The sequence below is a fragment of the Eleginops maclovinus genome, chromosome 13 (genome assembly GCF_036324505.1).
Source record: "Eleginops maclovinus isolate JMC-PN-2008 ecotype Puerto Natales chromosome 13, JC_Emac_rtc_rv5, whole genome shotgun sequence".
NCBI classification, from domain to species: domain Eukaryota; kingdom Metazoa; phylum Chordata; class Actinopteri; order Perciformes; family Eleginopidae; genus Eleginops; species Eleginops maclovinus.
In genome coordinates, this window is record NC_086361.1 from 9,835,468 (window position 1) to 9,953,019 (window position 117,552).

At 40.2% G+C, this 117,552-nt stretch overlaps 3 protein-coding genes across 4 annotated transcripts; all 3 read left to right on the top strand.

The window, feature by feature from the left end:
- Window positions 1-5,920: 5,920 nt before the first annotated feature.
- On the top strand, window positions 5,921-8,384 carry abrab (actin binding Rho activating protein b). Its single transcript, XM_063898429.1, has 2 exons — window positions 5,921-6,874; window positions 7,294-8,384. The coding sequence occupies exons 1-2, from the start codon at window positions 6,102-6,104 to the stop codon at window positions 7,775-7,777; spliced, it is 1,257 nt and encodes a 418-aa protein (XP_063754499.1). The 5' UTR covers window positions 5,921-6,101; the 3' UTR covers window positions 7,778-8,384.
- Window positions 8,385-10,649: 2,265 nt separating this feature from the next.
- Window positions 10,650-12,642, top strand: LOC134874428 (zymogen granule membrane protein 16-like). 2 transcript variants are annotated; one of them, XM_063898431.1, is made up of 5 exons: window positions 10,650-10,710; window positions 10,816-10,854; window positions 10,937-10,989; window positions 11,080-11,200; window positions 11,817-12,642. In XM_063898431.1, the coding sequence occupies exons 3-5, from the start codon at window positions 10,938-10,940 to the stop codon at window positions 12,136-12,138; spliced, it is 495 nt and encodes a 164-aa protein (XP_063754501.1). In that variant the 5' UTR covers window positions 10,650-10,710; window positions 10,816-10,854; window position 10,937; the 3' UTR covers window positions 12,139-12,642. The 2 variants fall into 2 exon arrangements, with proteins under 2 accessions (XP_063754501.1, XP_063754500.1); XM_063898430.1 differs by having other exon boundaries at window positions 10,652-10,714.
- A 2,820-nt stretch (window positions 12,643-15,462) lies between these two features.
- samd12 (sterile alpha motif domain containing 12) lies at window positions 15,463-108,831 on the top strand. The gene is made up of 5 exons (XM_063899939.1): window positions 15,463-15,666; window positions 33,470-33,678; window positions 41,472-41,601; window positions 53,729-53,869; window positions 104,633-108,831. Exons 1-5 carry the CDS (start codon window positions 15,606-15,608, stop codon window positions 104,662-104,664), a joined length of 573 nt encoding a protein of 190 aa, XP_063756009.1. The 5' UTR covers window positions 15,463-15,605; the 3' UTR covers window positions 104,665-108,831.
- The last annotated feature ends 8,721 nt before the right edge of the window (window positions 108,832-117,552 follow it).

Below are 117,552 nucleotides of genomic sequence, written 5' to 3' on the forward strand. Positions count from 1 at the left end.
CAAACATGTTAAAAGGCTGAAATGGCACTGGGGAATGAACTCGTAAATTAATGCAAGTCACCCGGCAAAATTATATTGGATCTGACATCAATTTGTGCAACTCCAAGTCATCTACTTTTCAATGCACTGGACTGTAATACCAAGTCCACTGTGTGGTCTCGAAAGACCTGTTAAGATTTGCTGTTATAGAATCACAGTTCTTCTTCAAATGTGCAGAACATTAAGATTTCCATGTCACAGTAAAAAGGCTTTCTGTACAATGAAGGTTTGAGTACAAAATCCTGTGGTTTAGCAAAATAAATAGAGCATAAGAATGTAAACGTGAGTCGAGGTGAGGGACTCCCTCATCTAGCAAAACTAAAAAAAAAAGCCTGATATGATAGATGGTCTGTGGGAGTGAGAATGACACTCGGTGTACACAGAGGGTGTGAAACTGAGAAAAGCTGCAGGTCCCGGCAGGAGCCATTCAAACTGATAAAAGCATGAAGGCTTTTTAGTTGGAAGAAAAGAGCTTAAGAGTATTTTGCTCTTTGAAATTGTAAGTAAAAGCCAAATCCTCTAACATGGATCCCAGAGAGCCTTCGAAACATGTTAAGACACCCTGGGAGGGTCAAGCTAAGGAGTGATTGCTTATTTATTTGGTAAGTGAAATAAAGGTTTTCTTTTTCTTTTTCTAAGAAAAACATTTGGAAGAATAAATGCGGTGATCCTATTTTAGCTTTTGATTTCAGAGCTCCGTGTTGGTTACATTATAAAGGTTGATGTAACGAGTGAGAAGTGTGTGGCCAATTATTGCTCCAGAGGCTGCTGCGGTCAGAAGTAATGAAGTGTGATTGCTGACTGACGCGATGCTAGCCAAAAGCAACATGTTTTTATAAGATCTCTAGTAACCATACCATGTCTCGAATAAGCCAGATGTTTTATTTACATACTTGATATCTCTAACACACAGTAGATGTAGCATGCAAATCTAAAAGCTTTACAAACCAAACTAGGTCGTCATAATTTTCTAATAACATTTTACTACAGTCAATATAAGTCAAGTCATGTCAATTTTAACTTTATAGCACTAAATCATTTCGGATAAGGAAAAACCAAAAATCTTTAATGGGAAAGAAAATATGGGAAAACACTCAGGAAGAGCTACTGATAAAGGACGCCTCTCTCAGAAGGGAAAAGACATCAAATATATGTGATATAGATACACAAATATATAGAAAAAAACACCATAATCATATTTACCTACAGCGTAAAATAGCCATATTTTCCTATCCATTCACCATCATCTATACATAGACTATCATGGTATTACTATTACAGGGTATGTCTGTTTGATTGTAAGGGACACGTTTGCCACAGGTCTGATCCACTGTAGGCGATACGTGTAAGCTGCAGCTAAAGCTAATTTCCAACACCAGCCCCTTGATGGGCATTTATTGTTCAGATGTAAAAAATGTGCAGAGGCACAGTTACCTTCACAGATATTCCACTTAATTTCAGAAAAAGCTACTTAGCTGAAGCTCATGAAATTATAAAAGTTAGTTTTAGCATGACTACTTCACGTTTAATGAGTAATATAGCACTCTGCTAACTCGAGCAGTGTCACAACAGAGAGCGAGGCAGCCACAAACCAGTGCCACTAAACAGATTATCGCTCTTCAGTAATATTAGCATGCTAACACGCTTAACTAAACTAGCATGGTAAACATTATACCTTCTGAACATTAGCATTTGTTAGCATGTCATTGTGAACAATTTAACATGCTGGTGTTGGCATAAGCTCAAGGCTCGTACAGCTCAAAGCACCACTGCTTCAAAGAACCACTCCTCATGCTATTTAAAGCCATTAGTAGTGAACAGTGACACAAAAAACGTCTTTAACATAAAACAGTGCCATTTAAATCCTATTCATCTGTAAACACTCGTCACTCCAAAAAGCTCCTGTTTTTTAATTTAAAAAAAAATCATATTCCCTTCTCTTCTATTTCCATCCTCTTCATAATGTAAAACACTGTCATGACACCTGTCAAATAAATCCAAAGCAGGGACCTTTATCCTGCTTTGTCTGGCTCCAGCAGGGCTCTCTGTTATCCTGTCGGTCCCTCTGCAGGGGATAAGGTATTCCTCTCAGCCTCCTGGCCAGCCCTCTCTGACCCCTGTATTGAGTTTGTCCTTCCATCATTATTTATCAGGGCCAAGTTGCAGAGACAAACATTAACATACAGCCTCTTTTCGGAAGGAAGTATTAGTGGATTACATAGTAGTTTACTTTTCCTGGGCTAGGAAAGATTTGTGTGGCTGGCTTCTTTGTCAAGGTCAGTATGTTAGGGAGGAAAGAACCATCTGCACTTGGATCAAAACTGAAGCCTATTATCATTATTCAAGAGCTATATGTTTAACTGTTATATATGTAAGTTTTGACTGGAAAAAATTGCAGATAAAATCTTTTAAACTCTGCAGATGAGAGTTGCAAAACATCCTTTGAGTTGTGGTTTCATTTACCCATTTTTCAAATATAAGCTAAGCTACTGCTGCAATCAAGATGATAGTTATGAATATCTGACTCTTATACACTAGGAAGTTGATCTGATCATTGCAAAAACAGGATTCCAATTATGAGCAAAACCCCCCCGAGCATAACACACACCAGAGTTACTTTCAGAGGACGGAAAAAACGCTTAAGCGACCCTCACAGATGCATTCCTGCCAAATGAATGCGCAATAATAAGGACGGCCAAAAACAACAATCTCAGAACGAGCAGTGAAAGGTAAACAAAGTAGCAACTTTGCGGATGTGATAAGCACCAGGAGACACAGGTGCAGTCTTTCCACATTTGGACTTCCTGTTCCTTAAGTGGGGTCGACCACCTGGTATATTTGGCCCAAAACTTAAGATTGGACTTTAATTGAGGAAATGCACTGGATTCCCACCTGCATTATGCATACATTTTAAGAGGCTGAGATACAAGGAAAACTATCTGTAGACATTGTACATTTACTAGAAATCAGCAGATGGTTAATGGCTCTTTAATGAACATAATCTTCACTTAAGCACTCATGGATCCACTGTTTGGTATTTTGCACTCATTTTGAACCTCTGTTTTTTATCAAGGGTGTCAGACAATGCCTCTCAGAGCCCATAATTGACACTTAAAAGTACAATTACTAAGGCAGGGATATTAGTCCAACAGGGTGAGAAAGTTAGCCATGATACATTCTTTAGTAAGATGATAGACAGTGCACGTCATTGTGATTTAATTCAATATAGTGTGAGTCTGGTGCTGATTTATATGTTTTTTTCTACTAAGTTATAGAAACTAAACACTTTAAATAGTGTGTTGAAGACACCTTTTTGTCTCCTTGTGGAGTTTTACAGTGCCTCAACAATGAAATCACAGCAACCTCTGCTGGTAGACTCCCGCACTCACATTCACCAATGTAAAAATAACTATAAAATGAAACTGACTTCATGGCTTATTTTTAAACGGTAGGTTTAGTTAACATTGTAAACGACTGAAAATGTCAGGTCTTTTACATCTTGATTTAAAAACACTCTTTAGCTGCCACATTGCTACTGTATGTGTTATGGATAAATTAACCGTTGCTTGCCAAAGTACAAAGAATAAATGGTACGGCCTGTTAGAGTCCACTGGCATCCAAATTGTTCCAGGTCCCCGCAGACCTGCTGTCACATAAAAATACAAGCAGCCTCGGAGGTCATATCCAGCTATGCTTTGAAAGGTATATTTAGGAAAGCTCCAGGTGGTGCTCCACAAAAGAAAAAGGCTTTGAGGGCTGCCATGGATGAGACAGATGGTTTCAGTGTCTTTAATGTGACTTGTGCTACTAAACGTATTATAGCATCCAAAACTCTAACGCAGGAGATATTTTTATAATAAAATGTCTATATATATACAGGAGGAGAACCAAAGACAGGAAGTAAAATTAGACCAGACACACAGAGGGAAAACCTTTCAAAAATAAAACAGGAAACTACAAGCACAAAACAAGACAAATTGTTGTTTGAAGCTTTTTGGTTGTTTTAACTGCAAACTTTTCTAATGCGGGACAATGCTGTTTTGCAGAATGGGATGTCATTATCCTGTGAGATTCAAATATATTTATCTTAAATAATAATACAAACTTTAACGAAAACTTTAATTATTTAGTGTCAAAGATAATTAATAAAGGATGAATTATAGGCCAAAGGTGTTCTCTTACGCCTCTCAACACGGCGAAACCTTTGCTTACCTGAGGTTTTCAACAAGTGCACTAGGCCATCATTAGCAAAAAGCTGTATCCATCCTGGTGTTGTATTTCCTAACCTAAAACTGCAATGCAATGCAATGTTTGTCCTTGTGGAGGTGCACTAGCCCTGCTCTCAGAGAACTGTATGTCCGGCTGACTTGGTTTGAAGAGACGTCCTGTGCTGATGCTTCATGAGTCACTTCCAGCCTCCATGACAGACTGCCAACAGCTGCAACTTCTGTGTGCCAAGTTCTATCTATAAATAACCCCACTCTGCAAACACACATACAACTACATAATGTATGTTCACATAAAACACTGCTTTCAAAACAACACTAAACACCCCCTGTCAAGGTTCAATTTAGCAATGCATAATGTCTCTGATGTCCAAATGCATGTTGTTCCCTGCTCTCTTTTGTGAGTGGGTGAATTGTGAGTCTCACTGCAATGCAAGATTAAACCCCCTTATGCTTAAGCAGGAAATGCTCATCTTTCCATGTGACAATTTCTTTCCTGGTTCCTGGAAACAACATCCTTTTTTCTTTTTCTCACCTTTGAAACTCTCTGTTTAGGTTTTGGCTGCCTCAAATTCTGATGCTGTTCTCTGTTTCGGTAAATTCTTAAACAGATGAAAATATTGTGAAAGCTATATCTGACTGCATTGCTTGAGAAAAAACACCTGAGGTAATTACTAGAAAATTGACTTAAATACACTGCCCGGCCAAAAGAAAAGGTCACAAGCCTGAGTGGGGGAAGTTCTATGATCTGGGGTTGCTGCAGTTGGTCTGGTCTAGGTTCAGCAACGTGATGTGCACAAAGACTGAGGTCAGCTGACTACCTGAATATACTGAATGACCAGGTTATTCCATCAATCGAGTTTTTTTCCCTGATGGCACGGGCATGTTCCAAGATGACAATGCCAGGATCCATCGGGCTTAAATTGTGAAAGAGTGGTTCAGGGAGCATGAGACATCATTTTCCCACATGGATTGGACCCCACAGCGTCCAGACCTGAACCCGATAGAGAATCTTTGGGATGTGCTGGAGAACACTTTGTACAGTGGTCCGAATCTCCCGTCATCAATACAAGATCTTTGCGAAAAATTAATGCAAGACAGAAATAAATGTTGTGACATTGCCGAAGCTTGTGGAAACGATGCAATGCTGTTCTTAAAGCTAAAACTTCACGACAGGATATACAATAGATTGAAATAATAATTCTAATCACAGAAAATGCATCTATTACTAGGGTTTTCAAACATTAGTTAACATTTGTCACCATTAGCTCGTGGACATACCAGACCAAGTAAAGTCATAGCAGCCAAATCCCAGAAGAGTATTGAATTGTGGTGTGTTTTATTGCTTTGATTTCATTTTCATATGAAAAGTTGAGGGTACCTTCTTCAATTGTGGGAAAGACAGCATTAGGAGAGTATGTGGTTACGAGATCAGTTAAGTATCTCCCACTGTATTCAACATTTAAATGTGTGTGGGTTTTTTTAACATGTGCCGAGTAAAAGAAGAATTAGCACTTGCCAATTAAAGCTTAGCACTCCCCAGGCTACTGCCTTGTTTACCTTTAGTTACAAGCTCTGCAAACTGTGATGAAACATGAGTCAGTAGGGGTGACCAGTGTCAGGGAAAGATGATCAGGACAGTAGCCTGGGATGACTCGAATACTTTCCACCATCATGTTAGGGTTCGCTCTCCCCTTTTTAGAGCTGTAGGTGCAAGCATTCAGGTTGGAAGTAGAAGAGGAAGAGGAGTTACAGAAATCAAAGATCTGAGCAGAGAGGAGTTGGAGACGTTCAGGATAATCTGACAGCATTTGAGGAATATTTCTTCTGATAACTATGTCGGACAAACATACCGGCCAAAGAAATCCGTCCTCCAATAGGAACATCAGGAAGCTGCGCACCATTAGCGTTGTGTGCAGCCTGACAGGAAGCTGGCAGCAGTGGGTGACGGAGAACGAGAAAAAGCAGGCCAAAGAACCTAGCGGTTGGGCTCCAGATTCGCTTAAAGAAACCAAAGGGGAATCCACAAAGACATGGGTCCCAAAGAAACCTCCTCCTGTTCAGATCCAGCCAATAGAAGCTTCACAACAAAGTGAAATCACTTCTGGAGAAGCTCAAAAGACTGCTCACATGGATGCCAAATATTCCTCCAAGACTGAGAAGGTGAACACCACAGCCGAGGAGCCATCTCACATCAAGATAAAGACAGTTGTGAAAACAGTGACCAGCGGTGTTCAGGAGAAAAGTGCTGGCATTGAACTTTTGACAGAGAGGATCAAAAAGGAGTCTTTGCCAACAGATGAGGAGATTGACAGGCTTCTGAAGAAGAAAAGCTCACCTACTCGCCGCCGAAAATGCTCCAACATGGTGTCATCTCTGACCAAGAGCTGGAAGCAGGTCGAGAGTGGGCAGGAGCTTGGAAAAGAGGGTAGGGGCCCAGGTGAAGGACGTTACTGTGCTGGTGCTGGACACACTGTGGCAGAAATAGGGACACTGGACACAGTGGATGGTTATTCACACAGGATAAACCCTTTAAAAGAAGAAGAGCAAGAACACTCTGAAGGTGCCTCTGAGTCAGCAATAAGAATTAAAAGACCCTCAGTCCCTACGTGAGTACGATCAATGTGTTTCTCCAGTTATCAGATGTTTTTTTGTGAACTGACTAGGTTTAAAATGTTAAAAAAATGTTGCCCTACATTTACTCTCAATTATTTAAGGTCAAATGAAATGGTATTTACATCCTTGATGCTATCTCTTTCCTTAAGAAACAGAATATTGATATGAAAAGGCCAAAGGTCAATTTTAAGTGTAAGCAAACAATAGACGCATGGCTTGATTGGTAGGATAGGAACAAAGCCAGGAGTGTGGAAATTGACTTTATCACTTTACCATTTGTGCACCATAAGGTCACAGATTAGACTGAAAGCATTCTAGGAAGTAGCAGTTTTTTCTCAAAAACCAAGTTCCTATTGCATGACAATGAATAGAAACCTTATTTGTTTTGAATATAATCTGACATCCAACACAGGTACAAGAAGGAAGCGGAGGATGCGAACAAGATCAATGCCCTCTCCAAGAAATATAGCACTGTGGGAAACCTCAAGAGCCGCTGGCAGAGCTGGGCTTCAGAGCACACTGTTAACCAGAAACTGAACCCCTTCAGTGAATATTTCGATCTCGATTACTCTATGTCCCTGCGCCTCCTAAAAGGCGAAGAAGGTTATGGACGCCCCAAGGAGGGTACCAAAACTGCAGAGAGAGCCAAACGTGCCGAGCAGCACATCCAGGGTGAAATATCTGATATGTGTTATGTGATCAGGACGATGGCTGATCCAGATCCAGACGGAAAGACCCGTGTCACGTTTGGACAGCTGTTTGACAGATATGTTCGGATCTCTGATAAGGTGGTGGGGATTCTAATGAGAGCCAGGAAGCACGGGAAGGTGGCGTTTGAAGGGGAGATGCTGTGGCAAGGCCAGGATGATGGGGTTATCATTACTCTGCTGGTGTGAGGTTAAGATCTGGGTGGAAATCCTCTTATAGTTACTCGTATAATAACATCAGTCCTTATCAAGCAGGGCTGAGAGGAGGATTTAAAAGACAATTAGACCTCGTCTTTTTCAGTAGACACTAGCAAAACAGTATCAAAGGAGACCTCAAAGCTTGGCAGATGAGTCAGACTAATCAAAAATATTTTTTTAGAGACTTTTTTTGGGAGTTGCTGCTGTCATGGATATGTTTGAGATATATGCAATCTTTTAAGTTTGAGCTGTTGTCTGCTTAAATTTCCATTGATTATCATTTGTGTCTCTATTGCACTTTTATTGCTTATGTTGAAGAGATACTTGATATGCCTATGTTAATGTACGAAATATCCAGCAGCTTTGCATTAAAGTGCAGCACAGTAATTCAAACACGGATGGGGTTTCATTGCCTGAATACCTGCAGCTCAGCAGCCATTAAACTGTACCGGGCACAATGCAGTGAAACAGGGCAGACCACAGCACTTTTAAACATCCTGCCCTGTTAGACTACGCCTGCCCTGACTAATGTAAAGGGTGACTGTGAATGCCTTGGGAAAAAAGGAAAACTTTCTTTTTCACATCCTGTTATTAAGGTTTGTACAATATACAGTGGGGCAAAAAAGTATTTAGTCAGCCACCAATTGTGCAAGTTCTCCCATTTAAAAAGATGAGAGAGGCCTGTAATTTTCATCATAGGTATACCTCAACTATGAGAGACAGAATGTGAAAAAAAAATCCAGGAAATCACATTGTCTGATTTTTAATGAATTAATTGGTAAATTCCTCTGTAAAATAAGTATTTGGTCACCTACAAACAAGCAAGATTTCTGGCTCTCACAGACCTGTAACTTCTTCTTTAAGAGGCTTCTCTGTCCTCCACTCGTTACCTGTATTAATGGCACATTTTTGAACTCGTTATCAGTATAAAAGACACCTGTCCACAACCTCAAACAGTCATACTCCAAACTCCACTATGGCCAAGACCAAAGAGCTGTCAAAGGAGACCAGAGACAAAATTGTAGACCTGCACCAGGCTGGGAAAACTGAATCTGCAATAGGTAAGCAGCTTGGTGTGAAGAAATCAACTGTGGGAGCAATTATTAGAAAATGGAAGACATACAAGACCACTGCTAATCTCCCTCGATCTGGGGCTCCACGCAAGATCTCACCCCGTGGGGTCAAAATGATCACAAGAACGGTGAGCAAAAATCCCAGAACCACACAGGGGGACCTAGTGAATGACCTGCAGAGAGCTGGGACCAAAGTAACAGAGGCTACCATCAGTAACACACTACGCTGCCAGGGACTTCAATCCTGCAGTTCCAGACGTGTCCCTCTGCTTATGCCAGTACATGTCCAGGCCCGTCTGAAGTTTGCTAGAGGGCATTTGGATGATCCAGAAGAGGATTGGGAGAATGTCATATGGTCAGATGAAACCAAAATAGAACTTTTTGGTAAAAACTCAACTCGTCGTGTTTGGAGGAGAAAGAATGCAGAGTTGCATCCAAATAACACCATACCTACTGTGAAGCATGGGGGTGGAAACATCATGCTCTGGGGCTGTTTTTCTGCAAAGGGACCAGGACGACTGATCCGTGGAAAGGAAAGAATGAATGGGGCCATGTATCGTGAGATTTTGAGTGAAAACCTCCTTCCATCAGCAAGGGCACTGAAGATGAAGCGTGGCTGGGTCTTTCAGCATGACAATGATCCCAAACACGCCGCCAGGGCAACGAAGGAGTGGCTTCGTAAGAAGCATTTCAAGGTCCTGGAGTGGCCTTGCCAGTCTCCAGATCTCAACCGCATAGAAAATCTTTGGAGGGAGTTGAAAGTCCGTGTTGCCCAGCGACAGCCCCAAAACATCACTGCTTTAGAGGAGATCTGCATGGAGGAATGGGCCAAAATACCAGCAACAGTGTGTGAAAACCTTGTGAAGACTTACAGAAAACGTTTGACCTCTGTCATTGCCAACAAAGGGTATATAACAAAGTATTGAGATGAACTTTTGTTATTGACCAAATACTTATTTTCCTCAATAATTTGAAAATAAATTCATTAAAAATCCTACAATGTGATTTTCTGGATTTTTTTTTTTCTCATTCTGTCTCTCATAGTTGAGGTATACCTATGATAAAATTACAGGCCTCTCTCATCTTTTTAAATGGGAGAACTTGCACAATTGGTGGCTGACTAAATACTTTTTTGCCCCACTGTATGTAAGAATTACCTTTTAATAATACACATCAAACATTTTATAACTTAAATTCAGGATGACTGCTTATATGAATTTGGAATATTCAACAACATATTGCCAGAACATCATATTCTAAGTTTTTCCCAGATTTCACATTACTTCAAATACATTGCCAGTATAATACAGTGATTGAATGGTAAATCATAGCTTGAAAGGTTATGAGATTACTCACACGAACCTTCCTGACAGGTATGCGGATAGTCAAAATAAAATTCCTTTAGGTGGCGTTACCAGTCAAGCATGGTATTTCACGTAACTCCTTCACAGCATTTTTTACCTTATGGTTATTCCCCAAGGATATACACTATGTATTTTTGTTTATTGTGCTTGCAAGTCCATTGAAAGAGCCCCCTTTGACATGGGCGATGCTGATTTTCCTTTTCTGTTTATGGCCCTAAAACAAAACAAAAGCATACTTGGCACATTAACACATATGAAGATGCTGAGTGTAAAGAATCACCTAACCACGGTTCTGTTGACAGTTTCAGTTTTCAAATCCGTCAACAGAAAAAGAGTGACCCACCTCCCTCCCCTTTCTGATACATCATAACTCGGCAAGGACCAATGAAAGGTTTTTGTTTTTGTTTTGTAATGCAAATCATCTGCAATATAAATCCACCGCGAATGTAGATTTGATGCTGAGGCTTCGTTTGCGGTTATGCACACAGCAAGTATAATTTTGTGGCTTCCACTCATCACTAACCAAATGTATTATGTAAGTAAACAAATATACTGAACAGATGTATTTATATTTCTGTATTTTCCACTACAGGTATATTTAAAAAAACTAAACAAACAAAACATCAGACAGGTGAGACTCAATCTTTTCCATCAATAGTCATTTATAATTATTAATAACGAGCAGGGTGAATAACTATTGTCTTTCTTTTCAGAATGCTTTTTTTTGCCATCTTTGCTCTTCTTGCAGCCTCAGCTATAGCTGAACGTAAGTTTCCATGAATGAATTATATTTTATGAATGAAGTTTATAAGGTTAATTAATGTTCATAATATGTTTATCTGTCTCCTTGTTGCAGCTGAGACTCAGAGCTACTCCTTTTCCCCAGCTGCGGGGTCAGGGAGTGGCTCTTCGTTCACTCTAACTGGTGAGGGAAGAATAACAGCTGTACGAGTGTGGGAGTCATCCTACATACGAGGGTAAATGACATAAATAATTATTTTGGTAGGACTGAAAGAGCATTCTTTTTATTAATAATAATGTAAAACTGAGTAAAAGACACCATCAGAAATGTCAGTGTTGATCCACTGGTGGCAAGTATTTATTGCAATAATATGACTACGAAACATTTGAAGCTCCCAAAATTATTTGTTCCATTACATACATTTAGTACTGGATAAAACCTGGAAACTTGAGGTACTTGTATTTTTGTAATTTTACAATTGAGTATTTTCCTATGTATGTGTCATTTATTTTACTGCATTAATAACTAGCAACTTTTGCAGATTAAGGTCAATGTTACAAAAAACTAAACAACTAATAAGGTTAGGCAACACTGTAAAATGTAAAGTCATTCAAATAAATCACAGCTTTACCAAGTGCCACATTGAAGTAATGATTACATTGATGCAGTACAATAACTTCAATACAATCCATTTATATGTGTATGATTCTGAAATGGAAAATGCTACATAATGAGTATTTTAACCTGTGCTACTTTAAGTATTTTTTGATGCCGATGCTTTTCTACTTTAACTTAAGTATGACTTTGAATGCAAGACTTTTAACTGAGTATTGTAACACTTCATTCATCAGCTTCCAGTTCCGCTATGGCTTCATCTGGTCTCCCGTTGTGGGTTTCACCAGTGGCCAGCAACAGGAGATGGAGTTGTCTGACGATGAAGCCGTCATCCAGATTTCTGGGAAGTATTCTCACTACGTGCAGTCAGTGGTGTTCGTAACCAGCAAGGGCCGCCATCTTGAAGCAGGCCAGCCCTCAGGCACTTCCTTCAACATGTATCCAAGCCACAAGGATGCTGAGCTGGTCCTCCTTAGTGGCACTTACCATGGAGCAATCACTTCCATTGCAGCACACTGGGCTCGTGTAGTTTCATCTGCTGATTACACTGAGCACTGAGAAGTACAGCTTGCCTGAGGAGCTGCTACCATTTAACCAGCAACTTGGCTAAACCAATGTATAAAAAGTATGATTTATTTCACAATGTAAAAATACAATTTGTCTGTTCTTTGGTAAAATATTTTGACTTTGCAAAACTGGACCTTTGCTTGCTGAGGTGTTGGGCTTTATTTAGCCGGAAACACATTTTTTTCTTAAGTATTGTTCTAATGAATGCATGGGTTGAGAGAACTTGACTATTCCTACTTAAACACTTTCAAATGACTTTAAAACACACATCTGAGTGACAACAGGTAGTAGTTCACATTTATGCTAATTAAACATAGCTAAACTTGTTTCTAGCTTCTTGATCTCTATAAATGTATGAGCATATACGTGAAAATGCTTTTCCAAACTCTTGCACTATATAAAAGCTTGATGAAATGTAACTTGTTTTTTTTCCGGCAATACATTTGTACACATCATGTTCTTGTCCTTAATAAAAAAAGATCTCTGTAAATCCAAGCTGACATATTGTCTTTTTACATACTCATAATACTTATTTAAGATAAATGTGATTAAAGTGGTGCCAGGTTACTTCTGTCAGATCAGGAAACACACAACTTATCTCTAAAAGTTTTAAACTGGAATCGTCCATACCGCTTAATGGAACAGCGGGACATTTTACAAAATAAATATATCCAATTGTATTTTCCAGAGGGTTAAATGAGAAGATTGAAACTCTATTTCTGCCCATGAGTATAAAGACATTTTTAATGGAGGAGTTTTTTTCCAAGTCATGCTTTAGATATTTCTTGAAGTGACTCCATGCCTGACTTTTTGAAATGGCCAAGACAAATATACTTGCTATAGTTATACAATAGTTGCATGACTTCAAATAAAACATGTTGGCAATATATAATCAAGACTTCCAACACCGCCACCAACCAACCCTTCAAAATATAAAACCTCTAAAGAGAATTGATCATCATTATGATTCTTATCCATTTGACATAAATACACTGTGACGTACACACATACATATATATATATATTATACACATCTGCCATACATATCTGTTTATAGTACACATATCTATATATTATACATATCTGCCATATACATCTGTTATACGTAATATATGCATCTGCCCATACCTCCTCATTCAACAGTGTAAAGTGTTTAAATACTCTCAATGTATTCCACATATGTATATATTTCACATCCTCAAATCTTTATTGTTGATATTGTAAATATTCTTCTCTCTTTTTCACTATTTTATTTATCTTATCTGCACCATGTATGTGGAGTTGTTGGAGGAGCACGCGACATAAGATTTTCATTGCCAACATATACGCTGTATCTGCTGTGCATATGACCAATAAAACCTTGAAACCTTGACGTCACGCTAGATTTTTAAGAATTTCGCATTTGGATGGTCATTGAGCTCACTGTCCTCAATAAAAAAGGTATGGTATGTACATATGTATTTTTTTTTGGTTCCCTTTAAAAAAAGATTTGCACACACACACACACACACACACACACACACACACACACACACACACACACACACACACACACACACACACACACACACACACACATTTTCTATCTGATGACTATCAAGTCAGAAAACCCATCAGACAGGCTGAGCAGAGCTTGAAACAACAAAAGAAACCAGGAAGAACATAGATATGCATTACCGACAGACACACCGGTAATGCTGGCCTTCATCCATTACTAACATACTTTCATTTCAATGTAATGGGCTCATGACCTCAGTGCATTTATTTTGTTTTTGGTAAAGCTCACATATGCGCTGACCTTCAGTGTCAGGAACAGCACACATAGACAGATAACACATACAATAAATACAATTAACTGACAGGAAGGTGCATGTTTAATTAAGTGTGTTTCCTTTCTTATAGGTGTGTCATAGCTACTGAAGAAGATTTACAATCTTTACTGCAGATGTCAATTTCATGTATGGATATTTATTGTATGCAAAATAAATGTAGTCATTTTAAAAAAACAAACAAACAAACAATTGTATTACTTGCAGCAAGGGATTGCAAATACCATGTTTACCAACAAATGTTCAAATGCATTTCGGGAACTGCCAGATAATGGCAGGTTTTATGACGTTACACTATGCCCTGTAGATAAATACTTGAAGCAAGATAACAATTTGATAAGCAAACTTTAGAGTTGCCGGGAGGTGAATTTATGATTCCTTCAACAGAACCATGATAGCTGTTTCCTGTTTCCACCTGTTCCCAGTCTTTGTGCTAAGCTATGCTTATCAGCTGTTGACTCCAGCTTCATACTGCACAAACACAGTTGCATTATCTTCTATTACAGCTCTTATTTTCCAAGATGTTTAACTATTACACTAAGAGGTAGTTTGTTTTACTTTACCTGGGTGAATATGATTCAGATCTGGTGATATTCAGTTTTAGTTTGGACTAGTTACTCAAATGACCTGCTATAGGCTACTAGATTTATCAAAACGGCGTTCATCTTGATGATATTTGCTTGCCTTTTGCTCACATATAAACATTGTGTGTGCTTTATTATGAGGATTTTCCATTCGTGTGTCTGTGTGTGAGGGACACACCAGTGTGCTTCCAAACTGCTATGCTTTCAAAACTGATGAAGCTTGTTTTTCCTCAAATCCCAGAAAGCGCTGCGCCTCCATTTCCCAGGGTCCTTTGAGGCGCGGCGGCGGCGGCAGCAGCTGTGTGCTCCGGCTTGCCCGCAGCAAAGTGATGATAACCAGCCAAACAAGGTACAATGCGAGAGCGTTGACTTTTACATTCCTCTGTGGAGTAGCAGCGCTATGGCTGTCGAAGGTAAGACTGCTTCACCTTTTCCTGTCTACGACCCCACTTCCGTTTTGTGTTCGTTAGAAAGATAACAAACAGGTGTAGTTACCGTGAGGTGTTTTTGCGGTTTAACGCAGCTCAACACAGGCACAGTAGGTTCACCTGTGCACGTCTGCGATTAGGTGATGTTGCAGCCGCTTTACGAACAATTTCTTCTCCTTTTATTACACTGTACAATTGAATTGATACACCGCTGGTATTCACTGTGATGGTGCACCATAAAACCCAGTGTTAACCCGCAGCCTCTTTCTGTATATTGTTGCTGAGTGTGTGCCCAAAGGTCCTAAGTGTTGGAGACAAACACTAATGGTTAACAGGTCTGTGACCGAGGAGCGTGCACCCGTTTTGCATAATCATCTCTGGCCGCGCAGTGCACACTGTGTTCTCTAGAAGATACTGAAGCCCATGTTGCGTCTTTTATGATAATTTGTCTTTTAGATAAAAATCGTGCGCTCAGCTTGTTCCACACGACCACTCCGGTTGGGGCTACTCATCTGGCAGCAGGTGGTGTGACATGTGCACCTCTTCTGCCGGTGATTGTCAGTAAACAGCTCTGAGGTGCTCGCTCCAGACAGTAGAGGTTGGAAAAGTGACTCGGGATGCTCGGTCAATCTTCTCACCTTATCGGGGGCATCTTGTGGATCCAGAATCCAATGAGAGGTATGTGGAGGCGTCAAACGCATGGAGGAGGAATAGCTCTAAAAAGGTTTTCCTGTCCAGTGTGTTTGCCCATGCAGGCATGATTGGCATGACACTGGCACTCCTGCATACCTACCATAAAGCAGGTTAATCGTCTCTGACTGCCATGACAGGACGTTATACACGTTTCACATGTTGTTCTTTAACCTGAAACTGGTCTTCTTCTGAGATTTATAATAGTGAGCTTTCATGTTGAGTTTACCAGGAGATATTTCTGTGCTGGCATGAGATTAAAGCAGTAAGCAGAGCAATGTCGTTGTTCTGCTGCATCACTTGTCATATTTTGCCATTCTACTTACCAAAAAATAGACTTGTATTCCAGGGTCCCTCCCTCCTGGTATCACATTGCAATGGAAAAGAGGCGAATCAGCTTAGGTTAGCACCCTGTGATCAATATTTTACCTGAGCACCGCCTGAAAGCCTCACAAGCTCCCCTGGAGGTCTGATGTTTTTAGCTTGTTTGTAGTCCTAAACTACAGGTGCAGAAGAGATTGCCACCTGTTTCAAAGCTGGAAGTGGTTTATGATGAAATACAGCGAGCACAACAGCAGCTATAAAACTGCCATCCTTCAGCTGCATTTCCGTCAGTATAGTTTCATTCAATCTCTTGAGAATCGTCTTTCAAAGCAGTAAAGAAGAAGGCAGCTGCTCAGGCTGCCTGCAGATTCACATTTTGTTCCAGGGCTGAATAGACATTTCTTCGTCCCTGTGTTGTCTTTATGTCAAGGCTCAGATGAATAGAAACGGTGGGCTAGTATTTTAACCTTGTTTTGGACATAATAGTTATTAAGGAACACTTTATTGTTCAAAACCACATGTGATGATACAGCTGTTTTTGTTTTTATCTTACTATTTTAGATAAATCCACAGCTCACAGCCATTGCTGTAACATAGGCCTGCAACTAACGATTATTTTGACTGGTCATTCATTTGTATCTATTAATTACTTAGAAAATAGTGAAGAATGTCTACACCACGTTTTTAAAATGTCTGTTTTTTAATCAAAAGACCAAGCATTTTCTATTTATTATGATAGAGAATAGCAGGAAACTTCAAATTTGGGAGGCTGAAATCACCTTGTACTGACATATTTCCATTAAAAAAACTACCTTTAACATTATCAATCGTGAAAATAGTTCAGTAACAGTAAAATTATTGGAAGCTTTTTATCTTTTGTCATTTCTGCAGAAATGCAAACACATAGCGTGAAATATACAGCATCAATGCAATTTGGGACTTGAGTAGTTGATGGCTATAGGACAACTCAGTGCCTTCAATCGTAATTCACTGACTCGTGTCATGGAGAGACATGAATAATGAGTCATGCCGCTAAAACTATCTGCCAGGATTGAGGGAAAAGCTGCACTTCTAAACACACAAGGTCGCATCAGATTTCGCGAGAGCAGCCAAAACATTCTGCACAGCCCTGTACTGTGACTGAAATACAATACTTTGAAATACTGTCTCTTTGAAGATGGTGATCACAGTGCTCTAACTCTCAGAGAAATGTAGAATTAGGTCAGAAATCATTCAGTGAAGGAGAGTTACTCAGTGCATTAACTGAAGTATGCATCTTAAGTTAATTCAACTTTACTTGAGTGTTTCCATTGTCTGCAAATTTTTTACTTCCACACCATTAACTTTCTGATTTATTTTCTTAAAAGGAAAAATAATTCTTATAAAGAACACTACATTTGCATGTTTTTTGTTTGTAATCCTCACAAAAACATAGTCTAGTTGGGGCCCCTTGTAGTGTTTCTGATGTCCAAAGAAACTATTTCCCTCTTATTTTACATTTGTGTCATCTAAATGATCGTTCAAAGCACATTAAGGTGAAAATATCCAATATTTCACTCAAAAATAAAGATTCACTCCAAAGTCAAACAAACGATGGTGGCCTTAGTTCAGGAGCCACTTGGCTACACTACTTGCTGTAAGTACATACTATGTCCACTTCCAACAGCAATGTGTTGCTTACCATTAATTCATCAGTATTTTTTTTTATATCTAATATTTTAATTAAACACTTTTTATTAGCAAAACCATTATTTTTACTTTTTATACTTGGTGTCCAGTTATTCTACTGTCAACTTCGACTTAATTTTCCTCATGCTTCTGCATTTTTTAGATTAAATGATTAATTGATTTATTACAAGCATGTTGTGTGCAGCTCTATTGAATTGATGTGTAAGCATGTCAAATATCTATTTGATTTGGTTTCTTTCCTCTTCCCTCGAAGAGAACACTCTGTTTGATCTCCATTTTCTAAATATGCCAGTTAGGGGGAAAAAAACGATATTTTTTGCTCAGCTGTAATTAAATCTGGGTGTGTTTATTTGTCTGCTGTACAAGCAAAGCTTTCGCCATGGATTGGACAAAGCTCCCTGCAGCTCCATCGCTTTTAATTTAAGATGTTGCGTTTGAGAGAGACCGCAACAACTCTGCAGTGTCACTGTTTTCTGTTCCAGTGCTCTACCAACCCTTCTAAGACAAGAGAATATGGGTCAACCATTAAATAATTTACAACACATGAGAAGACAATAAGCTCTTTCAGAAACTAGCACTTTGGAGTGTGCCTCCCGCAATATCCGCACTTAGCCGTGTTTGGCAAATTCAGCACAATACCACGCATCTTCAAATCTCCACAACAAATAGTTCTACTTACACTCTAGATAGAGATGTTTAAACAGCCTCTATATAAAACATGTATTATAGCTTCTTTAGTTCACACTCATTACAACACTGTGTTATTGCTTCTTCGTGTGAGCATCTTTTTTTGTGATTGTATAATTTGCCTCTTCTTTTAAAGCCTGACCTGGAAACAAAAGGCTTGGAGAATGTGCTGTGCTGGTGTGTCAGACAGTGTGCGGCTCTCCCTGACACATTTCTTTCAACTGCAGGAGGTTCGAGACAAGAGTCTTGGGGATTGTTACACTGTGTTGGACAGTGAATCTGATGCCATCTTTGAGACGCTTGACATCATTATTTAGCAAAGGTGGATAGCTCGGTCTTACACATTCTTCCATCACGTGCATCTATGCTTCTGTTTTGAAACCAAACTCATCACAGATGCATACAGAACAAGCTTCAAATCGCTTTTAATTGTTCTAATCAGGCACAGCAGTTGCACTACATACTTGACAAATGCTCCCTGTGACGAGGCTTATTATCATCCTGCTCCAAGTACAAGCACAGTTGGAGACATTAAAAGTCTCAAGTACTGTTGCCCCATAACAACCAATATGAACGACTTCATTACTGGTGTTATGTTTAGCTCCAACCATATTGACTGATGCCCTGGTTAAACAAAAAGAATAACAGTTTTTGAGTAAGTGAAAATGTTGTAATAGCTGTTTTGAATGGCTTCACTTGACGGCAGAGTTATTGGCATATTCTCATAAATAGAGTCTCTTCTGGATGGCATTACAAGGCTTACCCATATGAAGAGTGACGGCATTAGCTGTCCACATTTTCTGCTCCCCACACAGCTGGCTAATGCTGCATCATAGCTCTCCTAATGCTCTCTCAATTAACGCGAATTGGCAAAGAACAATAGATCATTGTGCAGACCTCCTTGCTAATGACGTCATGAAATCCTTGTAATGGTACGGTTTTTGCTAAGTAACGAATTTGGCCCTTTTGTCACAAAGCTGTATTTTACAACAGCATTTGTCGGCATAGAAGGGTTACCAAAGGCTAGTCGAACCCGGGTAAAAAAAATGTCACTGCATGATCCGCAACCATCTGGGATTGCACTTGGTGGAGAATCAGTTAAACAAACAATGCAATTAGCATGAAAAGTGTAGCATAATGTTAGTTCCAGATTCAGTTTCCAATTTCCAGTTCTATTTTTTTCTTCAAGAACATCAGGACAGAGGAGCAAAATGTTGCTGCTGTGATGTTGAAAGTCCTTCAGAAGTAATTTTTACTTGCGCTTACTCTGCTCAATTTAACCCAATGCTACTTGCTACAGTTAGCCGTCTGGAGACAAGGTTTCAAGGTTTCAAGGTTTTATTGGTCATATGCACAGCATATACAACGTATGTTGGCAATGAAAATCTTATGTCCCATGCTCCTCCAACAACTGAACATACATGGCGCAAATAAGATAAATAAAATAGTGCAAAAAGAGAGAAGAATATTTACAATAACAACAATAAAGATTTAAGGATGTGAAATATATATATGTGGAATACATTGAAAGTATTTGAATACTTTACACTGTTGAATGAGGAGGTATGGACAGATGCATATATTATGTATAACAGATGTATCTGGCAGATATGTATAATATATATATGTGTACTATAAACAGATGTGAGTAGACATTCACAGAGCTCAGGAGTTCAGCAGTCTTATAGCCTGTGGTATAAAACTGTCTCTGAGTCTGGTGGTCTTGGTCCGGATGCTGCGGTACCGTCTGCCAGACGGCAGCAAACAGAACAGATTGTTGCTGGGGTGATGGGGGTCCTTTAATATCCTACCGGCCTTCTTCCTACACCGCTGGGTGTAGAGGTCCTGCATGGATGGCAGCTCCGTCCTGGTGATGTGCTGAGCAGTTTTCACCACCCTCTGTAGAGTCTTACGGTTGAGGGCGGTGCAACTGCCATACCAGGCGGTGATGCAGTCAGGATACTCTCGATGGTGCACCTATAGAAGTTGCAGAGTATCCTGGAGTCCATGTTGAACTTCCGCAGCCTGCGGAGGAAGAAGAGCCGCTGTCGAGCTGTCTTGGATATGACCCTGGTGTGATGTGTCCATGTCAGGTCCTCACTGATGTTTACCCCGAGGAACCTGAAGCTGCTGACTCTCGCCACAGGAGTCCCGTCGATGGTGATGGGTGTGTGTGCCTCTCTCTGCCTCTTCCTGTAGTCCACAATCAGCTCCTTTGTTTTGCTGACGTTGAGATGGAGGTTGTTGTCCTGGCACCAAGATGTCAGGGCTCTGACCTCTGGTGGAATCAGGATAAATGATCATGTAGTTATATGGTATATGTCGTAACCACTTGGGCACCAGCACACAGTCTTTCTTTCAGTCTGAATGAATGCTTCTGTCAGTATAATATTACATAAGGCTGTTTTTGAAAAGGCTACATGACCTTAGGGCATTAATAAAGAGTTTGATATACAATAGGCGCATGTGAACACGTGATAAAAGCATGTGTCTATGCATGTAGATACATGCATACTTAGTAAAGAGCCAATAACTGGACCCCAGATAGTGTTTACCCCCGTGGCACAAGTTGTTCATTTCAGTCCACCGTGCGTCAAAGCTCCTTGATATGTCCTGCCCTACTCTGCCTGTCTGTGCACCCATTTAGAAAACTCATCCTAAATCCACCCAGGGGATCTAGCCAAGAAATAGAATTACATAGAATAAACATGTTTATTCGACTCGGTGGAACGGGATTACATTTTAGTCAGGCTAATCAGGTGTTGCTACGCTGAGGGAGCATCTTCCCAACCTTACTCAGCAGGAAGGGGATTAAGATGACAGAAGATATAGCAAATGTCATGGGAAAGCCGTGTTGTGTAATCATCCCTTGGGTGGACCTACAGCCGTCTGTGATGCACAATACCAAAGTGCTGCTACTTGGAATTGAGAAAGAGCGATAAGTAGAAAATAAAAATGTAAAATATTGATAGAAGAAAGTGGTATAGAGTTGTCCTGTAGCAATGTCAGTATGCCTATACCTGGTGAAGCTCTGTCTGCAAGTCTTAAACTAACTCATCACAGTTCTATCGGATCTGTCTCAGGCCTGAATGCTTTAGTTGGCTCAGTTTGTATCGCAGTCTCTGTGACAGTCAGCTGGAGCGAATAGAAGAGAAGGTTAAGCAAATAGAGTCTGGGGCTGTAATCGATAACCGCGACAGGATCTTTGTTTTAAGCAACTCCAATTTATTTTCTCTCAGTTGAATCAGATTTAGGGGGAATGGATGCCAGTAAAATACCCAAAAAGCTGACACCAAGGCTACAAATGTTAGCCCTAGAGCAAAAGGAGAATTTGATATAATGTTGAGAATACAACTAAATTAAGCTTTAGTCCATTTTTAAAAAAAGGCAATAAAAAAGTGAATCTCAGAATCAGAAATACTTTATTCATCCCAAACTGAGATTTTTTTTCGTTGCAGCAGTGAAATACAAAAAGAAGCAAAACTATAACAAATAATTAGAACTAAAAAATGAAAATGAAATAAAAATGAGAAATATACAAATGTACAAATAAGGCAATGAAATTGAATATTAATCTGAATCTGCTGGGTTTCCTCTTTCTGTTTTAATGTTGTACCATTGGCCTGAAAAAGCAACATATTTGAAGGTATCTCGTTTTTGGCTCTTTTAAGACCAAATATGTTTCTTAAACAAAAAAGTAATTAGTAGATCAATCAATATAGAAAATTGGTGTGATCAGGTACAGCCCTGCAAAGTACTTTTAGGAATAGAGCCTTGATAGCTGTTTCCTGTTTAGTCTTTATGCTAAGGCTTAGCTTAGCTAAATGGCTTCTAGATTAAACGTTTTATTTAGCATACAGATGTGAGCGGTATTGATCTTGTCATGTAAGGTTTAAACGTCTCTGCTAAAAATACTTTTTCTACTACTTTTACTCCTACTACTAAAATAAAGAAAATCAGTAGAGCTGACACTAACTTTAAGCCATCCATAACTTACAAAGGGGGCCGGTCCAAGTACAGCTAAGTTTTAATTGGTAGTGATTATAGAAAAACTGTACCATAGCCAAGAAGACTGACTACAGTGGGAAAGATTGATTGAATTGAAATGCATCGGTGCAAATTGTAGTTATTTTAATATTCATGTCATATGTCATTAGGACGTCTCACTTACAGTGTTATAGTGGTACCATGACTCTTTGTGCTAAGGCCCAATTAACTCGAATCGGAAACATCTTTTGCTCTTGACACACTTGCACAAATTCAGTCAGATTCCCAGTGCTCAAAGAGAGGAAAGCTTTGGATTTTCCACATTTAGATCTCATGAATATGCAGATTATATGAGGCAAAACAATGAGAGTTGCTTTGTTTTGTTTTTATTTTACAAATGAAATCTTTTGCAGCATCCAATCTGAATTTTTATTTTTCAAAGCACAGTAACAGTAATCTGGCTGATAGCATGGGTCCTTGGTCCTAGTCACCAAATAGGGCAGAACAAAATATTGTGTACACAGTATTTTCATCGACCTTCATGACGTATGAGCATGAGGCAAATTATACCCGGGGGAAGAGATAAATATCGTTGGTTTTTCCAGCCATTCATCGATCACTTCTCAGCCTTTTGTGTGCCTCTCTTCTCCGTCACAAACAACGACCTTTGAGCCTTTTGTGAAATATTCTGCATCATTTGGCCCCCCGTTCATTGGAGTGCAGAAACTTGGCGGTGACTGATTGAACCTGCAGATCTGAGGCAGGTTGTGTGTCAGCACAAGGGCACAGTGGGAGAAAGTCATTGTCAGGTGAAGACAGTTGTTACGAGGCATGGTGTGGCAGGAGTTCCTTCTTATAACATCTTTTAGGATGTGTACAGTTTGTTGTTTCAGACAACGATGCTTCTACATATTATTCCTGTGAGGAAATGTACACTGCTGTATTAGAAGGTGTGCTGTTAGGAAGAAAGCATATTCAAGTATGATATTTTCTAGTCCTGTTCTTAAAGAATTAAGGATATTGACAAGTCAAGGTGGGTGTAGTAATCACTATCGTAGTCTTTTATAAAATTAATATCTTGAGTGGTTCATCTGCCGTTTTTCAGATATTCAAATGCCTGACTCGGGAGGTCAAAAAGTTACAACAGAAGCAGAGTTTACTGTGTTGATGGTCAAAACAAAATCATGGTTCAGCAGCAGAGAGGCAGCCAGAATGGAAAGGGCAAAGACGAGCAAAAGGTCACGAATAACAAGTGATGCAGACGGCTAGAATGTAAAAGCTGAGATGCAGACAGGCAGGTAAACAAAGGTTGAATCCAGATTTTCTTGCCTGCAGACTCATGGACTTAATAACATACACATTTTAAAAACATGCTTCTTTCTATTTAATTTTAATTTTTACTTTCGTAATGGTTTAAAAGTGCACGGTTACAATGTCAAATTAGAGAAGTTTTATTCACTTACAGTGGGGCAAAAAAGTATTTAGTCAGCCACCAATTGTGCAAGTTCTCCCATTTAAAAAGATGAGAGATGCCTGTAATTTTCATCATAGGTACACTTCAACTATGAGAGACAGAATGGGGGAAACAATCCAGGAAATCACACTGTAGGATTTTTAATGAATTAATTGTAAATTCCTCGGTAAAATAAGTATTTGGTCACCTACAAACAAGCAAGATTTCTGGCTCTCACAGACCTGTAACTTCTTCTTGAAGAGGCTCCTCTGTCCTCCACTCGTTACCTGTATTAATGGCACCTTTTTGAACTCGTTATCAGTATAAAAAACACCTGTCCACAACCTCAAACAGTCATACCCCAAACCCCACTATGGCCAAGACCAAAGAGCTGTCAAAGGAGACCAGAGACAAAATTGTAGACCTGCACCAGGCTGGGAAAACCGAATCTGCAATAGGTAAGCAGCTCGTGTGAAGAAATCAACTGTGGGAGCAATTATTAGAAAATGGAAGACATACAAGACCACTGCTAATCTCCCTCGATCTGGGGCTCCACGCAAGATCTCACCTCGAAATGATCACAAGAACGGTGAGCAAAAATCCCAGAACCACACGGGGGGACCTAGTGAATGATCTGCAGAGAGCTGGGACCAAAGTAACAGAGGCTACCATCAGTAACACACTACGCCGCCAGGGACTGAAATCCTGCAGTTCCAGACGTGTCCCCCTGCTTAAGCCAGTACATGTCCAGGCCCGTCTGAAGTTTGCTAGAGGGCATTTGGATGATCCAGAAGAGGATTGGGAGAATGTCATATGGTCAGATGAAACCAAAATAGAACTTTTTGGTAAAAACTCAACTCGTCGTGCTTGGAGGAGAAAGAATGCAGAGTTGCATCCAAAGAACACCATACCTACTGTGAAGCATGGGGGTGGAAACATCATGCTTTGGGGCTGTTTTTCTGCAAAGGGACCAGGACGACTGATCCGTGTAAAGGAAAGAATGAATGGGGCCATGTATCGTGAGATTTTGAGTGAAAACCTCCTTCCATCAGCAAGGGCACTGAAGATGAAGCGTGGCTGGGTCTTTCAGCATGACAATGATCCCAAACACACCGCCAGGGCAACGAAGGAGCGGCTTCGTAAGAAGCATTTCAAGGTCCTGGAGTGGCCTAGCCAGTCTCCAGATCTCAACCCCATAGAAAATCTTTGGAGGGAGTTGAAAGTCTGTGTTGCCCAGCGACAGCCCCAAAACATCACTGCTTTAGAGGAGATCTGCATGGAGGAATGGGCCAAAATACCAGCAACAGTGTGTGGAAACCTTGTGAAGACTTACAGAAAACGTTTGACCTCTGTCATTGCCAACAAAGGGTATATAACAAAGTATTGAGATGAACTTTTGTTATTGACCAAATACTTATTTTCCACAATAATTTGAAAATAAATTCATTAAAAATCAGACAATGTGATTTCCTGGATTTTTTTTTCTCATTCTGTCTCTCATAGTTGAGGTATACCTATGATAAAAATTACAGGCCTCTCTCATCTTTTTAAATGGGAGAACTTGCACAATTGGTGGCTGACTAAATACTTTTTTGCCCCACTGAATTATTCAATACAAGTGAATGGCTAGTATTCACATTCTTGAGAAGCCTAAATAAAACAAATATCTCTGTTGTGTGATATAAATTGCCACTGTAAATGCTGCATTATAAAACATGTGGAAAAATACTGCTAGGAAGATGCAGATGGACAAATCACTTGTCACTGTTGCGTTGAGTATTGCTTTAAGGATAGTCGTAACTTTTAGCTAGTTAGATAGAAAAACATAATCATCTATTTCTACTGTATTCACTGTATTGTAGAAAACATGTATTTGACAACAATTCTCGATCATTCCATTGTGACAACAATGTGTTAAATCGTGGCTGCACTTGTATCGGGTTCAAAACGCATAGATTATCCTTGACTGTTAACTTAATCTACAACATTTCCTGTTGTTGGGCAGAATTTAAGCAGTTTATGTCTCTTATCAAATATTTATAGATGTACCTCAGCACTAATATAAGACAATCTATTTTAGTTGTCCTTTTAGTGTCTGCCTTTGAAGCCGAGCGTGGTAAAAGCTTTATTCCTGCTTCACAGTGAACTTACAGTTATATTTAGCTCCTATGCGTTTGTGCTGTAAAGTGGGTCATTTCTCTCCGTCTTCTTCTTTCTTGCTCTATCTCCCACACTGTTTTTTCCCACCGTTTGTCATTCTCACTTTCTATACCTCCCCTACAACTTTTTTTAAATCCTCCCTCACTCTCTGCAGCTGAGAAATGTTCAAAGCTGAGCACATTTGGGCCTGCTTGACACGGGACCAACCAATCACGGCTGATCGAGCCTCTGGGTTGCAGAGGGCAGTCTGTGAAGTTTGAGCACAGTTAACTTCTGATAGGATGTCAGGGTGAATTAAGAGCCCCACGAGGAGTCTCTCTGGCTGGATAACTTGTTACATGACTTCATTTTGTAAGTTAGCAATGCAGTCAATCCTCTGCATCCCTACAGCAGACAAATGAGCTATCCTCATCAGCCTATCATTTGAATAACTGTATAACAATGCCAAAAGGGGTTGGTTTTAGGGTTTAGGTAAGCCTATTTTAAATTGCGGAGTCATATCCTAATTGTGCAGGTTTTTCTAGGTTTCTTTTCCCAGTCAGTTCAGCCTGGTGAGATTCTTCTGTAGGCTATGTATGCATTAATGAGTGCACTTAAGCCAGTAATCCTCAAAGGAACTTGACAGGATTTCATCCCGATGTCATGTCTTGTTAGTATGGGTTCACATATTACCAGGCTACTATTACGCAACTCCAGTATTCAACCCTTGTTGCACCACACTAAAAGCTAACCCTTTCCTGGCTCTGCCTCAGTAGTTATTGTACCGACATGATTGTTTAATTAACCCTTTGATTTACAGTCAAACTCGGCAAGAAACTCATTAAGTATAATGTGCAAAAAATCATAAACTTCTCTTTTGATTTACTGGAATACCAGAAGTTTTACAATCATTTTAGAGGAATACACTTAATGTTTTTTATTCCAGTATCCAAAACCTGAAAACGTACACTTTTGATTCTGCGTTCAGTGAGCTTTACCTGAGATCACCTGGGTCTCATGAATCAAACCGCCGTGCCCCCGTGAATTTTAAAAGCCATAAATGTTAGGTCTATAAATGAGTCGTGGTTCCTTCAGGGTAACACACTGATGCCCTACTTATCTCAGTGTTTGAAACGGAGACACCTAACCCTGTGAGTTAAGAAGAGGAATACCTAGTTCCCTTATATAACCACACACTGTCATTCCTCTAAAGGCAGCGGCAGCCATTATACCTGACACTTCAAACCAGTAAACTGCAGGTTACTGCCTAAACAAGAAGCAATTACATTTTACAGAGCCTTCCTCTCCGAGCACAATGTATTACCAACCAGTTTAATTCTGCAGCTCCGCTTCCACTCAAGGACTTTTTTGTCCAACAAAGACGATCGGCGAAGGTGCCATTGAGCAGCACAATTAAATCTTTATTGCTCCCATAAAGCCGTGCATAGAAGGAAGGCGGTATATAGAAGATTAAAGTGTGAACAAAAGGACTGCATTAATTAAGTAAAAAAGCTAAATGTACCCCGTAGAGCAAAGATGTATCTTTAATTGGAATTCCAGGAATTGTGAACCAAAGATTTTGTTCTACAAAATATTTGGTTTCATTAAAGCAAAACTGACCAGACTTCTCAAAAGCTTTGCCCATAATAAGCAATATGCTAACATACTGTAAGGAATGATGTCATTGAGGTTTAATTAAACAAGATTATAAATGCAAGCTTTTGGCACACAGTTTATAAAGCTCATGGATATTCACATATAAAAACATGTTGAGTTTTCATACCCAGCGTTAATCATACGAGTGGGGTCTTCTCCAAAGAGTGTGCTCATCAGTGAATTAATCACAAGAATAGGGCTTAGGAAAAAGAATCAGCATGACAGAAGAGATCCTCTATACATCTTTCTCCTGAATTCAATCTCAAACCCTTCCTAACATCCCATACTGCAGGCGACGTCCTCCTCTCTGTCTCTACCCTTCAAAGATATTCTAATTAGTACTTTAGTACGCGTGTAACAAGGATCTGACTATATCCTGTCCTCCACTGATGAAGATACTCTATCCTCAGGGTAACACATTCACTCTTTAGAGAGCAGGGGATGGACTCGTTTGACACCCCATGTAGATTTGGTAGGTTTGCTCACTTTTTCAAATGAGCTTGTGTGTGTGTCAGCAACCAGGCACTGTCGGTGTGAGAGGCATTTCTACAGGCAGGGGTGTGTTCAAGTGCATGTTAATCACTATGGATGCATGCACGAGTGTGTGCGAGCTGATTGGAGGGAGATGACAGATGGAGGAAACTGTCCAGCTCCGTGAAAAATATGTGCCATTCATTCCCTGAACTGCAACGTTATTTTATGTGTGGGGGTGATTTCTGATTCAGTTCCAAGCAACTGTTAACAGCTGAATGGTTGACTGAAATGTCACTTTGCTCACATTCTGCCAGAATTGGTGCCAGACCACCTCTTTAAATCCAAAAAGAGCGTCTGGTTGGCTCAGTTCGGTTAGAGGGAAAAAGCGACCATGTTCTGTCCTGTGTGCATGCCTATTAGTGGATTTGGAATTGTTTGACCTTTTTTGCAAACATCCTGGAAGCAGGTAAAAGGTCTCATGGCTGCAGCGCAGGGTTGGTATAAACTCCACCGTCATCTGGCCCTGCCTGCCTTCTCCACGCTTTGTTTCTGGGTCACATGGTTGATTCTATTCACAGACAATTCATTCTACTCCGCTTTGAGAGTCAGCCAAAGAGAAAGAGATCACTATGAGCCTGAGCGCCCACACAGAGCAAACTTCACTTTAGATTACGGACCCACTACTGGTTTCCCTTTGAACCAGCCTTGGCTGTGTAGCACAGGCTCTGGGGTTAGCACAAAGTTAGCTCATGAAAACAGCGTTTGGCTTTTTCCATTAGTTTGGTTCCAAATGTGCATTTTGTTTCAGCTGAGTGTCTGCCTTCTTATGGGGAAGTAGGGAGAAAAAGTAGCCCAAATAATTACAGATTATTACACCCTTTCCACTCTATTAAATAGATGTCCAGATAAATCATTTGGACATTGAGTCATCTGACTTGCTGAACCTTCAGTGCTTGCCTTTTGTAAGTAACAGAGCAAGTATAAATGTCAGGCTGCAACTAAGTTACAACACTGATGCAGTGATTAGGAAGTACACAGGTCCTTCAGAACTTATCCTCGTATGTAATTATTAACCTATAATGACTTGTATCTGAACCTGTGTTATAGTATTATATGTAATATTGACATTTATTCAGTTTTGTGTTCAATTCATAATTTAGATGCGTTTGGTGTACTGTGGTAGGTGTTCAAAAGTTACTGTTTTTTCAGTACTGCTTGGCTGGTTAATGTAATTAAGGAACTTTTTCATTATATCTGACAAATTATTAGTGCCAGCTGCTACCTAAGAAAGTAGTTGGTATCATAATTGTGCTGGGTGTTGGATGATAAAAAAATAAAAACAAGACTCTTTTTAGCTACTCCAATGCTACCAACCTGAGCTTCAATTACACATTTGAGATATTTCAAGGTACTGTAAGGAAGAGGGTAGATTGCGTTTTGAAATAAATAATTTAAAATAATATAAAACATACACCTCCTAAAACAAAAGTTGATCAGTTCAGTGGGATGTGTGTTTCCATTTTTGCATTTAAAAAAGTATTGACTTAATCTGTGTATATAAACTGTAAATAAAAATTCTAAAGCTTGAAAAGCGTCCAGTAACAAATATGGGATGTGGAGTTTTATTTTTAGGCCTCTATTTCCCTTTGAACATCTCAGCAAAAGCCAAATTAAGGTTTATTAAAACCTCCATATTCAATAGTCTTTGTGTAAGAGTGTGTAGCACACAAAGTTCTGAAAGCTGGTTGAGCAAATCTCACCTGGTCAGAAACCCAGTGTAATGTGGCAAGAGCCAAATGCTGAAGCAGTATACCCTGATCACATGCTATTCTCTCACAAACGTACACAATGTTCTTCTGACTGGTTTTGTAATGGCTCATTGTTCCAAACCATGTACTGTAATGAAGAGACAGTCATGTAAGATTAATCCAATTCTTTATTAATCCTGCTCTCAGTAATGGGTATTCATCTGGCTGGGAATGAATGCCGCTATTCTTTAACATCTCCATTCATTTTCTCCCCTCTTTTGCCCCCTGTTTTTACTGATCTCATTGAGAGAGAAAAAACCCTTCCTCATCTATCTCTCTCCCCTTACCATACTTGCATGTCAGGGAGGAGAGAGGGAAAAATGTAAAGGTGCTATTTATAGTAACCGTCTCCGTTTAAAATAAAAAGCATTTCTGTATCCCACCCACCCAGCTGTCCTCCCTCTGTGTGCCTCCACTTCCTTTACCCCTATCATCATCTTCTCACCCATTTATCCTCCTCTCCCTCTGCTGGTCCCATTGTTTAGTTGCTGTCAGCAGAGGATGTATAATTCATTTCTCCTCCGGAGTTGTTGCACACCAGTCATGAATTGAGTCAGGATGAGGGGAAGGAGTGAGCTGGGAGAGAGGAGGAATGAATAAAGAGGCAGGGAGAGGGAGCAGCGCTTCGTGCTGCGCATCTCAAGTTGGCTTTGTTTTAAACACAGCCCACTCATGTTTATTATCTCCGTTTTACTGAGGGCGTCTCAGGTTCCTTATCGGGGATCAGAACAGAGCAGGTCATCTGTGCTGTGTTTGTGAGGTTACTTTATATTAGTGGTATGTTAATCACAATTAAATCTGATAGTCAGTTTCTCTGCATAATTCTACTGTCATCGGTAAACAATCTGTCATGGTGTGCTCTTTCATCAATTATATCCTTTCCACCTCACTGAGAAAAACGCAAATGATAACACCCTGGCAGAATAAGTATTCAGACCTTATCCTGGAATAAAAGAAGTGAAATGCCATAAACACTTTGCTAAGTAATACGTTCACACCGTCAGTATAGTTTTATCATCAAAATGTACTTATGGTATCCAAGTTAAAGTACTCATTGCGTATAAAAAAGGTATGTAGGACAAAGTATCATCATTCAATTATATTGTGAGATACCAGGATACATACTCAAATTTGTCAGAAACTCAGATTTAAAAATTGTGCTTTTGTTTTTACATTGCCATGTTCACTTAATATATTGAATGTGTTTGGTTTTATTCTGTAGATTTTCACTTAGCACTAATGTTCATAATCAAATAAGAAAAAATATTCAGATTTTTTAAATTAAAGTGATTAACTCTATAATTAATGTTGTGTAGTAAACAGTGCAATAATTCTCATTTTGAAATGTGTTGAAGTATAACTACTTTAAAATTGTGCTTGTTCCAGCCAATATCCACTGTTGTTTTTCTGTTTGTTGGCATTCTGACAATGTGTTGCCTGAGAGGCATAAATCCCATCATCTCCTATGGAGTGATCCACCAGAAAGCTGTTTGGGTTCAGTGCTCCCTGACAGCGTGTATAACAAACAGTCCCGTGTCCTCAGAATAATCAGTGGAAGTGTAGAGAGGAGAAACATTTCCATAGTATCCTGACAGGAAGGTGTGATTTAAGGTCATGGGGGAGGACGTTTCCTGGAGAGTTTTTGCTTTCAATAAATGCGGCTTGCGGTGCATCAGGTCACTGAATCATATACTGCTTTGATTCTGAAATGGCATGTCATTGGAGGACGACAAGCCCACCTTCACTCCTGTCAAATAGATATCAGCACAGATGTTGTTACTGCTGTTGTTGTCTTGTCCCAGTCATTGTGAGTTTTTGTAATTGCTTGATGACAGCGGCCTGAAAGAAGTAATTGGTGGTCTTCCAGGATTTGTTTGGCTGTCATCTTCTTTTATCTAGCCAACAGCAATTTGTCTGGTTGAAACATTTGTTTATCTTTGGCAGTTATCCCATTTATTTGCTTCTATCACTCATATTTTCATGTTTTCGTTACTGCTAACTGTCACCTCTGCGCCCACATCAGAACCTGATGAGACTAAAATAGTGCCTGAGCCTGACACTTCCTTGAAAACAACTCTTTAAAAAATCCTTTCATGGAAGAAATGGCATAGTAGTGACGTACAAGTTTACCTTAGGAATTTCTGTGACTTGGGCCCTTCATCTCGTAAAAGCTCCAGTCTAATGCAGACCCTTCAACGAAGTACCATCATCCTCACCTCGAGAACTGATTCGAGGATGTATTTGTTTTCAATTCATATGCCCGAGATTTAAACTCGACTGCAAATTTGTCAGAAAAAGAGAAACATTTATTTGGAGCTGTAAAATTGTTGATCTCGCAGCAGAGGCCCAGCTTTTTATCTGCAATTGTGTTTTTTTATTCTAGCAAAACACAACCATGATCAATTTCACTGTCTATCTTTGTTTGCTGCATAATCAATCATGTGTTTCAATGACCCAAACAGTTGGGTTGTCAGTGGTTACGTTTCTAAGTTTAACATCTACACAATATGTTGAGCTGTGAACCCAAATTCGATAAGTTTGTAGTAAACCTAATGTTAAAAACTGTATGCAGACTAAATTCACTTGGTTTTTGAAGTGCAATGTTCATAGACTAACTGCACAACAGAAATGGAGTGACTCCTCACATCTGGAATTCTAGAGAGTAGTGAGACAGCTCAATAAATATCAATAAAAGCACACTTTTGGAAAACAGCTTAGCTTTCTCTTTGTTAAAGCAAGACAACATAACTTTGGAGTTATGGAGAGCAGCCACATGGAAAAGAAAGGGTGAGGATGAATGGCAAATGTGGCTTGACAGTAGAAGAAGTAGAGGAAAGTCAAAAAGCCAGCTCACTGCCATAGATGCTATCTTAGGTCAGCGAGAAATAGCTAACATGACCAACCAATAGCTTCTAGATACACCAGACAAGACTAAAGCAGTAAAACTCCTGAGTATTTAGTCAATGATTAGTGTTTTCCCTCATTAATTTAACGCTTCATCTTACAAGAATAATTTCAAACACTGTTTCCTTAAATTTCAATATTAGAATTTGGCAGAAGGCCAAATGAGTTTCTCTTGGAGGACTTATCTTTCTTGTTGTTAGTGTGATTTGATGGTAAAATACATTACCTCATGTGTTTTATCTGCAAAGACGGTATACTATTTGGATAAAAAGCGTCTAACAAGTGACATGTAAATGTGTATAAATATATAATCTCGCATTGAAACTCTACTTCATGTATCACTATCTGCCACCATCTAGTGGATTTTTAACAGTATAGCACTCCATGTGGGAGGACCTGCTTTGATTTCATGTCCTCTCAGATCGTAATATAATCAATAGAGTTTGGACATTATGTTATATAGCAGCTGGGAGTCACCTTAAATAATAAATCCTATTACAGTGTATTTTGGATACTATTAAGCAGGTCATATAGTGATGAAGTGGACGCCAAAAGTACTAAAACGTACTTATTTTAAGCATGTCCACAATAAAATACAACTTTAATCCATGATAGTAAATATAACTTTGGTCATTGCTCTTACATTTCTAACCCCCTCTTGCCCACACAGCTGTTCACTGCAACCTGAGCCAGAATGGCATTGACCACCAGATGTGCCCGGAGGACATGACGTCACAGCTGGAGGAAGAGGAGGAGTTGGTGGACGAAGGGGCTCTGCTGCTGGACAACGACAGCCCGACCTACCAGGAAGTCAGCCCCCTCATGTACCAGCGCCGCTCTCCGCCAAAGCGCTCCGTCTCCGAGTCTGAGCTGTCACGGGTAAGCGGCGGTCCATGCGCTAGCTTCTGTTGAAAGCAGTGGTGTATAAATGATTGATTTTATTATAGACTCTTTTTTTGATTCACTGTATGTTTGTAGAACACAAAAAATCTTGTGAACATTGTTTCTTGAGTCCATTTATCCCACTCTCGCCCTTACCAATATCTTGTATGATACCAAGACATGAAGTTATTTCTGATATTTACCAAACATGAAACTTTATTTGCAGGTTAGTGCAGTTCAAAGTGTTCCACAGATGAGTGACAAGCCCCAAAAAGAAAATAACAGCAGAGACAAAACAATTTGCCAATAAGAGACATCAGAATATAAAATGATGGATTATAAATTGAAAGCAATAATAAAGACTATAAAAAATAACCAAAAAATAAATGTAGATATATTATTAGTGATTAAGCAACCAAGCAGTATAAAGTAGTAAATCCCGCCAGACACAAAACAAATCATTATTTTTTGACTTCCTCTACTTTAACCTACAATTTTTTTTTTTACATAACAAAATACTTTTGGCACCTAAACGTTTTAGGCCCTAACACACCCACACTGGGATCCTAAAGAGGAGCCACAGACAGAATTGAAATATACTCCAGTTAGTATTGTCATGGTACGTTACAGTAGAATGCTGATGTTTACATTTAGTTCAAAATACTGCTTAGCCTTCACATCGTATAGAAAAACCCCTCGAAATAGCCGTTACCATATTAAAAAATGCACAAAATATTTCGATAAATTCACATTGATGCGTCTGCTTGCACTGTGATGGTTTAATTTCCTTTCCTTGGTACGAAATGGATTGTATGTGTGATCAGACAACAGTCAGAACATTCTGCTTACCACACAAATCAACCACCCTCTTAATAATATTCCCCCATGTTCCACACATCTACCCCTTCAGTACAAACAAATAATTTAACAGGGAATAAACAAGGAAAGGCTCTTCCTCCGTGTTTCGGATAATAGATCAAAGCATCCATCATCAGCAACGCAGAATAAATGTCTTACTTCCTTTCCAGAAATAGGCCTTGTAGTTAGGACAGTAGGAAGATATGTGAGTGATCGCATGCACGCACTCACGCGTACTCATGTTTGTCTTTTTCTCTTTGTGAAATCTCTGATAATCAGCTGTCAATCAAAGCAGTCAGACGTAGTCCTCTGTGTATTCCCCGCAGGGACTTTTGGAAATACCACACAAACAGCAAGGCCTCGGTTCAATGAGCGCACGCACACATGTTTTGATTTGTGCTTTGACGGTAAATTATTTCTGAGTTCCTGAGTTGACTAAAATAGCATAGTATCTGTACCATTAATTCACGCTGCGTAGTTTTTGCAGGTATCATCATGTCTTTTTATACCATGGCATGTTTCCTATTGTAGCTGAATTGCGTTAGAAAACCTGCGGGAGGTGCTGCGTTACTACACTGATATAATTAACCTGACTTGGCTCTTAGTCTCAGTTTGGTGTCTCTTGATTCCAGTTAAGAACAATTGTTTCTCTTTGGGGGAAATCCAATAGATCAAGTTCATAAAGACTATTGGTACAGAACAATGGCAATTTATTTTAACACAGCCAAGGGCCACATAGTATTTATAAATACTTAAGTTATATAGGAGGTTTGCAGCTGTACAACTTTATAGTCAACAACTAAAGTCCATGTGTAACTGTGACAGTGTTTACAGCTTTAGTTATGTCATGTATTTCCAAGCGTAAAGGAATATGTGGGCTCTGTGTGAACTAAAATACAAACACACACCACCTGATATTTATATGATTCCTTGAAACTTGTTTTTCACAGTTTGCTGACGGGAACTTATAATCGTGCAGTCTTGTTATTATGTGAAACACATATATTTTGTCATTAAGAATCCAAGACATCACTGCTCATAGTTGGGTTTTGTACGTTTTATGGTTTAATTAACAAATATGTATAAACCCAGACCTGAGAATGTACTAAGAAAATCATACTTTATTTCATTTCAGGTTAAATCCCATCAGCAGTGATCATTTCAAAAACAACATTTGATTAAAGCTGAATCTGTGCATGGCTGGGTTTGTAATGGAGCGAAGGCTCAGCCATAGTTGCAACACGAGGCATAAAACAGCCTTTTAGACGCGCTGGATGGCTGTAACATCCATAGCAAATCATCTCATCTCAGTCCTAATCAATATCAAACCCAAGGTGAATATATCTTGTCTGGTGTTAGCACACTCTGAAATGCTTTATGGACCCTGGCGAATCCCAAGGTCGGGGCCTGTGAAGGGGTCTTGTGCACTTTCTTTGATGTGCCTGAGTAAAGTTGAGGTTCCTTATGAGGGCTTATTAATTTACCCAGCATAGCGTGTGATTCTCATACAGCCAACCTCAGCTCGCCCGACACACACACACACACACACACACACACACACACACACACACACACACACACACACACACACACACACACACACACACACACACACACACACACACACACACACACAGATGTATCTCATTTTCATCCCCATTCCTGTGTGTAACAGATTAATTAATAGAGGGAATTTTCATCTCCTGCCAGCCCTGGCCGAGAGAAATGGAGCGAGGCAGGGAAGAAGGGAAAGTGAGAGAGAGGGAAAGGTAGAGCATGCCAGAGCTGATAATTAGCTGTGCGGTTAAGATAGGTCCGACGACACTGGCCTCCGTGTCTCACACCGCTATTCACTCAGTCAACGTGACACTAATTGCATCAGCCCTCCTGCTTGTCCTCAGCGCTTTTCTGTCCAGTCACACTTAAGAAAAAGAAAATGGTTGCAGTGTTGAGTTCAGACGCTAGAGGGTAGCATGTGAAAGCGGATCCTGCATGGGTAATGTTAGTTCAAGTTGCAGGCAGGTGAAGGATCAAAGTCTAATGCAACTTTTGCTGTTTATTGCTCATATTTTTTTTTTAAATGCATCAAATAAACAGAAAAGCCAGCAGAATAGATTTTATGTGCAATGAATTCATGTACTGACAAGGGAGAGGAAGATTTGTGCCAGAGGATAACCTCCATATTTCTGAGCAGGATATAAACATTAAATATACATGAAACACCATCATGTAATGTTTAATGTGTTTTTTTTAACATTGTTGCTCTATCCACAACTGGGTTACGACTATGTTTTGATGCAGGCGCTACAGCAATGTATTGGTCTGGGAACCCTATCCCTTTTGCTGCTTCTACTCAAGAAAACCTGTTATTAGCGGATTATGTAAGAACATCAAAATACTGCTTTTTGTCCAAATCTTTTATTTGGGAATATTAGGTGTATGACTGCTCCAAAGACTAGCTATACAAAAGCTTGAAATGTGTTGAATTACCACACAACCTTTAGACATGGGCTGTTCAATTTTGATTTAAATATTAGTTGTATAATCATATCATACAAAAAAAACCAACCAATTGAAAACACAAAATACATGTTATAAAGACAATGATGTAGAAATGCACCTCTCATTGCGAGTCAAAAGACGGAGAATAGAGACTTTAAAATGTGATTTAAAAACAGGCAATGTGGGGCCAGCCTAACATACAGAGGCATTATGCTCATTTCCGTATTTCCATTCCAATCGTATTTAAAGCAATGTTCACAACATCAAGTTCACTAATAATTGCCTCATAAAAGACACATTTCCCCTTGATCTGAAGATTATATTACATCACGTAAGTAGAAACGTGTCACCTTTTGTCTGATAGTCTTTGAAAGTCTGACATCTCTGGTTGTGTTTTTCAAAACATGATTAGACTATGAATTGGATTGCATTGTTTTGCACACAGCCTTGTTTTCATCCAACAAACAATTTTCCTCCTAATGAACGCTGCCAGACAGCTGTAATGGTTCTGAACAACAGTAACCGCTCCTGCGCCGTCACAGAGCGATTGAGTATTTGTTTTGCCCTTGTACGCTTTTGCTCAGTAAATGAACACTGCCCCTTCTTTTGTCTGGGGAAATAACCAGGGCTGAGGTTGAGCTTTTATTTTTGAGTTAAAAAAAATAATTGTGAAGGCTTTGTGACATTACAAGGTCTCTGTGGCCAGTTTAATACGACACACAGTTAATTGTTGACAGAACAATGCCATTATGGGGGACATTTCTGCTGTAGTTAACATTTTTAATTGAGTGTAAAGCCATTTGACCCTGCAGTCAGCCTTGCAATATTGGAGCTGAAATGAAGGGATGTGGGGGTGGGGGGTGAAGTTCTCCTTAGAAACAAATACCGCTGTATTCAACACAACTGCCAAATTCCCTCTCTCCGTCGCACAGTGTTTGTCGCTAGAGTGCCTTTCAGCGCCCATAATCCCCAGTTCCTTTTGTATTCCAACAGTGTCTCCACAAAGAAGGCCATGTGATTGCCTCTTGATTAATTTAGCCGAGTACATTCATATTGGATCTTTAAATGCTTATCAGTGTTAGCGCGATTACATGCTTCATTATGTAAGTAATGGTTTTCCACTGTGGTCCCTAATGTCTGGATGTTTATTCCAGATTCTTGGTTCATGTTTGGGCCGTGCGGTTTTCCCCCCCAAAGGCTTTATTCATCGCCTTTTAATTTCTGAGGTTGTCCTTGCTCTGTTGCTAAGGTAACGTGAAGAATACTGGGAGCTGTACTGGGCTTTCAGTTATCAATTAAAAGCCAAAGACAGCAACTCGCTGAACACACTGAAAGTTGGCACACATGGCAATCGGATGGTTGGTGTGTGTATTTCTTTCCCCAGATGGTGTGCATGGGCTGCACATGTGGATATATATTTATATGTGTGTGCCCGGTCCCAGACGTATCCCACTTAGAAATAAAGCAGGCTTCCCCTCTCACCCCTGTGCTGTCACTCAAATCTCTAATTGGCCCTCCCGTCTCTTGAACACTGCTCTTTGAGCATGATTCCTGTTTTCTCCTCTCCCTGCTTTTTTCTCTCCGCCCTTTGGCTCTGTTTGCTGCCTGGCAGGCAGGAAGGCACCGGCTCACCTATTGTACCCAGCCCCGGGAACACAGCTATGGGCTAAATCACTGCAGAATGTAAAACACAGATGGCCATTGACTCAAATGTGTTCATGGAAAATGAGAGAGTCTCCTGTGTCAAATTCTGTCGAGTCCATTCTGGTGGGGTTTTTTTTTTCGTTGTGCTCTCCCTCCTTATTCCCTTTGATGCATCTCTTAGTCAAGCCACCCTCAACACTCCCAGAATCCTATGCTTTCTCTACTGCTACTTCTGCTCTTCCAAACTCCCTCTTTCCTCAAATGCTTTTAACAGACACACACTCCTCTTGCATTTTCTCTCCATCCAGGCCTCCTCCTGTCCCCCCAGGCCTTTAGTTAGGCTTAATTAGCATTAAGTTGAGATGTGTTTAATGGTTAATGTGGCATCTACCTACACCACCCCCCCACCTCCCCGCAGATTTATCTATCCACATATAAAGAGTGGCGGTTTCACCTACCTACCTGCTTGCCTTGACTGTCTGTCACTTCACCTACCTGCAGGGGAAGTAGAGCGCATGCCAAAACCAGCATGTACATCTCCCCCAATTTCTCTTTTTCTCTGGGGTGCTAGATATAGAGTGAGTGGGAAGGATCTGTGGAAAGTCACAGAGGAAGAGAGGGTGAGGTAGTGTCATATAATAAGAAACAGGTGAGATTGGGGGAGATGAGAGATGCAGTATGTGAGCAGAGGAAGTGAGAAAGACAATGTGATAGATCTGACAGGGACTGGGCGAGATTGAATACAGTGGAAGAGATGAGGGATGGGAGGGAGAGCGTGAAGCAGAGGAAATGCTGCCAGTACCTGTTATTCTGCTCTCTTCTGGGTGGAGAAGAGAAGGCTTTCCATTGCTATGCCACACCACATGGCAGCCAGAGAGCAGGCTGGAGTAGAGGGGAGTGTCTGTGAAATTTTAATCACCTCTCTCCGTTTGTAATTTCAGGAGCCCCTCAATCAAAATCAAAAGCATAGCCAGCACTTTCATGAGTGGTCCATTTGGCAGGTTACTTCTCTGCCCGCTGTTGAAGTAAACTAGAATCTTACATGTAGAATAAAGTGCAAAACAGATATGTGCATTAGGGCTGGGCAGTATATGTATATTATGGGACATGGGTGTTTTTAAAGGCTGCTTTGCAGGAGAATGAAGTCATTTTTAATTATTAATCTTTACCCACATTTCCACCATACTGATGATTATTTATCAAAATCTTGTTTACTTGTGTACTGTACATGTTTTGTGAAACCACCAACGGTCAACACTACAATACTGTTGGATTTGTTTGGTGTAAAATAACGTGGATTTTATATAATTCATACCCGCTAGCCCTAATGTGCCATTGTGAAAATGATTTGACATTCATTTAATACAATACATTAAGTGACCTTTTGCAGATTTTAAAGCTTCATTTTGCACACAATAGTTACAACTACATTGCTTGGGTTTGTGCCTATAGGGGTGCTGTAGAGCAATAGTTGGATTAGTTTGGATTGATTGTATTTTGCAATCTATAGAAGCATTTATAAAGCCTGGATTGAAAAAAAACACTTTTGTGTCAATTTGAAATAGTATTGATTCACAGCCACAGAAATTCTGTGGTCTTTTATTGATTTCTTTTATATTTTTTCCCATGTTTCAGATACTGTATCTCTCATTATAGTTACTTGAATTTGAGCGCCTTCTACCTTTCTCTGTTTTATTCCACTTTAAACTGACCTCTTCCTTTATGTTTTACACTGTGGTTCATAACAATTTATCTGAGTCACCTCAGATTCTGGGAAATCGTGTTGGACATATCAAGAAAACAATTCCCCATTACAATCCCAAAAACCTGTCTGTGAACTCGCTGGCGACACTATGAAACAAAAAAACAATAAATGAAGAGAGAGTTCACTACTGGATGTGGCCTCCTCTGTTTTTACGCAGAGCTATTGTATTGTCTTATATTTTAGATGTTATTACTTTGTTGGCTTTTACAATTTGGTAGGTATGTGCTGTTAAAGGTAGCACGTTATCATTAAAAGCTGCTGTACATAATACAGCTTCCGAAAAACAGTCATACTTGGGAAAAAAATTCTGAATGTAAACAAAAACATTTATTGAAAATGAAAGCTCCCCCGTCTCTGCGGCACACACTACATACCAAGATCTAGCAAAACAGACATAAAAAGAAAATAGATTTTAACCTCAATTATAATTCCTGCATAATAAATAATGAAATAAATAAATGGAAAAATCTTCCCAGACATCAAAATCTCACTTGTCGTTATTTGAAGTAACACTGCCTAACTCTTATTGTCAACAGTTTTAAAGGACAAGGTGAATAAATGCTGTCATGTGACACAACACAACATACTAGATTAATAACAGAGTTTCTGCTCAGCTTGAGATTGACATATGCGTCTTCTTTTTACTTTAAAAGATGAATACTTTATTGATCGTACAGAAAATGTCACACAGCAGCCAGTAAATATAATATGACAAAATCAGTCAGGTGGAAGGTGTCACATGACTGCACCATGACCCATGAGTGAAACAACGAGGGTGAGCAGTATTTATTAGGCATTGCAGTGCTGACAACTCATCCATCTGACAAAAATGTGGAAGGGGTAGTTCACCAACAATAACCCCCAGGCTTTAATAAACATGTACATACATAAGGGATCTCTAAAAAATAACGAGAGACACAGCTCTCAGCTTTAAAAAAAAGTGCACTCATACGACTACTGCACAAAGCTGATTCAGAAACTAAAATGTAAGCACTATAACAGATTTTTGTGTGTGTCTCAGCCAGGATATGTGAAGCTGTCCAAGCCGGTGGCCCTGTGGACCCAGCAGGACGTGTGCAAATGGCTGAAGAAACACTGTCCCTATCAGCACCAGATCTACAGTGACTCCTTCAAACAGCACGACATCACAGGTACTATTTCACACATTCACTGACCTGTGAGGCGTCTGTCATGGAGGTCGTCCAAAAATAATTTCTTCTGCTGTGGCCATCAACGGTTCGTTCTGTAGCTGTTGCTAGGTGATTAGTATTTAATGCTTGCACTTCTACGGTTGGAGAATATCGGACAAACAAATCAACAACCATTTATGATGAGGGTTAAACCTCTATTCATCACATGCAGCTATTAGCTCTTTTTAGTGCATTTGAGTAAAGAAAACTGTATTTTTAGATTGCTGTGAAGACTCATCTCTGTCTTAGTTCTTAGTTCTTAATTTCTCATCCTGATGAAGCCAGATCTCATCCATAACATCCCAGGTGCGCTCAGCACCCACTGTCTGCCGCCTGCAGCCACGCCACCCGGCCTCCGGTCTGTCCGTCCCTGCCCGTTCACTGTCGGCGTCACCACAGACAACAGTTTGCCACGTCAATCATTTCCCTAACGAGGCTCCTCAAGGTCACCCCGGCACTAACGACACTCCGGTCCGTATAGTAACAGACGAATGTTAATTGCCTCGCACTCCAAGCACGACCGATTCCATTAATATGTTTATTTGTCGGTTTTCGAGGGCCTCCTCGACTCACTGACTGGCTGGCAGGATGAATTGCTCGGCGGTGACGATGAGCAGCGTAATGACTTCTGCTCCCATTTTACTCGGTGATGCATTTTGACTTTTATACGGTTGCATGGAGGGTTTTGAGATTTAGCGTCGCCTGTTAAATGGTCTGAAAATATGGATCTTGCTGCTTTTCAGTTCAACTTGCAGATATATCTCATCAGGTCCAGGAGATTACCCACAGTTCATTGCACACTTAGTGAACCGCTGCTATATTTCAATCTATCTTCAAGTGGCATTTAGGAAAACTTTTCTTTTTTATTCAAGGTACAGTAGAAGAATTGCTCTCATGACTAAGTACTTTTGACAAACACATTTTTGAATATTTAATTTAGGCACATACATGACATGGACTTAAAGAGTCTGCCACTGAGAAGAGTACTCAGAACACATCCTTGCAGTGTTTGTTGCATAAAAGAGAAATCGTGTCAAGTACTGTCATCCAGTTCTTCAGTTAGTAGAACATTTCTCAAGGGGTCCACATCTAATTATGGCATATTAATCTAACTTTAAGATTAAATGCCTCAGTGTTCCTGACAAGCCCAATGCATTCAGTTATAATCTGTAAATAAATTATATTTTCTCATATAACTCTTTCATTGATTAAAACATTAGAACTTCTGATGGTGTGTTAACTTAATGATCTGTGTTTCTAGTGATTTTGACAAGATAATACACACACACACACACACACGCTTTCCTACTGGCACAATTAAGAGATAATGACATGCACAAAACCTGCGAGTAATTCAGTTTGTCTTCACGTCGAGCATTAATTAACAGAACCCAATTAAAACAGGCCAAGCCACACCAATTGGGCTCACAAGGCAATTTGCATCCCAATCAATCTTTGCAATATTATGCAGATATTTTTTTTTTCCTGCTCCTACACTCTATTAGAATAAACAAGCAGGGAAACAAATGACGAGTGGAATACTGTTGTGGAAAACAATCATGCGTAGACAAACAAACATTGAGTATGAATACATTTATAAGGGCGTGTCCGTGTGTGTGTGTGTGTGTGTGTGTGTGTGTGTGTGTGTGTGTGTGTGTGTGTGTGTGTGTGTGTGTGTGTGTGTGTGTGTGTGTGTGTGTGTGTGTGTGTGTGTGTGTGTGTGTGTGTGTGTGTGTGTGTGTGTGTGTGTGTGTGTGTGTGTGTGTGTGTGTGTGTGTGTGTGTGTGTGTGTGTGTGTGTGTGTGTGTGTGTGTGTGTGTGTGTGTGTGTGTGTGTGTGTGTGTGTGTGTGTGTGTGTGTGTGTGTGTGTGTGTGTGTGTGTGTGTGTGTGTGTGTGTGTGTCCAGTCCATCCAACAGAATACTCAGTTCTCCTTACAGCTGCCAGCAGTACTCAAATCTCACTTGTCTTGGCAACATAGTCATCCCTTCATAAACTGCAAAATCAATAGACAGTCTCAATTCCAGATCATAATTCAAACAGACATTTGTGTCCTCCCCTCCTTTGACATAAAACAGTGGCGAGGGAAATGCATTTTACTGCGTATCAGTGCTGGTGCACCATTTTTAACGCAGAATGCCTTCAGTATGCAGCAGCTGCCTCCCTGCTAGGCTCCTGTAACCTCAGCCAAAGAAATCAATGTTTCCCATCCTCCCTGCAGCCTATAGCTGCCAGGAAACCCTTTCCCTCCCTCAATCTTCACCTCCCTCCCCCATCGGAGACGGCGGCGAATTTGACTTTAACACCCAGCTGTCATTAAAAATGCATTAAAGCATATTAAGGCATAATTAGATATTAGTCCCTAATCCCTTGTAATTACAAGGACAAAGCTCTTTTGGTGGGAGAGTTGCCTGGCATGAAAAATTAGTTAAACACACAATTTCCGATACCTTAGATGTAATCAGTGCAAAAGGTGTGATGACATAGGTAATGAAAGCAAGGCGATGGCAGAGGGGAAAAAAGGGTGAGTCACTGTTAAGTTATATTTTCTGTCAAAGGAGTCCATTACATCACACTGGAACGTCAGAGTGCCTCTAAAGGCATACTAAGAATGATATGCAGCTGTAAAGGCTGGCTGCAGGGGTGGGGGTTACATTTGTAAATGAGTAAAAATGTGTTCGGGCTTACATTAACAAACTGTACATTAATAATAAGAGCATTGTTTATCCATTAGTCAGTGTCAAAAAGTATTGCGCAATTAAAAAACTTCAAGTACTCTAATGTGACATAGTATCAATAAATAGCTGCTAAATGCAACTTGAAATAGCTTTGGATTGATTATGAGAAAACTGGTCCTTGGACACAGACATATGAAAGGCCCCCTAAACACCCAGGGTAAAAGAGAAAGAAAACAACATTTTGGAAAATTCTTTAGCCTTGATAAAAATAGAGAATTGAGTGCAGTATGAATTTGGAATACTTTTTCTACCAGGCATCGGTTCAACAGTTTTTCCTCACACAGGAACACCCAGGTCAGTTAATAACCAGCCTCCTGATACCCCTTGATGTATGGTGTCATAAGACCTTACTCTGAATAATTAATGGCCTGTAATATTAGTGGTTTAATGAAGGGCGGCCTGTGTTCAGCGGCTCACACTATACCACTTCAGTTTTTCTGAAGGTCTGTTTTCGACCCCCTTCTGGTTTATCCATCATCCCTCCACTTTGAAAAAAAACCCAGCCCGCCTGCCTGGCTCTGGCCGTGATCCCCCGTCCAGTAGAAGGTCTCATGCTGGCTACAAAATGTATATTTGATGAGCTGAAGAAAAGCATGAAAGGTGATAAACACTGTTTTTAAAAGAAGGACAAAGACACCCTGAAACAGGGCTTAACGGCACTTGAGGGATGAGACAATGGATCCTGAAGGCGCCACAGACTGCTGTAATAAAAGTGCTGCTGTCTAATAGAGAGAACTGGTATAAACGAGTGAAAGGGACTTAACATGGCTGCGGCATAATAATAACGAAATCAACTCAAGAGCCACAAAACGACTCCTCTGGTGCCCATTGTTTTGTGTAATTTCCAAAAGGGAAATTTGAACAGCTCGCAACTGATGAGCTGTTTGGGGGACAATTTGATCCGCCGACAGAAGGAATCGCGGTTAATGATGCCATTGGCAAGGTGATTATATGTAATGTGTAATATAAAATTAATTACTGCTCTGCCAATTTGAATGTTTTGTAAATGTCGTCCTTGCTTTTCCATATGGAGGGTTTGGAAATGAATCTTCCGAGACTGAATGACGTGCAGTGGAGCAGTTACATAAATAGTGTGGTTTGGCTCATTATACACACACTCTTAGTTTCACTACTGAAACTGTTGATGATGAACAAACACAGAGAATATTAAACTGTATTCCCCTATTTTACATTTTTCAATGTTCTAACTACAACTACTGTCCAGAGGAAAGCCTTGGCCTGCCACAAAGGGGAGAAAAAGACTCCGATCACACCCCTAGTGAGCCTTTAGTAATGATCATCGCAAGACAATTAGAGATTTGGTGAAAGACACAAGGACTCTTAGGCTAGGTGATTACAGTCCCAATCAGAGTAATCTTCTCACGGAGTACTGCTCTCCGTTTGCTCTCCAGCTTAGAAAAGCTAATACCAGGCAGTGTTGTAGGCATGTGTTGCATTCATTTAGGGTTTTAGACCGTCTGCATGTTTTAGAAAAAACTACTAATTGTGATTGCTTTAACCAATGTGCGATATGATATTAGATATTAGAGGGTATTATCATCTTTGAAACATTATTCACATTACCATTAAAGCATTTATTAAATTAATCATGGTGAGATTTTATTTTAGGGATCTGTTACAAACAAGTTTTAGATTACAGTTAGTCTGGGATTCTTTACAGCAACACATAACTTCCTTTAGAGTGACATTTCCACAGACTTTCCCCATACCAAATATTATATTGTGATTAGGATATTGCACTAGTCAAAAATGCCATTTGATAACATTTCAAATGATTTTGAGCTGTATGTGTTTATAGTTTATAAAAATATGAAATTATTCCATGATTCATCTAATGTTTACAGAAATGTAAATGTATTTTTTTTATGTCACTTAAATAATGTCGGTCTGGGCTTGTAAGCATCATATTTTCAATAAAATTACTAACTGTTTTGAGGACATTTTACACATCATAGGGACTCAACGCATGGAAATCTTTAGCATGAAGTTTGACCATTTGCTGTTTTTTAATCTTTCCTTTGCAAGCTTTCCGTACTCAACATGGTCAATTTTGTAATTATATCTTGTAAGAATGTCATATGGCATACATTGTCAATTTGTTCTCGCAAATGTAATTACTTTTTGCTTTGTTTACTAAAATCCCTTCCCGTAATTCAGAGTGTAAAGTAATTGTTAGGAAGTAGCTTCCTCAACTTTACTGTATAGCACCTTTCAAACCTCAAGGTCAGTGCTTTGAATGAAGCAAAGAAATGCAATATAAAAGCATAATTTAAAACAGAGTAAAATACAAATAGGACGGGTGCTACACTGCCGTCACTAAAGCTCAGTGGACTTATCGGTCTTAGTGTCACTACAATCTCAAAACTTGTGTATTTGGCCACTGCTATAGAATAGTTACTATTACACACACATTTCTAATGACATAAAATAATGAAGTAATGGCATTTTAGACAGACATGAATGAAAGCTGCAAGTTGACCGTTTGGCGGAGGAATACAACACCAATGTAATAAGGAATTATTATATGAACATAGCTCTCCTAATAAAACTGCTGGAAGCTGATGAAGATGACAAAGATGATATTGAATCTCTCCCAGACAAATTTCTCTTCAATAGTGAGTTCAAGGCCGTGTGTGTGATGTGTCGGCTGACATTGAACACGCTCACAAGTCTAACATGCACGGCAGGATTATCCTTTAATAACCCAAATAATCAGTAAGTCTAAAAAGGTTCACATTAAGTCTTTGCAATTTCCTTCACCTATGACAGGATGTTATGTCTCTGAAATCACAGCTAGCAATCCCTCCATAATAACCACGGAAACTCGTACCAGCTAGTTAGCTCCACAGTAAACCTAACAGTGATTTCAGTAATCCATACAGACTCCACAGTGCTGAATTCCCTGTGAGCTGTCTACAGGTTGTTAGCTGTGGCTAACCAACAGAGTTGAAGCATAATGATCGGCAAACTGAAATAGATCAGTACTGGCGAAATCAGCATGAGGCTACTGCTGCTGTGACAAGTTCAGGACTGAGGAGCCTTATTATCGGTGTGCGTTTGTGTGTCTCTCTCTCTGGCTGGACTTGTTTCATTACTTCTACTGAGCCCTCCTCTCTAGGATCATCCTCTCCTACGGTCAGAAATAGCATTAGCATCGGATCATAGGTGCTCAGCGGCTGCAACCTTTTAGCTGCAGGGCTACAAGCAACTCTGTCACTGAGACAATCAGTCACCATTTACTTTATGGACTGCAAGCCGCTCCATATCACAGTGAAAACCAAGTGAAGTGTGTGCCCGGTGCTGCCTCAGTTTATGTTTTGTCATCGATGGCTTGTTGTATCTAAATCTGTGCTATCCTACTTTTGTTCGCGAGGAAGATCCGATCACATATGGCAGCAAGGAGTAAACTTACTAGCAGACAGTCACATGGTGTTCAATGCTTGACAAAAGCCTAGTGCACATTCAGCACTTGCAGGATGCAAGATGCAGCTCACTGACATTCGTCCCTAGAGGTCATGCATATGGGAACGCATCTGCATGCGAGATTTGAGAAATACTGTAAGTGTGACCAATGATTTTCCTTAGGAGAAGTAGTCCTAGAATACATCCTCCAACCATATCACCGGCTTCAAACACAGCTGCCAAAACCAGTCAGGGCTGAAGGGTGTGATTTTTGTAGTTAGAGGGAGAAGAGGGTCAATTTACCTGCATGTCTACTCCTGTCTTTACCCGTAGCTGCCCCACACACAGCCATAATTAGTGTGTGTGTGTGTGTGTGTGTGTGTGTGTGTGTGTGTGTGTGTGTGTGTGTGTGTGTGTGTGTGTGTGTGTGTGTGTGTGTGTGTGTGTGTGTGTGTGTGTGTGTGTGTGTGTGTGTGTGTGTGTGTGTGTGTGTGTGTGTGTGTGTGTGTGTGTGTGTGTGTGTGTGTGTGTGTGTGTGTGTGTGTGTGTGTGTGTGTGTGTGTGTGTGTACTTTAAGCGCCCATTCATCACAGCCGTGGTGCCAGCCTATAGCCGTAGATTAATCTGCTTCAGCCCAACACTGCTGCTCACCCACCACTCATTAATCTTAATCCCTGAGACAATGTGTTTGTGTATGATTCAGTAAAGTATGTGTGTATACATGTGTGACTCCTATTTGGCCCGGGTATAAAAATCCATTCAGAACAATATAACTGATCATACATTTTCATAAACTACATTTTCATAAAATACAAATTATTGGATGTGAATCAATGAATTTGGTGGAGGAGAGACCTTTTTTAGAATTCAGGGAAAGCAGCAGCTCTTCTTCTTCGATCTACTAACCCTCCTATAGAAAGAGCGGAAGACATTATTTACCTCATTCCAGGGAGAGCTGAAAAGCATGGTAGTCAAGATAGTACATGGACAGGAAAGTGACAGTGAGGAAGGGGGTAGCTTGGGAGGCATGACGAAAAAGATGTAGGGTGGCAAGTTACCGTATTTTACTGCCGTATTTTCATAACATAGCTTGACTGATATGTGGGTTAGTTTGTAGGAAGGACAGTATTTTCCCAACCCACTTATTTCTTTCCACATTTTCAATTAGGGAGAAGATGAAACCAGTTTTTTCTAATACACCTTGACATTACAGTACAGGCTACTGCTTCTTCTAATGTAGAATTGTGCCACCACCCAACCAGAGAGCCACCAAAATACAGAATCAAAAGGGAAGCATTTCCAGGGGTGTACTTTCCCTCTTTAACACCCATTACCTGAATAAAAACACTTCAGTACACTTTGATCAAAAGCTCCACCTGATGGTAGCGATGAAATACCATAAAGTAAATCAAAAGATCATAGCAAATGATTGAGCTGACCCAGTAAACACGGAGAACACTTTCAACAGAGGCTTGTTGAACTGAAAGTTGATTGTTTGTTGTTTTTTATGAATAATACCATTCTGGTCCAATTTTGCAACTCCATTGAACAGCGAATTCATGACTGGAAGTAAAGAGAACTTAAAATTGGATTTTGTGCAGTTGAACCTTATTTTGCTAAATTTGGAAAATGCCCAAAAGTATTGCCAATATAGGGAAAAAAGGAGGGCTTCACATGCGTGGCTTGTCCTCTCTGCTCTTTGCCTACAGTTGAAGTTTCACTGAGTTGATTTTGAGTAGACTGTTGGTCTCAGCCAAGTTATTCATGGCTTCCCCCTTGCTCTGAGGAGCACATCATTAAATATTAGATTAGATTAGATTCCTTTATTGTCCTTGCACACAAGTACAACGAAATTGAGTGGCAATCCTGACGGTGCACTCACACACAACAAACAGCAATTGTGCAAAATATATATATATATATATATATATACATATATATATATATATATATATATAACAAAACAAAACAAAAAATACAAAGCAAATGGACACACTAACGATACGACACAATAACTTCTATCATTGGCAGCGAGATATTGCACTTCAGGATATTGCGCATTCCGACTTGCCGTGGCCCTATGTACAGTAGTGCAGTTGGAATATATACATAAGGTGCAGATGAAATTAAGAGTAGAATTCCATCATCAGTGTTGTCAGTGTCAGTGTTTGGCAGTATTCAGTTCTCGTATGGCTCTGGAGTAGAAGCTATTAAGTCTGTTTGTTCGTGATTTGATGGACCTGAAGCGTCTGCGAGAGAGCAGCAGGTCAAACAAATGATGTCCGGGGTGGGATGGGTCTTTCAGTATGTTGGCTGCTCTACTGAAGCAGCGAGAGCTGAATAAATCCTCCAAGCAGGGCAGTGAGCAGCCGATGATCTTCTGTGCGGTTGATGACCCTCTGAAGGGCTCTCTTGTCCGCTGCTGAGCAGCTGGCAACCCATGCAGAGACACAGTATGTTAGCACACTCTCGATGAAGCAGCGGTAGAAAGACACCAGCAGCTTCTCCTTTAGGTTGTTTTTCCTGAGTATCCTCAGGAAGTAGAGTCGCTGTTGTGCCTTCTTGACTATTGCGGTGGTGTTGGTAGTCCAGGAAAGATCTTCAGTGATGTGCATCCCCAGGAACGTGAAAACGGGCACCCTGTCCACACAATCCCCGTTGATGTATAGTGGATCGGGGTCTGCACTTCCATAAGTCTATTATAACTTCTTTTGTTTTTGAGGAGTTCAGGTGGAGGTTGTTCTCTGAACACCACGCTGCCAGTCTTTGGACTTTATCCCTGTTGGCTGTCTCGTCACCTCCTGAGATAAGTCCAACCACAGTTGTGTCGTCCGCAAACTTGATGATGGTATTGATGGGATGGCTGGGGGCACAGTCATGGGTATAAAGGGCGAAGAGAAGGGGGCTCAACACACAGCCCTGGGGGGTGCCGGTACTGAGTGTAAGGGTGGAGGAGAGGTGGGGGGCCTAGTCTAACAGTCTGGGGGCGTTTTGTCAGAAAGTCTTTCATAAAATATGTGGAATACAGGTATTTTGAAGAAATATCTAAATGTTTAGCTTAGATTTGGTAATGATTTTGAAAATTGCCATTGGAAATAAAAAAAATCGGTCCATAATTCAGTTTATAATTTCTAGTTATAATTAAATGGGGTACTTCTGTACTACTTGTAGTGTGATCTTTTTACGTTCTGGTAAAATCTTCAACGTGTGCTGAAATTCAAGAAGCCTAGCATTTCAAAGGAACTATTGTGAAAGTGGGGCATTGGGGGAGAAGACAAGAGAAAGGATTCTGTCAGCTGTCATAGAGATGAGAGAAATCTGAATCCAATCAATACTCTGACATAAAACGAGTTGTAGTGACAGGACCACAGAGTAAGTGGATGGAATAAAAAACAAAAAGTCAAACGCGCAGTAGAGTGATTTAACAGATCAAGAGGCCTTCCCTGCTGTAAAAGGAGGGGTGGACAGCAGTTTTACAGCCTGAGTGTGTAAAATGTATGTTTACAGTCAAGAGTTAATGATTTTCTGCCATGTCTTCTTTTTGCCATTGTCTTTTTGTGTCGACCTGCCACATGAAATGAGGCAGCCATGCCATCATAGGTCTGTAAACTTGTCCATGCAGTAAGCTGACATAATATTTTTGCACCACCGCACGGCCTCGTCGTGGTCTTTTTGTCGTTCGAGATGACTATTACAACTGATGCAATATTTTTCTATAATAACTTCGCATTCAACTTTTCTTCGAGTATCCCTCCCTCTTTTCTCATTTATTTCCTCTTGACCAATTTTCTCCTCCATCCTCTCCTCACAGGCCATGCTACACTGCTCAGTGTATTAATTGTGGTTTGAAGGATCCCCGGCTGAGGCTTGGTGGGTTTTGTCGAAGCCAATGGCTCAGAACTGCAGGGCGAGACAGTGAAAGCTTGGACTCCTTACAGAAGCTGTTCCACACTGCTGATACGGCGCCTTGGCATCCACCGCCCAGAACTGGCAGTTTGTTCGCAGGCACCGACAAGCTCCTTTTATTCGAGTCATCCACCTGCCCACATTAATACACTTCTTGTTAAAAGCTGTTAGGGGATAAATCCTAATGTAATCTGCAGGAAAACCTTTTTTAGTGAATTAAACATTAATGCTTAATGATTTTTAACGACCAATTCTATATTACAACTGACAGGTTTCATTCATCCTGATTTTCTGTATTGGTGTCCTGGAGGCCTGGGTCTTTTTTTAAATAAGTACATTTCTAAAATGGTGACATGTTTCAAAAGTACACAGCTGAAAATGACTTGTATTTCAGGAGAACTTTGTTGAACGAAAAGTTAAACATGTTGGTGTACACCATAGTTTCTTTTTTGCCAAATGTAAGATGTGAAGAAGATTGATTCTGCTCAAACGTCTCTACAGTAAGTATGCCATGATATAGATAAGAAAAGATGCTGTTTGAACCCTCTGAGAGCTGTGTTTTATCTGTTATACTCCCGCTATTTAAGATAGGCTACTGAAGCAGGGCAAAAGTGAACATCTGTTGCCATGCCGATCTATCTTTGGTTACAGAATGTGGTGCCAAGTGATGGTTGGTCAATATTTATAGACTCATAACAGCAAGTAACAATGGTATTCTTCAGTCAATTTGTACGTCTCCCTTTTTCCCCAACTGTTCCGCCCTCTGCCCCACATTCGATTCATCAGTCTTCTATTTCTTTCTAACTCAGTAATCTCATTCTTCCCATCTTCCCATTCCATATGGTCTTTTCTCCTCTAAGCCTGTATGACTCTGTTTGCTCCCCAATTTTAATGTAATGGGAAAATCTAGCGGCATTTTGCGTGGAAGCATCTCAACTGTGTTTTACATTGTACCACCCATCACGGCGTACACCTAGCGAGGAGTTGCCTTTGTTAAGGCGGAGAAAATTGGCCTAACATGATCAACATTATACCACCAACACTCAGAGGGTACTAAGCTTCCCAAACTGCTATCTTTTATGCTATGATAGCAAAATGGTGTGTGATCAAACGACAGACAAAATATTTTCCAAATAAGTCAAGAGACGTAAAGTTGGCCTTTTCTCTCAATTGTTGTTTTTAGAAAGGAACATAAAAAAAGCAAGTTTACCAAATTAAAAACTCTATATATTTTGTAATTAATGAATATATGTATTTGTTAAGTTTAATTCTGTGACTGAGAGAGAGAGGAAACAGGAACACGAGAGAGAAAATATGAGAACACTGGGATAGACTTACTTCGACGAGCCAATCGGGACTGATCTTTCCCCTTGGCTTGAATCCAATCAAAGACAGTTTCTTGCCAAGGGTGTCATCAGGACAAAAGAGTAAAGGGAGCTCTCGCAGTCCAACCTAACGCCTAGTAATTACCCTGAATTATCTTCCTATCTGCTTACCATCCCACATGCTACAAAGGCACTCGTAACAAGCGTTAATAATTACGCCATACTCGACTCGCATTTTACCAGCAGCCCAAATCCCCCTCATCGACACTGATTGGATGATTAAATTATGGATTTTATACAAGGATTTGCAATTAAGGAAGGAACTGTAAGGTATTATAGCTCAAGGGACATACATTACAGATATTTATGGAAAACCCGTGTTGTGGTTCAGAAGACTGTGCTTCACATTGAGTTATGCTGTGTGTAAGACTAATTGACACACGCATAATGGGCGACGTATTTTTTATAAACAGTTAGTTTTTCTGTCAAAACATGTTGCAGCCTAGAAAAGCTATGCTATCAACTAACACTGCAGAGTTATTGCTGCTGTAATTTTCCGAGTTTGTTTGTGTGCTCTCTGTTCTTACTCTGCTATGGATGCTTTATCCTTACCCTTTTAGAGTGTCTCTAGCTGTGCATATTTAATCCCGCTCCTTCTGTCTCTTAACCTTCAGACTTTTTTCCCCCTCCTGCTTAGGGCGAGCTCTGATGAGATTGACAGACAGAAAGCTGGAAAGAATGGGCATCATGCAGGAAGCCCAGAGGCAACACATCCTGCAGCAGGTCCTGCAGCTCCGCGTCCGGGAGGAAGTCAGGACCCTTCAACTTCTCACACAAGGTACAGCACCCATTCTCCCTCTGTGAAACACAGTCCATCATTAAATACATAAAACACATGTATACATTTCACCATCATAATATTTGTCTAATTTTGCATAATAATTAGATTACACCAGCTTAAAAAACACATAGGGTTTTAAGAGCACATACTGTATTTGGTTCACTCGCGGGTAAAGATTATTCACAAGGACACAGACATCTCACATTCTGATAAATATTCAAACCATTTACTGTGAAGCATTTATGTGCATGCCATCTGTAGTCATGGCAATCACTGCATGTTTTAAAGCTCACAAGAAGTGGTGAATCAGAAATGATTATGCAACTCCCAAGAGCCATGGACAGCTTTTCTTCTTTGGGTATCTTTTGGTGTACAGTGATCACAGACTGGTCATTATATGTAAAAACTTCTCAATGTTGTCCTCAGCTATCCTGCTACTATGATGTGACTTACAATGCAGGAATCTTGCCGTGAAATCAATTCATTTCAATGGAAACTGTGATCAGCTGATCAACTTTGATGAACACTTGCATGTAGATCTTTGATTGCCAAAGGGCAACAAACAAAAAGCTATTTTGGCTTGTTATTTTTGTTGCACCATCTTAGCTTGCCGGCTACAGGAGTTCTTCAACTACCTCTTTGTGTAGTCAATTTGTCACCCAGCTTCAACATTACCAACACATGTGACTGCTGCTTTAAATGTAGACTTTTCAACAAAGTTGTGATTACATGTGTCCATCACCCACTGTAGCTGTTGTTAAGAAGAGAATGTTGTCGTTGTGTGAAGGTTTAGCGCTGCAGTACTGGAATAACGATTTTAACTTTCCAACAAACCCTTATAATCATAACTTAAACATGTTGTCTATTCACACAGATAAAGTATACTCAAACTGATTTAAATGTTGGGTGTATTGAATTTGACCTTTAAACAAAGACGCATGTAATTGACTCCAGCACTATCCAGCTCCCCTCGATTAACTTTTCTGTATTTAATTTACAGAATTTGCATTTCATTATAACACATTTGTTGTCTGTTACAGGGACCACCGTCATATTTCCCTATATATCCACAGTGTAGCACATTTCTCACTTCAACTTTATATCTTTACTGTCTACACTTCTCACTTTGCACAATGCTTTCTCTATAGCTTGTTTCATAACAACAGCACCTGCATCCTCTCCTCGCCTTCTCCGTCTCACCCGGTGATTCTCAGTTCTCGTATTTTCTTCATCAGCACTTCTAGCAGCCGCCCTCCTCCATCACCTCTTTCAGCAGCAGCCCGTCTGCACACAGACTCTCAAGCAGGGCCTTGCCGCAGGGGCTGAGAAACAAATTGTAGGGATCTTTGTCACTCTGCGAAATTCTTGGAAAACATTTGGAGTGTAATAAAGCAGCTCCTATCCCCCGCTGCTGTTTAGTCCCCTATAGCAAGTTGAAAATAGAAAGAGAAAGAGAGTGCAATTGAGAGTTTAGCTGAGTGATGACACTTTGCTGAGGGCTACTCTCAGCCTTCTCGTGGTTGCTTTGCCGCTCTTTTTCTCGTCTCCTCACCTCTGTACTGATGATATGGGAAGCGACGGCTCACCTTGCCTCAGCAGCGTTAGGCTGCTGGCCTCAGAAGGAAGCAGCCTGTTAGTGGAGGCTACTTGTGCCTCGGGGAAAGAAAAGTGGTTGATGAAGGGAATATGGAAATGTAAACAACAAGATGTGGACGGAGAGGGGTGTATATATTTTGATTTCAGGAAATTGGATGTACATGCTGTTTTGCATGAGATGAATTATGTATAAACGCCTGCGAATCCTCACAGGAAGTAATAATTCATTATAAGGGATGGAATGGTCTTGGAATTAAACACATTCATTCAGATACAAACAACCTTTATTTGATATTGTATTGGTTGATTTTTTTCCGTATATTTACCAGCTGTATAACTAAGTAACGCATGCGGAACAGGGAGAAAAAGGAGGTGAAATTAAACTAGAGGTATTTATAGTGTCCTGAGTTGCTTTTGGCAGGTAGCAAGAAATTGGAAGGAGAAGAGATGGTGGAGTATTTCCAGGCTAAAGGCGCAATTTTTCGATCTCTTCCTAGAGGGAAATACAGCTGTAACCAGCAGGAAGCCGAGTCAGAGAGAGAAAGACGTGAAGTGGAAGGTAGCAGGAGTGGTGATGAGATGATGAAGAGAAAGAAAGGAAGGGGAGGTAAAGTGGGAAGAGTTGGGGAAGAGACAGTAAGTGTGAAGATGGAGAGAATGGAGAGTGAGGAGTGTGAGATAGAAAGGAGGTGAGAAAAGGAAACCCTTATTCTACTCCTCTCTCCCTCTGAGACCTGATGGAAGACAAATGCATTTCTGTACCTGCGAAATATTTATGTATATATTACATAGTCTATAAATATACTGCAAGCACTCAAATCAAAGCCAGAATTCAATAACAGTTAATAATTCTTCCACCTTGAGTTTCCTTTGTTCTATTGCCTCATTTAAACACTTCCTGTAGATGTTTCACATTAGGAGGCTCCCTTGCTTTTTTGCCATATGACCCCCCTAGGCTTGAATGTGAACCATGTTGTTAGGAAATGTTTTTTATTGGCAGGAAGTGTTCAGTTTAGTATCTGAATATGGATAAAAAAAATAGCCTAAGTTCAACCGACGAGAACTTAAACAGCATTTGTTCTGTAAAAGGGAAAGTGGTCAATATGATATGGGTTTGTTGTGTTGATGGAAGTAGTGGAATTATCCTACTTTTTTTATCAAGAGCAGGTAAACATTATCTGAAAAAGTGAAGTCCCCAGGCATTGACAGGATATGTGAGAGATCAGAGGTCCATCTATATGGGAAGACAATCATGCTGGAGCATGAGAGACAGGAAGAGCGAGAGAAGCGTATATATCAAGAAAGAGGGTGCAGAACTGAGCGCTGGAGTGAGAAAGGTGCACAATAGAGAAAAATGTGAGAGCAGGAGATGGAGCGAGGTGTTGTAATTACTGCAGTGTACCCAGACAGAATTAGCTAGACGGACAGTGATTAACCTTTAAGGCTTGCTGGGCCATGGGAGGGAAATAATTAGATTTCCCCTGTCTCTGTCTCTCTCTCTGTCTCCCTGTGCCACGAGGACAGCTAAGAGTGGAGGCTCATCGCTTATTGCTTACCGTCAGCAGAGGCGGACAGAGGGGCTCCAAATAGAAAGTGATACCCAAACAACGGCCTCTGAGTGTCGACCTGATAGTGGCCCTTAGGAGTCAGTGCAGAGTACTCAGATCCACCATTCCCCCTGAAACCTCTTCTAAGTGATGACATGAGTACTCTAGCTGTAGGGAGAGTGACAAAAAGAGCTTGATAAAGAAGTTCAAATATTGCTTATCTTCTCATCTCTTCCCAATCACTGCAAACATGCGCGTCAGTTTCAGGAAGACTGAGTGGAGATGGTTTTAGACATCATTCGACTAAAAAGCACATAGTCTGAAGCATGCTGACCCACTTCGACAATATACGTGATTATATAAATTGAGTACAGCTTTGGACACTAATTGCACACTAATTGCACAAGACATCAGTAGTGCTGTTAACATTGTTTGCGCCTAGTATCTTGACATAATAATGGCAAATAGTGAACAAGCTTCATAAATGAACAAAGCAAACACATCAGTCAAATCTAAGCACGCTTTTTCCCATTTGCATAACAGCAACTCGTATAAAACCTGTTTCTGGTCCGATCGGGTCATGAACTGGAGACCCTTCAGTCCAAAGGCCGATTTCCTACAGACTGAGCCACTGCCGCCCCAAAACAGACTGTCTTTTCGAAACTTTATGGTAAAACTTTATTTTTTTTAATTTTTTTTCATGTATAGCTGTGGTTTCAAAAGAGAGGAAATGAAAAAAAAAACAGATAAAATTTGAACTTTTTTTTTTTAAAATTGTCTTTTCTTATTAAAACTAAATTAATAGTGAGATATTAATCAATAAAAGATCAACACATAGAGGAAAATTGAGGATTCAAGTGTGATACAGGTTGAAGTTGGTATATTTAAATATCTGCTTCAGAGACATGTTGGTTGTAAATTTTGTATATCCATAGAAACAAAAATGTAGAGTGCAAATGAGTAATAGCTTTGTATTAACCCCTCTGACAGCTTCAAATTCAGGCTTTGAAACTACAAGAAAAGGGGAATGACAAAGTCATGATTAATTACACTGTTTTCCTGATAATGGCATTTTTGCATTCGCATAGCTGTGTGTACAGGCCTGTAGTGACGGCACTGAATCTCCCTGAATTAACTTGCATACAAAGATTGGAAGCCGATAAGCCGCCGCAATTCTCCACTCCTCCAAAAAAAGGAATCTCATTTCACTCTTCTTCTGTATTCAATTTCATGCTTATAACCATTTCAGATGCCGGTAAATATGCTATTACTGGCTTGTGAAATCATCACTCTTAAAGAAACTTGAATTGCACAGCTGACAGAGCTCTATGAAAGAGGTTTTTATGAGTACATAGCGCTAATCTGTGAATGTAGACACAGGCTTGCTGTTTATACTTCATTTACTGTAACAGAGTTTCATTTAAAGGAGAAACCAAGACAACTGTGAAAGAAATGAGACATAGATGCTCAACAGTTTTATTTGTTTTGTTTGGGTGAAGTTTGATTGTTTGCTCAAATCCGAGTTTGACTTATTCTAGTATTTTGGAGTTGTTAAACAGGTACCTTTTCATGTAAATGATGGCAGTGCTACTGCCAATCAATCGGAGAAATTGTAAAACCACCCTTAAAAATCTAATGAATAATAAAAAATCCTTCTTTTGAGCTTCTAGGTAGTTTTTTATTTAGTGTAGGCGTTATTTGTGATTAAAATTTGCCTCAAGATTACAAGCGCTGAATTCTTTAAGCATAATTCTCAGACACAATAGTGTACATTACTTACTCAAGTCTTAGGGTGAAAAAGTTCAAAACCACTTTCTGTAGAGGACTGTGGCCCCGGGGCAGTAAATGAAGGAAGCTTTCCTGTTGTGCTTTAGTAGACCCCGGTTCCCTTGCTCCAGGCGCCTTAATGAATTATCTCTCTCCGCTTTATGGCTTTATAAAGGAAATCTCTTCAGTCGGAGAGCTTCTCAGAACAGGATGTCCTTTTCGAAGTTTATAACTAGTTCAACATGTTACGTTTACTGACTTGATGATCCAGAGAAACTCGAGCTTAACTCAAAGAAAGGCTAAAACTATGGCTGTACGATTTTCCCGGCTAGTAACAAGACACCAAATCAATCACTTTGTAATGACAACAGTCCTGAACAGCGATCATTGTTAGCCTGCCTCAGTAGAAAGGAGCCCGTCGAACATGTTGAAGGCATGTCTGCTTTGGCTTTTTACTCCTAAACGTGTCGGAATAAGTACGCTACTTTCTTTTTAGATATCTTATAAGGTTTCCAAGTCCATTGCACTTTGACACACCAAAAGGGGATGCCATAGTGTATTAAAACACTGAACAGTACACAAGACAAATGTACCTGCAGAATAAAGACACTAGTTAAAACACTCAAAAGAGCAGTTTCACATTAACAAGCAGTTTTCTACTCATTGCATGGCAGGGTAACTACAATATAAGGTTATTGTTTGCTCAGCTTGTTTTCCTGATAAGTTAAAAGTTTCAGGTTTTTTTTACCAGGAGCCTAATTATCCGCAGAGATGTCTTGCCTTCCAAAACAAACGGACCCATGGTACAACAAATAAATAAAGCAGCTTCACCTTAAAAATCTGTTTCCCTGGCAGACTTACTGTAGGGACAAAGGTGAAACAAGGTAAACATTGGCTGAGCATGTTTCTCTGATCATCCGATGACTAAAAGCCTTGAACTGGGTAAAATGTAGTTTAAAAAGAACCAAGAACAAACAACTGTATTTTCAACAGTGGATTTAAACTGGATAAAAAGTCAATTATTAACAGCTTATGGCACATTACAGGCAAATTGATGAACACTGTAAAAAATCAACTTTTTCAATAAAATACATGATATTTTTTACCTTTAACTGTTGGAACCTTTATAATACATACTCTATCTTACTCAATTGAACAACAAAAAACTGAGCAAAAGTGTGTCGTATCAGGACATTATGGGAAAATGGATTATTTTTACTATGAAATCTTTATCCAAACCATTCGCTCTGAAGAGCTTAGGGGTTACTACTGTCCTTCCTTTGGGCTCTCAGAGTCACATGTCCTGCCCCAATGTGTTGGAAGCTGAGAGCCTATTATCCAAGCTCTCTCCTCAGGATCCTCTCCTCTGTGGAGGCACTTCCTTCTTAAATCTTACTTGACTCCATCCCTTCACCCTCCCCTATATCTCCCCTGTTTCTCTCCCTCTCTCTTTCTTGCTGCAAGCGAAGGTCAAATTAATTCTTTTTCATAATTTCCTGTCAGCAGTATTCCTTCCTCAAGAGAATCCTATCTCTGGCTCAGTGCCTGAAAGATGTGATTAAGGTAAAAACCAAGTGAATACCTGTGTCTGAAAAATGGAATTATGTCGTTTTGCCCTTATCCATATAGATATAAGCTGTTCTGTAATATCACATTTAATAAAGTCCCATTCACAGTTTTACACTTCTTTAAAAATGAATGCAATGCAAATGCTTTGTGTGACACGCCACATTAGGAGCTAAGATTGGGCTCGTACTCACAAAGATGTCATTTAGGCGCAAACGGCTTCACTGCTTTGACGATTCAGTGTGCCCTAACCTTGCTCATTAATGCTGTGGGTCTCCAAGGGTCTCAAAGCCTAAATGCAGACTACATAACTACACACCTCAGATGGTAATAATGTTATGAAATACAAAGGGTAATTGCGTCCCCTGTTGTGAAAGCAAAGGTTCCTTTCATTAAGGCTTGAATTGAAACTGGCCGTGGTAATGAAGGTAGAGCAGACACCCCATAGCTTGCATGGCATTCTTTCAATCAGTAAATGGAGTCCAGTTATACTTTCAAATAAGAAGGGAAGGAGAGAGAAAGAAAATGAGCATAACTAATGCAGAATCTTGAATAGAGTCCCCTTCTCTTTTTATTGTATATCCTCAAGCTATAATTCTCCTTGACATCCAGTGAAGACTCCCTGCTCAGGGCCCCCAATTACAGACTCTCACTCTGAGCGTTTCACACTGGACTGCCAGTCCGCCATTTCATTTTTTTCTGCAGTAAAAAAAAGCAGAGCGAGATTTGATCAACGTCAAGGTTAGGCAAAGCACATTTCATCTAGTTTTACCCAGGGACAGGCCAAGAGATACACGAATATACAACAAACCAACTCTTACCTCCAACCCTAGCTCTCAAGGACAGAAGAGCAGGAGTTAGCCGTCAGAACAGCATGTGCACACTTCTTAATGAAGCTGAATTCAACAAACAATGTGAGGGAATGGAAGATGTGAGAAAATAGAAAGGAATAAAGGGAGATAATGAAGAGAGATAAACAAAGAGACCGAGGAATAGAAGTTGCACAGGTGGAATAGCTGGAGGCACTCGTATTGCATATGTTGCTTGTGGAAGCTCAGTCTCCTGGCCTTTGACCCCTGGGGGAGGAAAACAGATTGCTTTGACAGGTCCACTGACATCACATGAGAGGTTTTGCTCTTTTGCCAGAGCCTCTGGAGGATCCTTGGCTGGCCTCATATCAAGGCATTACTGTAGCTTCTGCCCTACAATACAGAATAATAAAGGGGAATTTGAAGAAAGCTTAGCCGTCAATGCATTATTTGTATGGACAGGATCATGTGCCACAAAGGGCAAGTCTCTGCAGGGCATGCATCCTGTCAGTCATGTTAACTTAATGAAGTTCATGCATTTTGCACAACTGAACTGTAAATGCTCTGTTTGTGTGAAATCCCAACCTGACCTCTTTATACCAAAAATGACTCTGCTGATGGATAAAACCCCAACGCTCTCTAATTCCTTTCTCAACCAGAAGCGGCGGGTAAGGTTTCACTGCGCAGAGCCACATTCATTAGTTAATAGTGATATGAGAAGCCATTAAACAGTCATTGCATCGGTTGCCCTGCAGCACGGCTGGTTCCACCCAGTCTGCTGCTGTCTCCAGCCTCTCTGACCACCTCCGGACATCCAGGAGCCAGGACGTCGTGGACAGTGCAGACTCCTGAGCACACGCCTTCAGCTTCCCGGCATTCGATCATGTTCTTACCAACCTGGATCAATAGCCAGAGGACACTTACTCTACTCCGAGACTAGCCATTACCCCATAAACATGCCTGAGCACTGGCTCCAGACTTACTCTACGTACATGTAATGGAGAACAGAAAAATGGCACTCAAGGAGTTGTTTTGCCTGCTGTTTGTTGCCAAGGCGACCATTATGCAGTTTTGAGGCAACGTGGAAGTAGTTTGATTAGTTAATGCATTAGAGCAGCATGCAATTATGTGTTTATATCACATGTAACTGTTCCTGTTACTAGGGATAGGCGTTTCAAGCTGAAATACTATTTGATGTATACTGGGAATTATTTGACCATTATTCAAAGACACGCGTGCACACAACAACAAACAAACAAACAAACAAACACGAAGACACTTCTTCCACACTTTTTTAATATCACTTGATGCGTGAAACTTCATCAATAAATGATGCTCCTTTTATATAATCACTATTTAAAATTCCCAAATCATGTCCCAGCCCTACCTGGTACTTAACCTGAGAAACATATTCATAATTCTGCGTTGAAAGTTTCCAGCCTACTGTGAAAAGAACACAAATACTTTCATTTCAATTCTTTTTTATTAAAAAAAATTATAGTTGCAAACCAGGACAGAGTGTTGTAAATGTGGTTTTACTCTTCATAGTTTCCTATGGAAGGACTTTTAGTTCCATATTTATGGACTTAGTGAAGTTAAATGATGCTGCTGGTGAGAAGCAGAACCGCAGAGGTTAAATGTATGTATTAATTAGTCTGTATTTATAGTTTGCACACAAAAAACAGGTTAATGGAATTGTAACATTAATGCAGCCGTGGCACAAGATGCAACAGCATCCTGTCTGCAGCTGGCCCCATTTTCGTTTGCCAACCATTATATTAGCATATAAAACGTACTGCAGCCTATATATAGAAAACACTTGATTTTGAGGTTTTTTATGTTCGGAGAACTAACTGCTAAATATATAGTCTAAGAGCCGCTGACACATACTGTGTTCTTTGTCTTCAGTGTAAATGCTTACAGTGTTCATCAATACAATTCTGCTCTTAAAGAGCTTGGTATTGAGGCGGCTGTACTGTTTTTTAACTGGTGTTCAAATGCTAAAAATCCCAAAGTTCCCTCCAGAGGAAGTATCTCTCCACTTCACTATGCAACACTTACACTTCTATTTGCTAGCGCTCCAACACATTGTATGTGATAGTTTAAGGTGAGGGACATCTCTAGGCGGTTGACCAATATCAACAGAGACAGCCAGCTGACCAATCAGAGCAGACTGGGGAGCACCTCTTTATATCATAAATGTAATATTTGCAATGAAAATGTTTCTACAGGTATATTCATGATGTACATGTTCTACTTAAAGTTCAATATTGTGCAAGTTATTGCTGTATGTTTACATGTCAAGTGTCAAGATGACATATCCAGCTAAGCAAGGAGCCAGATTGACTGATACATAAATAATATTTATTCACTGAATCACTAAATCCCCTCAGGAAGCACAGTACCCAAAGAAGCATAAAGATGAACTTGCAGGAGAGAGTTAGAGGTGTGTTGAGTGAAAAGAGAGCGATACCAAAGACATTTTGAGAGAAATGGGGTGCAACGAGAAGGTACATAAAAGGAAATGATGTATATTACACTCGTCCGGGATCACGGTATTTGTATGGAGGATTTATGGTGGTGTACTTAGCAACAGTGCAGCACCACACCTGATCATCCATTATTATTGTAACATCTCTCACTTTGGGGGCAGACATGATTGATGGGGAGCTGTTAATGACTTTGGGTTCAAATTGCTTTGACCACAAAAGCGACAAAAATTATTTAAAAAGCTGGTGTTTGAAATTGGACATTGTCTAAAAAGAACAGTCATTAATCAACTGATTACTGTAAAGAATAGATTAATGACACGTTATCATTGAGTATATTATGGGAAAAGAAAATGCAAGCAATTAAGAAACTTATATCCCAAGTGCAACTTCGGCTTTCCTTTTGTCTTCATACATATGCATGTTAAACTTCAGTTGGCATTTGCTTTAAGAATGTACATAGTGTACAGTACTTTTTTGGGTTGTAGGGACAATAGTTATATACTGTTTGCCCTAATTACTGTAGTTTCTATAGGGGACAAAGTATGGGCAAAATTACCCATTGCTGTTGCACCCATGGTGTACTTCTACTCCTATTAATGTGATTGGACACCCTAGTAGCCCACTCTTCTCACAATCACTAAAAGGCCTACGTGACAGTGATTTACTGTAAAACACAATACAAATTAAAATCAAAAGTGAGCCTTGTATAAGAAATACTGATTAACCCAGCCCACATCACTCGTAATTGGTGCCATTAGTCTTTATATGCGTGATTGCTTGCCAAAATGTCAGCTTATCTATTTCCCCCTTGTCGCATTTTTCTTTTCTTTTTTCTTCCAGAACAATCTGTAATTAAAAGTGAATGTCTCCAAGCCAAGTGGGAGACTTTTTATTGTTTGTTTTGAACTAGTGTTGAAAGTTCTATCAAAAAGCACACCCCCAGCCCAGGTTCTCGTTCCTGCAGATTGCACAGAACTGTGTTGGGTCATGATGGAAGTTGTTAAATAACACAGAGAAAAAACACCATGTCCTGAATGACTCACCATTTCGTTGACCCTGGTGGAAAATTAGCCTCTCAGTTAAGTGGTCTGGAACTAAATATACACAACAAATTTTAATAAACAAATGGAAAAAACTGAATTTAATTATTGAAGAGTACACAGGATGTTATCTTTTGTAGCCCACAGGTTGTTTGGTATATAACAGTAGTTAGTGCATGGAGAGGTGTAAACCTTTTTCATCTCAACACATGACAGCTGCCATCAAACATGCCATGGCTGCTGATCCATCTGGAAAACAGAGATTGTGACAGTTAGCAATACCGAACAATCACACCAAACCCCAGCTTTTATTGTTTTAGGGATACTATCAATGTAGCTCCAGTGATGAAAGCCGTTGTGGTCGTTGGTTGTTTCAATACTTAATTTCTGTAATATATATGATATATAACTGTAACATCTCAACAACTGTTCAATAGATAGCTATTCACTTTTGAGCGGACATTTGGTCCACAAAAAGAGACATTCTGATTGTTTTAGTGAGTCTACTTTTACTGCCATCATCAGGTCCAACTTTGGACCAATACTTGGGTTTATGACCAAAAACATAATCCCATCAGACTCAGCTATGTGTTAGTGCTAATTAGCAACTGTTAGTGTGCTAACATGCTTCATTAAGATGAAACTCATTAAGCTTGCTAACCATTAGCATGCTAACTACCATTTAGCTCAAAGCACTGCTGGGTCTAATCACATCCTAACAGAATCAGCTGGCATGGTTGTAGTCTTGTTTCTTCTTTGATATACACTGACTACATGTACATGCACAATACATTCTTGTTTTTGACCTTATTCAGGAAAAGAAAAAGTAGTTATTGTTTCATCCTTCAAAGGGGCTCTGACTGGCAGTTGTTTGGCATCTATAAATAAAGACTTAGGAGCACATCTGTTTTTGAATTAACAAGTAAAGATTTTTGGTTATGTATGAGGATTAGGTGCCCTCTAGTAGCAGCATCAGCGCACGTAAAGCATTAATGTGCCCTCTTGATAGCTTATTTTTACTCTCAAAATGTATTTAAGATGCCATTGGTTTAAGCTTCAGGTACAGAATTAATTGTAACTGAGCTGAGCTTCTTATCCACCACAGTACCACAGGACCTCAAGCTTCAGAGGCTTTTTAACTTTTATTATAATAACTTAACAAATATTTAGAGGCAAGGGGGATGAAAAATAAATGACGATGTTTTTGTAAATAGCTCATGATATAATTCCCCGCACATAGCCATTTTATCTCTGTGTTTATGGCTGAGTGTGAGTGTCTGCAACTGTACGTGTATAGATAACAAGTGCATGCTGTATACACACTGGCACACAATCTGCGTTTTCCCGCCTAGCTCTCTTAAAAATACCTTTTCACTTAACTTTCCCATGCCTCTTACCAATGCGTGCTATGTACAAGCTTCAGCTGAGGAGTATTTCGCTGAACTTGCCCTCCATTAAAGATTTAGCTTGTTCACAGAGGGGAGTTATTAGAGGCAGGGGCCCCAGCTCCTCAGGAAGAAGTTTCACATCAGGACCAGTTTGTTGCATTGTCAGTAGATGAAAGCCAGTTTGTTGAAAGGTCTTTTTGCTATTCCACATGATTGATCTTCCTCCGCCCCCTTACCCCAGCCCTCTTTTATACACCAGCTTTGAATGCTCGGCTCCTTGTCTCTCCTCTCTCTGGATTTTCTTTTCATAGATAGTTTGTGCGTGTGTTATGTATTTACATGTCAATGTCTCATGTATTTCATTGTCTCTCCACAACTGTCCTTCTAATCCTCCCACATTGCTGTTGCATTGTTACAAGAGCAGTACTTCTCTCCGGCAGCAGCACAAAGATCTGTGCTTTCTTTAAACGTTCCTGTTGGCTTTGTTCCATTTCTTCCTTCTTCTGTTCCTCATTGTCTCTTTCTGGAAGTTTTCGATGTTTTGAGTCTGATACTGGTCAGCGATCTTTTGCCCCGGCCAGTCGCTGCACTTGAGGGACATTCCTGATATAATTACAGCTTTTGATTATCCTCCAGACTGACCCCAGTATGCCCTGGCCCCGATGTAGCAGCCGGGTGCCAGCAGCCGCTAAACCTGCTGCAGCTAATGAGGGTCGTCCAGTGTTTCCTACTGCTGGCTGACTCCTTGATTTATTGTTTCACTCAGTTCATACCTGCGGCAGCATTCCTGTATATTAGAAAACATTAAGTAATGAAGTTTACTCTACGACTAATGTACCTATCCTATGGGCTTTTGCAGACAAGTGTGCTAAATAGCAGCAGGTACCTAGCAGTGATGTAGTGTTAGGTGTGTAATCCCTCATATGGAAATTGGTTTTAACACAGCCTCACATGCAGAGTCACGCTTGCATAACTCTGATGTGTCATTAAAGCCTCACATATATATATATATATATATATATATATATATATAGCACATGCTGAAAATGAAAATGCAGAAATGTTACAGTAACCTACAGAGGACTGGAAGGGAAATAAGAATCCTACATTGGCTGCCTTCTTACTGTAGCTCAAGGACCGTCACTTAGTGGGTTTTGTAGATGAAATATCTTCAGCATAATTATTCTTCTATACTTTTTCTTTTCATTAAATAAAAAAGAAAAAGTACAGAAGAATAACTTAAATAAGAGATCTGACTATTTCTTATGTTTTACTATAACTAACGATCTTCAACTTGCAATTAGATACAATGGAGATTTTGTGCAAAAACTCAAATTTGCAAGTGTTTTGCATTTGTCCCTTAGACATATGATTTTGCCCCTTTTAGATAAATGGTTTTGAAGCTCTGTCCAAAAAGCTACGTTTTGACCAACCCAAAACATTATTCATCCCTAATCAGCAGAGCCAACAGCCGCTAGATGCACTAATCTATCAGCTGTCAATCAAAACATTTCTCATTGGAATGATTGACTCGGTGTCAAATCAGTGGACCATAAAGTTGTCAGTGCAGCGGATGCAGGGAAAAATATATGCTCCTACCAATGCAGAGTAGTATTGATATACAGTATCATCCTGTCTTGAGTTATTGGCTCTCACTGAATACGTTAAACTGCAGCTTTGACTAAATCATGTGGCTGGTTTTTTTCTCCTAAATATACATGTTTGTGTGCAGGCACTGCGTACTCTATATGTTTTGTTATTTTCGTCAGTATATATTTTCAGAAAAGGTTTATTTTAGCCCTTTTCAATGTGCACCATCACCTCACAGTTTAACACAGATTAAACTCATAGTTCTTCACACTCCCCATAGAAAAAATGCAATATCCGTAATCTCTAAGGCTGTACATGTACAGTAACTGCCTTTCATTAAGGAATATGTATGCTTATGGAAAGATCAGAGGTCAATCTGAAAAAGAAAGTTTGATTAAAATCCCCCAAAACACATCAATTTAGTGACTCTTTGATGAGCCACCATGTGCAGATACAGGCACCTGTGACAGTTTTAGTACAGATGTTATTTCTAACTTACATACAGTCACTGCCTTTACTTCTGTGGGTCTGCCGGGGATGTGTGGATGAAAAAGGCACTAAACGGTATGGACTCGCCAGTGTAGACAAACTCCCTCCTTTGCTCATCTGTCATGTACACAAGCTCTTTGTAATTACAACAGCTTGGTGTGTGTGTGCTGAATATGGTGGGTTGGTGTTTATAACCTTGGCAAATCAAAGGCAACCTCTGTGACCTCTGATATTCTTTTGGAGAGACACACACAATCCCAGATTCATGAACACACACACACACACACACACACACACACACACAAGTCCTCAGTGTCCTAACCGCAATTATGCAGATGGAGAGAGAATAAGTGGCTAGCGAGCAACGCTTTAATTTGAATTCCTTCTTTCACCCTCCGTGTTTCACTAATAGTTCCATTTACAGTCATTTGTTCCGCCTGTGGCAATGACTCATAACAAAGATATTTGGATGTAAAACAAATGTATAACACACGTGTATGTACACACACACACTTTTTGTAACTTTCTTGATTCTTTACACATTTCACCTCCCCTCCTTGCACTTTTCTCAATTCCGTCTCCAGCTTCACCTTTTCTAAACTATCACTGTTACAGCTTCTGGCTGCAGAAAGTGTAGAATTATGGCATGTCAGGGTTTTAAGTGTTGCCACTATAAAATGGGCGCAGAGAAGCCATAAGAAGTAGAATGAAGCAGGCAGGCCATGCTCTGCTATGCCAGCCATTTTCTACCCTGGCATGGCAATATCATGATGCAGTGAACTCTTGGGGCACATTACACCAAATCTACCCAGAAGATATGTATGAGGGATATATTGTTTTTCATTATGCACACATTAAATCATCAGTTGAAATGTTAGGTGAGCGCCATGATCTCCCCCCCTACAGCCCGGAAAACATTTGCAGAAACTCCTGTTTTCGCTTTAAAGTTTTATTTGCCCATTACCACAGTGGTTTGGAAGTAGTTCACTTTTGAGTGCCTTTGACTCTAACCCCATCTGTCTGACTCTGACAGACACAGCACAGATTGTTGCTTAACCAGTTCCCAGTGGAGAACATGGACCGCTCCTTTTGAGGATAAAGCTGCTATGTGGTATTTTATGGGACATTCTGCTGGTGTTTGACTACAGCAGAAATACCTGGGAGGGCAATTGAAACAGGAACAGCCTCAACAAAGTATAATCACAGTAAAGGAAATCTAGAAAGATATCATGGATTTTTAACAGTTACCACATCAAAGACAATCTTCCTGGTTCCCACAATAGATGCCATAGACATGTTTCACGGGAATGATCAGCACCGTGGTTCTCTGCTGGTCGGACTGTATAAATATCTCCGAACAGATGACCTGGGCAGGTTTAATATTGATCGCAATATGAGATGCAATGTTTGCTAAATGTTCTCCACAAACCTCCTGCTGCATATTCTCTGTTTTTACGCCCACACACCGCTCACTAACCCTTCTGGAGTTAAAGGTTGTTCTGAAGCAACAGTACCTTGCTTTCCTGTCACACATGAACGTCTCAGAACGGAGGTAACTGACAAGTAGGTGTTAGTGAGTCAGTGTTTGTTCTGCAGAGCACAATGTGGATCCGTGCATACTCATTTGGACTATGGACCCACAGGACCGTGCATTCAGTTTCCCAGAATAACAATGTTAATCTTGGATCACTGGCCTGTTTTCTTTCACGATCCATGCGATGCTATCAAGCCTCTCAGAGGGGGAATAACAATCTACATTCTGTCTAAATTAAGACTCTATTTAAAGGCCCCCTTAAGTATTTTTGACTAAATAAGTGAAGACTATATCCTGCATTCAATACCCATTTTGTGTGCTCTTAACCAGAAATTACCCCAAAGGCTTGTTCTACTCAGTGGTTAAGAAACTATACTATTACAGAAAACATTAATCACTCACATGTGATACAATCATTTCTTGTTTGCATCACATTTGAGGATACCTTTTAAATGAGCTTTTCTGGAATTGAATCCACTCTATTAATCTTTTAATGACCCTGTTTTGCAATGCTATGTTAATTATTGTATTGTTAAGAACCTTGTATTGACACATTGCCTGAAGGGATGCTATATACTGTAGATGTATGCATTTTAAATTATGATGTCTATCTCAGTTTATATATGATTTAAATAACAATGTCTGAATCATTTAACAAACTATTATCATGATTTGTACATATTGACCAGCCATCCAAATAATGGTTGAGGTCATTCTTTGGTCATTATTGAGAAAAAGATTAAATAGTTAATCAAATGTAATAACGTGTGCAACAATAAACTGTTACAATTGGAGCATTATTGATAACTATCTATCAATTTACCATTTAACTTATGCTCATAATAAAGTGGTACAATGAAGAAACTTTAGTATTCATTAAGATTCTGACAACCTGGCCACGATTGACTCTCCTTTAAGCTCAGTTTGAGTCTCCTCCTCCTGAGGCAAATGGCTATTAATCTGCTTATTGCTTTTCTATTTTCAACATGGAACATCTTTTCTCACAATGTTTAGAAAACACAAGTTTCCAAACCTCACACAGCCCAGGGTATTCAAAGGATTAGCGTTAATTGACTTTGATAACTAAAACTTACTCACATGTGAAAGTTCAGATAAATAATGCGTGGGACCCGTTTCTCATACATTGTTGTGCAATGCAGACGATTCAAAACTGCCCCTGTTTTCCTCTGCGATGGTAATGCTTCCTCTTCTGAGAATTCCTTGTGACTTGTTTGTTCCTGATAGTAGGCTGAAATTGTATGTATGTGAATTATTTTAATTTTAATGACATTCACGTCTGGCAAACCTACAGTCAGCCATATTTTACATCACCGCTGCTATTCTTACACACTTCAAACTCGTGGGCTTGTCTAGTCATGGGCTTTATTTGGTCTCCTGTGTGTGTGTGTGTGTGTGTGTGTGTGTGTGTGTGTGTGTGTGTGTGTGTGTGTGTGTGTGTGTGTGTGTGTGTGTGTGTGTGTGTGTGTGTGTGTGTGTGTGTGTGTGTGTGTGTGTGTGTGTGTGTGTGTGTGTGTGTGTGTGTGTGTGTGTGTGTGTGTGTGTGTGTGTGTGTGTGTGTGTGTGTGTGTGTGTGTGTGTGTGTGTGTGTGTGTGTGTGTCCTCTGGGAGTTTCTAATAGATGATGGAAATGCAAAGCTTTTGTAATTAAGGTTTTGGACTGAGGGGCTGGTTATGATAATTTGCCGGGTTATTAAAAGGTGAAAATGACATGCAGGTTTATTGTTATTCAAAATTAAAATGTCAGGGCAATTGCTTATCTAATGACTTAGCTGCATGGAATATTATCATTGACCTGCTGAAGACATCCTAGCTGATGAATGAGCTGCATAAGAAAAGGATATGTTGACGTTAAAGAACGACAAGCTTTAGGCAACACATCTTGTACAATATGTAAATGGAGGCAACACTGGTCCACTAAAGCGTTTCAATAAAACTTACATTTCTTATAAACGGTTTAAAATGTTTGTCTCCTAGTACTTTGTTGTTGTGGTAGTTGGTGTTAGGGTTAGGGTAAGGGTCATGTTACCGGCCAAAATCGTTTGGCTATTTTTTTTTTTTCTATAGAAATGTAACTCTGTAGCTCAATAATACTAGTCACATTTATTGCTGATAATGTTTAGATGGCGGATCTATTCAAAACTGAAAAAGTCTGCTCATTACAGCAGCTGAGTCGGATGATTCAGATTTCACAGTGTGATTTGTCCAATGAAATTAGTGTTAACAGTTAACATAACCAACAATCTGTAAAATGTTGCTTTGCTCTCGCCCGCAGTGAAAGACATCGCTGTTGTCATGTGTTGATTGCCCTGTGGGAATCTTTCCTCACCGGGGCATTCCTACTTTACTAAGAAGAAGATGACACTTTATTTGTCCCCCTAGGGGGAAATTCAGTTTCTTATAGTCTCTGTCTTTTTAAACACACAGTACAAGTATATAGCTGCACAGAAAAATGCATTTTTTTTATACAAGACATAGTACAAATACACACAGGTTAACACATGCATTTTGGAGAGCAGTTTGGGGTTTGGTGCCTTGCTCAAGGGCACCTCGACAGGGTCCAGAAGGTGAACTAGCACCTCTCCAGCTACCAGTCGAATCAAACACTTAACCAAGTTTGCTTTAAATTAACTAGAATAATAAACCAATTCTTCAGAAATTCAAAATCAGTCGGGCATATAGCTACAATTAAACTTAAAGACCCTGTTAAAAAAAAACTGTTTTCCTTAAACTTATATACAAGTAAAAACAACTAATATTTGATGAATAGAGAAGGGAAGGAAGTGACAGCTTGAAGGAGGGAGGCTGTGGGAAAAGTGGACTAATTTACATCACTTTAAAATAAAGCAATGGTGAAAGTAGAAGAAGAAACCATCATTATGTCAGTTGTAAGATTCAATTTCAAGACTTCTAATGATCGCTGACAGACAGGATGCTAATTGTAACCAATCAACAAAGCCCTATAAGAGAGTGGTTGTTTTTTTATATAACATTATTGTTTGATTGCTTTTTAACTGTCATCTCGACTCTTTTTATACTTGGATGAATAGCCTAAATGAGGCTCTCAGCATTTAATGATATCCCCCTCACTTAAAAGATTCAAAAGTGTCAGCTGGAGACAGTTTACAGATTTGTATTTATCTTTGAGTTGTTTTCTTATTATTAATGAGTTAAACGCAACTTCTTTTCAATGCCCTTCACCGGCAAGGGAGCACAATGGTTTGACAAATAACACAAAGGGGAAACACGTCTTTCACACATCACCAAGAAGGATGATAGTCATCAGCTGTTATTATGTTCAGCTATGGATGCTATCCATCCTTGTTTACCATCACATGGGAGCACTGGGCAAATGTCAGAAAGATGCTTCAAAGTTCATCACAACGGACCATTTTATGACAGGGGGTCGTAATTTATACGTGCACACACACTCTCCACTGCAGCATTATCATTTTCTCTGTTTTTAATATTTATAGGTATGTCTTTGAGGGTTTTTGTTTTTTATTGTATTGTATAAACTACCAACAACATCTCTGTGTTGGAATTTAACAGACACTGGAATGGCTGCCATACATGTAGAGATAAACATTTAAGACAAATTAGGAGAGATCTCTTCATTTTTTCTGGAGCTGTACATGCCCTAAAGATGCATTTGCTGGATTTCCCTTACTGGCAGCCCTTTGTAAATTACTCCTTTGTCAGTTGAATCCAGAGGTCCATCAACAAGTGACCTTTTTAAATATCCAGCTTCTGTCAAAGTGGAAGTATGCAACTGCGTAGTTTAATTCTGACTAGCAGCCAACAACTCTGACTTATTCATCACCTCCGACTTATTCATCACCTCCATATTTAGACAGACACCAGACCGTATACAAAGAAAGGCACTTAAAGCCAATCTGTCTGACTCCCATCTTCGCTCAACATTTTTCACCTTCTTCCCCCACATTCCATCTCTTTTTCATAATCCCTTCTTCGGTGCTCCCCCCCTCTGTCACTTGCTGTCTTATTCCTCTCCTGTACTTTTGAACTTTTTCCTCCTTAATCCTATTTCCCTAAATGGCTCTGCGTCTCCAGCCAGCTCGCCCGGGCTGCAGTGGCTGAATTAAGGCCGAAGCCTTCGGTTTCCAGCCAAGTGTAAATGAACAGACAGGCAGACAGACGGAGAGGAGAGCAGTAGGAAGAGAGACACACGAGCAGACAAAGAAAGTGAGATAAGAAGGAGTGAGAACGGATTGATTAAAGTGGTTACAGTGCTGACATTATCATAGCTGGACCAGATTAACACCGTCTCCTTCACAACCTTCACACTCCTCTACCTTTCCTCCTTATAACCATATTTCTGGGTGATATCTGCCACTGCTTTCTTTTATCTTCATTTTTAATGTTGTAATCTCTCATTCACTGCTTCAATCGTATATGTCATGCCAGGTCTGTAATAAGGAGAGCATTTGTCGGCCGTCGTATAGCTCAGTGGGTAGAGCAGGCGGCCATATACAGGGGTTTGAACCCCATGCGGTCGAATCCGGCCTGAGTACCTTTGCCGCCCGTCTTCCCCTTTCTCCCCATTTCTGAACTGCATTAAAGGCACTGGTTTTCTTAAAAAAAAAAAAAATGTAAAAAGAAAAAAGGAGAGCATTTGTCTGGTGTGTGTTATCGAGACTGTCCTTGGCATGGATGATTTGTTCCAATGTTTACATTTCTCTGACAAGCAACTTATAGCTGTGGGAAAAATGAGCGTCCTCTCAAAGGCAAAAATGGTGTGACATTGTTAAAGCACCGCAAGTCCTCTGATGGAGGAATTCAGTTGAATGGTTTTAGCATTCAGCGTCGGACTTTGATGGCAGAGACCGCGGCTAACATCCTCTCTCATACCAGTTTGATTCAACAATGACCTACATCTTTTAGGAAATACACTCATTTAGTTTATCGCTAACGGTAAATAATTGGCTGGACGTTTTCAAATGTAACTATCTCTAGCTGCCAGCACCTCTTAAACTCACACAGTTTATGTCTTTCTTTAATCACTGTTGATGTTTGTGACTGTAACACCTCTGTAGTGGCACTTTCTACATTGGATGTATAGTCACAAGAGCAGAGGTGGGACCAAGTCACTGTTTGGCAAGTCCCAAGTAAGTCCCAAGTCTCAGCAGTCAAGTCCAAGTCAAGTCCCAAGTAAAGACAGAGAAGGGCAAGTCGAGTCCAAGTCCAAGTAACACCAAAGCCAAGTCGAGTCCAAGTCCAAGTCCCAAGCTTCTTCGAGTCCTGAACAAGTCATCATGTACTCTTCACTTAATAATGCCATTATCAGACAAACGATCACACAATTTCAACATATCAACCTAATCTTCAGTATTTTTTTATACATACAGATTAAACTATGCATATATTTTATATATCTGTATATACGCATGCGCCCAAAGACCTTCAAAGTATTGTGTGTGAATTGTGGGTTAGAAATGTATGAGCACGGAAGGCACCACTGTCATCCTAAAGTTGGTAAAGCGCCTTGACTAGTGAGGCATGGACTGTGTGGATGCATGTAACTGGCATTGATGCTTCAGTGGATGCCAGTTACAGTAGGTCAACATTTTGCTTAAATCACAAAGAAACCTAATATTTCAATAAAACAATGTTTAATCTGCATAACAATTAAGCAGCATGACTACACACAATGAAAGGTGCTGGGGGTAGGCGCTTGAGAGACAGACAGACAGAGAGAGAGACAGAGTACACCTCCCTAATCTTAGTTATTTGTGTACATACCTGCAAACTCAGAAGGGCTGAAAAAGGTGACAAACTAAACCGTTGTAGGGGGGTCTGGGGGGTCTGGGGGCATCCCCCCCCACCCCCCCAGCCTTTGTACACGTTGCCTAGCAACGTCGCACATGCGCATTATATCCTGCTCCGCTCCGAGTTATAGTAGTAGGCTATTCATGGGAAACGCATGAACAGCACGTTAAGATCTCGGCCAAGTCGTAATTAAAAGCAGTTTTTCATTATTTAAGTTAAGCGGCGGTAACGCCAGTGTTAAACACGGTGTTAAACACGCAAATGCCGGTTGGTGTGCGTACGGTACTGAGTGTTTATCGGTCCACGGCCGTAATGAACGTGTCGCATTGGTCCATATGTAATGCGACACGTTCTGTTGTTCCCATTGGCATAGAGCTATTGAACATTAATTTTAACAAAGGATACGGATAACATATCGCCCACGGCAGTTTTGTCATTGTATGTATAGCCTATATTTGTATTACGCTATCATCATTCAACATGTAGAATGAACGTGTTATCTATAGAGTCGATTTACATAGATAATTCACAACCATGAAACTAATCTGGATCTTAAACCTGCCAATTGCAACTGAGAGAGACGCAGACCAGACGGACAGCTCTCGACTAGGCTTCCCTTCCGTGGCACAATTGCATCTTTTCCGTAGATGAAATCCGGGGAAATCGTGAATATTAATGAGGGGAAACCCGGGGATTATCCAATCACGCTGGTTAGGTCCCTGATCCAATCCAAAAAGGCCAAAATCCACCACATGCTTGCATTGCTCGCACTTGCCTGCCGGCTCTCTCACTTTGCGGTCTTTGGGGCTTCGCAGGTTCGCATTGCAGGGAAGGATGTCCATGATCAGGAAATTTAGCTTTTGACTCGAGGCATGTCAAGTCATTACAAGTAAAAGAGGCAAAGTCCGAGTCAAGTCTCGAGTTAATAGTATTCAAGTCCAAGTCGAGTCGTAAGTCATGCCGAATTTGATCAAGTCAAGTCTGAAGTCATTAAAATCATGACTCGAGTCTGACTCGAGTCCAAGTCATGTGACTCGAGTCCACATGTCTGCACAAGAGTACAGAAGTCCTGACATCTCGTTTAAACCTACAGTTTTTTTATTTAGCTTTTTTTGACTTTTTTAGCACTTATAGCAATAAGACCTGCTTACATTTTTTTTTCTATTAAAAAATCTTTCTTTCACCATTTGGGACCTTTAGGGTCCGATTCTGTACTGTATTTGATAGTTTAGAAAATCCCCTCATGATTTATTTTTGCTATAGTAAAGTTTCTTTTGGAAAACACAGGCCATGAATGTAGTTTGATGTTGTTGAATGAGGACTGGATGTATTATGTGTTAGGGAACGCATTATGAATGTGTTTCGTTGTTTGTCTTTCTAAGCAGTGTGTGCATTAACACGTTTATTTCCTTCCATTAAAAAATCTCTATCGACGGTGTGAGAGAGCAAGTCAGGGTTATTTTTTTCCGATGCAGGTGAGACAGCCTGAAAACAACAGAGAGAGAGGTGTGTGTGTGTGTGTGTGTGTGTGTGTGTGTGTGTGTGTGTGTGTGTGTGTGTGTGTGTGTGTGTGTGTGTGTGTGTGTGTGTGTGTGTGTGTGTGTGTGTGTGTGTGTGTGTGTGTGTGTGTGTGTGTGTGTGTGACCTAGAGAGACTACTTACACTGCGACAGGCTCGAGGGAAATCTAAGCTGGCAATATCCAAACCAAGGCGCTCTGCTCCTGCAACTTTAGCCCCACACAATTACAATACTATCTGACAAAGATATTGAGCGCAGATCCCTTGCTATTTCTCTGGATGCGTGTTCCCGGCTAGAGTCTGGTTTTATAAAAAAAAGACCGAAAATGGCATTAACACTGACTTATTGAAAAGAGAGGCCATGGAGCCAGGCAGAGCGGGAAACACTGATAGAATATGTTGAGTCTCCAGAGTGCAGTATAGACAACATAGAATGTGACTTAAGCGCAAATGCTCTTTTCTGAGGTGGAGGGTGTGTCTTTGAAAAAGTCACCTTAACCTTTACATAAGGCTCATAGGCGACCTTACACAGGGTGCAGTCTGAGAGGAGAAAATAACTGCTTTTGTGGTTGAGGAGAGCAAAGTGCACTGACGAACTGCTGTCTTGACTTTGAAATAAGAAATGTTCAGAGGTGGGTCGGGTCGACCCTTGAAGTCTGATTCCCTAAATGAAGAATGTTTTGTTATTTATACGTGAAGCCAGAGAGAAACTGTAAACAAATATGTATTGTTCATTTTAGCTATGCAAGGCTAAAAAATATTAAAATATTTTTAAAAAAGAATTCCTGTTTTATAACCAATTTTCTTTAAAAAAAAATTAAGACATGCAGCTTGAGTAAAAGCTGCAGTTGGCATGTCTGGCTAATCTAGGGGACTTAGGCAAAATTTCGTGCTCGTCAGTACGTGTGCACCAGATGTCTGTGAACGCGCCTGGCTGGCTAATCATAGATAGCAATTGCTAATGTCATTTAGTTTAGCGCATGCCTAGCTTGACGTACATAACTGTTCATACTTATATGACAACACATGTCACTGTTTTTGTGCTGATTATAAAGTTGTGAAATTTATGATACTTATGATGAACTTAAAAGAATACATTATAAGCAGCTAGGGAGGTTCTACACTAGCTACCCTATGGATAAGTTACTCATTTCAGTTACGCTAGAAGCTACTGATCATATTATTACTTATTTTGCTATACTCTAAATGAGCTTATTTGATTTGTTAGAGTTTATAGGGAGGGGGGATCTGTTGCGTGTGCACGAACTGTAGCCCTGCGCAGATTGGACCAGAAGAACCGGGCGCGGTGGATTTTTGCAAAACAAATAACAGGGAGGTAGAGACAGGTTTTTTTTTTTCTAAAATCGGCTGATTTATGATGTTCTGTCGGAGCATAGTGTCAGTTTCAGTGAATATGATCAAAACAATCCTGCCGACTGCAGCTTTAAGATTTATTTTGTTCAAATACATTTGTAACAAGACACCTTTTTGAGAGTGTTGTGAGATCTTTTTGGGGGAAAATATTCAGTAAAATAGGCAGTTACTAACTTCACTCCCATACTGTTTGGAGTAACTTTTCTAATATTCAGCAAATTAAAAAAACTTGATTAAATGTTCAAGTCACCAAATATTGCAGCGTTACAGTAGTGCGCAGCATAGAATTGACAGGCGATAGCTACAATCCATGTGGTTTTTGCTATTTAAAAAAAACTCATACTTAAAAATGTCGTTCTTTTGGAATTTTTTGTGAAACTAACAGATTAATTGATCTAGTCAAACCTGACTAAATTTAGCAGCGTAGTTCATTTTATAAAAGCCCATCAGATATGTACTGTTGACTGGATTAGTCATATCAGCACCGAGAAGTTACATTTTCTTAATATATAACTTTCCAAAAACAACGAGACCTAAAGTTTTTTTAGATGCGGGATTATCATCAAGTTTGTCTTGTGCAGATAAAGTATCTGGCACTGATTTCACAAACTCTTCTGGGAAATAGCAAGGCTTATGAGTTTCTCAAGAATACAGATAGAGAAGGAAGTGAGGAGATGAATCAGGCTCATGAAGCACCAGGGAGAATACCTGCTGAATAGTGTCAGCATTCTTGGTGGCAGAAAGTAAGAATAAAATACTCCATATAGGGAGTTCAGTGTTTTTGAAATATGCCATTCATCTGGGACACTAGATCCTGTTTCTTTAGTTTGCAGTGGGTACAAAGGGATATACTATAGTTTTCTTCATTTTTGGAGGAGTAAAAGAAGGATAGAATATTGGACTTAATATGTAGAGCAGTTTTATCATACAGTATAAAAACTTTTAGTTGGTCAGACATTTTGTTCATCCGTTTAAGAGAACCATAAAAATACACACACATATACATATATACGGTATATATGTTTGTAGCCAACCTGAGGTTTTGTAAGAAACCTTTCCTATTTGAGAGGTAGCTTTACTATTCTCTCATATTCTCCTTAGAGGAGCATCAGTAGCCTATTCATTTTATCATTCCACAGTCATAGCAATCAAGCACCAGCAGACATCAGCAGAGTACATCTTTTTTATCACAATTGTAAGGCCTTTACACATTGGGGGGGGAGGGGGGACAAATACCTACCAAAATGGGAAATTATGGCTTGCTTGTATAAATATTATTGTTATACACACTTTTATCGTGAATGTATGCAATGCCTTTGTCAAAGTTGATATGAATAGTAAAGTTGACTTCCACACAGTGGGTAAATACTAAACTGTTAAGGTGCTAGTTTATTTTAAACCTAAACTATTAACGACAAACGACTGTTGATAGATGATAATGTGAACGCTGGCATTTAAAGTTACTCTAGGTTAATGTTAGCTAGTAAGCCGAACATGCTAATAATTGCAGCCTACCGAGCAAATACAAATATTGTTTAATCTTTTTTAACACTTGTTTTTCGTTGTGCTATAAAAAAAATCTACGAACCCTTTAAATGTTTTAGCGCATAGAGAAAGCGTAATAATGTCATCCCTAGTTAAGGTTGCTAAGCTATGATTTATAAATCAGCCTCTTGGATATTGGGTCAAAGGCTTATTAGTAAACACTCATTTGCAAAAGTATTGATATGTCCTAGGTTTTCAAGAAGTTGTTTAAGTCATTATCAAATATTATTTATTAAAAACCAAGTTCCAGTGAAACAAGAAAAAAGGCATAACAAAGATTACCATCAGAGAAAGAGAATTAATATAATAATTAAAGCTGTTGCACACTTCACACAGAGTTAATGCTCCGACATGAGGCGGTAAATATTTGTTCTTCCATTGAATGGAGTAGGCCTAATCATGCCCAGTAGGCCACCTTCCCACATGCACTAGACACCATGGATTTAAAGGTTGTTTCTTAATCTTATTTTATTTATTTTTGTATATAGGTTAATAAAATTACTATTGCACCAGTATTGGTTTAAGATTGTAGTCAAAATTCTGATTAATGTTGAGAGTATAATCTTTAAAAGTGTCAAAGTAATTTTGTAATTACCTTTTTAAAAGCCCATTATTTATTCCAGTGTGTGGAAAACGTATTTGTAGTTAAAGTCAGGAAACATTTAAAGTAATTTAATGTGTGATATTAAAAAATAATAACACTAACTGATTTTTTTATTGCTGTCCTGTCTTTCTTTTACCAGTGCAATAGTATATTAGCCAAGCCGCTCATTAACATGGATATTAACATGATATTTTACAGTGTACCCATTGTAACCGCCTTAACGAGTCGATGAGAATTTCTCCTCCGCTGAAAATGTGAATGCAGTGTCTGTAAAAATGATCTAGGATTTTAGGGCAATGGCATTAGTGACAGTGCTGGTACTTCATGATCTCTTTGAGATAATATTCTCTTTATGGCCCTTGTGGCTCCACTGAAAGCCTCAGGTCAAATATTTTCCCAGTCTATGAATTCTTAATGTAAAGGCATGATCAGTAACTGGAATTTGCGAATGTAAGACTAATACAGTATATGATTTAGGGCCAGGACGTTCTATACATTCAGAATGAATAATTTAGTAATCCAAATGCAGAAGCAGCCCTTCATATCTTGGTTTTAGTCTTTGGCAAGGTAATGTTTATACAGTGTGCAAATCACTGTATGTCACAGAAAACACTGCCCCACTTTTTGGTATGCAATGGAAATGAATGCATGTGGTGCTGTGAATACTCAGTCAATTGAAAACAAATCTTAACATGCTTGTAGGTGTGAGTGTGATTGTTTTTTTGCCTGATGACTGGTGCATGCTGGGATAAGTTCAACAGTAGGTCCCTGCCTGCAGCTATGGGGAGGATAGACACTATAGGAAATGGATTTTAAGATGGAAGGTGGATGACTAATTGATGAATCCCTCACTGTGTAAACACAAGTACATGAAAAGGAGGGTAGACACCCCCCCCCCCCCCTCCCGAGCAGATCAGTGAGCAGTTGTAGGAGAAGTAGGCGCACCCTTTGCTGAAGTAAAAGTAACAATATCACTATGTAGAAATACAAGCAATTAAGGTTGTTACATTTAAAAGTTGAGTATTCCAAAAGTATTGTTCACTTTTCTACTTTATTCCCGAAAGTGCAACGTTTTTGTCTTTTATGCTGATATTTATAATCTTTATTGGATTATTATCAATGATCCATGCAAGCAACAGTTTAAAGCTGTATCTAGCGGAGATAGAGCTCAATACAGCAACTTTACTTCATTATTTTTACTTCTGGGTAGTTTTAGGTAGGCTAGAAGTGCTTCAAATTAAGTGAGACAAATATTACTGTTCTGATGTGAAAGAGCAACGGTTATGGATAGACAACATTTAAAGCTGCTGGAGCAGTGACACTTATCTCATTAAAGCTGAGTATCACTACTACAGTGCCAGGTGGCCCTTGACCATTTTCGAATTCACCCCAAATGCCCTGAATGTCCTTTTATGTGTTTATTAACTGGTCCTTGGCATCCTGTCCTTATGCAAAAGTGGCCCGAGAGGGCAAAGCAAGTTGTCCTTCGCTAGAGGGCTTTTCAATTGAATGTAAACATGTGTAGTTTAGGGGAATTTCCTGAAATGCCTGATGCTGTTGATTTTCTTGAGAAGAAAGTCACACTTAAGTATAGAACTCGGGTATCATTCTGTGGTACTTGAGCTCTGAGGTAATGTAACTAGGATTTCCCAGCACTGCAATTGGACGACAGGGTGTGTTTGTATTTTTTCAGGTAAGTGTGTTTGTATCCTCTATTTCTTTTAGTCATGCACTCACTTATACTGCTCAGTATGTGCACTTTTGCCAACACTTCAACTTAGGTCACAGTGAGCTTCACTCCTCCCATCCAACCACCCCTTGTACCCACCCACCCACCCATCTCCACCTTCATAACCCCATCAGAGAGTGAAAGCTTTCTCTGGTGAGCAGATCGATGTACAGGTTTGTATCTGGGTGCGCACCTTCTTCTGGCCTCTAAGAAACTCCCTGAGAGCGGTGAGCTCAGGGTGTGTTTAAGTGAAAGTCCTGTTAACCCCCATTACCCTCTGCAGCACTGTACTGGAGGATTAGCAGAATACAAATAGCCCCTCATGCGCCGCCCCTGTCCTCTACATCGCAACTCCCACACCATCCTGGCGAAGAGTTGCTGACGATGAGAAAGAGTCAAATATGATTTGGGGGCCAAGCAGGTGTTTACTGAATGCTAAACAGTCTCCTGCTGCTCATTATGCAAGCCTTAATGGTGTGAATATATTACAAGACCATGTGCATTTTGAGGGCATTGAAGCAAGCCATTGAAATGTTACTACAGCCTGGTATCATGTGACCTTGGCTTGCGTAAGCTCGGATCATGGTGTGGAACCAGGGAAATGCCAGAGGGTTTGGAGGCAAATTCATAATTAATGATTCCATGCTTCTTTGTATTGCATTTGGTAGAGTGACATCAAAAGGCATTACAAGTCAGCTGGAGCTGATCTCCTAACAGCCAAAACCTGCCTACACTGGCCTTCTGAAACGTTTTTAGGTACTGTTGTCATCACTGTAAAATAATTTATGCACATTCTTTATCAACTCACGGAATATGAATATTATTTATTGCAATAAATAACTATTATTGTTTATGGTTTAATTAATTAATCATTAAGTGTAGTTTCAATCTTAAAAAATGCTTTAAAAAGCTCATCACTATTTCCAGAATCCCCATGTTGCCTTCTCATCGCTTGTTTTGTTTGGCAAACACCCAAGAAGAAAAACATATTCAATTGACTATTATGTAAAAGAGAGAAGCATACCAGCACATTTGAGAAACAGAGAGAAGAGAATTGTCGGTGTCTTACAAATAAAAAATGGCTTGCCAGTGATCGAAATTGATGTTGAATAATGTTTCAACTTTCAATAATAATATCCTGTTGACTCTGCCACGTTAGAGCTCCTGATTATTTTGCTGCACAGTGACTACAAGCATGTGAAGAGCAAACGACTCATTGTAATAAGTAGATTGGAAATCGGTTTCTTTTCAGGGCCATTAAGTGAGAATTTATAGGCTACAACAATGCACAATGTGGATTTCTTTACAGCAAATAGCGGTATCCGATAATTACCTGTGTGTCTTCAAAAGAAGTTGATGGGCTGTAGTTTATGCACCTGAGGGCTAGAAAGGCTAAGACATGGCCTTCTTCTTTTGCTGTCTCCTGCTGCATAAAAGTGTCTAGATACTGTTCGATTTAAGGTCAACAAAAACAATTTGGCATCACATATCTGGCTAAAACCAATAGAATGTGTCCATCAGAGTAAAACATGATCATTTAAACATCCCGTTATCAGCCCAGATACAGTATATACCAGGCATCCCTACCTCCTTCCTGAGAGGAGGCTGCTTTATTTATTTAGTCATTTACGCTGTGTATGAAATTATCATGCCTTTATTGTGAGCAGCCTTAAACAATGATTAGCTCCTAACCTTCTGCCTTAACCCAGTTTGAACACAGAGGTAGAGTGAAAACCACAGAGAGGGTAGCTATTAATTTTGTGTCCACAAACCCGCCCTCTCATCCTTTTTATCTTCATGTCTACCTTCCTCGACGTGCCTCTCCTTGTTTCCCCCCCCAAAATGTTACCCCCTCTCTCCTGATTCTCATCACTCACTCTCCTTCCATTGAACCTCCCATGTTCAATTGTCTCTTTCTCTCACACCCTTTCTGTCTTTTCTCCTCTTCGTTGTAACACAGCTCAATATAATACAGACCAATATGAGATTTCTTGGTTGATGGAGAGCCACAGCCAATTTTGTGTGTGTGCTGTGTGTGTGTGTGTGTGTGTGTGTGTGTGTGTGTGTGTGTGTGTGTGTGTGTGTGTGTGTGTGTGTGTGTGTGTGTGTGTGTGTGTGTGTGTGTGTGTGTGTGTGTGTGTGTGTGTGTGTGTGTGTGTGTGTGTGTGTGTGTGTGTGTGTGTGTGTGTGTGTGTGTGTGTGTGTGTGTGTGTGTGTGTGTGTGTGTGTGTGTGTGTGTGTGTGTGTGTGTGTGTGTGTGTGTGTGTGTGTGTGTGTGTGTGTGTGTGTGTGTGTGTGTGTCACAATTGCAGCTTTGCAGGCCAGTGGCTGTCGCTCTAATTCCTTTTCTATGGGAGAGAGAGATGCTGGAGATAACAGTGTTATGGGAGCAACTGTACTGGGCTTGTGTTTCAGTGGAGCTTCAATTAAAGTGTACTGGCTCCTGGGAGACGAGTGGTGGCCGTCTGCCATTCTGCAGACACGCACTCTATTCCCAGTGACTGATCGAATGGTTCCACATTATACAACACCGCTTGACAGCACACAGCCTGATGGAAAATAGTGACGGAGGCAGGCACACACACACAAGTAGATGGAGTCAATGGCCTGCAAATAGATGCACACACACAAATTAGCGTGCACACATTTCTGAATCTGCTCTGATTGCAGTTTTAGTCGAGAGGTATTTATTGGTACTATAGGAATACCTATACACTGTATGCTGAAAATTACATTTCATAGATAATGGCAACCCTGCGATGCGCACGGCCGCACCTTCTGAGCAGAAATTACTAAACTTTGTCATTGTTCGACTCGTGGCATCCATATTTTCACCTCGAGTCCAATGTGTGCATATATTTTTATGGTTATTAATCATAGTGGCATCTCATTTTGACTGGCTTATTCCTCAGAGTGTGCAGAATGTTGCTGTCGTGCAACATCAGCTCACTGCCTCCTGGGGAATAAATGTACTTAAGCTGAGAGCCTGTATGACTCTTACATGGCAGCAGCACTGAGTGTATTTCCCTCCTGAGGTCATAAACTAAATCTTAATGTTTACAGCCGTGCAAGTCTAATAAACTGCCGATTCAGAGGGATTTTCTTTAAATGGAAAGTGATCGTCAGCTCAGGCTTTAGGAAAGTTATTGTATAGTTTAAATATTTCTATGTCCTTATTTGTACTGACTAATAATAGAGCGAAGACATGCTAAATTAACTTTTTTATTAGGTATATTAAAGGGGGCTATAATGTATATGTACTATGTGCAGAGAATGGACTTATGATTGCATTGGTTTGCTAAAATCAACTTGTGATACTAATATCAATGTTGTGTTCACTGCTTGTTTCCAACCCGCTTTTAAAAAATCAACTATCGCAGGCCAAATTACAGGCCTTGTTGATTTGCAAACAACAGTCACAGTGTTTTTAAGGCATGGATGAAGAGTAATGAACAGAAAAGAGACAATAATAAAGAAGTATTTCAGAAAATGCTTACCTCTTGGTCCTTCTAGCAGCATTTCTAGAGCTTTCCATCACCTTACATGATGTGAGGCTCATTTGTCTTGGATTTATTGATGTTCAATTTCCCATTAGTTTTCCGAGCATTTCAAGGACTCTTACTGTGGGCTTCAAAGTGCTTTGGAAAAAAAATTACATTTCTGTAACAACTGAGCCACCTGCTGATCGAGATCACGTGATATAATGAAAAAGCTCCATAACAGGTTCAACCGTTCTGTTAACTGATGTTTCCCAGGTCAAGAGTGAACTTGAAGAAGGTTGCAACATGCACATTAATCACTTCGTATGCATATCAAACAGGGAGGGTGACAGTCCAGACTACAGAGGAACAATGCACCATCAGTTTTCAGTGCTGAGAGGGATGGAAAGCAAGACAAAATTCAAAGCTTTGTTCAATCAGCTGCAGTTTAATGGCTTCATATGTTGCAGCTAAGCAGAAAACATTTTATAGCACATCCTTGATGTCTGTGGCAGTTGTTTGTAGAGCCTCTCAGGTGGAGTACAGCTGAACATACACTAATCCAGTGTTTGTCTGGTCTTGTTTTCCACACTGCTGCACAGAGAAGAAGTTGCTTAAACTCTTTACCCTCTATTCTCTCTTTGCTGAGCTGGGATGTGAAACAAACCCAATCCCATGGTTTCTTTTGCTCAGCATACATCCACTGAGTATTCCCCCACTTCACTGGTTACACAAGATAACGTGCCATAAATACACCCAGAGAAGGACTCCATCGGTATCACATAAAAGACGGAGTTTACTCACGTCAGCGCTCCTTAATCTTGACACGTGACAAACGACACTAATTTCCTCTCTTCTTTCCTCCTGCAAGTGCGACACGGTATTGATGATGTAAGCACCTTAGTCTATCTTGCTTGCTTCCAAATTGCCTGAAGTGGCTCCTTATGTAATTGCAGGTTTGAGCAGAGTCGTGTGTGTGTGTGTGTGTGTGTGTGTGTGTGTGTGTGAGTGTTTTTTACACACACACATTTGTACATACCTCTTACAAGTGTTTACAGTTCATTCTGCTGCGGTGTAGTGAGAAGTGTGCCGTAAATTATCCTTAAACAGTCACAGAGACTTGTGACTCTATCAAACCTACACCTTGATTAAGATCTTAAGGGTGTGACAGTAATTACCTGCCAGCTACTCGTCTTAACCACAATGGAGACCCCAGGGAGGGAAGGGGAAAGCTTGAGGTGGAAAAAAAGGAAACAGGGGGGAGAGGGGGGAAATGAATGAAAAGGTATGATTAAGACATAGTTGGAGTGTTAGTGAAAAACAAGAACTAGGGGAATTAGGAGGAGCAAGTGTTGGAGAAAAGGGGGAATATAGTACAAACAGAATTTGATAGGATTTTAGGAGGAAATTAAGGCCTGAGAGAGGATATACCAATTGATAACGTTAAATGGGGAGTTACATGCCAAACCATGTCTCCTTTTAGAGTAATAATACCTTTATCTACTACTGAGATTAATTTGTTTTATCTATAGCAAGGAAACGCCCTTAATGAAATAGAAAGTACACAACACTTCAGGGGAGGCTCTTGCAAATGTAAACTACTCCTTATCTAGTCCGTTCTATTCTTCTGCAAATGCAGACTTTATATGTACATAGAGATAAGGGTTGGGCGTTATTGAAATTCCCATCATGATGACATTGCTTTAAAAAAGGTGTTGGATGGTGACATTTGAGATTGAGACCTACTCTTGAACTCACCACACATATACTGATGTAGTCAACCAAGCATCAATGTTCTGTATGTCTTCAGAGGCCTAACAATGGATTGTCACATCTCCTGTCTTGTTTCTGAATTTCGTCTTCTTTTGTTCCCGTTTTGTCAGGCATTGTAACTCCCATCTTTTCACCTCCTACGAATTAAGGCCTGCATTCAGCCATCAATCACATGACTACAGTCTTAAACAGAACAAGAGAATAAAGAGGCGAGGGCTGTAATCCTTATTTGTCCATCAACTCCCCCTAACTGACTAACAAGCTGAATCAGAGTTAGCTCGGCAGCCATGGGTGGCCTTGTGCTCTGTGAGATTGGTATTTTATTCAGGTTTGATTTCTGTAGCCGTTCTGGTGTATTTGGTTGTCAAAGTGAGGTTCGAAGGTGGTTGGCGCACTACCTGCTTGCCTTTGCGACTGCTGATCCATGAAGACAAACTCATTTTCCCCTCCACCGGTAATGAAGAATGAAATCCTTTTTGTTAACGGCCGTGGGTTTAGCACACAATTGTCTTTACGTCTGTCTGTGCCTAGAGCAGGCCAAGTAGATTTTGCTAAAGTGCCTTGTGTCTCTTCCTGAGACAGATGATTCATTTAAAGAATCATTCAGGCATATGTTGTTAGCTTGCTACCCTTCATATACTGCCTCATGGCTCGCAGTCACACACACACACATACCGTGCCATGTAGAGGTGCATGAATACCTATACATATAGGGCCCTTACCTTAATGAGCTACTTTTCTGTTTTCAGTAATTGCAAAAGCAAAATACAAAGTGCAATTGTATACCACGGCAGCATTAAAGCACCTTATAACAATCAAATCAGATTTGCTTGTTTGAGCTTTTTTATTTAAATCATTACCCCTCATCCCACAGATAAAAATAATCACAGGTAATTAAGTGTGTTTAATCACTTCCCCTCTACACCTTAGTGGAATATACTAACACTATATCTTAAACGTGTCTTATTTTGTGTCTTATGTCATTTTTACTATTTTTTGTTAACCCAATGTTCTTTGTTCTTGTTGTCTTTCCTTGACACGTACATCCGTCCATCCTATCATCCATGGAGGAAATGTCTTCCATTCGGCCAAAATGTTTTACTTAAACTTAAGGATAAACTGCTCAAAGGTCTAAGTCACTGTGACCTGACTAAACCGGCTGTTGGCCATAACTCAATAATTCATATACTTATTATGACAATTTCCTATAAATATGTAATAGGATAAAATAATGAGATTTTAGAAAACTGTAAACTGCAACTGGACTGGTTGGCAGAGCTTCACTTATCATTATTATATTGGCAATGGGATGAATAATTCATCTGCAGTGACAAATCTACAGAAAACCAGCAATTTTATGGTTTTGCTTCAGTTCCACCACTATAGTTAACCTTGTTTCCAATAACCACCAAAGCTCCGACAGCAAAGTTATGGAACGTAGTGACAAACGGAACATCTTAAGAGCCATTTATGTTTTTCCGGAGTTGGTGGAGCCCAAATAAGAGCTTAAACAAGAGTGAGAATTTGATAAACATGTATCAAGTGGCCAGCAGCATGAGAAAATGCCACTCCTTTTAGGTCATTTTATGTCAACATTGTGCAACAATGTGCAACGTATTCCGTTGCCCCAAAGTGCCAAGATAAATCCAGTTAATGCTTAGGAATTCCAAAAGAGTGAAATAGAATTACCATTTCTTCTGTAACCTGCTTCTTTTCTGTCTTTTTACACTCCTGCGCTCCTGGCCCCTGTAATTTGGTGATCTTCCCCTCAGGTTGGCAATTAAGCATCCTCAGGTTTTCTGATAGCACCTCATATCTCGTAGAGGGAGTGATTATCATACAGTAGGTGCTTGAGGAAAAAACTGATTTGCATTTCTGTCAGTACTTCAGTCAGCTTTCCCTAGACTCGCCCCTTCCACTCAGCAGAAGCAGAAGAAGCCAGGGTTGTTAACAGAAGGATATATAATAGCCCTTCATTAGAGTACTGGCTCATATCCAGCCTACCTGAGTTTCATCTGATCTAATTGATACTTCCTTTCCTGCAAACCTGGGTCAAATAGCACTTGTAAATTATTCAGTGTTTATTTTAACCTACATAGAGTACTAGATAGGTAAGGAGACGTTTCCACTAAATAGATGCTGTAATACTTTTCTTAGATATTTTTTTTTTGTCTTCTGTTTGTTGCTTAACTTTACACACATTAGTTTAAACGGTATTTTGAAATTATATACAGCGTTTCTTGAACCATCCATACTTTCTTTCACATTCCTGCCCTCTTCATGTGTCTCCGTCCTTCCTACCTCCCTTGTTTCCATCTGTAGCAGTGTTTTGCACTTCTTCTTGGTCCTGATGTTGTTTTCCTATCATAGCTCCCACTCTTTTTCCTCCTCTTTTGGCAACAGTAAGTAAATTATATATGCCCAGCAGGTGTTTCTGTATGGCCGCCAGGGCTTATACCTGACATTTTTCTACAATAACATTCAAAAAGACAGGAAATACTAACAGTCCCTTATCATACCCCTTAATACTGTGGAATAGGGAAGAAGAGATGATTGATATCTCTGGAAACACTGTTCAATTGTTTGCACAAAAAGCCTTCTGCAGCATCTGATGTTTCCCGTGGCAATAAAGGGGTCAGTACTTATCCCTGTGTACTTCTTGTGGCAGCCAGTTTTCCCCTCCCAATTGGCTGGGGTTGGTGTAGGAGGCAACGCTGCCATCCAGTAACATGGCAGATGTCTCTCACTGTGTGATTACTCAGTGTCAAGTAGGCGGTGAAAACAGGTGACACGTTTATTTGGGAGGCGTTTGACGATTAGTCATCGTTTGTGCAAATGTTCCCTCTCTTCACTTTCACTTCCCAAACAGACCGGTCTTGGTTTAAATAAATAAAAAGCCTGTTGCCTCACATTGCCTTCAAGTTCTTTGGCAACCTCAGCCCGTTTCACTCCCACACCAGTAGACTGCACCGTACAAAATTACTCCAGTTATCTATTTAGACAAAAGAGCCTATTGTCGCATGGAAAACCGATGAGTATCACAACTATCTAACGCCTTGCTCTTCAATGCAAAAGCAGCAAGAATGGTGCTGGAGCACTACAGTCCAGTCCGTGTGTAGTGTACTTATGTAACACTTACTGTACTCTCTACAGTCATCTGTCTACTACAGTCCGGCTTTAGTCTGTAGAGGACAACTTCTGCAGCCTCCCACTAACCCAATTTTAAAGGCAGTCTGTCTACATTTAATAGGCCAAATGTTTTTTTTACGTTTTAGGTCCATCCAGGACATTTGAACATGTGCTGCAAAGCTCCTTTACCAAACTGCTACTTAATCAATATATAAAGGTTTGTACATTGTTCATGAACTCAAATATATACTGAGTTTCCAGTCATTTGTTCCACTGATATACTTCTGTAAACTTTATCTTAACGCAAACATAAGATCGTTTTGTGAGCTCTAATGGAATGTTTAAATTGATATAATTAGTCTGTTATTCAGTTGATTAACAGAAACGTACTATTTTGATAACTGATTAATTGTTTCAATCATGTGTTTAATGTGAATATTTTTGAATTTCAGTCTGTTGAAGACCTCAACTGGGGCGTATTGAGGTTGTGATGTAGATTATTTTCACAATTTTGGAAAAAAAAAAAAAAGCAAAATATCTCCTAACCAAATTGCTTTATAAACATCATCCACAGCTTTTGTTTGGAGGCAGCATTCACAAGTTTAAAACCAGGCTAGTACAGAAACAACTGCTCCGTGATTTAATAATAATAATAAAAAAAGACTGCTTGATTATAGGAGGGGCGCTCCTAATATTGAAGATCATCAAGTGGCAATCCAAACAGATCACATCTCAAGCATATCAGGTGTCTGAGACACCTGTCTGCTCCAGATTAACTACCCTCTGCGATCCCAATGTCTGTTGACCCAGTAGTTGTAAACCTACAGGTAGAGATGAGTGTTCTTCAGCAAAGACACACAGAGAGCATCGTTATCCTGTCGTTCAGGCGGTCACAGGCGGTGTCATGTGCGTATGATTTGAACACACGTGCACACACATAAAGCTTGAACCACTGTGCTCTATCTGGAGGGCATGCTGGGACACGGGGCCCTGTTGCAGCGGCAGATATGGCAGTGTTGATGGCTAATGAATGTATATGGTAGATTCCACCCCCCAGGTAATACTTGACTAAAATCTCTAGAGTGTCTTCCTAGATCTACAGCACATATGTTGATTAATATTCATTATATGACTCCTCCGTTGCCTACAGATGCCCCCCTCTATATCCGCTGGGACCTATACAACACTAACAATACATCCATTTACTCACAGCCGGATTGATGCATTGCGTGCTTGACTGTGTGCTGTGCTAAGGTTAAGGTGTCTAGCCCAAGGGCGATGTGGTGTAGCGGTGGCAGGTATGGCCCTGCTGGGAATTCAGGAACCTCGTCATGTATTCAGACCCCCAGCTGGTAAATACACGTTTAATGCTACAGAGTCAGCAGGGGCGAGCGATGTGCACAGAATACACGATCACTTCAAGTGATTTACTTTGAAGAGACGAAGGTGTGAGGGACTGAAAGGAAGATTCTCCGAGTCAGCAAATGGAGACTGTACCCTGCCTTACCCTATATGAAAACTAACTCTAAACTCCAGTGAGGAGTATCACGTTTCAGATTCAGCAGTTTCTTGCCAGATATTGCAGAATTATTATATTAAAAGATGAAATTGCTAAAGGCCGTATTTTGCTATTGTATCCCATAGTTTTCCAAACTGATTTGGAAGCCTCGAACACTCGAGTCAGTAGGCCTTTCGGCATTTGACTTCATATTCATATTTAAAACAAAAATATCCTAAAATCTTTTGTTTATTTTAAGATATAGGTTAGTTTACTGATAAGATTATTTTGGTGCTATCAATATACAACTCCTACCTCTGTTCCACTGTGATGAATGAGATCACACAAAGATGTAAATGTTTAACTGGAGACTGAAATATTGCTTTTCTTTTATTTTTCCATTATTGGTAACATTAAGTTTACTATTATAATTTGTTTACCTTATTCTGTATATGCCTGGGGGCAGAACAGTATGCCAAACACATCATTAGCTGATATTGTTCATTAAATAAGGAATGTCTTAGCACAAATCTGGCTTTTTATTCATCTATTACATTTTAATTTGGAGTAAATTTTCCAATGTTAATCTGATTTTCATTCTTATTTTAGCCCGGTTTTGGCTTCCACCAACTTGTGAGAGACGAATATGGCTTATGAGCTGTTAAAAGCTTTGCTGTGTTCACCTGCTCATCACTGATTTTGCCTGTCTAGTGTTTGGTGCTGGGCAGATGGGGAAGAGTGGATTCTTTTTAGCTTTTTCTTTGTAAAGGCACTAATGAGAACACTGAGTGAACTATAACAGTGAAGTTTTGGCCCGTAAATCTAAACAATAAGTGTAAATATGCTAAAATGTTGCTTCCACCTGAAGGAAACCGCATCGGAGTCAGATGAAATGACTAGATTTTTGTCATAACAGATGCCCTCTTTTACTTTACACATAAGTCCTTTTTCCGGTCTACATGTGCTCAGGGCCATCCAATCTCTGTACTCCCAAAGCGAGAGCTGTGTCCGGGTCCTCGGCAGCACGTCGGACCGTTTTCCGGTGAGGGTTGGCCTCCGCCAGGGCTGCGCTTTGTCACCAATCCTGTTTGTGATATTCATGGACAGGATTTCGAGGCGTAGTCGTGGGGGAGGGGGTTTGCAGTTCGGTGGGCTAAGGATTGCACCACTGCTTTTTGCAGATGATGTGGTCCTAATGGCTTCATCGGTCTGTGACCTTCAGCACTCACTGGATCGGTTCGCGGCCGAGTGTGAAGCGGCTGGGATGAGGATCAGCACCTCCAAATCTGAGGCCATGGTTCTCAGCAGGAAACCGATGGATTGTCCACTCCAGGTAGGGAATGAAGCCTTACCCCAAGTGAAGGAGTTCAAGTATCTCGGGGTCTTGTTCTCGAGTGAGGGAACAATGGAGCGTGAGATGGGCCGGAGAATCGGAGCAGCGGGAGCGGTACTGCAGTCGCTTTACCGCACCGTTGTGACGAAAAGAGAGCTGAGCCAGAAGGCAAAGCTCTCTGTCTACCGGGCCATCTTCGTTCCTACCCTCACCTATGGTCATGAAGGATGGGTCATGACCGAAAGAACGAGATCGCGGATACAAGCGGCCGAAATGGGATTTCTCCACAGGGTGGCTGGCATCTCCCTTAGGGATAAGGTGAGAAGTTCAGTCATCCGGGAGGGACTCGGAGTAGAACCGCTGCTCCTTCGCGTTGAAAGGAGCCAGTTGAGGTGGTTCGGGCACCTAGTGAGGATGCCACCTGGGCGCCTCCCTAGGGAGGTGTTCCAGGCACGTCCAGCCGGGAAGAGACCGAGGGGTAGACCTAGGACCAGGTGGAGGGATTATATCTCTTCACTGGCCTGGGAGCGCCTTGGAATCCCCCAGTCAGAGCTGGTTGATGTGGCCAGGGAAAGGAAAGTTTGGGGCTCTCTGCTGGAGCTGTTACCTCCGCGACCCTGACGGAAAAGCGGGAGAAGATGGATGGATGGATGGATGGATAAGTCCTTTTTCATAAACAAATGTTGATTTTTGCAGCTTTCAGCGCAAAAGCACTTTTGTAGCATTTTGTGCTGACATTCAACAGTCATACAGGGTGCACACAGATTCTAATTTTCCCACCGACAATAAACAACATAGCTTGTGGCACTGCGACCACAAAACACCATGTCTGTTGAGTGAGCAAAATAATGCTCCTCTTTTTTGCCTGGATATTCTCACTCTATAGCAGTTACTATGCTGTTGCTATCCTTATCTGTATTGCACTCTCCTCCCACACAAATTGAATGCAACAAGTTCACTCCTGTTGTCTGGGGGTTGTATAAATGCATTGTGGGAAATTTATTGAAAAGCCAAAGCAGAGCCAGATAAGGCAGTTTGAGTAAGAGTGGCTACGGCAAAATGTACCTCGCCCATAATAACTCCCAGAAAGCATTGAAAATCACAGACATTGAGTTTATCCAGGGTAAGACATTTCCATTCACATCAAATGATTGAAATATCATACCAAATAACTTCCATCTGATTTAAGATATCAAAAGATTTTTTCTCTCTGCAACGTCTTGATTTTTTAATAATATTCAACATAGAAAAAAACTCTAGACTGACTGTTTGACGACACTGCAGATGCAGGTCCTTAGGTTTCTTGCTTTATAAAAATAGTGTTAGTATGAGTATGGGGAATTTCTAAACAAAATGTGTTTTAACCGCTTTTTATGTATGTTTTTGGGACCTCAGAATCTCAATTCAGCTCATTAATGTAATTGTCAACTCTGTGTACTTCCTATTTGTGTAAGACTTGTTAGGGGTCCAAACTAAAACCAGGATGTGTTGGGGTGTTTCTACATTTTGTGCTTCTCAGAGAAAAAAATGTTTGCAAACAATCTCAACGAAAAGCAATCCTTCTTACAACACCCACGCAACAAACACACTAAGAAATGTGCCTTAACCCGTGCACATACTGTATGCATACAAAGGAGAATATACACACACAAAACAACCATTTTTCGCAAACACTTGTACAAGTACTAATAGCTTGCATGCACCGGCGTAACTAATTGTTTGTAGAATTGATTTCTTATTTAATTACCAGACAAGCAAATTAGTTTAAACTTGAAATCCCAGAGCCACTCAAAGGGAATTAAAGTGTTTTCCAAAAGTTTTCAGTAGAGAGGAAAATGAAATTATCTTTTCATGGTGATTGTTTATGTCGCTGAATTGAAGGCGTTGTGCTTCCACCATGGGTTTATTTGCTGAATGTACACAGTGTCTCCCCAAAGAGAATTGTGAGGGCTTCCTTCCTACTTGCATCCCCTACACAGAGACAATGTACATTTTCAATACAGCATCTTCCCAAAACTGCTACTCAATTCTGAGAGCTGCTTCTTTAATTTGTCACTGTGTGAAAAATGAATATGTTGCCCTCAGTGTAAATGGTGCCCTTCAGGGACAGAACAGATGCACAAGTTAGATTTAATGGAAATTGAGGAAAACACAAAGAAAATGTCTTCGGCTTCCCTTTTCATCACTTTGCAACGCATTTTATTGTTTTGTTAAAATTACAGTTATTTTCCATATATTATTTTCCAATCACATCAAATAAAAAATGATTAAACGCCAATACGCATTATAAATGTGCAGTAAGAGATATCTCCAACCATTTTTTGTCCATGCTAAAAACAACGCTGATATGTTTGTTTCCCATACTGTACGACTATCTAGCAGCATAATGGGCTAAGAATGAGTCATTCTGTTGCCCAACCAAAAGTAGGCAGCTTTTGCATCATGCCCTTTGTCTATTTCAAGGCTCTCCCACATAAGAAGGCAATGCCCTCCCCATTCCCAGCCATTCTTGTTCTTATCAATTTTAAAATATATTGAGTGCTATAATTCATTACTCATCTATTGCTAGTACAACTTGTTCAGCTGGCCTTCGTGACGCCTATTAGCCTGCAAGCTTTTTATTTGTCCACATGTCGGTTCATGAAGGGTCATGTTTTTTCCAAACACCAAGAACCTAAGAGGAACAAGGTGTAGAGAAAGGATTAAATGTGTGTTTAATTGCTAAAGGTGCAACTTTTAGCATATCAGGCTAAGAAACTTACCACCTAGCCTACAACTGTTCTTCAATGTTATTTAAAGTCCTAGTTACCTAAGACAACTTGGAGACTTTCTCTGTAAAATAAACAACTTTTAAGACCGTCTTAGCACATTTTTAATACTTATTCAGACCATCAAGTGCATATCAAAGCACTTTTTTACAATATCTTTCGCATTCAAGTCAGCTAAAAAAAGTAAATCACAGACTATGTTTTCAAGCAACACAAGAAGCTAATGTTAGTTCGATTAGCTACTGCATGAAATAATCAGACAGCGACATGTGTCAATTTAATATGTTGCTTGCTAGAAATGAGACACCTGCCATTGTTCTTCTCTTTTCAGAATCAAGGGCCCAATTGTTTAAAAAAAATCCAAGAATTTCAAGTGCTAACAAATGATAAAATTGTTGTTATAAAGTGTGTCCTGTGACTGCTACACTAGAAATAAGAGTTGTCAGTGTTTCTGAGCCAATTGAGCCATGTGCTGTCGTCATTATTCACCAACAGTTCTCAAGGCTGGAAAAGAGAAAACCACTGAGTGAAATACATTGTGACCTCTTCCTTTTTGTGAGCCCCACTTCCCTGCGACATCACTGCAGTCCTCGCTGCTGTCGAGTCATCATATTTGAGCGGAAAATGAGATTCGCTGTGCCACGAAGACTGATGATCCCCTTTAACCTCAGCTACTGAAGCTCTCGGTTCCAAAATAGCATACAAGCCTTTTTGTCTACGCTCTTTGAAGGCCTCTCGTATCTTATGTTTAAGTGCTGTTGACTTTGAACATGCCCTGTCCCAGTCTTCATAGGCCGCCGTATCAGCTGAGCGTCTTGAGGGGGATCGCCTTCTTCAAGTACCCTCAAAGAACACTCCACAAGCATATCCCAAGGGCAAATTGGATAACGCTGTGGTAAAAGACTTGCTTTCTTCACGTGAGCGGTACATCATTGGCTTAGGAATATGTACTAGAATCAGGAAATTTGGGAAGGATGCTAATTTTAATCTGTCTGGTAGCGTTGGTTACATTGCATGTATTAGGTTCAAGCAATTACATTTCTAACTAACATAGTTTGGAATAAGAATGTTAAAATACTTTGATGCTGAGAAACCACGAGCCAAATGTGCGTCATTAACCCACACACAAACTGGTATTTATAAAGAGAGAATTGTCACACTTTACGCATACCACAGCAAGCAGAGTATTATATAATGTAGTGGAGACATCATTTGTTTTGGTAATTAGTTAATATAATTAATTTCCTCTTTTTATTCCACACTACACAGCAGTCTATAAGAGGCCAATGAAAGGGCATTATTTTATTACTAGGCGGTTATTATTACAACTTATCCTTCAATGTGAAGTCTTTTTTTGTGCTATAAACTATTCTGGAGATCAACGATGATGAGATACTTCTGATGATAACAGGGTGATAAATGTATGATATGAGCTCATCGTGTGTTTGAATAAAAACGGGGACAGAGCTGGCTGCTGTCAGATGATCCAGCTGTACCGGCGTCATCATACTGGACGTCGCTTCAAGTGACGCTCCAAGGAAATGACGTCCCATTGCTCTTAAAACTAATTTCCTTGCTTCCTCTTTCTTCGCGTGGTTTCCTTGCATCTCTCCGTGCATCCCTGGTGGGAGGGACTAATGTGCAAGGAAAAGACGCAAGTAAGGGATGCAGGGATGCAATTTAAGAGAAGTGAGAAGTATATCACTTATAATATATAAATGAAATGCTTTAAGATTGCTTCCTGGCATGTGGTGAACTGTGGGAGTGGAGATCAGTGTGCCCAGTTTCACAGTTATGATCATTTTAAAAAAACCCAAGCAGGCTTATAAATATTATCAAAAAGAGTGGATGCATATCTTTGTGCTTTTTAATCTACAGTGTGAACGTACACTGAGTTCAATATATTTGGCCCTTGATTGGAAAGTCTGGTTTATTCTAATAACAACATTACTATTTTGCCATTTATTCTTCTTATATGATGTCTGTGCAAAGTTAAGCCCCCAAATCTGCATGCATCGGGGAAAATATTGGGTTAATAAATGGGTTTCAGAGGTTCATGTAACCAGGTTTGTGCAGGTAAACATAGCCACTTGTATGTTTGTGGTTATTATAGAGGCGAGTTTCTTAGGGAGAGAAAGATTAAGAGAGTTATGAAGAGGAATAGAATATTACAGTCTGACATAGCGGGAGAGAAAGTGAGAGAGTGGAAGAATCTCATAGACGGGAAGAAAAACAATTCTCTGGGAACACAATGCCGGATGGCATGCTCCAGCTAAATAAATTATCACGGGGGCTATTTTTAAGCTGAAGTGTAAATGCAGTAATCCTTGGAGCAGGAGCTGTGAAGAGCCAACACACAGACGCCACATCAGGGAATACAGCTCTGCCTTTATCTCCCCCTCCTGTTCCTGTCTCTCTTCCCTCTCTCCCTCTCTGTTTTTCTTCCCATACACACACATCCTCCAATCCCAGCTCCTTTTATGTTTTCTTGCTTTTTCCCCTCTTCGTTTTTCTCTTTCTTTTCTCCCCTGCCTTTCAAATGGTAAAAGCCTCCTTTCTGTGTCAGAGTATTTTGCTTATCACTGAGCCCTCTATTGGGACTCCACTGAGGTCTATTGTAATAAACAATAACAGACTTTGAACAAGACAGGGAGGGGAAACATGTAAGTGGCACGGAAAGAAGCGGCAGTCAGAGGATATTAGGCCACAGTGGGTCATTCTGTAACTTGCAAACAAATCTTTCTAAGCGGGTGTTTTGTTTCAAAGTCCCTCAGGGAGAATGTTGTCGGGCAGAGGGACCTCTCTCTAAGAAGTCACGATTTCTTGGTATGGGAGAACATTTTGTGTTTAATAGCATGTAATGAGATGTCGTTTATCACCTTTCCCTGGCTGTGGTTTCACAAGGTTAATGACGAAGTACCCAGGCTCTCGACTGTGTACTATTCCTCAGGTATTTATCAGTGTCAGCAGGAGCCCGGGAGCTGGGGGCCGTTCAGAGTGCTTTCACTCAGTGTGTCCACATGTCTTTACCTCATCTTCACTTTCCTTTGTCTCTTAGCTCTGTGTCACTCCACCTTGTCCCTTTGTCACTCTTTTCCTCGATTTGTTATACACTTGAGAATTTAAAAAATGTAGCCTAGGGCTTGGCAATATGGATAAAAGATTCTATATTCTATATATACAGTATATATGTATATATATATATATATATATATATATATATATATATATATATATATACATATATATATATATATATATATATATATATATATACATATATATATATATATATATATATATATATATATATATATATATTGAAATACTTAGGGCTGCAACTAAATCATTTAAAATCATTTTGTTTGCAGAAACTATGACTGAAACCGTTTGTCAGCAAAAGTGTCATGAGACGCCACAGACGTCGTTAAGCATTGTGACTGTTTTATCATGCAAAATTGTTTACGGAAAAGAACGAGGATTAAATGTAGTTTAAAAATATGAAGTATTTTCCTCAGCTGCAGGAGGACTCAGAATAACTAACTAAGGAACAATAAAACAACAGGTCTGGAGGAGATATTTTGGCTAGATTCTGATGAGTAAAAAATACCAGTTTTTACGGAACAGTTTAATCGTCGTTTTTGGGCTAAAATAAGATTTAATGCCCAAATGTGTTGTTTTTTCTATCATCACCCAAAGCTAGCATAGCATTCACAAACAATGATGCAGTGTCCACCGATCTCTGAAAAGTAAAACTACAGAATTTAGGAAAATTCATTATTTCGCTTTCCTGCTTGGAAAAAGACAAGATAATTGATACCACTCTCAAATCTGTGCTGTTAATATGAATATGATATTGGTGATCATGTTAGCTTAGCTGAAAAGATTGGAAAGAGGGTAAAAAAGGTCACAATTACCACCTACCAGCACCTGATAAGTTAATTATTAACACATTCATGTCTCTCTAAAATATATATATTGTATATTGGCCAAAAAGTTGGAGCAATTCTTTTATTTTTTATGTCCATCAGTATTTCTACAATAAGTGATAAGCTGTTTAGTGTTGCTTTTTTCAGTCGACGGGAAGTATTTCAGGAGCTGAAAATGACAAAATAGTGTTGCCATGTTTTTAAACCATATCCACCACAATTATTGTTATTGAGCAAATTGCACCATTAATGCCAGCATTGTCATTTAACACCATGGTCCATCTGAAGGCATCCCTCCTCAAATGTCCACTTGTGTAAACTGAGCTTTCACCCACGTAAACTTGCTAACAAAAACATATTGTAGATACATGCTGACATCAGCCGAGTGCCTTGTTTTTACTGTTCCACTTTTTGCTCCTTTGCATCGGCATCTTAAAGCCCTGAAGGACATGACAGCCCTGTTTCTGGAGAAATATCCTGCATGATAGAGCAGCTCACCAAAGAAATGTGACTGAGCTTGGTTTCAATGTCCCCTGCTGAGCAACTAAACGAAGTTAAGGCATGGAGGCAAGATCTCTGTGCGTGCGTGCGTGTGTGTGTGCGTGTTGGCAGGTGCCACTGGAAAAGGCTTGGTAGCAAACAAATCCAACTTGACACGCAACTGGAATAGCAGAATACAAGCACTTTCAGAAGCGCCACTCCTTTGTCTTTTGCTATGCATAAAATAAATGTATTTAGTAAACCTCGCTGAGTTACGTTGATGAGAGGCGCGGGCTTTAGAGAGATAGATGGAGAGAGCGAGAGGGGGTAAAACTTCCCGTCAGTTGTTTATGTTGTTGAAATCAGGGCAGGAGAAGAAGCAGGCGCGCTCGCTCGGATCCGCAGAATAAGATGACCTATTTTGAACACACGCTGGGAGACGAGGCACTCTGAACCTTATCTGAACAACACAGAGGCGCAGAACTCTACATATATTGTGTGCTCCTCATCAGCGTCCCCTCATAACTTATCAAACTTTAATTTAGATTCATTTATGATGTAGCTGTACTCCATGACCCCTCCGTTTCAACAACCTCTGCTGGACGCCTTTGAGTCAGACGGACAGTAGACTATTCATATCACTCTATGAATCAATAACAAGCGTTTTTCCATGAGGTTATTAGCCTAGGGAAGTTAACCTTCATGAACCAAGCTGATCATGCCAGTAAGATTGTGTATCAAAGGTCACTGGGTTGTATTTATATTCTAATTGTTGCCTTTATCCCAACCACCCTTTGTGGATGTCGGGTGACTCCACATCTCACAAAATATGTCCAATGCCAATATTCAATACAAGCAAACCTTATGAATAGTGTTGTTTACCATGATAAGATTAAATGTACATGAAATCAACCTTTTATATGTTTTTTGCATCTTTTACCTCTTCAATCTTTCTTAAAATGCTTAAAATGCGTTTCCTCACTCAGGCTATAATCTGGAACAAGACTTATACTTCATTATTAAGAGTGACAAACCAAAACGTTGGGAGCTGTTGTGCTAAGTAGTTTTGGCTTAGTAATATTTTTTTCTCTATTCTCTATTTTGTACATTTCTGAGTTGTTGGTGATTAGTGGTCATGAGGCGTGTCTTTTTCGCGGTGTGTGAACTTTGTTTCAGGCATCTAGGGCTAACAGACTCCCTTGTTCTCAGAGAATCACCACTTATAAAAATAAGGACTTTTCATCTTCATCTTCCAACAAGGCCAGGGTTTTCATTGTGACCTGTGCTCCTTTTTTCCAACACAGGAAGGTTTCCAATCAAAGCTTAATTTGTTATTGTCATCAAATCCCATTTCATGCGTTAATACTGGCAAATTATATTCCTCATTGGCAACGGTGGCACAGGAGACTGAGGTGTGTGTGTGTGTGTGTGTGTGTGTGTGTGTGTGTGTGTGTGTGTGTGTGTGTGTGTGTGTGTGTGTGTGTGTGTGTGTGTGTGTGTGTGTGTGTGTGTGTGTGTGTGTGTGTGTGTGTGTGTGTGTGTGTGTGTGTGTGTGTGTGTGTGTGTGTGTGTGTGTGTGTGTGTGTGTGTGTGTGTGTGTGTGTGTGTGTGTGTGTGTGACCACTCATGCGTGATCGCGTGGCAATGACACTGAATCCTTGTGTGAATTACGCTGCGGAAGAAGTACATTAATAATAGATCAACTCTCCCTTTGTTTGCGACGTAAACGTGATGAGTGGGCCTTGTAATTGGTTAGTTTAATAACTGGGGACAAACCAACAGTTCTGTGCCTCTCATTCAAACACACACATGCAATTACACACCACAGAAACATGCTGAAATTGTAATTCTGTGTCAGACGCTGGAACACACAGACACACAGACACCACACTCATGTCAGGGAGGCATTCAAACTCTGGCCTGTTTAATTTAGGTTAGGCAGATTATAGTAATTATGTTAAAGAAAAGAGTTTTCGAGAGTAATTTGCCCTTTTCCGTCCTTGAAAAATGGAACAGTTCTAGCTGAAGGATTATCATATTCATATTTTTCTCCAGCTTGGAAAATATGTTTGCATAAATGTTGTGAAAACACCAACACTTTTATTGTTTTGCTTGGTTTTATGGCAACAATAATCTCTTTGATCATCCAAACCACACCCATAACTGTAAGCTATCCTTTGTATTGAGGTGCGGAGCATGGCAATTATGTGTTTGCGTGTGTGTAAGGGACACAGAGTTTGTGTGTGTGGCAGCCAATAGAAGCGTAGTGACTTCTATATATATTAGAAACACAGTGTGTCATTGAACTGCACCTCTGCTCTCTGTTCAGCGGTGCCTCTGAATAATGTGTGTGATGGAGAGAGTCAAATGTAAACTACCCATGAAATTAAGAGTCAGAACAGAGTTTTCTGTGTTCCTATGATGGTGCAAATGTTGCCGTGTGACAATGCAAACTGTCCTTGAATTGAAGATGCAGACCTGGAGACATTCCTGTGTGCGCATATGTGTGCATAACGTGTGTGTGAGGAAGCAGAAAGCAGTGCTCTGAGTATTCTCAGTATTCTCCGGAGACAGGGGAGGGGGATTTGACGAATCTTTCGAACATACTGGGCGCTTGCCAAGGCCCACCTATGTCTGTAATGAATTTCAGCCTTTTGTGGTGTGTGGTCCCTCTGCACTGATAAGCCCTGGCACTAATACAGTTAACATGGAGTGTGTGTGGGGTGTGTGTGCTGACATGGTGTTTACATGCTCTTGATCAGAAGTAGCTTATTGAATTTCGGTGTTAGTCAATAGTCATGATTTATATTACGGGGTCGAATTTGCATGACCAATTTTGTGTGTTATAGTAGCCAAGCAGTGTTTTAGTATCGTCCTTAAGCACATTTTTCGGGTTTTTCAAGTAATCCTGTTTTATGGTAATTCATATTATCTACTCAGCTACAACCACAACTAGCCAAAACTTCTTAACTTGAACAGAGTTATTTATTCCACATTTAAAAACATTTAAAAAAGAGACATCACCAGGTCAGGTTGGATGAATGAATAGTAAAAGGGCTGACAATTACCTTCACAGGTGCCACAGAAATATTTATATTTTATTTTATACCATAAGTACATTTCAGCCAATAGTTGTTCTGCTTCTCTATGCTGGATGACTTTTACTGAACCAAGTTTCTAAACCTCAAAATGTTCTTACCTTGCACAGTCGTGAAGGAATAATATAAGAAAATCAGTTTTCTGTCACCAAGCACTGCAACCACACACCCATCCACACACACACATGCTGTTGTCAGAGTCGGGCTGGCATGTATCTTTGTGCCTTGTCATCACATGCTCCGACTGAGCTCTAAATGTCACTTGTCTCTCTCCGCTTCATCTGCCAGACTCATTCTCCTTGTCTTCTGTGTGTGTGTGTGTGTGTGTCTGTGTGTCTGTGTGTGTGTGTGTGTGTGATGGACACAGCACTGTCTACCACCTCCCTCTGTACGGCGCTTGCAAGCACAATGATGCTCCCTGCATTGATTTTTTTTCCTGACATTTTATAATTATGTCCCCTCTCTTTTTATTCGTCCTCTCCCTCCCTCCTTCTCTCTTTTATCCTGTCTCTCTTATCTCCCCTCTCTCTTCTATTTTTCTAATTCCATCCCCCTGATCCATTTTTATGCCTCACTGTGCCCATGCTTGTTATCTCGGCCCTTTCTCTTTCTTTTCCTGTTTGATCTCAACTTCTTAATTTCCTCTCTCATCTACGTCACTCGGCTCGGTTGGGGTTTCGGCCTGCTCTTTCTGTTATGGCTTTCATTGTTTCTCTTTTGCGCTCCTGTTTTCATCTTATATTTCCCTTTCTTGTCATTGCTGATTTTTCTCATCCTCTTCCTCTTTCTGACAGGAGCATTGTTTCTCTGTTTCAAACCCCCCAACCCTCCTTTCTGTTATTTTTGCTCATTAATTCTCTATCTTTTTCTTCTGCAGCCTCTCTGGAGTGCACTCCGTCTTCACCATAGACTGACTGAGGAGGACTACCCAGTCATAAAAAGGACAAGGACATCCACCGCCTTGCCCGCATAACAACGCCCAATATGTGATCAACAGACTTCTTCCAGGAACAATCTCAGCTCTCTATCACCTTTGGTCTTCATCTTTATCCAATCTAGGAAAAACTCTTCTTCCAAGCCACTCCTGAGAAGCTCCCACAAGTTCTGACTCGCAGTCCAAATACTCCTTACAGCTTCCTGGAATCAGACCAATAGTTTCCATTGCAGGCGCCCTGTCTCCTTTTCATTTCTGACCTTTGCAGAAAGACCTTCAGTAGACCTCTCACGCTATAACTCCCACAATTCTCTCAGAATCACTCCCTTTTTCTCAAGAAACACGCAGCCAAGCCCTCCCAACAAAAATTCAGACCCAAGTTTTAACATTAGCCTTGGCTGGCTTTCCTTAAAGCGTTGTTACAGGGGATAATCTGTGCATTATTAGTGATTAATAGACATTTTCTGTGTGTGCTTATTGATTTCAAGGGAAACCTACCCCACCCTTACAGTTAAAAGTAACATCTATAATCTACTCCTTCATGCAAACGCAGTCTCTTGGTCTGTTTGTGTAATCTTAGGTCCTTCATTGTACCACATAAGTGTGTATTTCCTCCCATGAGTACTACTTGTGCTTGGGCTGAGCCTCTGCTTTTACTGAGAACTTTCAGTAGTTGCAACATAATGACAACAATACAGCTCTCCTTCCCTAATTGCAAATGGATGACCAATCAACACAACCATTGTGTGTTTCTGTGCTCTCATTCTGTGCATAGGTTCTGTAAAAGATGTCCTGGTGAAGTATCGGTATCGCTGCCCACTTTTTGCCCTCTATATATTCTGAATCACTTAGGGTAGACATTTTCCCTGAGAGAACTTCCCTGTGAAAACAAACAACAGTTGGGGAATAAACACTGAACCTGGCATCACATTAGGTACGGTTAAGTTGGCTCCTCCGAAATGAACGACATCGCTGTGAAAAGCAATCTGAAGGAGATGAAGCAAAAAATGGGATGAACTGAAGGAAATTCCCTTGGTGTTCCTAAAAGCCTTGTGCTAGTAGATAAACCGGGAAAAGGGAGTGGCTGAAAGGAGAAAAGGAACAGGCACATCAGAAGGGCTTCGAGATGCTTCAACTTGAAACTCTGTTCTGCTAATGAGGAGAGAAAGAGAAGAAAAGACACATCACAGATAACAAAAGAAGAAGCTTTTTCATATCCTCCCCTCTGTATTGCTGACTCTTTTATTGCTTTGTCTGCTTTCCATCTCACTGCTTGAAACTATTTTTAGATGAGATGTATTGAAAATAGTCTAGAAAGGAGACGTGCTGTGCGCAAAAGCTCATCATGAAGATGTTGTCTGTCAGTCTATTAGAAAAATACACTGTATTCTATTTATCTATGTTGAAAAACTCTAAATCTCTGCTGTCTATGTGAATAATGGCCACTCACTGTTAATATTATAGGTATTTTAACTGCACTTAAAAGCACATACAAAACAGCTGTTACCCGGACCATCATCAATTTCTTTTATGAGTGTAAATACATATAATCCTGAATCCGTTATAACGACCTCTCAATATCTGATGCTGAAGTGTGATAATCATCAAAAGCTCATCTCATATCCACGCTGGTGTAGCATGAGCTGTTGTCATGGTAACAACATCTTTTCTCTTCCTGGATGGGAGCTGTCAATCAGTGTAGCATAAAATAGCTGCTGCGGTTGGAGCAGGGAGGAAAAAAGGGGGTCAGCAACGGGCCCCGAGAGCCATTGGGTTTTAATGGTATTTCATTTGTACACTGGCCCCTCTGTGTCCAGCTATTCATTGTTTGGATAGCAGCTGTAGCCTAATGCGGCAAGGACCCGTGAGCAGATTGAATGGTATTGATCAGTTCTTCGGACATGCATTTGGTCCTCCAGGAATCCAAAAGCCTCAAGGTGTGTGTGTGTGTGTGTGTGTGTGTGTGTGTGTGTGTGTGTGTGTGTGTGTGTGTGTGTGTGTTGTGTGTGTGTGTGTGTGTGTGTGTGTGTGTGTGTGTGTGTGTGTGTGTGTGTGTGTGTGTGTGTGTGTGTGTGTGTGTGTGTGTGTGTGTGTGTGTGTGTGTGTGTGTGTGTGTGTGTGTGTGTGTGTGTGTGTGTGTGTGTGTGTGTGTGTGTGTGTCAGTCTCATAGGAATGGAGTTGTTCAGGCTAAAACACAAGTGGCTATTTCATGGTCGGGTGGAGATGCCATGTCCATGTCTGTCAAGGCCACAAGAGGAAGGAGTTTGGGGGGCGGGGGGGGGCTGAAGATTCTGTTAAGTTGGAATATCTCTACCACTCGATTTCAGTTTGGAAGCTGTCAATATGTGAACTGTGAGAAATGGTTTGCAGTGGCAAAAGGTTGGTTAGTTTACCACCTGGCTTTATGTATGCTAATGACCTTAAGCAGGAGCCTGACTCTAACATTAGTATTTTCATTAATATGATGTGTCGTAATTGATGATGAAATTGTGAAAAACAGATTCAATATGACCTTTCATTGGTGACGAAAGAAGACTATGGCATTTAAGTTTATACACAGTATGGTGTATCATATATGAATCTACAGTCAACAGCCTGGTAGCTTAGCTTCACTTAGCATAATAACTGGAAAAAGGGTAACAGCTAACAAAAGGTCATGCTCTTCTGTTCTAATATCCACGCAAAAAGGAAAATATATCTTTTTAAACCTTCTTCATTCGCTTTCTTGCCGAGAGTTATATTATAAGTCAATACCACTTTTATTTTTGTTCATTAAATATAAAGCTACAACCAGCCATCAGTAAACTTAGCATAAATTGAAGAATGGCTTTGTGTAGAGGTATTACAATTTGCCACATTCTTTAATTCTTAATGCGTACAAAAACTGAAGGAAAAAGTGCATATTGACAAAGCCAGGTTAGTTGTATCCAGTCTATAAACCAAGCTAATCTACTGCTGAGTACAGCGAATATTTAGTAAAAATCATCACATTTAAGTCAGTGAAAGAAATACAAAAATATTCCAAAATACAAACTTCTTTATATTTAACTTTTTGCTTGGATTTGGTCAGAAGTATTACAAATCTGCACATAAGAGCCTGACAAAACCAAGGTCCATGCATTCCGAAAATCTTGTTGGAAAAGCCCACAAGGCTGACTTCTTGTGATCTTACAGATAACAACCACTTGCATTGAATTTCATCATACTTTTGATTGTGGCCCTGTAAAGAAAGTACTGTGTCTGTGTTCTCACTCATTTGCAATTCTACACTCCAATGTGGTTGTAAAGGATTATTGAAAGTGTTGGTGTCCAAATGTATTCTCTCAAAGACTCTTTGAAATTAAATTTTGACAAATTTCATGCAGCTAGTCTAAACTTTGGGTCAAGGCCTAAAATTGCTTGCAGGCTCTCCACTAAATAATAAATGTAGCAGTGTCTTTTGGTGATCCCAGGCTACACCACTATAATAACCCTGGATGTATGCAGTGAAGAGTTGATTTCTTATTGTTACTCTACAGAGAGTGTGCTGGCTCCCTACATACAGACAGGGAGCAACGGAATTCTCCTCCAGGGCCATATGAAAAAACAGTGTTTCTGGCTCTTGTATCCAGGTATAACCAGCTTGAGATTTGGCAACTGTGCCAAGATCTCCACTGACTTGCCTGCACTGGTTAAGCCCATAGAGTCTACGTTTGGCACGCAAACATGGACACTGATACACTGATACACCAGAAAATGGCAGGCTAACTCTCACACACATTGCACAACAATTTTCAAACATGCTGGGACGCACGTTCGACAGACACAAACCCAGACTTACAAGCATATACATGGTGACACTATATACATACATATTTCTCAACAAATTATCAGGCAGCCGCTCACGGGTTTCACAATAGTTATGCAAAAACAAACTAGAAGCAAACATGTAAGTAACAACGTTAACACAATCCAAAATCGAGGACTAGAAATCTAAAAATGTTCTGCCATGTTGACAGCATGTTTGTTTTTGTAACCAACTGGCATGCAGACCAAGTCTCTACTCCCAATCCAGCTACATACTGTATAAGGTGCCTAATGATGGATATTAATGATGATATTGATATCATGAGTGTATATATAATAAACAGATTAATCTTCATGTATAATTTGTTCTCTGTTTATTTTGTGTTGAATTGGTGCTCTAGGATGTTGCAACTCCTTCTAAATCAGCTCACAGGTGTGTTTGTGTGTTTGTCTTTCTGTGTGTACATCTACGCACTTGCAGCAGACTGAGTTTGCAAAACAGATTACCTGTGACAGATGTTGTGGCTGAAGAGGTGTGACGTTGCAGTTTTGGCTGCCTCCATGGGGCCTCTGGACCCTGCAGGAGACGCTGTAGATAACAACTAAAGATTACTGCATGTGAGTTTTATTAGTCATTCACAAAGGTAAAATATAGCTTGTTATATTCTACTTTTTCACAGACAGCGGCGATAGCCAAATAAACTAGATTTCAAAGTCAATGTTAAGGCAAATAGCCTATTCCTTAAGTTTAAGTGAAATTATTATGAATTATATCATTTAGAATTGAAACAAAAAAATGATTTCAACGTTCATTGTAGCCAGAGCCAGAAGACTGTTAGGCTAGCTTAGCCTAAAGACGAAACAAGGATGGCTATCCTGGCAAAAAACGAACTGAAGTTTTCTGAAGTGTTTTTTTACTGAGGGTTTACATGCAGGAAGATTTTGGGCCACAAGCAGTGACAATTTAGTGAGCTTGGGGCACAGTCAGAGCCTGTCCCCCGGTTTTTAGTCTTTATGCTAAGCTACCCTCATGTTGGCTCTAGCTTCATATTGAACCGACAGACACGAGAGCGATATCAGTTTTCCTGTCCAAGCCAGGGAAAGGAAGTAAAGAACTGTATTTCCCAAAGTGTGGCTTTTCCTTGAAAAAATAATGTGTTGATCATTTATAGATGAGTTATAAGACATGATCTAGCTAAAAAGGCAAGTTTATGCTAGAGGCAGATGTACACAAGTCAAAGAAATTTGCCACTCCCTGGATAACTAAAAGCTGTTGTGGCAGATAGCATTTGACTGATTTGGGCTTTATTCAACTATTTATTAACTATTGAAAAAGCCATGTTTTATATAGTACTTCTTGTTCTTTTAATGACTGGAAGGAACTGGTTGCATAAGAAACATGGTCTTAATTCTGAGAAAACTAATTATACCAAGGTGTAATGATTAATCCCACAGTGAAATTGATACCAGCAAAGACTAAACAGTACTCCTGCTACACGTGCTGGAGGGTGGGGTGAGGTAGCATGGGGAGGTGGATAACAGGCGTGAGGGATGAAGAGAAAGAGAGATATGACAGAAAATCGCTAGCACTCAGTCCCCTGCCTGCCTCTCCTGAGACCTGCAACACACACCCTCAGCACTCTGGGCTCTTACCGCCTGCCTGCATGAGGATTTTTTATTTTTTATTTGTGTGTCTGCAAAATCCCCTCCAATGTTTTCTCACTTTTCTGTGTCCCTCTTTCCTGTCTTTCACTTTTGCTGCTCCACTTCTATCCATCACTTATTCTGTGTGAGCCAGCATCTGTTTCTTAAATATTATTTTCTCATCCATTCTCTGGTGTCTTTTTACTGCTTCATAGTTTTTAACCGTGTCTATTTCTATAACCTTGTTTTCTTTGTGGCTGTGGGTACTCCTATACCACTTTCTTCTTCTTTGTTCATTGGCATTATCTCTCTCTTTTTCTGTATTGATGTAGCCTCCCTCTCTTGTGTCTCTGAATCATGGCAAGCCTGACTGTTGCGCATAATGCTCTGCATTCCCATCCTCCTCCGTCACACATTCATGTTGAGCACAAGCAGGCGGCTTTATGAATTAAACATCTTAGACTGTGCACACGCTGAGCCCCTTTGGAGTGTCAGGATGAGCACTGGTACTCAAATAGGGGGCTTTGGCCACACACCGTGAGTGTTCATCTGTGTGTATTTCTGATACGCAGTACTTGAGACAGTATCACATAGAGCAGCAAGGGTTATCATATCTGTTTTCCTTCTTGTTTCTTTGACGTAGGGAGAGCAAGAAGCCGTCTTTAGCAGTAAAGTAAACTCGGTTTTCTTACATTCTTCTTATGCTTTCCTTGTCTTTCCTTGTGCCTTATCTCCCCATTTCTTATCTTGTTTGATTTCTCAGTACGTGTTCTTTTCAACTGGTGGTTTATGTCAAAATTGTTTGGTTGCTCTACCCCCTTCCTATATTCCCTGTTTTATTCTCGCGCTTTCATATTTCAACTTTTATTCAACCTTTTTCTTTTTGTTTTTGATCTTTGTTTTTCGTCTTTCTCATCTTTCATCTATATCCCTCCTACTCCTCCCCCTGCATCTCCGCTCTCTTTCTCTCTGTCTCCCTTCCTCTTGTTTTCACTGATCCTGTCAATATGACTGATATAAAAACCTTTCATATCAATTGATGTTGCTTTTTTTTGCAGAGGATCGTCCCGGATCTCAGTGGGCTGCGTGTGTCATTATCTCTACATGTGTCAGTATCTAGAAGCGTCAATCTGCTTCTTATGTACATACCGTATCTTTGCCAAAGTGTGCATACATTTAAGTGGCCATCAGGAGAGTATTTTCACCAGCTGAGAAGGTTAAGCCTTCTTATCAACCTTCGCTGTGTGTTGATTCAGTAAAGATCAAGCCGACATCCATCCGGTCGTGAACTCCCAGTCCCTGCTCTGTGCCACCTGGCTCTGCTCTCATCTCAAATAGACACTTTTTATGGGGGTTTATCTTACCAACCTCTTCATGATCAGTGTCAGCATTGCAGAGGATAATGCGCACTTACGTTTCACTGATTTAGTGCATCTTTCACAGTTTAGAGGGGTCTTTTTCAGGTTAAAAAAAGGAAAATAATCTATTGAATTTGACAGGCAGTGTACAGAGGAAAATAAGGGGTCAAAAAAAGGAAGGCTTCGTGTCTAAACCTTTTATTCAGTTCAGCTTTCTTTTAAAGTAATGTTCATACCTTAAAATGCAGGTTCTTTAAAGGCAAAGGTAAAGCTTGTACCTGCACAAATCAATACTTTTATATAAACATGGTGCCAAAAGATTTTGTGTTATGTGAGATGGTTAACTCGTTGTCACAGTCCCTACAGATAATGTGCAAAGTCAGCAGTTACCCTGCGCTCCATAAGATGTTTTAGTGTCTATCAGTCCACAGTTTCTGTTCTTATGGCACCCATCACTAATGGCAACATCGTTTCCAGCCATAATAAGCAATGTTTTTGTCGAAAAATACTTTCTAATATTCCCGTTGTATCCTTTGTATTATTTAACACTATTTGAATCTCATCAGGTAAAGGATGACTCATCACAGAATACTAAATCTGGCATTTCTTAGTTGGTAAAAGCTTCATGAATGGTCTTGTACAGTATAAGGGTGTTGGTATTAAAAACAGACACATAAGTCTTGTATAGCGTTATCAATCAATCAGTACTTTACGCATGAATAAAATTGAATGAATAATATAACATTTCCTGTACTGCTTGCATATAGAGATAAAAGCCAAACATGTAAAAATAGTCATGAATATATAGAATCATTTTAAATGACATTATGACAGTGGAGCATAGTGCTTTCAAGTAAATGCTACGAAAATATGAGCAAATGGTAATAATTTCTTGAAGGCAATTTTCAACAATAATTTTTTAACTCTAGTGAATAAATTTCTATTCATTTGTTTTAAATGAGTGTTACTTAATTATACAGAGGAATAAATTGTATAAAGGGTTGGATACACAGACAATACTTATTAGTAGGATCAAGTCATTGTTTGGTTTTGTTGTTTTTATATGATTTGTTGCTAAGTTAAAAAAGCTAGATAATCACAAGACATTTATTAAGGTCATATTTTATAATAAGCACAGAGCAGCTCCTATTTCATTGCAATGGCAGACGGAAAACAGCTTTATGAGGAGATAATATGAAGTGCTCTTCTCATCAGAACAACCAATTAAAGTATGTGTCACATCTTCCTTAAGCCTGATATCTATTTATGTCTTTTCTGTGATGCGCTAACATGGCTTTTTATTCTTTATCGTAACAGCTTATTGTTCCTTCATAATTCCCTGCCTTTCTGTGTTTTGCCTCTCTCAGCCTTGTGATTCTAATCTCTCTCCCCTCTTTTAAAACTGATGTAATAAAATGAGACATGGCTCTTCTTTGACGGTGGGATGTTTTCTGGTCAGCCTGCCACAGCGGGAGCACAGTCGCAGCTGAAAAGGTAACGGCAGGGATGCTACAAGCTAGCAGACGCCCGCTGCCCTGTGACTTTTCCCTGCACCTCGCACAGCTGTGTGCTCTAGCGCTCAACATCAAGGGGAAGCAAGGGTTATTACCACTATGTTTATGTGTCAGGCAGAGTCAATTATAGCCTACCTCTGACTGGAGAGAGAGAGAAAAAACATACACCGTAAACCTTTTCTCCCCTGGGGCTGCGTGTGTGTGCGAATGAGATTCAGACTGAATGTTTCTTGTTTTGTTTTTAGTTGGGTTTGTGCATGTGTCTGTGCTAATGTGCTGCTATGCTCCACAGGTAGTTAGAGAAATCCCCCCCCCCCCCCCCCGTGTGTTCGTCAGTGATGGAACAGGCGGCGGCCCCTACTGGGGAGCCAGAACCTAGGGGCCTCCAGCCAGCAGGCGCCACTGAGGATGAAGGGGTGCTGTGAGCTCGCTCGTTAAACAGCCCTGTGCCCGACCTTAATAATATCCGCCAGCACGTTTCCCCTCTCCTCTGCCCTCTCCCTCACTGTATCTCTTCACTTTCACTCTCCCTCCAGCCTTCCCCCGCTCCTTCTCTCCATCTTTGCCATCTGCCTCTCTCCCTCTCTCCTCTCCCTTCCTTTTTTTCTGTTTGGGTGAGAAAGTCGAACTCGTCTGGTGAAGGGGGGAGAGATTCTCTGTCACCTTCTAATGAGCAGTTGCTCTGCGTGCCACCAGCTCCGACGGAGCCAAAATGGCCGACACACTTCACACTGCTGGGCCTTGATCTGTCAGGTTTTTAGAGTGGCTGGCTAGATGGCTTCAATGTGGAATGATATCATGCGGAAAAACAAAGAAAGAAAGGAGAAACAAAAAACAGAACTGAAGAAATGATGTAACATGCTGCCTTTGGTGGGAAATCCACTATTCTTGTTTTCACTTTTGCGCCTACATGAGACAGTGAAATGTGTGTTGGGACTGGTTTCCCTAAGGGTGTAAAGTACAGGCCTGTTTGATTGCCTCCTCACTTTGATCCTCTGTGTGTGTTTGAGTCACTACTCATTTAGAGGCTTTTCACTCTCCATTTTCACCCCCTGGACAGTAGATATTTGATGGGTATTTCCACTGCCCCGGTGAATTATTAACATCAGTGTCCTAAATTACTCCCTTACCGGAATTTTTATTGAGACAGAAACAGTCTGTTTGTCCCAGGTCATATTTGCCCTGCAGGTTGATGATCAATAGAAACAGGCCATTTACAATCACCAACCCTTAACCCATACAAACGGGCATGAGGAAAATGTTTTATCAAGTTCATTGGACATTCATTTACGATATGCTCTCTATTCACAGAGAGGATTGTACGACTTCGCGACATATTTAAAGCCAAATACATGACAGCTGCAGTATAAAGATGTGTGGTTAACAAACAGAAACACTCCTTGTCCCACCTTATTGTGCAACATTGTATGTGGTTTCTGGTTAACCATAGATCTTTTTATTAAAAATATTCCACGTTTCTTATGCAATCACTCTCAATGTTATGCAGTTGTACCCATCAGGCATTTGTTTTAATTTGTTTTTAGCAGTCATGGTTTTATTGGGATTAGACTACATATTTTTTATGTCTAATAAAGAAGGAGTTAACTCTGTAAAGTTAGGAGATTTGGGAAACACGTTGAGCACCAACCCAACATAACAGGAAGGTCCTCTTTCTGTTTGTGTTACGTCTGGGGCACAATAAAATGATAAAACCCAAACGCACGACTCGACACAAAAAGAGTTTCCAAAAAAAAGGTTTTACTAGAGGTAATATTCCATAGTCACAAAAGTCTAAGCATAACGCACACTAGTGTGGTGATAACTCAAAACGATCTGGCACTGGGCACAGAGACAAACACAGCTTAAATATACAAGGTGAACACAGGTGTAAACAATAAGGGCGGGGCAGTTAATCAGGTCAAGGGGAAATCAAGCTACCTGAAATGAGAAAGGATGTTAGTGATAAAATAAAACCGGAAATGACACACAGGAAATGGCAGACAACAAAAAGGATTATACACATATACATAAACTAAGGACAATAGACACATATACATAAACTAAGGTCAAAAAACCATAACCATGATTCAGCATATTTGCCGAGACACAACAGTTTGTCATGTTTGGTAATGTGATTTCCTGTTGATCAGTGGTACAGATCACTAAATGAAGTTGTCAAGAGGTAAAAGATAATGACATTTTCACTTCAAAAAATACATAATAGTAATTGTTTTTGTCAATGCTAGTATATTTTAAAGTAGAACTCTTTAACAAAAGACTCCCCACACTCTCCACTGCCCTGGCAGTCAGAGTCTTTAGCAATCACATTTTTGGAACGCAGACCATGATCTAATGAAGGTATTTTTTTGTCTTTTGTTCTGCTTTGACAACCCATGATCTCCTACGCACCATTATCCAGGTGTGAATAAGTTCTGCTCCCTTTAGAGTAATGATCTTGAAGACTTCTTTAATAGGAGCCTGTTGATTCACTACCTGTCGCCGAACGAGGTACACAAGGTGATTGTGTATAAACCATGAGTCTTCTGGCAAGTCATACTGAGTTAAAAATGCTTTGATACACTGTGTGGGAATTCAAAAGTCCCTGCCTTTTACAGTATGACAAACTGGGTGTCTTTGGCGAGATTCCTGAGAAAAATAACAGAAAGACTTTGAGATCTTAACTTCACCTTTGAGCTTGCTTAAAGGGGACAAATTATTTAAATGTTGTTTCTCATACTGTCTGTCTGAATATTGCTGTATTCTCTCTCACGCTAGACTATTGAATGGATTACTCGTCATGTTCTTGGTCTTGTAGTCTGCCGTGTCTCTTTGCCAAGTTACGGCAAGATTTTATCACTGTTTATTAGACAGACACGGTGACCATCATAACAGACCACCATGTTGTGTATTCTGTACCCGGCCTTAGTCACGTTGTATTGTAATTTGCTCCGACAATTATACCGTGACCATCATGCTGATGTTCTATTATGCTGTAGAAGATGTGGAAATTAATTAAATGACTCAGCGTTTATTGGCACGGACGTCTTGCATTTTACGTCATTTTATCCATGTGTTGTTAGAGTTGTATTATATATTTGAAAGTTGTTTGCACCAAATAATTGTGTTTGATCAACATAAACTTTGTTATTTTTAATGTAGTTCCCCGGATAATGGTTGTAGCGAGTGATCTGGTGGTGCACTCAGGATGTGAGTCACTCTAGAGCAGAGCTGGAAAACTGACTGTTTGTGTGTGTGTGTGTGTGTGTGTGTGTGTGTGTGTGTGTGTGTGTGTGTGTGTGTGTGTGTGTGTGTGTGTGTGTGTGTGTGTGTGTGTGTGTGTGTGTGTGTGTGTGTGTGTGTGTGTGTGTGTGTGTGTGTGTGTGTGTGTGTGTGTGTGTGTGTCTTTACAAGGTAAGCATATCTGTCCGTCCATCATGAGTGCATACTTGAGATTGTGTCTGTGGACATGTAGGTACGAGATGTGCATGATTGTTTTTGTGTGTGTCAGTATAAAGCCACTGTGACCACTTCCATTCATACACAGGCAAAAACTGGCATTGGTTCCTCACAGCCAAAGACAAACAAAGGAGCTGATATCCTGTCCACACTTCTGAAGACAAACTCACACCAAACAAACGCCGCAAGACACACCGAGGTTTCTAAGTACCAAACGGCACAATAACCCAAGATGACATTATTCTGTGTTTAAGAACCAGCACTGTGGAGCATCGCAGCTGATTGGCTTGGATGGCAATTTGCAGTACGCGTAGGCTGGAATAGTGCTGAACAATAACCGTTTCAATATGAATGGGCAGTTTAAGATCTATGGTAACCAAACAGTGGATAAACAACAATTTGAGGAACAAAAGTCACTCTCAGCTCTTATCCTTCAGCTACGGCTAAATGACTTGATTGTCTCATTGGCCTACATCCTCTCTACAACATTAAACTCTCACATTTATCTCTGAATTGGCTTCTTAATCTCTGCAGTATGATCCAGCATTTCTATTATAAATAGTCCACCAAAATTAGAGATGACATCACTTTCTGTCCCAGCAGAATGCTCCACGCCTCCCATTTCTTTTTCCTTAAGACGTGTTGAGCGAAAGCTCTGATTTATTGATTGAGGCTGTGTGTCTGCGCTGCCGTGCTCGGGGGGATGAGGAGGATTATGTAGCAGCACCGTGATGTTGTTGACACTCCTGTCGCCTTTACAGCTCCGACATGCCAAGACTTGGGCTTGTGCCCACCCTGAGTGTGTCTAAATGTGTGTATTAAGGAGGGGGAAGTGGGGGAGTTTGAGAGGTCAATGGAGGAGGTTTTGGCGCTGAGATAGTGGGAATTGTGTGTGTGTGTGTGTCTGCCTGTGTCATCAAGGGGTGGGGCGAGAGAGAGGTGGGCCAGCTGGCAGCCTCTGGCTCCACTGTGCCCCCTGGGCTTCCGGCTTGGCGGAAATTCGCTCTACTGCGACAGCTGGGACCTGGGTGCCAACCTAGACAGAACTCACAAACACACAGCGACGCTAACAAAGACAAACACATTTACACAGCAGGAGGACAC

Coding starts and splice junctions, on each gene's coding strand:
- abrab (XM_063898429.1), top strand. CDS start 6,102: ATGTCGGACAAACATACCGGCCAAAGAAATCCGTCCTCCAATAGGAAC. Junction 6,875..7,293: donor AAAAGACCCTCAGTCCCTAC/GTGAGTACGATC, acceptor CATCCAACACAG/GTACAAGAAGGAAGCGGAGG.
- LOC134874428 (XM_063898431.1), top strand. CDS start 10,938: ATGCTTTTTTTTGCCATCTTTGCTCTTCTTGCAGCCTCAGCTATAGCT. Junction 10,990..11,079: donor AGCCTCAGCTATAGCTGAAC/GTAAGTTTCCAT, acceptor TCCTTGTTGCAG/CTGAGACTCAGAGCTACTCC. Junction 11,201..11,816: donor GAGTCATCCTACATACGAGG/GTAAATGACATA, acceptor TTCATTCATCAG/CTTCCAGTTCCGCTATGGCT.
- samd12 (XM_063899939.1), top strand. CDS start 15,606: ATGCTCGGTCAATCTTCTCACCTTATCGGGGGCATCTTGTGGATCCAG. Junction 15,667..33,469: donor GATCCAGAATCCAATGAGAG/GTATGTGGAGGC, acceptor TTGCCCACACAG/CTGTTCACTGCAACCTGAGC. Junction 53,870..104,632: donor CCTTCAACTTCTCACACAAG/GTACAGCACCCA, acceptor TTTCTTCTGCAG/CCTCTCTGGAGTGCACTCCG.